Here is a 144,179-nt window from a genome sequence, read left to right as displayed (position 1 = left end):
TGAGTCTAATCATGATAAATTGCTTCATATTAAATAATAGGGTACCATCACAATTAGAGTATTGAGTATTTGACCTAGCTTCTTCAGTGTAGATAGTAAATTGCAAAATGCCATTGTTTATTAAGTAAATAGATAACATAAAATAAAATTGAGAATAAAGAATCACATCAATGTTAACTTTCATAATTGCTGCATTAGAGAATTTTGCTGTTTTAATGTGAAACTTGATCAACCCAACAACTGGTCAAATAATTAAGAAAAGCAATATTTGCACTTTGCGATGTATATAATATTAATAAATACACCTAATAGCTGAAATGGAGGAACATATCACTAGTAAATTTTGAAAAAAGGACTGTAGAAAATTGTACTGCTATTTTTAATCCTTCTGTAAATTTGTAATTATATCAAATATAAAAGCTTTAATAAAGGAAACATTAACAAAGGCATCTTATAAAATTACTTAAATTTCAATAACAATCTCTCAATTGATGATTTCATGCTTCTGATATTATTACTATACTTAATCTCTATCTATTTTTCTGATACACTAGCATTGGCTAATAAACTTACTTAATATATATATATATTTTTTGGTCGGTCGTGGGGGTTGAACTCTGGGCCTGGGCGCTGTCCCTCAGCTCTTCAGCTCAAGGCGAGCGCTCTACCACTTGAGCCACAGAGCCACTTCCGGTTTTCTGGTGGTTTATTGGAGATAGGAGTCTCACAGTCTCTCCTGCCCGGGCTGGCTTTGAACCTCGATCCTCAGATCTCAACCTCCTGAGTAGCTAGGATTACAGGCGTGAGCCACCAGCGCCCAGCTTAATAAACTTACTTAAATAAATTGCCTCAATTGAGAATATTCCTGAGCACATAATGATGATTTGAGCATATATTGAATGTATAACCAAATTAATAATATGATATATGTAAGCATTCTTGCTTTGTATTTTGTGTCTTGCAATAATTATTGTAAGGTAAATCATCTCAGAAGCCACATTTCAAAATTAGAATATTGGAGTCATTATTATACAGTTAACAGGCTGCAGGCCATCAGTTGTTACAAAGGCCTGAAGAATACACATATCCCTGCTAGGAAACATGCTAAAGAGGAAAGAAATAACAAGCCAATGCAGCTCTAATGGAGAGCTGAACTGGGACTCCATGATGACTGGAGACAGGCCAGGAGACAGGACACAGGACCTAATCACAGAGACACGTGGCATGGAGTCCAGAAGCTAGGGTGGTCCAGGCCTAACACAGGTTGGCGCAGGGGTCAGATCCTCAGGAAATTCCCATTCCCAGGCACTAGACTGACATATTCAGTAACCTATCAGCCAAGTGCCTGCCCCTACCTCCTTCGAAGCAGGTGATGGGAGGAGAGTTTCCTTCCCCCATCATGAAGACAACATGTGAGACCCTACCATGCACCATATGGCACCAGCCAGACCTGGCCTCCTTACTTCATAATGAACAAGCATTTTCAACACTTTAACAAGTTAGTTTCTTTCTCAATAAATTTCTCAAAGACTTTATTTTAAGAAAATATTAACTGAAATCTACTATCTTCAATGAGACGGGCATAACTTGATTTAACCGTAGTTCAAATTGAAATCATATAGAAACTAAAATTTCTGTGGGTGAAGTAGGCCCTGAGAGGAGACTGGACCTGGTACAGCTCCTTTCCAGGCTTTGCCTTTGTTTTAGGGATTTTAGAAAAAAAACCTTTAAACAAGATTAAGTAGGCCTTGGCTTCAACCAGCCCAGTTCCTGGAACAGAAAGAATGCCTCTAGGTCCCCATCCCCTTACCAATCTAACTGATTGTTCTGATAAAACAGATAGGTTGTAATCTGGCTCAAACTGGTAACATCACCAGCTTACCGTAAACTCCGCCTTTTTCACGTGCTTATGGTAAACTCCACTAAACTCCTCCTTTGTGCATGCTTAAGGTAAACTCGGCCTTTTGCTCATGCTTCCCCTAAACTCTGCCTTACCTGCTGAATTTGTGAGTTATTTAAACCAAAAGTGATAGGCTGGTTTAAACAGCCGTTCTGTGACTCATTGGCCACCTGCGGTGGTCTGGTATGACTGTGAAATCTTTTGTGTTTGTGACAATGTCATTGGTCACCTGCATGACCAGCCTGGACCTCGTGAATTTTGCCTTTAAAAACCAAAGCACCTCAGAAAGAATGACATTTCCCCATTTGTTAGGAAATGGAAAGGCTTGGAAAAAATTATATTAAGTGAAGTAAGCCAGGCCCAAAGAAACATAGGTCCCATGGTTTCCCTTATTTGCAATATCTAGTATAGGTATGAGTCAAGCGGAAAAAGTCAGATAATGTGATGTTAGGAAAACGAAACCTCAAATATGTATTTTAATGTTTTTGTTTCTTTCATGCATGTGTTTCTAACGCATTTATAATATTATTTCTTTGTTGCTTTGTATGTCCCTCCCCCACAGTGTAACCCCCGCTTTCACTATATTTGATGTCAGTATAACATGTGGAGGAGATGGGGACAAACAAGTCGTTTAAGGATTCAGGTGGACCTGTTGCAACAATGAGAAGTACAAAATGTCATGTCAAAACCAGCTTTACAATGTGGGGGGGGGGGGGGGGGGAGGGGGGATATGATTGGGTGGGAGGGAAGGGGGAGGCTGGGAAGGGAGGTGAAGGGTAAACAAAGGAGGAGGCTGCAATGCTTGGTAAGAAATGTATGCATTATCCTGCCCATGTAATTGTAACCCCTCTGTACAGTATGTTCTCAAATAAAATTAAATTAAATTAAAAAAAAAAAAAAACAAAAAAAAAACCAAAGCACCTGGGCCACTCGGGGTCCCAGTATCAGCTCCCATCAGTGTAGGAATCTTCTCAATAAAGTTGCTTCTTTGTTAACAACTTTGTTGCGGTGGGTTCTGTCACTCTGGAAGACTAGGTGGGCTTGCCTGCCTGGATAGGGGTCTCCCTATCACAGTGGGAACATCTTAAATTGTATAAAATGTGTTTTAAAGTATGCCACTTCTGTTTTTTTTTTGTTTGTTTCTTTTGTGTGTTTTTCCCCCATAGTATAACCCCTGTTTTTACTGTATTTGATTCCAGTGCTCTGCATCTTGTATATACATTTTTCTCATTTGGGGAGGGGAAGGGAAATAACAAAATGCTGAAACAAGAATGCAGGTTGACCCTTTGTAACAATGAGATGTACAAGACACTATGTTGAAAACGAACTTTACAACTTGGGGTGGGGAAGGAGAAGTTGGAGAGGTGGGAGGGAAGGGATGGTAGGGGAAAAACAAAGGAGGAAGTAACGATGCTCAATAGGAAATGTACTTATTACCTCACTCGTGTAATTGTAATCCCTCTGTACAGTATCTTTTCAATAAAAAATTGAAAATTAAAAAAGTTCAAATTTTCTAATTGCAAATTTATTGCTTCTGCATTTATGAATTATATTGAGAATATACTGTGTAGCATGAACCTTCATGAGACAAAGTTCTCTCATTGTGAACCCATATGATGCATTTTATGTATATAGTTTTTATGTTGTTTTATGACCTTTCCGTAAAAGGTCTTAAAGTTCTGATCACTTGTATTTAATAAGTCTTTTAGTAATTTGTACAATTTCCTTGAAAATATTTCACAGATTATTTTTATTTGTGCAATTTCCTTGAAAGTATTGCAGAGTTTAAAAAAAAATGTTTTTATTGATAATGTCTAGGAATAGCTATAGTGATGTTCTATCATGTATGTTTCTTTATCTTTGAAATTAAGCATATTACCAAAATATGTTTTTATTTTCTTTTCCTTTATTAAATTTCCTTGAGCCATGACAGTACCTGTCAGTCTACAGATGTAAGATGCCATACTTTACACTTGTCAGTTGTTTGCTGTAGTTGATTTTCTGTTAATATTTTAATTTTAATTTTTCTATGAAGCTATTCCTCATATTTCTCCTATGACTTAAAGATATTAAAAATATTTCTTAAATATTTAGTGTTTTCACATAAAATAAAGTTCATTTGTAAGTTTATGCTGTTTAAATTCCATATACCTTTTTTCTCATATCACATGCCCTTCTCTCTATTTTTAAAAATGTCTCTATTAATAAACAATTTGATTTTATCCAAGTCATTAGCTATGGCTGACATTATTATAGTAACATTGTTATGGTTATGATATGCTTAAGCTAGAGAATTGGTAAAGTCCTTTTTGGAATATGTCTGTGCTAGGGGATGGTTCCAGAGGAGAGTAGTATTTGAATCTGAATGGAGTAATATAGGAAAACTTTTCCATCAATGTGAGCAGGCAGGATCCATTACGTTGAAGGTAGACAGAACCAAAACAGAAAACTCTTCTCTCCTTCTTCAAGCATACATACACTGTGCTCTTTGGGCTTTCTATCTTTTGGATTCATGACTTACACATCCATCTCCTGACTAACCAGATATACAGACATGGACGGTATCATTCTTCCAATATCATGGGGTCCTCACCTGGCATAGATGTTTAATAAGACCTCTTAGTATCTGCAGTTTTGTGACTCATGTCTTTTCTTTAATACATATGCATACTTTGAGTTATCCAAAAGGAATTATTGTGTATCCTCTGATTTTTGTAGCTCATTAGCTATATTATTGGTATCAGCAACAACAAAACAAGTTATTAATTGACTAAGAATGTCTGTATAATACCCATAGTCATGTATTGATCATGTATTATGGAGTTAAAGTACGTATGTATTACATATATATATATATCAATTATATATATATATGATAGTAGTTTGAGCCAGGCACTGGTGGCTCACACCTGTAATCCTAGCTATTCAGGAGGCTGAAATCTGAGGATCACAGTTCAAAGCCAGCCCAGGCAGGAAAGGCAGTGAGATGCTTATCTCCAATTAACCACCAGAAAACCGAAACTAGCACTGTGGCTCAAGTGGTAGAGTGCTTGCCTTGAACTGAAGAACTGAGGGACAGCATCCAGGCCCACAGTTCAAGCCCCGTGACCAAAAAAATTATATATATAATATACATATTTTGCATTTATTTAAACACACAGATACATTATATATTATATATAACGTACTATATATAGAGGGAGAGAGAAAGAGAGAGAGAGAGAAACCCAACTAGCCCACCATCATATGATTTGTGGAAAAACTTTTGCACCATAAATCAGAAAGCATATATGTAGGTAAATATTTTTTTGTTAAATTGAATAATGCCAGATTATTTTCCATAATATATGTTCTAGTTCAGATGTATAATGGCAATAGATGATTAAGTTTTCTCTCCAAGGATGTGATACTATCAACAAAGTTTGAAAAGTTGATAGTTCTGGGGTACTGCCTTGTTGCTCTACTTTGCACTTATCAATTTAGGAGGGAAGTATCAACATATAAAACATTTAGTCATTTTTTTTATCTATTCCTGTTTATTACTTTATGTAATTCCATCATTTATAGATATTCTTATTGATTTTCTGTCCTTGAGCATTCCTGTTATGTGTGACTCCATACATAGAATGGTATCGTAATTATTTTCTCACTGTATGATAGTGGTATTTTTTTTTATTAAATCAAGTTCCTCCCTATATTTCTATTTCTAAATTTCCTAAACTCTATTTCTCTTTCTAAATTCCCTAAGCTCACTAAACTCTGTGTACGTGTGTGTGTGTGTGTGTGATTAACCAGGCTCCAACTCAGAGTTTCATGCTTTTGTTTAGCTTTCTTGTTCAAGCCTAGTGCTGTACCACTTGAGCTAGTGCTAATTTGGCTTTGTGGTGGTTAATCGGAGATGGAGTCTCTTTAAGTTTTCTTTGGACTATGATTTTCCAGGTATCTGCTTTCTGAGTAGGCCTGATTACAGGAGGGAACCACTGTTACTCAGCACCAGTTTTCTAGTTTTTTATAATGTAGTGTAATTGTTTGGCTTTAGTTCAATTTATGTTCTAGATTACCTTATTATTATTGTCTAGTATATATTATCATATTATTGTCTATAAACTACATTGTTTCTTTATAGAACAACTGCAATCAATATTTTAATATATTCAATCATTGTATAGCATGTACATTTAAATAAGTACTATTGGTCAGAAGCCCTATTGGTCAAAACCCTTGTTTTTTGTTATATATATTTTAGAAAACTGCACTGATACACACATATATAAGGAGGAAACAGATGCCTCATGCAATATATTTAGGCAAATTCTTAAATTCATTTTTATTGTAATGGTGATATATACAGTGCTACAGTTACATAAATCAGATATTGAGTGCATTTCTTTTTGAAGAGTTTCACCCTTTCTCTCATTTTCTCCCAGTTTTCTTAACTGAAATTTTAAACATTGGTATGAGAGTGTTATCCAGAATCTTAGTGGAACTCATTTTCCATAGGAAAATTTGAAGCTGCTTTTGATTACTTTTACATGTTATTATTATTTAAATGTTTATTAATTTTAAATATAAACCATTTTGTGTGTACAATAGTTCCTCAATTTGAATTTGAATTCTCCTGATTATTAGGGAAACAATAATCTTTAGGTAGTTTGGTGGTCATTTAAAAACCTCTTATCATGTCATTTAAAAGCTTCTATTGAAACTCCTACAGGTTCTATTCTTTTCTGTTTACATTATATATAGAGAAAAATGATTTATAAACTTCTTGCAATTTATTCTCACACACATGCTTGTGTAAACATTTTTTGGGTTTCACAAAGAATTGTTAGCTATTCTTTTCTTTATTTTGGCTCATTAACTACTAGAAACATTATTAATTACAACAACAATAAAACAAGTAAGCAGCTAAAGACTTACAATACCCGCAGAATGAATTACTTTCCTAAAGATAATCATGTATGAGCTGTTCATATTATGATGTTCAAGCAAAAAACTCTCCATTGTACCATTACTTAACCCAATAGTACACTAATCCTTCGAAGCACTACAAATTATACACTACAGAGAGTTTATATACAGAGCAAAATTAATTTTGGAGTAAGTTTTTGTTTAGAAACTTGAACACCCTGAAGTACACTAAAACAAATCATAATATAACCATGTTTTCCTAGTAACTAGTATGCTTGTTGTTCCTGCAAATAATTACTTAAAAACAAATAAAACGGAACAATATACATAGAATGGATAGCAATTCTATCTCAATGAAGTTACATTTTGCATTTGGCTTGCAGCCTTTTGTTAAAGTTCCTGCTATAATATATATTTATTGCATAAAACCATTTCAGAAGTGATGAGTTTTCATTAGATATTGAGATTTCAAATGAGAAGTCACTTTTACCAATAAGCAAAGCATAAAATGCCATCACACACTGTTTTTAATTCTTTGTGCATATTCTCCAGTTTTGTCCGAGATTAGAACAGTTGATGTTATTGAAAATGAGAATGTTGAATTATGAGAAATACTTAAAGCTTAAAAATCTTAGTGATGTGCCTTTAATCATTTGTAATGATCCATGATATTCTGCCTCCTATTATGTACTTTTTTCACTTGATCTATCTGTCTGTCTGTCTATCTATCTATCTATCTATTACAGCTATTACTTAGAATTCCTTGGTGTAGAGACTACTTAACAATTTTTATTCAGTATTACTTGCATCTGCTGCTCACTGTTTAAGTAAAAGCTACTTAGATGATTTAGCTAAGTTACAAAGTTGCAACAATGAGATGTACAAGAGCTATGTTGAAAAACAAACTTGGGGGGAGGTAGCTGAGGAAGTGGGAGGGAAGGGATGATGGGGAAAAACAAAGAAGGAGGCAACAATGCTGGATACGAAATGTACTCATTACCTTGCTCATGTTATTATAACTCCTTTGTACTGTATTTTCACAGTAACAAAACTTAATTAAAATAAAATAAAAGAAAGTAAGGGTGTTACCAAAAAGTATACCAAATTAGAAAACTAAATAGTATCAGTGGAAAAATTTCATATGACAACTTGCAAAATCAGACAGGAATACAATATTTAGTTTAATTATACATATTAATAAACTAAGGAGACAGTTTTTAAATTAGAGCATGGAAAAGATAACTCAGTTGAACATGGAAGATATCATTCAAAGGCCTACCTTTATAAAGTTGATCGAATGAATTGTTTTTAATATGTCAACTTACAACACATCAATTTGAATTTTGATTAAAAGTATTTTAATAAGGTTTCTATTTCCAGACTCTGGACATGCGGTCCATTATTTCCAAAATAAAACAGCAAAGCTGTGACATGGAAGAAAATTATACCTTCATATGCAATAAAGACTTTTATAACAATTTGATAATATGATCAGTAAGCTGCTAATTAAATTTCCTACAGAATATAAAATGATCTGAAATAAAAGAAATTACATTATGCTATAAAACCAGAGCTAGAACTTGCTTTTTAGAAACAGATTGGCATAAGTAACTGAGTATCATAAAAATAAAAGCCGTGCCTAAGGCATGGCAAATGTAATGTATCATTATGAAATGTGTTGTAGGTAATTAAATCTGGAAAAAGGGCTCAGGTACACCGTATCATGGAAGACAGAATTAATGATGGCAATTCTGTGAAGATAGAATCTGCACAATTTAATTTCTCTTCAATGTGAATGCAGTTTCAGTACATGCTTTTTTTTGTTTGTTGGAAATAACCAAAAAGAAATATATTCAGATATATCTGACTGGACATTTCAGACTCCAATAGTCCAAGTTAGAAAATATTTCTCAAATTAAGTGAATGTTTCTTTAAATACATTGTTTTAACTTCCTTTTCTATTTTTGTAATTTCGTTTTCTTAACTATATGAAAAGCTTTGAAATTAAAATAAAATATAACTGTTAATCTTGCTATTTGTTACTTGGATGTGGAGATATTTTACTGATCTAGAGGTAGTGTGTCTGTATTTACTTCTACAAAACAGCATATATCTTAACACTATAAAAAAAAAAATCATACATGCTGGGCACTGGTGGCTCACGCCTGTAATCCTACCTACTCAGGAGGCTGAGATCTGAGGATCACAGTTCAAAGCCAGCCGGGGCAGGAAATCCCGTGAGTCTCTTATCTCCAAGTAACTAACTGGAAGTGATGCTGTGGCTCAAGTGGTAGAATGCTTGCCTTGAGCTGAAGAGCTCAGGGACAGGGCCCAGGCCCAGCGTTCAAGCCCCACCACCACCACCACCACCACCAACAACAACAACAACAACAAAAAGAACATTCTCTTTCAAACACATTTGAACATTTAATAAGATTTATAGAAACTGTTCAAATCATGAGAAGGCTGACTTAAAACAAGAATTTTATTATTTAAGAACTCACATCTTTGTTGACAGAATCATTTTATATGCATAATAAGCAGGGAACAATATGAAATGCAGTTAAAATAGAAGAATATCTAGAATCCACAGGATAAAATAATTTCACCAGTTGCATCATTCACATCCATGATAAAATTTTATTAGCTGAGATAAAGAAGACAATTGTTGTTTATTTGTTTGTTTTTTCTTTCTTTTTTTTCCTGCCACAGCTCCACTAGGAAATTCTTATATTTATCTATTCAGTCAAGAACAAAGGTTTTCCTCAAAAAAAAAACTGTGAACAGATGAAGACTGAACTGATTTAGTAAAGTATAATTGTGAGAAAAGACAATCCTACCATGGCCAAAATAGTAAATGGAACAAACATAAAACATCAAGTCATCAAATCTATATTTCCCTTTTTTAATAGGGTGATGCTTTGTCTGCAGATGTAGACTTACCAACTCACATGACAGTAGAGTCTACAGTAAGTTCAATTTAAAAAATGAATAACTGAGATTCATAAAAGTCTTTAAGGCAGCATCTCAAGAAGTTATTATCAGGTTCAATCATGTATTTCAAGATTAAATACTTGTGTAAAGTATTTACAGATGACAAAACTAGAGATGTAATGACCATTCAATCACAAAATGTTCCTGCTAGCAAAGTCCTTCATGGAAATAGCCCCATAATTCCTATTGAAGTCAAAAGACAATTTATTTTATGAACTTTCCGATTTAATCCAATCACCACAATTCTATTTGGGATTTACTGAACTTGGTCTGAAATTTTTATAAAGCCTGGGGAATCTGTTCAAGTGAAATGAGCAGATTAAGGATGAGGAACAAACTTACATTTTTGACTAGACACAAACTCAATCCTTAATCTCTTCATTTTGGTTCCTCAGACTTTATGAAATTTTCAGTACATGGTGGGAAAATCTAGATTCATTCCTCCCATATGTTATTCCTTTGCCTTTTCCAAGCCTTAATTTCATTCTCTCATTAGGACAATTTTAAGTATTGAAATTTCTACCTAATATCATAATTGAAAAAGGAACAAATATTCAGTTAACGGTTCTGTAATTTGAAAATTACAAAAGAACATTGAAACAGATTAATGGGAAAATTCTTAAAGAAGTACCTTTAAATTATGGGTGAAATCCATTAAAAATGGGTATCATAAAGATAAGATACATGTGTGTATCAGTTAAGTAGGACAACCGTAACACATCAATTTTCTGTTCTCTTTATATTTTTTAGTGGAAAATGAAAGATTCATCAAATTCTATATCCAAAATGACTATTCTTCCAAAATGAGGAAGATATGAAACAAATATTTTTAGCAAAATTGCCTGGCAAAAATCATCAAAAGTGATTAGTAGAGGCTTAAATAATGGATAGGTAGAAAGATAGATAGATAGATAGATAGAAAGATAGAGCACTGCAACCAGATTTTGGATTGTAACATTTTCCTTCCCTTTCCTTTTATGTTCTCTTTAGAGTTTACAAATTATATAAAAATACAGTATAAGTTAAATATTATACAGATGCTAATTCTTAGAGTGGTATTGAAATCCATACTCTAGTTCTGATTTTTTTTTTTTGCTTTTTTGATTTCATGATACTTGCTGCTATGTATCATAAAAAATAAAAATTTCTTATTTATATTTGTTTTGCATTTGTTCTACATTTTACTTCTTATTATCATTTTTGCTTTGCCACATGTATGTTTGCACTGTATTTTTCCTTTCAAAAGGAAATAAGTTAAAACTATTTCCTTGCAAAACAAAAATATTCTTAAAATTAAATTGGTTTGTTAACTTGTTTTTGCTTCACTATCAAATATTGCTGTTTGTATTTCTCCATCTCATTATATGAGTTCAGTATGAGAAAGGTTCATTAAAGAAAAGAATCATAGCTGGTAGATTTCTGCAAACCTTCTTGTGGCTGACATTCAATTTAAACTTCAAGGAAGGAGAGTTTCAAATTGAAATTTTGGGTGAAAAAGAAATTTTAGGTAGAACATTTTCTGATAACATTTTTTGTAATATTATGAAAAAAATACTTTCTCTAAGAATAGAAAATTGCTGCAATTATGAAATGACAATTTCAGAGGCAAAATAAAGTTTGCTATTTTTATACTGTTTTGCATAATAATAATAATTGTAATATCAAATATTTCCCATCAAAAATGTGATGTCACCTGTCATGTTTACATCCATTTTCTCTTAATATCTGATTCAAAATGGCACTGTCAGGTGTGTTATTTTTAATAAAGAATAATGAAAGTTGTAGGTTAACATGAAGTCAAAACCCCTAAAATACATTCAATGTTAATTAAAGCTTAAAAAGGAAGAGTAAAAAGTAATTATGTCTTCATCATAATTCACATCAAAATAAATCACTCTGCTTTAAAAGTTCTTTTATTCTTCCTACATATAATTTTTTAATGTTTTCCTTGGTTCATAATTACTTGAATGGATATAGTTATTTAAGTATTTTAGGTCTTAAGTTATTTCTAGAAATATTTTATGAGTAAGATTTCAAATACCATACTCTTCTGATTCACATCATATATATATATAAGTTTGTAATGATCTTTTAAATCATTTTCTAACTTATTTAGTATCTATCTATCTATATATCTATCTACCTATACATTTGAAACATATACCATTGTTCAAAGTGTGATCAGTCTTAAGGTTTTGTGGTAACTAAACACGAATAAATTGGGAAAAATCATTTGAAAGAGGAAATAAAACACTGGTGAGTTGGAAAAAAGGGATTCATAATACACACTAAAATAGAAGTATTTCTCATCAAAGTTCTTATTATTACAGGAATCACTTTTAAGCATAAAGAAATATTGTTTTCTTCCTTTTGTGTTTTCAGTGACTACTGTAAGAATGGTTTCAACCTAGCTACTCAATCAACTAATATCCCTTCAAATGAACAATAACTTTGGTAGTTAGAAATTCCATATTAAAGACATCTATAAATTTTTGTAATATGATATAATAGGATGCTTGTTATACAATACAATTACATATCTGCTCTACTATAATTATGGGAAAATGCAGGATTTTCTCATGTACAGATTATTTTGCCAATTTTGCTCAGAGAATGAACTCAGAAATAAAAAAAGACATATATTAAAAGGTAGAATTCCAACAGTTCATGGTATTCACTGTGTCCCAGCTCTGGGTCACTGAAGCAGAAGACTATTGCCAGCTTGGGAAACAGCAACATTTCTGCTCCTCAAATCATATCAATAACTACATCAGTAGAAGAATGGGATGGTTCAAAATGTTAGCTAATTCAGGCCTGGGAATATGGCTTAATGGTAGAGTGATTGTCTAGCATGTATGAGGATCTGGGTTCGATTCCTGGAACCACATAATTAATTAATTAATTAAAAGAAAAAATTAACCATTAAAAATTTTCAAATACAGTGTTAGCTAATTCTAATCTGGTTAACTAGATTTTTATGCTTTCTTGAAGTTTTCAATGTTTAAATTTATTATTGATAAAAACTAGCTATATAGATTGTTTCAAGTGGTGATTTTATTTTATTCTTTTTTATCCAATTTTCATTATTTCCAAATATTCTATATTAAAGGAAGATACTTTTTCTCCTTTTTGTAGCTTAATTCTAAATTGTTCTATCTATTGTTCCACATTTATACTAATTTTAATGAAATGAACTAAAAATATTAGAAGAAAGGTTATAAAAAGCAATTGAAAAACCTTCATTTATTAGAGTAATATACTAATTACAGTTTGTGTTTACTTCAAATATTATTCTGAATTAATATACATGAACCATGCTAAGGTTCTAATGACTAACATAGTAATAAGGATAATACTTTTGGAATCTCTATATGTAGATTTGAAGAAATAATTTGAAGTATGTGTGTTTTATTTTTATCTCCCATAATAAAAATAAAATTTTGAATCAAGGTGAAGCTATAGATGAAAAACAGTTATATTATTATTAACAAATCAATAAAACAACTCCAATGGTATAAATCTATCACACATATACTTAAGTAAGAATGACTTACCTCCATGTGTTTATTACTGTTTACTTAGACTTGGTTATGCTATTGAGATTTTTCAAGTAATCAAGCAAATCAGCATTTACAACAGCCTATTAAAAATACAGATCTTTGCATATATCATGCATATAAAATATATATCATAATTTATGAACAATGACTTTTAAAATAGTTTTTTTAGAAATCCTTTTTTATTATATGCATCAGTTAAGCAAGCGTATTCCATTGTAACCTGTCACTTTATGGACAAAAGTACCTTTATCAGTCACCTACTTAGTCCTCCTTGCTCATTCTTTTTCTCTAAAAAGTCTCTTTGTTACATTTTAATACATGTGCCTAGATTTTGTTGTTGTTGTCGTGGGGCTTGAACTATGGGCTCCATTCCTCAGCTCTTCAGCTCAAGGAGGGCTCTCTACCACTTGAGCTACAGTGCCACTTCCGGTTTTCTGGTGTTTTATTGGAGCTGAGTCTCATGGAGTTTCCTGACCAGGCTGGTTTTGCGGAGATCCTCAGATCTCAGCCTCCTGAGTAGGTAGGATTACAGGCATGAACCATCAGCGCCTGGCTTATGTGCATAGATTTTTATGTTTGACCTCCTTCCTCTTCTCCACTTAAATTATCTGCTCCCACTATTACATCCCACACCAAACATTTTTCAATTTCTAATATTCTTTATTTACATTGACTGTTAATTGCTCAAAAGGTTTTCACTGTGATACCTCACACCTCAAATACCATAATTTAATCAGGTTGATCAAACACACACAGGCACACACGCACACATGTACACACACACACACACACACAATCCTTTTGTAGCTATATATTTCCTTCAATTTTATTGGTTATATTCTCATGTAAACATATATAGGACTCTAGACAGATAAATGACGGTTGATACAAGATATAAATATAGATACGGATATGTGAGGAAACCCAGTATTATATACATACATAAAAGTGAGCTCTTGCTATGTAACCCTTTTGAACATTTAATGGATTCTTTAAGAAAATCAATACCAGAATTTTGAAGCATGTTTGAGTGTGAGTATAGGGCTGATAGGAGTGGAGATGAATGAATGGAAAGAGGAATGGAGGTGAATACAATCACAACATTCAAGGTGTGTACATAAAAATGGCACTAGGAACTTGTGGTGATGGTAGGGAATTTGGTAGGATGGGGGAAATGATGGACGGAGTTAACTGATCAAGATATACATACAAAATTAAAACCCTTGCATAACTACTTGAAAATAATTTAAAGGAACAAATTAAAATGTTAAATGAAAAAGAACAATGCTCTCAAATATACACAAGACTAATGCTGTAGAAATTTAATTTGATTATGACTATTAAAAACACTTTCAAAAACAACAACAACAATAAAAAAAACCTGCCAAATAAAAGTCAATATTAGGTCCTGACAAAGTGTCATTTTTTGGGATACATTTCACGTACATTTTAATCTCTCTTAAGCAAAACTCTTTGTTATAAACCTTTAATATTTAATACTTTTTATGAGAAGAAAATCCACTGATCTTTTGGCTTCAGACTTTCTTCTAGAAAACTCTTTCCCTTTCTACTCAGGGTTTTCAAAAATGCCAATCCCATACCTTGCAAAATCTTTTTTTTTCTGATAAGGCTGTGAGTTGCATTTGTTTATTTAAAATTAAATAATATATGAAAAGGTTCTTCATGTTTACCTATATTTTTGGATATAAGAATAATTGCAAATTCATTGTCTTCTTCTTTAGTATGAAACTGCTATTGACTTACAGTTGCTTCCAAAGTTGATGCTGTTTTCTATTTCTAAGAACTTTATCAAAACTTTCTGTTCTCATAGTGAGTATAACACTATATAAAAGAGTGTTCACCTCCTCTGTTGTACTGAAACATCTTTAACTATTTTACGCTGTTCTTATGTTCCTCTTCAGGTTAGCTTTTGTTGTTGACATTATCAACCAGAGTCTTCTTCCCCCTCTTGTTGTTCCACCTCCTCCTTGTTCTTCTCTCATCTTCTGGTGAACTAGAATATGCCTTTGAGACGGAAGAGAAAAACAAAGTAGTAACACTGTAAAACCTGTATGAATTCAGCAAAATTATTGAAACAAAAATACATTCATTTACAATTTATACACACATATACACAATTCTGTGAAAAGTTGTTTATAGAAGCATTATTTATAATTATAAAAGGTGACAATTCTGTAGGATGTCTTTTATATGAAGAAGAGACAGATAAGTGCAAAGCTGGATGAGTAGATAAAATTATGGTTCATGTAAATAATAGAATGCTCTTTGGCATTGAAGAAGTAAGCAATATAAGAATGAAATCACACAGAGAAATGTTAAGTTCCTAATATTAGCACAAAGAAGTCTCACTGGAAAGGCTACATTCCATGTAATTTGTTCTTCATGATTTTCAGGGATAAGGCACTATGATAGAGAACAAAGTTCAATTCTAGCCAGGAGTAAGTGGGAAAGAGAAGGATCAGTACATAGAGGAAACTAAGATTTTAAAGCAGTTAGGGCAACATAATAAATATATAAAAATATAATATAATATATACAAATATAGTATATATTTATATTTCTTAATATAAATATAGCATATATTTATTTTTATATATGTATTTATATATACATATAAATTTATATATAATATATTTATATATACTATATTTATTATATTTATATAAACATACTATATAATACATTAAATAGTATATGTTATATATAATATAAAAATATAAATATATATAAATATAATAAATAGTACCAATGTCACTGGACATTGTTCCAAACTATGGGGTATCCAACACTGAGAGAAAACAAAATGCAAAATACAGACTTTGAGTGATAAAGTATATCAACATTGATGCATTAGCATAACAAAATGGGCCACCTTACTGTGGAATATTAACAACTGGGGCATCTGTACATGTGTGTGTTCAGGAAGGAATTAGGAAACCGTCTTTTTTCAGTTTCCCTGTGAACCTATTAGGGCAGTGCAGACTAACAGAGACCAAGGCCAAATTTTAGGTAAGATAAAGATTATTGTTGGTGACTTGAACCAGACAAGCACTGGAAAGAAGTTAAGATGGCGAGCGAGGGGAAACCCTAGGATTTATACAAGCTGGTAACACAAAGTGGGCATGAATCAGATATACAAAAGGACAGGTGGGGAACTTCTCTTGTTGTGCAGAAATCATGACATCCCGTTACTACCCTTCTTTTGGGCTTCCCACTATCAATTCAGATAGCCCCACCTTGTGTGTCCCCATCCAGCAACAAACCCACCTGGTCACTTTCTGGCAGCTGGGGTGTGGGTGTCCATACTCTGGCAACAGGATGCTGGAAAATCTCATTGCCAGAATGGGTAAATTTCTCCACTTCAATTCTAAAACTTTTCTAAAACTTATGATCTATCGAAAGAAAAACTGGACAAAAGAGTTACTGAACATTTAGCCTTATTTTTGAAAAACGAACTTTATCTGTAAACAGAGTCATCACAGGTATGACGTCAGGCTGCAATGAGATGTGTGATTTAAATGATAACTCTGCTGTCCTTATAACAAAGAGGTGTCTTTATTCAGACACACAGAGAGAAAGCATGTCAAGATCGAATCCCAGCTTTGTGAGATACAGTTTCATCCAAGGAACGGCAGAGATCACCAGCAAATCACCAAGACTAACTAAGACACATGCCACCGACTTTCCTCCTCCTACCTCTCAGAAAATACCAATTCTTAAACCTGAGTGTGGGCTTTGAAATTCCGGCAATGTGGAACACTAGATTTCTCCTGTCAAACTGAATCTTCTGGGAGCTTTACTGTTCTGCTCAATTCGATAAAATAGTAGACAACTTTATTTCTGATTGTTCACTCCAGAACAACCTCTTAAAAGTACTTACTTTGAAAAATATGTCATTTTAAAATGTAGTTCTGTGCATATGATCATATAAAATGATGCTTATCAAAATAAATGCCAAGAAATGGAAATACTAAGAGGTTTCTACTCTTTTTTTTTTTTTTTTGGTCAGTCGTGGGCCTTGAACTCTGGGCTTGGGCGCTGTCCCTGAGCTCTTCAGCTGCAGGTGAGCTCTCTACCACTTGAGCCAAAGCGCCACTTCTGGTTTACTAGTGTTTTATTGGAGATAGAGTCTGAGGGACTTTCCTGTCCAGGCTGGCTTTGAACCATGATCCTCAGATCTCAGCCTCCTGACTAGGATTATAAGGGTGAGCCACTGGCACCAGGCCTATTTTACTTTTTGTGTGTGTATGTTTTTTTTCCTCCTCCTCCTCCTCCTCCCCTTCCCTCCTCCTCTTCTGTTTTTTCTCTCTGATCACTGCTTTTTGTTTTGTTTTGTTTTGTTTTCTGTTCCTTTTGTCTGATCTGGAGAGAGGAAGGGGAAGCGATAAAATTGTGGGAGAAAGGGTGAACTAATTCAGCAGTGGTACTCACTAAGCACTATGTTGAAAATGAACAAATGAACTATTATACAACTTGGGGTGTGGGGGACTGGTCAGGGAGGGAAAAAAGCTGAGAGAAAATCAGGGAAAAGGTGACACTGTTAAAAAAAAAAAAGTGCTTAATACCTGATTGTAATACCTAACTGTACCCCCTTTGTACATCATCTTTACAATGAAAAAGTAAATAAATAAAATGTTTATCTGCTGTTGACATAAAATGGAAATCTTCTCCCTTCATCTTACTAGCTACAGATCCAATAATTCTTTCTTAATGGCCTAGAATCTGTTCTTCTGAAGTGTAGAGATCAGAATGGAGCTCTACCATCCCTGCTCCGTCTCTGTGGAGAGTAAAAGCCTATGCACAGATCCTCTAATTAGCAAATACACAACCTAATCATCTCCATTAATACCCCTCTAATAATCTCTAATACTTTTCTGTCAGTTCTGTCAGTTTAGTGCCTAAACTATCTATCCCCATTTGCTTTAATTGCTGAATTCAGTCTTTCTCCTTATGAAATAAAGCTTCTTTCCCATTTTATCTAATCTGGCTCAATTTTTCTTTCACAGAGTCATCAATTTCATAGACCTTTGATAAAGCAATTTGAGCAAACTAATATGCCAAAAATTGTATTTTGAAGGATTGATAAATTAATATTCACAGACCTCACATGCTAGATTTAGGAAGAGTGGGCATAATAAAAGGAAGAAATTCCACCTAAAATTTATGCCTAACAAAAGAGAACACACACATATTGAAGGATGATTTGGGCAAATATAAAGTAGTATAAAAAGAGCACAAACTAGTGTATATGTTTAAACATAAATAACAGAAGACATTTCAGGTAGATTGGAACAATTACTACCAATCTCAAAAAAATCCTGTGCTAGAATATGTGTATGTGTATACATATTCATGTTTATATGTGCCTACATGTGTATTTAGTCATTATTAAGTGAATATTATAAGTTTTGTGTAAAATTGTTATTAAGAAATCTCATAAAAGCATTGCTGAAAGTTAGTTGTTTTATTTCTATTATCTCTACAGACAGATCTCAAGGGCTCTCACCTTGTTACAACTTTTTAGATCATGCCTCTCATGAATAGAAATAAATCACTATTGGTGATTTTTTCCTTAAAATTGTTTATGACATCAAGTCACTATTCCTCACCATGTTATTACTATGCACAATGATTCAGCATTCCCATGGACACATTCTGCTTTTCAGGAGACACCTAGAAAAGGCCTTATTTGGATTCTCACCCGCCATCCTCTTCCTCATCCCTTTAAGACTCATATTGAGCACTAACTCTACTACAAAATCCTCCCTAAGATCAGGGCTAGTGAGTCACCATATCACCATGCGATATAGTACAGTTTATGCCCTCCTTTAGTCCAATATTCCCTAGTATAGTCACAGTATTTTTTTTCTATTTGCACCCTTAAGATTGTAGTCTATTGCAGTTTAAATGAATATTTTAAAATGTCTATGGAAATCAAGCCACTACTAATCTTGGAATTTCTAGATTATAATATATATAATTTTATCCATAATTCTATTGCATTTATTTATGATTTATGCAGGATTAATTGTTGTCATCAATATTATATCTATATCAATACAAACAAAACTAGAGTTTAGTGCTTTTCTCTTGGAGATTTTTAACTTAAGGTTTTTTTTTTTTTAAAGGGATTGTTGTTGTAAGAAGCAGCTTTTTTTTTTTTTTTTACTTTTACCAAGTCCAAACCTTTATTTAATACAAGTACTGCTTTTCCATGTTTCCCTGGACTGCTGAACTTTCAAAGTGGTTACACTCACTTCATCTGTTTAAACATAAAAAAATCCCTTTGGGAAAGTAAAATAAGAAAATGATGATGATAAAATAATCCTATAATATGCTATTTAAATATTAGCTATCTTACATGGGGTGGTATAACAGTAGTCTGATATACTGAAATCAATTGTCAAATGCTTTCTTAAACACTGTTTATCTTCTAAGATCCAATTCCATGCCAAAGGACCATGCTATAATTCTTTAATTAGAATACTGCTTTAATTCAATTACTATGGGATAGAATCTCTTCTGGAGTGGCAGTTCTCAGGAAATCAATGTCATGAGATATATTCTCGGACTCTGACCATCCTTTCCACGGGGGTAAGTGGAATTACTTTTCCATGCTCTTCTTTCCTTTCTCGTTTCAGTTCCTCAATCCATTCTCCACACAGCAGCCAGTGTGAAATTTTACCACACAAATCAGATTATGTTATTTTTCTTTCTTAAAAACCCTACAGTGGCATTCTATTACCTTGAAATAAAATTCAGACATTTTCCACAGTTAGAAGCAATACAGCAGAGTGTCAGGCTGAATTCCCACACACCCTCCTACCTCTCAAAAACAAACCTCAAAAAAAAACTACCTCAAAAAAAAAAAAAACCCAACAACTATCTTTAATCCTCAAGCACAACAAAATTTTACAAAGTCCTTTTGGATCTTGGCATGTTTTGAGAATTTCTCTCACAAGTTCGTTAGTTTTTTTCTGACTTCATTTTATTCAAATGTCTAATTACAGTGACTTTTCTAAAGGACATTGACAATCACCAATGTCTCATAATGAAGCTCACTCTCTTTAGATCTCATGATCTTTCTAACTCACATTTTTTATTTTTAATATATTTTTATTGTAAATATACTGTACACAGGGGTTACAGTTACATGAGTAAGGTAATGACAGTGATCTCTCTGTAAATGCTAATTTTTTATTCTTTCCAAATTCATCTTATCGATATTATACTTTGTGGTTTTCCAAAGAATTTCAACAAATAAAAATCACCTGTGATCAAAGCAAGCATAAATAATTTTCTTGTTGACATCTTAATCAATTTAAGATGAAGGGGTACATTTAATGTTCCTTTCATGAAGAAAGAACCTTCCTTGTAACTAAAGATGAAGGCAGACCAAGATTCTAGAAGGCTGCATCATGGAAAGGCTTTCAATTTCATATCCGAGGAAAAAAATAAAGCAGAAAAGTGCATCAATATACCAGATTGGAACACGAAGCATGTCAGATTCCAAGAAGCATAGTAAAGAAAATCTTTTAGCAAATGCCTAAGTATTCCATAGGTAAGATTTAGAGAAAGTTAAAAGGCAGGATAAATCAATAGAAGGAGGAGAGAGAAAGGAGGAGGTATTGGGGGCTGAAAAGATAAAAATATATTACATGTATGCACACTGTATACATATATGCATGTAAATTTATATATAAATATGCTTACATCAGTAAATCCTTTTGAAAATAAAAATACAAATAAAAAATAATAGAATGATATTGAGAAAGGGATTGGAGCTCTGAAGCCACAATGGCTGTACAAGATTGTATTTGTACTCACTATATATTAGCACAGGCTACTACTTTTTTTGTCCTATCCCACATCATTCATTTACACAATAAAGAAAAAAGTTGTCTATGAGAGTTCACATTTATAAAGTTCCACAAGAGTAGCTAGCAGATAGCATATGTTACTTAGTTGTATTGCTAGTAATAAAATAGCATAAAGAGAAAAGCAGCAATATATATAATATTGGGATTTGTTTACAGTTCTGTTTAATATTTGAGTAAATAAGTTTGGATTTCTAGATGATTGGGAGATTCTAGATAAAGATTCTCACTACTTAGTGTGAATAGACGGGTTGTAGAATATAAGAATCACTAAATCTTACATGCTCCTCTACAGATACTATAATCCAAAAGGTAAGAAGCTTGATTTAGGAAAATAAATAGTTCTGACCTAGGGGCTAGATGTATAATATTTTGAGAAATTTTGCTATGAGATCGTGTGAAACAAATTATTCAGTTCTAGTCAATGCTTTTATTTATGTCATCTCCCCATTTCACAACATGTGGGATTTATTTTTTTCAAGTGAGAAGAAGAAAATTGGAACACTTCAATTACTTCAGAAAGCCTTTTGCCCTCTCTCCCTCACTATGTTCAAGTAAATTTCAGTTCGGAGAATTTTTGCAAGATGTGTTTAGTAGAGGGGAAATATGACCACGAATACAAAGAGATATATTTGGGGGGACCACAGCCCTTTTCTACTCAACCTGAGAAATGTAAATGGGCCCTCCTCATAATTACAGGTGAAAGTGGCTTTATGATTCTACAACTGAAGTAGAGCAAGAGGAAGTACAATCCTGTGTCAGAGCCCAGAATCAGGAGGAAGAGTACCTCCAGCAAATCGGAGTGGGTAAAAAAAGAGGCAGGTATACTCAGAAATAATTGTCAACTCAGAGGACAGAAATATGTACTATGTTTCTAATCCTTCCAGCCACAAATATTTTTGAAACCTCATGGGAACTTACACTCTTGGTCCAACTGCTGCAGCACAAAGTTGTTAGAAGAGCTTTTGTTATCCAAAGGTATTGTAAAGTACTTGCAATATCATATTTGACATACATGTTGTCACTGAAAACTTATGTCTCTAGAATATATTCCTCTCTTCCAGATACTGAAGCTAAAATTAAGTGCTTTCTTTGGATCAAGTATCATAATTTTGTTATTGCAAGATCCAAGCTGAAGTTGACTAACATGTCCCATGATAACTGATCTCTGACTGAGTATATAGTCAATACAAAATGTATTATATAAAAATCCAAGTCTCTATTTGTATATAATCCACAGCTTTTCCCACACAAGTTCTTTCCTATTCTTTCACTGGCTTGTCTTCTTATAATTAAAATAATAAAAGTATGTATAAGCTATACATTAATTGTTCCAATTGACTATTTCACCACAAATACATACCCAAGAGGCATGTTTCATTTGTTTGTTTGCGTATCAGTCCTAGATCTTGAACTTTGGGCCTTGGTGCTGTCAAGTGGAGTTTTAAAAGAATTATTTTATTTTATTTATTTTATTTTTTTTGGTCGTGAGGCTTGAACTCTGGGCCTGGGCACTGTCCCTAAGTTCTTCAGTTCAAGGTAAGTGCACAGCGGCACTTCTACTTTTCTGGTGGTTAATTGGAGATAAGAGTCACAAGGACTTTCCTGCCAGGACTGGCTTTGAACCATGATCCTCAAATCTCAGCCTCCCGAGTAGGTAGGAATACAGATGTGAGCTATCAGCTCCCAGCTCCAAGTGGCTTATTAAGATGCTTTAATCTCTTAAATTGAGACTCAGAATTGCAAATTCTGATAAAATGCAAATCTCTAGGAGTTTGTTAGTTTGAAGTAAGTGTGTGCCTTTTTCATGTGTGTGTGTGTGTGTGTGTGTGTGTGTGTGTGTGTGCATGTTTTTGTGTGTCTATGTGTAAATAGATTTATATTTATGTGCAATAGATTTATAATATTCAATAATTCTGAAAGCTTTTAGTTTTATTCTTTTAGGGCTTTATGCTAGAAAACAATGATTAAATCTATGTTGTAATTATCATGCTCACATAAGAAATACAAAATCCTACTTAGATGGATAAATGTAAAAGCACAACTTAATTCTTATTCTACAGAATAAAATATTTATATTTATATTTTAATTGGAAAATCAATATGAATGAAATTGATCTACTTTTTATGATGACTCTGATTCCTAAGTATATATTTTCTTTGCTTTTCCATATCCAGAACAACCCATTTTTAAAGACAGTTTGTGGAAAATTTAAGAATTTATTCATATACACTGCCAAAACGTGTATGTCTTGCTATATAAAATTATAAAAGCATTATCACTATATTAACTTCATTTAAAATCCTGAAAACAAAGCAGGAGAAAAAGAAAACAATATCCTGGAACTATGACAATTCTGTAGCTGTAATAAAGTTCTCTTTTCCCAACAAACAACCTGGGGTTTATTATACAAGGTCATGTCTGGAAGGAAAGATTAAATATTGCAGCAACATTAAAGTTTACAATAAACACTCTCTTGCACCTTTATTTAAAGGCTACATGATTGACACATTTTATTAGCTAGATCCATGCCTGTAGCTTTGTCATAGCAATTGCTAAATTAATTACAAACTTCAGTCAACTTGTTGTGTTTTTATAGCTGTCTCCCTGAATATCCTTCTCAAGTAATACTAGAATTCCCGCAAGAAAAAACCCTTCTGTTCAGACTTTAATTCTTCTCCTGTTAAGTACTAGAGTTCTTTTGATTTTAGCACAGATCTAAAGGCTAAGCTTCCCTTCCAAATTTGATTTTTCACAATGACTGGAAGAAGTCAGATTGTAACAAATATAGAATGGAAACATATTTCATTATAACAGAAGATACTATAATCCATTGTATTCCCAAAGTGTTGGGTTTGATGTAGTCATTGGCAAAATATTTAAACTCTATACAAGAAAATAATGGCTCAGAACAAACTCAAGAGAACTTGATATATAGAAATATTTTTTTCTTTTAAGAAGAGCTATGGTGGGCTGGGAAGGTGGCTCAGTGGTAGAGCGCTCGCCTTGCATGCTCAAAGCCCTGGGTTCGATTCCTCAGCACCACATAAGCAAAAAGAAAAAAGCCGGAAGGGGCGCTGTGGCTCAAGTGGTAGAGCACTAGCCTTGAGCTGAAAAGCTGAGGGACAGTGCCCAGGCCCAGAGTTCAGGCCCCATGACCGGACCCAAAAAAAAAAAAAAAAAGGATGAGCTATTGTTTCTGAATAAATCAAAGAATTGGGAAAATACCAGAGGAAGACTTAAAGTACAGATGGGTACAATGTGGTCCTTTGAGATTTATATTCACATTATTTACTACAGTATCCAATTTTATTTTTAACAGTCAAGATTTTACATTCTTTATCTAACCTTGTTTGTTAATTTATGGTTATGAGTTACTACCTAAAATCACAATATGAACTATACTGTTCTGTTTGTGTTTTATTTCATTTTGGATGAGTTCTGATATTGATAGGTAAGCTAAGTTCATTATAATTCAGCTGATACACTTCAAGATTTTTAAGGAAAAATATCAGTAAAGCTTCTTCGACTGATGTTTATATTGACCAGATACTACATTGGGAATGAACTTTACAACTTGGGGGAGAGAGAAGTGGGGAGAGGGAAAGTGGGAAATAAGGGAGAGGGTAACAATGTCCAAAAAGAAATGTGCTCGTTATGTAGCTGTAAGCCTTTGTACATCACCTTTACAATAAAACAAACAATTTAAAAAAGTAAAGAAAAATTTAGTGTATGTTCCAGTGGGCTGTGGCCCCTATAATAAAATATCATTGGTTGTTGGTTAAAAATAAGAATAATTCTTCACAAATCTGAAGACTGTATTCAGCAATCAATGAGTTCCAGTGAATACTGTGAAACACACACTGACCTAATAATCAAAATAACAAGTAACAAAATAACAAAATTATCAAAATAAAATAAAAAATATATTACAAAAAAAACTACAAAGAAAGAATACTTTATTTTCTGTTTATACTTAGGGGGCAAAGAGCTTTTCCAGTGCTTCAAGTTTTCTTGTTCTTTTTATACTTGCACTTCATTTCATGGAAGCTTGCTTATTTCAATCTTTATCCAGAAAATGTCTTTGATAATGTATATTCTTCTAAACTAATTAGTTTGGAATTATCTCTCCTGAAGAGTGGTGATATGAATGTGTGTTCCCTTGTTTCTAGCCTCACTCTTTTTCATACAATGAAAAGATAGCTAAGACCCATAGGGCATCTGTGCATGGAACTTCTAATCTATATGGAATACAGAAGAATTCAAATCTGTGGGCAAGCTCGCCCTGACTATTGGTGAAGGTCACAAAAAACTTTGGATCTAATGAAGGCTGCTGTGTACTGACTGTCCCCTGAACTCACAATTAATCAAATTTGACAAGTGACTACAAAATTCAGATTACTTGGCAGATAACAACTCATGTTTCACAGATTTGCCTTCCTCTCCTTGAACTATGTGTTTGTATTTTACCTCACAAACCTGGAGTTTGACCATACTCAATAAATATAGTAACCAAACTTGCTTTAAAGAGCTAATATTTATGTGTCCCTTTAATTATCTAATAAATTAGCAATGTGACAAGCGCATCAAATTGCAGCGAAGTATGTAAGATTTCAAGGACAAGAAAGTTATTTGCCAATGAACACAATGCATCTTTCTGAATGTTTGTAGATATGTGGTTTGAAGGAAGGAGGCATCACTTATATTTTTCTGCCATAGTAATCAGAATTTTGCACTCTCCCAGAATGTAATTGACTCATGTATTTTTAATGTAGTAAGATATTTAATAATTTTGAATGTCAAAATTCATTCTTTCAATATACAATTAATATTAAATAAATCACTTCATATCTATTTTTATGCCCTAATTTTCCACATACAATTAAAAAAACTAATTAAACTTGATTAAAATTGACCACTATCAAATGATTAGTAGAATGATGACACTTATTTGAAAAAATATTAATTAAAATGTGAGTTTATTAAGGAAATACTGAGAAGAAAGTAATTAAAGTCATGAGTTAAAACTTTTTTTTGTTTGTTTATTTTGTTTTTTGGTACAGGCACTGGCACTTGGACTAAGGGCCTAGGAACTATGCTTGAGCATTTTTGCTCAAGGCTGGCACTTTACCAATTGAGCCACAATTACACTTCCATCATTTTATTTCAAAAAAATATTTCATTGTGAAGATTCTGTACAGAGGTATTATAGTTATATGAGTAAGGTTATGAATACATTTCTTGTGGAACATTGTTAAATCCACCTTTGTTTTCTCCTATTATCCCTTCCCTCCTCCACCTTCTTCACTCACCTCTCCCCCATGAAGTTATAAATATCATTTCCAACATAGGGTCTTGTGAGTATCATTGTTGCAATGGGTCATCCTTTGTCCTTGTTTCAGTGTTTTTTATTCCCCTTCCCCTCCCCAAATTAGATAAATGTATATACAAAACGCAGAGTACCTAAATCAAACACAGTGACAACAAGGGGTATACCATAGGGAGAAGATACAATAAAACTCCATAGTTTATTAAAAACAACAACAACAAAGAAAGACCTCTTGTGTCCATATCTTGGGGTTTATTTCGCTTAGCATCATCTTACATGGTCATATGTACATAGCTATTGAGCTTTTCTTCTCATCTGATAAGATCCTAGATGTATATGTAGAGCCCTAAAAAGACAATCACCATTTTGTGCATAAAAACTCCAATTTGAGACGAGGCCTATTTCCAGCATATGAGCTTAGGTCCCCGAAATGACTGCAGATGTCCCACTTGCACCCTATCCAATAAGTTCCTCTAGCAACAGCCAATGAGTGAGAAGGTGGAAAGTCCCCAGAGCCCTGAGACCCCAAGTGTTGCATTGCCAGCATATTTTTTGTGGTTTAGCTTGCTGCTCCATCTAATGAGACTGTTACAAGACTGCTATAAAACGCTGACTAAATGTCTGCTAGAATTGGTCAAGAATAACCAATTATACTAACCAATAAGAATGTGATAAAATTTACTAACTCTTAGCTACTCAATTGTTAGCCAACCATGTAACCACTAAGTTGGAAACACCCTTTCCCCTGTTTTTCTTGTGATTAAAAACCCTGCCACCTTATAAGGCAGGGCTCTCAACTTGTCGGTGATGGTTGGGAGTCCAGGCTCCAGTTTTCAATAAACGACTCTCGTGTGCTTGCATTGGAATAGGCTCCTTGGTGGTCTTTGGGGGTCCCTATCTGGGCACAGCATATACTAATTATTGCAAATGAGGGAAACCATGGAACCTATCTTTCTTTGGGTCTGGCTTACTTCAATTAATAGTTTTTTTTTCCAAGTCTTTTATTTCCTAACAAATGGGGTGAGGTCATCCTTTCTGATGGAAACATAGAATTCCATTGTATATCTACCACATTTTCTTCATCCATTCATCTACTAAGGGGCATCTGGGTTGGCTCTATATCTTAGCTATGGTGAATAACTGGCACAAGAACAGAACCAAGGACCAATGAAAAAGAACTGAAGACCCAGGAATGAACTCACAGTCCTATAGCCACCTATTCTTCAATAAATGAGTCCCTCCCCCCCCCAAAAAAAATAGAATGGAAGAAAGACAGCCTCTTCAGTAAATGGTGCTGGAAAAATTGGTTAAAAACCTATTGAAAACTAAAATTAGAACTTTATATAGCACCCTGCCCAGAATCAACTCCAAATAGATCACAGACCTTGAAATAAAAGCAGACACCCTGAAAACATTGCAGGAAGGAATAGGAAAAACTCTAGGTCTCCTTGGCACAGGACAAAATTTTCTTAATAAAGAACCAGAAACACAACAAACCAAAGAAAGATTGGACAAATGAGATTGCTAGAAAGTGCAGAGCTTCTGTATGGCAAAGGACATAGCTAGCAAGATTAATAGAAAGCCCACGGATTGGGAGCATATTTTCACTACCATACAACAAACACGGGTCTCATATCTAAAACATACTTACAACTCAAAAAATTAAAACTTCTATCATTTTTGTTATTAATTGGAGATAAGAGTCTCAGGGAATTTTCTGTCTGGGCTGGCTTTCAACCTGCATCTTCTGTCCTCAAACACCTGAATATTTCTGAAGACAGGTTGTGAGCCACCAGTGCTCAGCATGAGTTAACTTTTTATTTAACTTATTTTTGTCAGTTATGGGGCTTGAACTCAGGGCCAGAGTGCTGTCCCTGAGCGGTTTTTTGCTCAATGCTATCGCTCTACCACTTGACCCATAGTTCTAGTTATTGTTTTTGAGTGGGTAATTGGAGATAAGAGTCTTACAGGAACTTTTCTGCCTGGGAAGGCTTCAAACCATGATCCTAAGATATCAGCCTCCTAAGTAGGTAGGATTACAGACATGAGCCACCAGTGCCTCTCAGAGTTAACACTTTTTTTTAAACAATTGACAAACAAACGCTTTCTTCAAAATACTGATGTTTTTCTTATATTTGCTAATTGTAAAGCAAGAGTAATAAATGCACAGAGGTTGAAGTTTCTAGTTGTATATAAATCTATGTAAATATATTAAAGCAAAATAAGCTGATTTTTTAAATGAATTTAGTTCAAAGAACAGCAATATGTAACATTTTGATTATGCTTGATTTTTATTTTCAACTCTGGAGCCAAAGGTACCCTTAGGTAAATGCATGTACATATTAGATACTAGAGATTCAATTCTGGCAATTATTTTTCCTTCTATGTCTTATGAATAATCAATAGACAGCCATAAGTTTGAGTTTGATAATTATTATTTTCTAAATTTTTATTTTGTCACCTACCAGAGGAGTTCAATACTAATGTTACAAACAGGAATGCTTTATTTTACTCAGTCATTTTATGGAAGTGCTGGGTGATTTAAAAAAAATCAAGAGATAAAAGATACATCCCCATGAAGTTGTTACTTTAAATAGAATATTGCATGAACAGTAATCTCAGAAACTATTCTGGCCATAAGGACATATAGAGCAAAATAAAACACTGTATGTACTATAGTTTCGTAACTATAAGTGACATAAAAACACACAAAGGCCATATACATGAAGTTATATTTTAAAATACTCTACAGAGACCTTTCTACTTCAAGCTATTATGTGGATTAATACATCAATATATTATATTAGTGTGAAAAGTCATTCTCACAGTAGTCCAAAGAGAAGACATAAATATAGTTAAAGTGCTTCATTAAAATTTGAGGGGAGGACTCTGTCCAAGATGAGACAGAGCCTTTTTACTCTAGTTTAGTTGCAAAATTAAACATTTATCATGCTTTACAATACTGAAGGATAAGTAAAATTGTGGACTTGTGAGCAAAGTTGTAACTGCTAGACTACAGTGATTCTTAACATTTATATCTATAATGAAGAACAAGGATAGAGAAGTAAGACTCTTCATCTTTGCCCATGTTGACAGGGATTTGCTCCAAATTATAAGAGATTGTAGTATGTGATTCGCTTTGGGGCCTACAGAATGCTTGTCACATCATAATAATCTTCCATGATCACTGAAAGTAACTTTATGTCTATTAGAACATGTGCTACCATGTAAAGATACAATATCTATGCACCATGAGTTTGCTGAAGAGGCAGAATGTGATCTTGTCAAACCCAGCAGTATTTGACCATTCAGTAATGAATTCCAGAATAGCACACCAATTGAGAAATGCATTGTCAGAGTTTGGCTATTTGTAAGTAGAATCTGACACCCTAATACTTCATCTTAAATTGTATATTTCAACATAAACCCATTATCTCTCAAGTTTTATTAAGGTTTCTTTTGAACCCTCTGACATATACGTGTTTTATCAGTAAGAGTCTACTTATTATTATTCTTGATTATTAGACCGAAGGAGTATGTCATTAATCTGATGGACAATGATATATATATATATATATATATATAGAGAGAGAGAGAGAGAGAGAGAGAGAGACATAAAAAAACGATGATTACCTCAGAAGACTAAGTTATAACATAAGATTAGAGCATTAATACATTGGTAAGACTTACAGGATAGTACTGTTTTTTCCAGCTGAAAGCAAATTTTTTCCACGCATCTTCCTAGACAGGAGAAAAAAAGAGTATTTTCCATCCCAATAGCTGCATATCAAGTTCCCGGCAGTGTTAATTTCATCACAAACAAGAAGACCTTTCTGTATGGTAGCTACTAAGAGACAGACCACATGAATTATTTTTAATTGATAAAAATATTTAAAAAATCACAATCTCATCTCTATTATGCAGAGTCAAAATAAAAAACTGAACGAAGATGTAAGAGATAACATCTCAGTGTCTTTTAAGTACTGGGAGGTAGATATATATTTATCAATGAATTGGTTGCTGGTTTATTACCAAGAGGCTATCATTTGAGCTTCTCTTTGATCTTCAACACTGTAAAACCCCATTAACCCCCATGCTTGGCGATTCTTCCAGCACCTCATACCTAAATTACTTACCATAGAATATGCCTAGAAATCTACTGTGAAAAATAAACTAAATTTCTAATGAGGAGATGATTTGTATAAATGTATTATTTGACTTTGGAACTCCTGATCATTTTTTGGGGGGGAGGGAACTTTTGAGTCTCCTGAAACTTATATTAGCCCAAGTACAATAACCATAACTCTAAAATTCTTATAATTTCTTCTTCATCAATGCAGATGTAGTTTTTCTGCAAAGGGCCATAGATCTTTCAGGGAAGGTTAGGAGAAACATAGCAATAAACTTTTGTCTTGTGTTTTTGGAGGGAGACAGTGTACTGGAGCCCTTCCTCCAGGGTAAAACATGCTTCTCCTTCACTTGATTCATTTGGAGTCTATAAACTTTCAGGTTTATGATCTCTTACTTTTTTAAAAATTTAGATTATATGGTTATATGTACATATTAGCTATTCTGCTCATCTGCTAAGATTATCTTAGATGAATAGCTCAATAGCTGTGTACATATGACCATATAAAATTACACTAAGTGAAATGAACTCCAAGACATGGACACAAATCCATGTTGTTTTCAATGTACTACGTGATTTTTTGTTTCTATGATATACATTCATGGTCCTATGGTATATCCCCTGGTGTCATTGTATTTGATTTTGGTACTCTGGATATTATATATTTGTTTATTTAATTTAGAGAAGGGAAGGGGAACAACAGAATGGTGAGACAAAGGACAAGAGAGGATCCAAAGTAACAGCAATATAAACAAGACAATATGTTGGAAATGATCTGTACAACTTGGGGTGGGGAGGGTGGAATAGGGGAAGGGAAAGTAGGAGAAAATTGAGGGAAGGGATAACAGTTTTGACAAGAAATGTACTTATTACATTACTTATGTAACTGTAAACCATCCGTACATCATCTTGAAATATCAAAATAAGTTTAAAAAAAAAGAAAGAAAAATAAGTTAAGAAATGAATAAGTAAGAGGGAAGGGAGGAAGATGGAAGAAGAGCACCCGGGAGCTAACAGAGCTCTTGTGAAGAAAAGAGTTTTAGTGTTTCAGTGAAAAAGCCAAGGCTAGATAATCACACTAAGTGTACCAACATAGTTCAGAGTATTTGGCCAGAGAGGAAAAATTCAGGCAGTCTGTTTAAGGAGACAGATTTGAGCACAGGCCAGTGACCGTGGCAGCAGCAGTGGCAGTGGCTGCCTCTGCCACCAAAGCTGCAGATAGAATCTGCAACAAAGGCATCAGAGATGGAATGACAGCGGCTTCTACTCACTGACAGAGCCTACTGGCACAAAGCCGAAATCATCATCCTGTTGACCACAGAAGGATGCAGACTGAGGAAAGTCCAAAAACCAAGGGAAAGGGGGGAGTACCTCACAAGACATTCCCACTCCTTCTCACAGAACAGCATTTGCAAAGCAGCCATGCCTCCACCACCAGAGAAGAGCGCCATCTTTTTGGTGTCGTTGTTTTTGTTGTTGTTCATGGGGCTTGAACTCTGGGCCTGGGTGCTGTTCCTCAGCTCTTCAGCTCAAGGCAAGGGCTTTACCACTTGAGCTGCAGCACCACTTCCACTTTTCTCGTGGTTTATTACAGATAAGAGTCTCATGGACTTTCCTGCTGGGGCTGGCTTTGAACCATGATCCTCAGATCTCAGCCTCCTGAGTAGCTAGGATTACAGGTGTGAGCCTCCAATGCCTGGCAAGAACACCATCTTTGACTCTGGCAAAGGCCTGACCAGAGCAGGTAGCAGATAACTCAGGCCTTAGAAGCAGACACCGTGGGGCCATTTTTCAACAAGGCAAAGAAACCTGACCAGTGCGACTCAGGTCCACCCTGGGGAAACTTGCCCATCCCAGGTGGAGAGAGCTCAGCTGCATCAGCTCTCCCAGCTGCAGAAGGTTAAAAGATAAACAATTTGAATCTGAATACAGCATAAATCTGAGAGTGGCCCCAAGCTGGGCCACTAGAGTGTCTCATGAGCTAACCCCTCAGGGAAAAACTACTGATTGCTGACAGGACACAAAGCCACTCACATTTCCACATTTAAGCTCCCACGTAGTGGCTCCAAGCTAGAGGAAGCAGCCATCTCCCTCTTGTGTGACACACAATAGATTGCCCTCCCACTGAACTAATCTGGTGGAGGATCATAAAATTCCCACACCAGTAAGACGGAGCTTTGTTCTGCCTGCTCAGACAAACTGATTTAAGAACCAACAAAGCCACAGGAAAACCAAACATCACAAGCAAATCAGAGGCTCCATCAAGAGACTGGATAGGGGAGACAAAAGATCACCCAAATAAATCAAAGAATTATTTTTTTACTACCTAATTTTTAAAAAATTTTTCTACTTTTTCATTACTTTTTTCCCCTTTTTCCTTGTGGTCTGTATTCTTTTTTCCCTCTATTTAATTGCTATTCTGCTCATCCCCAGATATGTAGCCATCTTTAATTAATAGGCCTCAGTCTTCATTGCATGAATACTTAATTCAGACATCAATTACTTAATTCTCAATTTTGCAACCTTAGTTCCTTTAATTGTAGTATTATTTCTTTATACTTTCGTAATTTTTTTTCTATTTTTATTTTTTTCCTTTTTATTTCTTCTCTTTTTTTCTCAGTTTTTTTCCCTCCTTTTTCCTCTCTCTGAATTAAGGTCTTAAGTTATCTTCCCTTTCTTCCTTTCCCTGCCTGCATTCCTCTAATCTTATTTTCTCCTCATAATTTTCCCTATACCTCTTAATTTCTGGTCCAGACCTATAGCCACCTAATCTTCAATAAAGAAGTTAAAAAATAGAATGGAAGAAGGACAGTCTCTTCAGTAAATGGTCTTGGCAAAATTAAATATCGTCAGAAACCTAGCTAAATCTTTATATATCACTCTGCATCAGAATAAACCCCAAATGGATAAAAGACCTTGAAAAAAAACAGACACCCTGAAAACACTGCAGGAAGGAATAGGAGAAATTCTAGGGCTCCTTGGCACAGGACGAAATTTTCTTAATAAAGATCCAGAAACACAACAAATCAAAGAAAGGTAGGACAAATGTGATTGCATGAAACTGCAGAGCTTCTGCATGGCAAAGGACATAGCTAGTAAGATCAATAGAAAGCCCAGAGATTGAGAGAAGATCTTCACTAGCCATACAACAGACAAGGGCCTCATATCTAAAATATACTTAGAAATTAAAAAAATTAAACCCCCCAACAAAAAAACCTCAAAGAAACAACTGCCCAATAAATAAGTGGGCTAAAGACTTAAAGAGAAACTTCTCTGAAGAAGAAAGAAGGATGGCCAATAGACACACGAAGAAATGCTCAACTCCTCTATCCATAAAAGAAATGCAAATCAAAACAACATTGAGATTTCACCTAATCCCAGTTAAAATGGCTATAATCAAGAAAGCTAATAACAACAGATGCTGAAGGGGATGTGGCCAAAAGGAAATGCTACTTCACTGTTAGTGAGAGTGTTAAGTTGTTCAACCACTCTGGAAAATAGCATGAAATTTCCTCAAAAGACTACACATAGAACTCCCCTATGACCCAACAATCCCACTTCTGGGCATTTATCCAAATGATAACAAACAAGGCCATAGTAAAGCTATCAGCACAACTATGTTTATCACAGCATTAGTCACCATAGCTAAGATATGGATACAACGCAGATGTCCCCTAAGTAGATAAATGTGTCAAGAAAATGTGACATATTGGAGTTCTATGCTTTTATCAGAAAGAAAGAATGGCACCACCCCATTTGTAAGGAAACGGAAAGAGTTGGAAAAAAATCATACTAAGTGAAATAAGCCAGATCCAAAGACACATAGATTTCATGGGTTCCCTTATTTGCAATAATTAATATATGTCTAAGATAATCTTAGCAGATGAGCAGAGGAGCTCAATAGCTATGTTCATATGACCATATGAGATGATGCTAAGGGAAATGAACTCCAAGAAATGGACACAAAAGGTTTTTCTTAGTTCTTGTTTTTAATGTACTATATGATTTTGTTGTTTCCTTTGTATATTCTTCCCTCTATGGTATATTTCCTGTTGTCACTGTATTTGATTTTGGTACCATGGTATTGTGTATATGTTTATTTGAATTAGGGAAGAAGGGGAACAACAGAATGGTAAGACAAAGAACCAATGCAACAGTAACATACACAAAACAATATGCTGGAAATGATCTGTACAATGGCTGGAGAGGTTAAGGAGCAGGAAAAGTAGGAGAAAAATGAGGGAAGGGGTAAAAAGTTTGACAAAATATGTGCTTATTACCTTACTTATATAACTCTAACCCCTTTATACATCACTTTGACAATTAAAAAAAATAACAATAAAATTCAAATTAGAATTTTTTTAAATTTTATTTTATTTTATTTGAGAACATACTGTACAGAGGGGTTAAAATTACATGGGCAGGATAATGCATACATTTCTTACCAAGCATTGCAGCCTCCTCCTTTGTTTACCCTTCACCTCCCTTCCCAGCCTCCCCCCTCCCCTCCACCCAATCATACCCCCCCCCCCCCCCGCACACACCGACATTGTAAAGCTGGTTTTGACATGACATTTTGTACTTCTCATTGTTGCAACAGGTCCACCTGAATCCTTAAACGACTTGTTTGTCCCCATCTCCTCCACATGTTATACTGACATCAAATACAGTGAAAGCAGGGGTTACACTGTGGAGGAGGGACATACAAAGCAACAAAGAAATACTCTTATAAATGCGTTAGAAACACATGCATGAAAGAAACAAAAACATTAAAATACATATTTGAGGGTTCATTTTCCTAACATCACATTATCTGACTTTTTCCGCTTGACTCATACCTATACTAGATATTGCAAATAAGGGAAACCATGGGACCTATGTTTCTTTGGGCCTGGCTTACTTCACTTAATATAATTTTTTCCAAGCCTTTCCATTTCCTAACAAATGGGGAAATGTCATTCTTTCTGATGGAGGCATAGAATTCCATTGTGTATATATACCACATTTTCTTGATCCATTCATCTACTGAGGGGCATCTGGGTTGGTTCCATATCTTAGCTATGGTAAATAATGCTGCAATAAACATAGTTGTGCTGGTAGCTTTAGTGTGGTCTTGTTTGTAAACATTAGGGTAGATGCCCAAAAGTGGGATTGCTGGGTCATAGGGGAGTTCTATGTGAAGTCTTTTGAGGAACCTCCATACTGCTTTCCAAAGTGGTTGAACAAGTTTACATTCCCACCAACAATGAAGTAAGGTTCCTTTCTGTCCACATCCCCTCCTGCATCTGTTGTTGTTAGAGTTCTTGATTTTTGCTGTTCTAACTGGAGTGAGGTGATATCTCAATGTTGTTTTGATTTGCATTTCTTTTATGGCTAGGGATGTTGAACATTTCTTCATGTGTCTATTGGCCATCCTTCTTTCTTCTTCAGAGAAGCTTCTCTTTAGGTCTTTCGCCCACTTACTTATTGGGCAGTTGTTTCTTTGAGGATTTGTTGTTGGGGGGTTTAATTTTTTGAGTTCCAAGTATATTTTAGATATGAGACCCTTGTCCTTTGTATGGCTAGTAAAGATCTTCTCCCAATCCGTGGGCTTTCTATTGATCTTGCTAGCTATGTCATTTGCCCTGCAGAAGCTCTGCAACCTTATGCAATCCCATTTGTCCAACCTTTCTTTGATTTGTTGTGTTTCCGGGTCTCTATTCAGAAAATTTCGGCCTGAGCCAAGGAGACCTAGGGTTTCTCCTGTTCCATCCTGTAATGTTTTCAGAGTGTCTGCTTTGAGTTCAAGGTCTTTCATCCATTTGGAGTTGATTCGGGTGCAGGGTGATATATAAGGATCTAGCTTTAGTTTTCTACATGTAGTTAACCAGTTTTGACAACACCATTTACTGAAGAGGCTGTCTGTCTTCCATTCTATTGTTTTAGCTCCCTTATCGAAGATTAGATGGCTATAGGTCTGTAGGTTCATTTCTGGGTTTTCAATTCTATTCCATTGGTCCTGAGGTCTGTTCTTATGCCAATACCAAGCTGTTTTGATTACTATGGCTTTATAGTAGAGTTTGAAATTTGGTATTGATATTCCTCCAGCAGTGTTCTTTCCGTTGAGGAGCGTTTTTGCTATTTGGGGTCTTTTATTGTTCCATATGAATTTTTGGATTGCCTCTTCTATTTCCTTGAAGAATGAGGGTGGAATTTTGATAGGTATGGCATTGAATTTGTAGATAGCCTTGGGAAGTATTGCCATTTTCACGATGTTAATCTTTCCAATCCAGGAGCATGGGAGGTTTTGCCATTTTTTAAGTTCTGTGTTGATTTCCTTTTTCAAGATTTTAAAGTTTTCATCATAGAGGTCCTTCACTTCTTTAGTTAAGTTAATTCCTAGGTATTTTTTGTGAGGCTATTACAAATGGGGTTGCTTTCTTAATTTCAGCCACACTTTTCTCATTGTTGGCATACAGAAAAGCCATTGATTTTGGGGGGTTAATTTTATAATCTGCTACTTTGCCAAAGTTTTGAATCAGCTTGAGTAATTTGGGAGTGGAGTCTATGGGATTCTTTAAATACAAGATCATGTCATCTGCAAAGAGGGAGAGTTTTATTTCTTCTTTCCCTATTTGGATCCCCTTTATGTCTGCATCTTGTCTTATTGCTGTAGCTAGGCATTCTAATACCAGATTGAAGAGAAGTGGAGAGAGTGGACATCCTTGTCTTGTTCCTGAGTTAAGAGGAAATGGCTTTAGTTTTTCACCATTGAGTATAATGCTGGCTGTAGGTTTGTCATGTTCCATGGATTCCTAATTTTTCCAAAACCTTCATCATAAAGGGGTGCTGCATCTTGTCGAATGCTTTTTCTGCGTCTATTGAGATAACCATGTGGTTCTTATTCTTGCTCCTGTTGATGTGATGAATAATATTAATTGATTTGCATATATTGAACCAGCTTTGCATCCCTGAAATGAATCCTGTTTGATCGTGGTGTATGATTTTTTGGATGAATTGTTGAAGTCGGTTGGCCAAAATTTTGTTGAGAAGTTTTGCATCAATGTTCATCAAAGAAATGGGTCTATAGTTCCCTTTCTTTGATGAGTCCCTGCCTGGTTTTGGGATGAGGGTTATGATGGCTTCATAGAATGTGTTCGGTAGTGAGCTTTCTCTTTCAATTTCATTGAAGAGTTGGAGGAGAATTGTTGTGAGCTCTGCTTTGAAAGCCTTGTAGAATTCTGCTGTAAAACCATCTGGTCCTGGACTTTTTTACCTGGGAAGTCTCTTATTGCTGTTTCTATTTCAATACTTGATATGGGCCTGTTAAGATAGTTTAACTCATCTTGGTTTAGTTTTGGCATGTCAATATTTGCTAGGAAGAGGACCATTTCTGTCAAGTTCTCAAATTTATTAGCATAAAGTTTTGAGAAGTATTCCCTTATAATGTTCTGAATCTTGGTTGTTTCCATGGTGATGTTTCCATTCTCATCTCTGAGTTTATTTATTTGGGTGTGTTTTCTTCTTTTTCTGATAAGATTTGCTAAGGGTCTGTCAATTTTGTTAAGTTTTTCGAAGAACCAACTCTTTGTTTTGTTGATTCTTTCTATAGTTTTTTTGGATTCTAATTCATTTAATTCTGATTTAATTTTGATTATTTCTTTCCATCTACTGGATTGGGGTTTATCTTGCTGCTCTTTTTCAAAGAGGTTTAGATGTGTCATTAAATTGTTAGTTTCAGATCTCTCCAATTTGTTGATGTAGGAGCTCAGAGCTATAAACTTGCCTCTGAGTACTGCCTTTGCTGTGTCCCAGAGGAGCTGGTATTTTGTGTGTTCATTTTTGTTGAATAGCATGAACATTTGAATTTCCTTTCTAATCTCTTCCATGACCCACTCTTGATTCAGCAGTGTGTTGTTCAGCCTCCATGTGATACCGGACTTTCTTTGGTGGCTTTTGGTGTTGAGTTCTAATTTTATTCCCTTGTGGTCAGAGAGAATGCAAGGTATAACTTCAATGTTTCTGAATTTAGACAAGTTTGCTTTGTGGCCTAAAATGTGGTATATTTTAGAAAACGTTCCATGTGCTGCTGAGAAAAACGTGTATTCTGATGCTGATGGGTGAAATGTTCGGTAGATGTCTGTTAAGTCTAGTTGATCTATGCAGTTGTTTAGATCTGCGGTTTCTCTGTTGAGTTTTTGCCGAGTTGATCTATCTAGTGGGGAGAGTGGTGTGTTAAAATCCCCAACAATTAATGTGTTTGGATCTATATGGGATTTGAGGGAAAGTAGTGTTTCTTTGATAAATTTGGGTGCTCCATTGTTTGGTGAATAGATATTTAGAATTGTAATATCCTCCTGAAGGAGAGATCCTTTAATTAGTATGGAGCGACCTTCTTTATCTCTTCTCACGAGTTTTAATTTGAAGTCTATTTTATCTGATATTAGGATTACAACTCCCGCCTGTTTATGGGGTCCATTTGCTTGGTAGATTTTGTTCCAGCCTTTAACATTGAAAATGTGTTTGTTTTTACGGGCAAGATGTGACTCCTGCAGGCAGCAGATAGAAGGGTCTTGTTTTTTAATCCAACTAGACAGTCTATGTCGCTTAATTGGAGAGTTCAGTCCGTTAACATTAAGAGATAGGACTGAGAGGTATTTGGGAGTTCCTGCCATGTTATCCACCTTCTTGGGGGCTGTGAACACTGGGTTCTTCCTATGGTTCTTGGATTCTCAGTTTGGGTGCAATTTCTTGGCCTTTATTGTTGGTTTTCTATGTGTAGGACATCTTTAAGAATCTTTTGTAGGGCTGGTTGGGTGGAACAAGATGTATTGTTTCAATTTCTCTTTGCTATGGAAGGTTTTTATTTGGCCTTCACTTATGAAGGAGAGTTTAGCTGGGTACAGTATTCTTGGTTGATAGTTGTTTGTTTTTAGGGCATGGCATACATCATTCCAGGCTCTTCTTGCTTTGATTGTATCTGCTGAGAAATCTGAGGTGATTCTAATTGGTTTCCCTTTATAGGTGATTACCCTTTTCTCCTTGACAGCTTTAAGGATCTTTTCCTTGTTCTGAGTTGATCCTGTGTGGATTATAATGTGACGGTGGGATGTCCTATTCTGGTCTGGTCTATTTGGGGTTCTAAAGGCTTCTTGTATCTGAACAGGCTTATCTTTTTGCATGTTTGGGAAGTTCTCTGCTAGGATCTTGTTAAACAAATTTCCTAGACCATTAACTTCTGTTTCTAGGTGCTCCTCTACACCCATTATCCTTAGATTAGGCCTTCTGATGGTGTCTTCCAGGTGTTGGATAGAGCTATCATATTTCTTGGACTTGTCTTGGATGGTTGTATGTTCTTTCTCTATAATATCTAGGCTGTCTTCAATCCCTGAGATTCGATCTTCTGCATGGTCTAACCTGCTGTCAAGACTCTCTACTTTGTTTTTTATCTCTTTTCCTTCTAATTGGTCAGCTTTGATGGCTTCAAGTTCTTTGTTGAAGCTCTGTTTTAGGTCTTGTATGAATTTCTTTACTTCCTTAATTTGGTGTTCAGTGTTTATTCTCAAATCACTTAGTTGATTGGTTATGGTTTCTTTGGACTCCCATTCCTTCTGTTGGGTTCCATTCAGCATTCCCTTTGTGGTCTCCCTGACTTCCTTCAGCTCTTTGTTAATGGATTCCATGAATGCCTTTAGTGATCTTTGTGTGTTCTCTACCTGGTCTCTCAATTCCTGTATTACTCTTTGATTAGCTTCCTCCCGTTCGTGGGATTCCTGCAGATCTCTTTGAGTGTTCTCAGCCTGCTCACGCCATTCCTCCCTTTCTCTTTGAGTATTCTCAAGTTCTTCATGCAAATCCTGTATCAGTTTTTGAGTAGCTTCCTCACGCTTATGATATTCCTGTATAAACTTCTGGGATGCCTCCTCTCCCTATCACGCTCATCCAGAGTCCTTTGTACTTCTCATTCATCATGTTTGCCAGCAGTGTTTGTAGAGCTATTTGGGAACTCTCCTCTGGATTATTCATTATCTGTTCTAACCCCTGATTAACAAGATTGGGAATTGAGATACCCGAATTTATCATTTTTCTTGTGTTTTTCCGACTTACTCTGCCCATTTGAGATGAAGATAGCACCAGTTTTGTGCTAGAACACTATCTTAAGGCAACAATCAACCAAAGTTTGCATTTGTACAGTCAATAGTCTACAGATACAATCTAGTTCAACAGATACATCTATTCGACATCAAACAACTATATGTTAAAGGACTTCGAACCGCAGAGAAGAATTTGGAAAACCAGAAATTATTAGGGTTAGGGAGAGATGTGGGTAAAAAATAGGAATAGATTGGTGTGGGGAGGCACAGGGAGAGTTAACTATGTCCTAATCACAATGCAGGAAATAGTTTGGGTAGGATGCAAGTAGAGAGAGAGAGAAAAAGAAGAAAGGGAAAGGGGAATGAAAAGAGACCAGAAAAAAAATAGAAACGTAAAAATTAATGTTATTATATAGATTAAAAGACCATCTATTTAGAGAGGAATGTGAATATGTTGAGAGAAAGGGAGGGACATAGAGGATATGTGAAAAACTTTAAAAAAAATTCTTAAAATATTATATAGGTATAAAGAGGTAGTACTGCTATTAATGAATTTAAGTCTCAGAGGTTTTGAATTGAGTAATAAGTTTGTGGATTAAGTGTGTACACAATGGGGGATAGGGTCTACTAGTTAACTGTGGGTTTATCTGAGGATATGCAGGACAAGAGTTAAGTCACATAAAGAAGAACAAAAAAGAGGGAAAGGTGGAAAGGATAGGAAAGTGAGAAGAAAAGATCAGAAGTTCAGTGGAGCTAGACAAAAAACAAAAAGATAATTAAGAATGAAAGAAAAAGAGAAAGAAGACAAGAAAAGAAAGGAAAACACACATTCACGTGTTCCTAAAATAAAAATTATAAGAGGAGAAAAAAATAGTTACTGGAAAACAATTATTTTTTCAGAAGAGGCAAAAATTAAAGATTAATAAAAGTTTTAGAAAAGCAAAAAAAATTTTATATATATATAAGGTAACAAAAAAAAAAAGAAAGAAAAGAAGAAGAAGAAAAAAAAAGTTCTTTGATTATTTTTTTTTTGGGAGGGGTGGGAAAAATCCTGTATCTCCCCTTTTGTCTGTAACCAGAGTCTTGTTGGAGTCTCTGGTCAGCTTGAGGTCCTGTGGCTTGATTGGTTTCTTAAGTCAGTTTGTTGGAACAGGCAGAAAAATGCTCTGCTTTACCCAAGATTTTGAGATCCCCCTCCCAGGTTAGTTTACTGGGAGGGTGATCTGCTTTGAGAATCACAAAAGAGGGGGATGCAGTGATGAGGCTAGGTTCTGGGTAGAGTTGAGGCCTTTCAACAAACAGTAGCTTTTCCCTGGGACTATTTTGTGAAAAAAACTCACAGCACCCAGCCTGGAGCCATTCTCAAGGTTTCTGTTTTTCAATTGATTGTGGTGGCTGCTAGAGGGAGGGGCAGCCTCTGGCTCAGGTTACCCAGTGAGGAGAGCCACTCCAATGGCTGGCGCCTGAGCTGGGTGACTTTTCCCTGGATGGAACTGAGTCTGTGAGGTCACTTCACCGTTAAGTTCTTGTGACCTGCTAAATGACTCGTTTTATTCCAAGGCCTGAGCTGGAGCTAGCCGCTCCTCCGAGCTTTGTCGGTATCCAAGATGGAGATCACCTGTGCTGGGGGGGAGGGGTGGCCTTCCCTCCTCTGCTCCCTGAGAAGGAGTGAGGACGTCGGGCTTCTACTCATGCCGAGTCTTGGATCCTGGGTCATCTCTGGTCTGCAAAGTGCAGGATGAAGTTGTCTGCTCCTTGTCGGTTCTTGCTGGTGTTGAGTAGAATCCGCTCGTCCGCTGTGTCTGGCTCCTTCTTCCGGGACTGTGTCTCAGGTATGACCCCGCGGCGGTGGTCGCTGCAGCGATCCTGCCGCCGCAGCGGCAGCTGCTGGCAAGCGCTCAGATGTGTCTGCTTGGCTTCCCCTCTCTTGACTAACTCTCTGTCCTGTGATGGCACACTTGGTGTGATTCTCTGGCTTGGGACTGTTCACTGGAACTCTGAAACTGCTTTCTATGCAAGAGCTTGTTCAGATTCCAGCTTCTCCTCCGCCATCTTCCTGGAACTCCCACAAATTAGATTTTTTTTTATCTCACCCACAAAGTATTCTTAGGGTATAGAAAACAAAACTCGAGTCATATTCCTAAATACTTCACATTTAGGGACAACACAGTAACTATCTAATACCTTGGGTCTATGTGAGAAATATGTTCTAATTGTTATTCTCCTGATCTAACCATACTCACTTGTTCTTTTGTGACTGAGTACTAACACAAATACCATTCTACAAGATGTAATTACTGCCCCTAAAGGTAGATTTCTCACGTAGTTACCCTAGTTCTTAAGTTGATGCCTAATGTACAAACAAGAATGGTCAAATATATCTGCAAGCTAGGTCTTTCCTGGCAAGTTTATTTCTCATGATGTTGGTAAAAAAAATGAAAGAAAAGGAAGAGAGAAAGAAAGAAAGAAAACAAGAAAGAAAGAAAGAGAAGAAGGAAGGAAGAGATAAGGAAGGAAGGAAGAAAAGAGAAAGAAAAAAAGGAAAAGTTATGTCTTCATGACCCATGAAATATTGATGACTTAGTTCTAAATGACAAATGAATTTTAACATTTCCTCTCCAAGAATTTTAATCTCTTCCTACTTTAAACCATGTCACATCCAGCATTTTACACTTTCTCACTATAGTCTATAATCTTGTCTCTGTTTCAGCAAGCCAAAAAAATAAACCAAAGTGCTGGAGCCCTTTTTAATTCCCTGAGCTAAAATACAATGAATTGTAATTCTTGTGCTCAGATAAGGATCCCCAAAGACCCAGGAGCCCTTCCGATGCAAGCACACAAGAGGCATTTATTCCAAGCTCGAGCCTGGATTCACCACCATCACCGATGCAGCTGATCTAGATCGAAACCCCCGACCCTTGCTCTAGCAGGGTTTTTATAGGGTTTTTAGGGACTTCTATGCATCATTCCAACACTTCATAAATCATATCACACCGTGGGAAAATCATAACATAATTCTAAAAGAAAAAGTGAAACCGGTGGTGGGGGACCAGGTACTGGAGGATTGGCTGGTTCATGGGGTTGATTCTCTTTGAAATGATTGGCTAAAGAAGGTGGTCTGAGCCCTGATAGAGTGGTCTCTAACGTGCAGTAACATCTAGAACTATGGGTTTTCCTGTTACCTGCTGATTAGCTGTAGTTAGTGGAATTTACTAAAGGGGGTTGGTCCTGGAATCAAGGGGATAAAGGGGAGTTGCTGACACATTTCCCAGACAAAATTGAATCCAAACCTAAAATTGCTATATTTTGTTCAGGCTTCACAGTAATAACTCCACTTCGTGAGCACTTACAAATAAATTTGGCCTGATCTAATTTTGCTTCTTTTTCAAATATTCATTCTCACCTATTTTCCCTGGGTTCTTCTCACATAAATTATAAAAATCCTGTCATCCATTAGAGGCATACTATGTATTTCCCAAGTCATACTTCATACTTTACCTTAGAGAAACTTTACCTGCAGAAACTTGAGTCTAGTTACAGGTCTGGATGGTCAAAGGGATAGTTAAGGAAAATTAGTAATGCTGTGCATGACAAGTATTAATTTTTTTAAAGAATATTCTGACAATCTTTGCTTAGGGTAGAGACGTTGCTTCTACTGGAAGTGGAAGCCCAGACTTAATTCAACTAACTAAGGTTCTCTGTTACAATGCCAGGACAACTTTTAGAATCTTGTCCTCTTCAGGGACTAAACTCACTTTACTACTAGTGATCTTGAAACACTGGGGAGCTGATGTTTTTCTTTTCTTTAGCCAATTACAGAATAAGATTCTAAATTTTATTTTCATCAGTCTCAGCCCTGAAGCTACAGTAGAAAAAGGTCAGCATCAGGACACTCAAAGATTTCAGGTAACTTATGTGGAGTACATAATTCAATACTTTGATAGCATCATTTCATTTTCATAATTTGTTCAACAACTCTAAGGTTACTTTATTTGTAAATTTGAAGAAAATAATTCACAGTAGTATTCTATCTGCCACTATTCAGATTCTTGTTTCCTATAAGACATTGTGAATACCTGATTTGATGTTGCAGATCTCTACTGTCAAATCACAATATGACAATTAGATTTCTCTTTAGTATTAGAAATAAAATCAGTGACATAAGAAATGTTTTTCTTTTGTACATTTTCTTTCGTATTTCAAATGTCACAGAACTTATTTAGAAGACTCATCTTAAAAATCTTGTATGTGTTTTCTGTTTTTGTTTATTTGTTTCCTAAGCTTACTACTAACAGTACAATTGATGCTATAATATGCTTTAAGTGCACCTGTATTTTTCATGGCAATTACGAGCACATTTTTCAAGCATAAAAGATTTCCAGCATAGAAGAGAAGTATCTTTTAGCATCCTTATTTCCTAAAATTACATAATCACAATCAGCTTACACATAAGAGAATGAGATAAGTTGTGTTGTCTGTTTTGGATGAGTATGAAGGCATTGACAATGATTCTACACATTTTGTCCAAGACATTGAAAGATATTTCTTTTAATAGACACACTTTATTTGTTTTCAGTCATGAAGAAGAAAGCTGAGCCAAAAATGCAACAACAATTTGAATGATATTTGTGGAATAGGAACTCAAAACCAAGAAATAAGAGACAGAAAGGCCTCACAATTCAATTTTTTAAAGTTTAAATAAAATATATGGTAAGCATTGATTTTGTCTTAACACTTTTTACAAAAATAGAAGTGAAAAATTTAAATAGACATATCTATTTAAAATTCTTTAAAGAAATGATGCTGTGTCTCAAAGTGGTAGAGTGCTAAAGATCTGCTAAAGATACTGAGCTAAAGATCTCAGTACGAGGGACTGGCAAGGTGGCTCAGTGGTAGAGCGCTTGCCTTGTATGCATGAGGCATGCAAGGATTCAATTCCTCAGTACCACATAAGCAAAAAGAAAAAAGCCGGAAGTTGTGCTGTGGCTCAAGTGGTAGAGCACTAACCTTGAACTGAACTGAATAGCTGAGGGACAGCACCCAGGCCCAGAGTTCAGGCCCCACCCCACAACTGCCCCCCCCCCCCAAAAGATAGTGTGACATCACCCAGGCCCTGAATTCAAGCCCTATAACTGACCAAGAAAAACAAAATTTTTTAAATCTTTAAGATTAAAATGAGAGTATATAGAAAATACAGCCATTTTTTGTCTTAAAAATAGAAAATTTGCTAAAATTATGGATGAATGAGAATTTTCACATTCTCCAATGTATATGTAAATTTGAAAAATGCAAGATGCCTTTCTCAGTGAAACAAAATAGGGCTTGATATAGCTGCATTGATGCATGTCTCAGAAATATGAATGCTATTATAATTAGGTAATTACACATAATTGTAATTATACACATGTAGTTATAATTATACATAATTTTAATTATACTGTAAATTATGTAATTGCACATAATTTTAATTATATATTTGTCATGTAATATAAGAAGTTAGAGATAAAGTATCTACCAGGTCACTTAGTCAGTTCTTTCCTTATGATTCTGCTCTAGACAGATTTTCTTCTGTTAAGGATTCATTCCCGTTCTTGACTTGGATTAAATAATGAAACTAAATTTTTTTGTGTTCAAAAATCTTACTTTATGTTGAGTGATAGTATAAGTTTTTTATGTGTTATAGCCTCCTCTTATAGCTCTCAGAGAGTGCAGTGAACAATGTGTTTATTATTGTCTACCTACAGGAAATACATAAGCTGATTTACATAGAAATAAATAATGTTTCCATAGAGCAGCTGTTTTAAAGAGACCATCCTTAATGTAATGTGTACCTTTGGTGTTGAGAGTAAGAAAAGAAACTTATTGAAGAGGGAATGTTGCTATGAAAATGTGACTTCTAACACTTTTTATTTAAATTACAGTTGCCCTATGTGTGTTGGAGAATTTGCTTTCCATTGGCTGTGAGCTGATGACACAGCTATTAGAATGCCATGGTGCTGATAACGAGGTCAAGTTGTGCTACTCCCACCATCTCTAAAATGCCGTTTATTCTACATGCTGGGCAGTGACATCCAGATCATTTGGGCAGATGCTGTTCACTTGAAAATAAATTGAATACATAAGTTAAAGCTTTCTACAAGCAATATTAACTTACATGATCAGCACTTTCTTAAAAAACTACCTCAGGGCTGGCTGATCTTAGCAATATGTTTGCAGTATTTATATGCCTGAATTGTTCTCTTGTGCTATTGCAAAATTAGGAGACACATATTTCCCTTCAGATGTAGGCTAAGTCATTAGGTGTCTCTGCTTCTGCTTTTTCTCTCTCTCTCTCTATGTAATAGTTGTATTTATATATGTAATATGTATATTATATTAATTATGTATATGGATCTATGTATGTATAATAGATTCACAGAAACTAAAAGCAATTCTTTTAACAAATAAAGCTATGTATGCAAATAGACTATAGATACAGATAGAGAATCTATCAATCTATATCATACATATGGACACTGTATATATGTATTTGTACTAATGTATATCTATATATGCATATATACACACATACCTTGAAGGAAGCTATTTCAACTTTGTATGCATATTTTTATTTAATATCTTGTAGATATCAAAATACCATCTATCTAGTGCTGATATGTGCATACACATATCTTAGTCTCTCATGTAGAAAGGACAGAAACTTGCCTTATTAATTATAGGAAGAGTGTTAATTCAAATGTTACATTTTTGAAATAAGAAAAATCAATTATTGTTTCTCTTATTTTTCCATTAATAGATCTTAATTGTTAATATGGGGAAAACAGTCTTAGATGAGCTTATATTTTAAAGGAAACTTTGGTCATAGGATTCTACTGAAAAATTATGAAGGCACTGATAAAACATAAAGAGAGCAATACAATGATAGAAAACGTAGTGATTATCATTATGAAAGTTAGCTACTTGTTCAAGTCTGATTTTACTCCCCCAACTACAAATTATCAATATATAGCATTTGCACCATAGGGTTTTTATAAAGCTAAAATAGCTAATAATTATGTGAAAGAGAAAGACCAGTACTTCACACACAGCAAGTTCTAAATGTTTTCAACTGAAAAGTGACTTTGTTTTAATTTCTAAATTAAGGTTTGATTAAGGATTAAATATAATCTTTCTGACAGAGACAACACTAGGAAATCTCTTCTTTTCTTTAATGCTGATACTGGGGCTAGAGCTCAAGTCCTGGTGTTTTCCTTGAGCATTAACAGATCAAAGCTAGCACTCGATCACATGAGCCACAGCACCACTTTCAGCTTTTTTTTTCTTTTTGTGGTGCTGAGGAATCGAACCCAGGGCTTCATGCATGCAAGGCAAGTGTTCTACCACTGAGCCACCTTCCCAGCCCATCCCTTCTAGTTTTTTGGGATGGTTAATTGAAGATAAGAGTCTCACAGACTTTCCTGCCTGGGCTGGTTTGAAACCATGATCCTCAATCTCAGGCTCGTAAGTAGATAGAATTACAGGCATGAGCCATTCATTCATGCCTGGCGAAGAAATTTGTTCTTTGTAATTTGCTCATTTCTAAGCCTTTTAAACCACATTGTGTTTTCTCAAAAAGTAGTCTTATGTGTATAATTACAAAAAAAGAACTGATTTAAGAGTTGTCTTTTCCTATAAGGCTTAACTATTCAACTAAGTTATCACTTGCTATATTTGAATATCTACCTATGTAATTGGCTACTCCTAGGATAAATCCAGAAGAAGAAAAATGTGGGTATGAATTGACTTTGATTTAGTGTATTTTTCTTTGCTGACTACAAACTGAGTCTGAGAAAACAATTATCTTTGCATGAGTTTCTTGAATTTCAGGCCAAAAATAATTCTTGTCTTCTCTTCTTCTCTCTCTCTCTCTGTCTCTTTCTGTGTTTCTGTGTCTCTATGTCTCTGTCTCTTTTTCTATCTGTCTGTCTCTCTCTTCTGAAGCGATTGTTTTAAATAACAATGAAGAATCAGAAATGTAAGATCTCATTTACTTTTTATTTGCAGCAATGTCAAGAATAACTATTACACATACTCATATGCCAGTCTAAAGATTCCAGACCTATTTCTGAATTCACTCACATGCCTCTTATGTCTATATAAACATTTTACATTTGTTTTTCTAAAACATGAATTATCATTCTTTCACTGTATGTTTCCAATCTTATTTAATAGCAGAACCGCTTATTTGCCCAAGGCTATTTCTTGGGAATCATTCTGTATTTTTCTTTCTTCATCACAATCATAAGTGTGCTGTCTCTACTTCCCTTCAGTACAGGGGAGAAGGTCCTATAGCTTTGTGATGCCTAATACAAATTATGAGCATGACATCTTGTTGGTCTTTAGTCTTAGAGTTGGTATACCATCCAGCCAGCCCTCCACATGGCTGTTAGTCTTCTTTTACTAAACATATATTGGATCATGTCACTGCCTTACTTTAATTGTATTTCTTCTCATTTTTATAGACAAAATAGAACTAATTCTTATCAAATGTCTAAGTTTTTCATGATTCTATGCCTAGCTACACGTTCAGTATAAAACCAATAACACAAACTATGCTGTAGGCATTTTAAACTGTGTGAAATATGCCAAATGTTATATTTCCCATGAGACCTTCCCTTTACTCAGGTTTTTCTTTCATCCTGTATTGATCTCTTTTCCTTTTGGGGAACTTCTGTTCTTCCTTGAAATGTATCTTCAAAAGTGGCCTACTCTCTGAACAATTTTTAAGTTGCTCAAAAATGTTTGTAGCTCCATTATATGTTCTTGCATAACTGATGCAACCTAAGTATAAACTGAAAATTAACATATTATGTGTGTGCGATTTTAATCTGTTTTGAAAACTGGAAAGCAGAAACATAGCCTGTGCTTAGCCTTGTGTTAGATATTTGACATGAAGCAGGGATTTAGTGCTAATTAAAAAATACAATGCTGATTCAATATATTAGTAATTCAATATATTAGTAATATTAGTTCTAACTCAGAACTCCATAAAGACTATAGTCAATGACAAGCTGAAATATTAATTATGAAGCCCACCTAAAGATGATGTGCTTTTTGTAAGAAGTTATTCATTTTTATATTAAACTTAGTATTTGATTATAATCTTGATGCCATGAAGTTTTCTGTTAATTTCATCTAATTTCTGTTTAAAAGATAAACTAGTGCTTCTAATTTCACTGTCCTATAAAATAGTATTCTATTTTCTTTTCTTTCTCGCTCCTTCCTTCCTTCCTTCTTCCTTCCTTCCTCTTTCCTTCTTTCCATCTTTCCTTCCTTCCTTCCTTCCTTCCTTCCTTCCTTCCTTCCTTTCCTTCCTTCTTTCTTTCTTTCTTCCTTCCTTTCCTTCCTTCTTTCTTTCTTTCTGTCTTTCTTTCTTTCTTTTCTTTCTTTCTTTCTTTTCTTTCTTTCTTTCTTTCTTCTTTTCCTGATTTCTTTCCTTCCTTCCTTTTTTTGTCAGTAATGTGGCTTAAACTTAGCGTCTAGGTTCTGTAATGGAGTTTTTTGGTCAAAGTTAGTGTTCTATCACTTTCAGTCATAGCTCCACTTCTGGGTTTCTGATGGGTACTTGGAGATAGGCCCTTCAGGGACTTTCCTGCAAGGGCAGGCTGCAAACTATGATCTTTTAGATATCAGCCTCCTGAGTAGCTAAGATTATAGGCTCAAACCACCAGCCCTTCACATATATTTTCTACAGAACTTTTAAAAAGGAAAGTTGGCCCATAGAAGAATATATTAGGCCAGGCCTGAGATTTGAGGAATACCCTGGAATGGAAAAAATACTCAGTTGGTATTGTTCATGTTTTAAATTCTTGTGGCCAATAAGCTAAACCATAATCATTTTGTATTTATTTCAAGTTAATAAAACTATGGTTTCATAATATATAATCTATAAAATTTGTGGATGGTAATCCCATTCAATTGTAGTCTGACAATATCACATGTTAGTGAGCCTTGTTCTGCTAATATGATGATAATCAAAATATATTAATCACAAAACTCTAGTATGTCTTCTTTCAATCTGTTTCCCTCCCAAGAATGCTTTATTCTCTTTATAAAACAAAATGAAAAGCTGAACACGGTTGGCTCATGTCTGTAATCCTAGATACTCAGGAGGTTGAGATCTGAGGATCATGGCTCAAAGCCACCCCGGGAAGGAAAGTCCATGAGACTCTTATCTCCAATAAACTACTAGAAAATGGGAAGTGGTGCTGTGACTCAAGTGTTAGAGTGCTCGCCTTAAGCTGAAGAGCTAAAGGACAGTGCCCAGGCCCAGATTTCAAGCCTCACGACTGACAAAAAAATAAATAAATAAAAATGTAAGCTTCTGACAACTGGAATAATTAGGAGTCTTCAACTTCTTTGAATTTCGGAAACAAACTTGTTGATATAAATAATGAAACTTTTAGTGAAAAGTCTAGGCATAAGAAAATCCACACTGGTTAAAACCCTTGTACGTTAATTATTTTATTTCATAGCTTGGGTATTTAGTATCTAAATTTAAACATGATTTTACTCTCTGTAGCAAAGGAAAGAATTTGATGATAAACTTTAGATGGATAGAAGTAATTAACATAAAGCTATGTGTGACGATAACAAAGGATTTTGTTGATACATTCAGCAGCTTATTTTTTAACTCTCTATGCCAATCTGGCTGTTCATATTGTCACACTTACTCTGAATAGAGTTTAATGAGATTTAACAAATTGCAATCAAGCGGCACTAGCTAAAAATATCATTGTTTCTATTCTCAGATTATGAATAGAAGTGAAACAATAGATCATTTTAACATGCAATATTACATAAAGATGGCAATAAATTGTTCTTTAGGGAAAATGTCAATTCTTATTAACCTCTCTATTTTTGAAAAATACACTAAATTGATGGCTTGCATTTATTTGAAACAGTTTGTTGGTAGCTTTCGGACATAGCTTAAAATACTCCCCAAATCACAGCTTAGATTTTAATCAATCCCATAACTTTCTCTGAATTTCCTGGACTGATTATGCGAAGGCATGAGAAGGAAACGAATCCATGGTTGTTGCAGAACAGGCAGGGATAGCCTGCAACCAGATCAATGAGATGTCACCGACACCGGAATCACATCCTGTCAAAAGGTCATCACAAACCAGTAATGAAAGACAACCTCTGTCAGCTGCAGTCACAGAGTTGTTATTCACCCTTAATAGAGCAATTCTGAGATCATGATGTGCACAGAATTCTACTTCAAATGACTCAGGTGAGTTCACCTATCTCAGACAAGGCTGTAATTGAATTATGAAAGACTTTAAACACTCAATGAATTTTGGGTTCCAAGTATATCTGTTCCCATTTTCTTTTAAACTAGATGATTATAAACACCATCTCAAAAAATTATGAGCAAGAACAACAGTACATTTTAGAAACCAACATCAGAAAATTCAGCTATTCTCTATTCACCCTTTTCCATGCTTCTCTTACTTTTCTAATCTTCCAGTCTTCAAATTTCATGTTATCTGTCCAATATTTGAATTATTTTTAGTTATGAATGTGATATTTGCATAAATTATCAGAGAATGGTCTCGGCTTCCATAAACATATTTAAAAAAAACTGATACTTGAGAGCATCCTAATTCCTGGAACACTAAATAAAACTGAAATAATGAACATAAACATATAGGGCATAGTAAATTAAATTATCATAGCAATAATTTCATTCATAAATGTGATAGCAGCAATTGCATACATAAATTAAATTTTTCACAAAATTAATTCAAAAAGTAGATATTAGGATTTAAAAGATATACATAGTTAGACCTATTGAAAACATGTTCAAATCAGTTTTGGAGAGAATATGTTAAAACATGAATTTTCATTTATATTAGAAAAAAAGATACCAATAGAATATAATACTTGAGAAAATTAATAGATGAATGATTATTAAAAATATTAATATAAATTTAAATAAAAAATTGATATTTCTGTGATATTTAAGACACATTTCTTTTTTTTGTACAGAGGGGTTACACTTGCATGAGCAAGGTAATGAGTACATTTCCTACTGAGCATTGTTGCCTCCTTGTTTTCCCCCTACCACCCCTCCCTCCACATATTTCTATCTATGTTCGTTTTATTGTCAGTCATGGGACCTGAACTCTGGACCTGAGTTCTGTCCCTGAACTTTTCAGCTCAAGACAAGCACTCTACCACTTGAGCCACAGAGCTACTTCCCTTTTTCTGGTGTTTAACTGAAGATAAGAGTCTCAAGGACTTCCCTGCCTGGGCTGGCTTTGAACTACAATCCTCAGATCTCCGCCTGAGTAGCTAGGATTACAAGTGTGAGCCTCTGGTGCCTGGCTCACTTTTCTTTTTGAGAGAGAACTAAAATAATTTTCACATACATGGTAATTACATACATATATATATATATATATATATATGTGCATGTATGTTTATATATTTCTAAGCCTAAGGGTTTTGAAAAATGGCTTACAAATTTCCTGCAATTGGTGGCTCATAATTGGAAAAAAATCAAAGTTTGAATTGAAAAGGAGGGGAGAGGAGGATTTTGGCATTTTCTGTTACATGATGGTCAGATGTTATGTTTCTCTTTGTTCTAGCATTGTCATTTCCAGATGCTACTATGTAAAAATAACACTTTCTGAAATGATTCACAAATGACCTACTGTTCAAATATGAGAAAGATGGAAACATGTCTTTCTTAGTTAATAAACTACACACTTTTTGATTCAGTGAAATGACTTTCTACATTTATCTTTGCCTATAAGCTATCAACCCATTGCGTGAGCAGTCTCACCTGAAGTAGCAATTATTTCAGACCATATATCTTCGTTGTTATATAGCTCTTGTCTAATCTCATCCATTCAATGAGGTTGCGATTTTAAGAAAAATAGGAAATATGTAAAAAATATTTCATATATATATATATATACTGTATAAACAAATATTTTTCCTAGAAATCTGTTTAAAAAATATTTCTGTAGCTATAGACAGAAATACTGTTTTTATATTGAAATTGTAAACGAGTCATAATGCATAACCTAGGCACATATTTTATGAACTGACATTCTAAATCAAGAGATGAAGAATATAACTGACATATCTAAGAAAGTCACAAGTGAATGAAAAATAAATGTCCTCATCATTTTTCCCATAGATGCATGTGAAAACACCCAGCAAGTTGTCTGACACATATTAATTTCCCCATAATGGATAAAGAAACTTATAACTCATTCAAAATAATTCTGATATTTAATGACTGTTTGTGAATTGAGGAGCAGTCAAAATATTTAACAACAGATGCCAAGCAAACACAGTTTGAAAATGCAGTACATTTTTGCCCAAACATTGAAAAAGACCTTGGAAAACTTTCAAGGTAAGAAGGACATCCTCAGGATCCTCAGGGAAGGGAGAGATTGATGAGATGAGGGTAATATTGAACCAAGAGCAGCATATATTATCCAACATGCATGGAAATAAATTTCAATCATTTAACAACTGTCAGGGCATATTAGCTCACTAAGACTTAACATGCGTTGTGGTATGGGACAAGGCTTTATTCACATATCCTTAGCTAATAAATTTGTGAAAAAACAAAAATGCTAATTTTATCTAAATGCAATAATATATTGAAACTAGAATCAAGTTTTCAACTTGCAAATGAAAACCTGAGTTCTGGTCATTAAAAAAAAAAAAATCTTAGTCATGATCTAACCTTATTGCCTAAATAGTTGCAATAATATAATCTGTTATAATTCCTATCATCTTCTAATATGACAAGGTAAAAGTTCTTATCATGGAACTGAATAGGCATTGTAAAATTTTTAGGGAATATATAAATATAATGTTATATTTTGCATTGTTTTTGTTGCTGGGTTTTTAGTTGTTCATTTATTTTATTGTTGCTGTTGGAGACAGTCTTATTATTTTTACTTTGACATAGCCTTGCTGAAATATCTAATCTGGGTTGATATAAGTAATCCTCCTCTTTCAACCTCCACAGTGCAGAGATTGCAGGCATGTGTAAGAAGGCTTAGTGCCTATCCATTTGCACTCTCAATAACTTCTTTGACATATAACACTTTCAAATTCTAATTTAATACATAAAGATAAAAATTAAGAAATCATCTTGAGGTTACACTAGCTAGGCAGAAGCAGAATTCATGTGATTTCTAGTTAGCTTACTCTTGGACTTAAACCCTAGACAAATTATTATTTCTTTCACTGTGTGAATACCCAGGATAAATATATTGAAAATGTTTCATAATTAATATGGTGACAAAATTAAAGTTTTTTAAATCATTTTTTTCAATACTATGGTTTGTACTCATGCCCATTCATTTGGATTTAGTGCTTTACTTCAATTTTATTCAACAAACTTTACTTGCAGTTTGGAAGAATAAAAGATTTTCTCTGTAGTCAGGTCATGAGAAGCTATTAATAGAAAATTTTACTTTTGTTTCTGTTGATTATATTGTAATATATTTTAAAATATTTACATTAAGTTTGGAAAGCTACAGTGAAACTGATGAGAAATAACAGGTAAAAACTTATTTCCACACTGGTACAATGGCATCATTTTATTTATTTTTATGCTTAGTTTATTTTAATTCGTGTTTAATTTCCCAATAAACTTTTGGAGCATTAGTTTTATAATTATCTTATTTCTATACAGTATAGATTATGATTTCTGAAACTAGATTCTCCAGTGCTTACTCTGAGATGAAAATTTTTATGAAAGTGATTTGTTAGAAAGAATACACATATAGGAAATAGCAGTGTAGGCTAAACAGAAATGTATGAAAATGTAAGGAAAACATATAGACTAGTGACATTAAGAGACTAGTGACATTAAGTCTTCTTGAGCTGATGTATCATCAAAGATCCTTCTTCAGTGCAGTCAGTGTCAATTGTCCTACAGGGATCAAACTTACTCTGTGACTGCCCCAGAGACAACATAAATTTCTAGGTACTTCTAGTTACTCTGTACTTGCAGGAGGAAATCATCCTTAAGGGACATAGGCAATTCTTCCATAAAGGCTTACAGTGCCAGTCATTTGTGATCAAAGCATATCAGTGAACAATGATTCCAAACTTGACAAAGGATGTGAAGGCTCAAAAGGACCAACACAAGCACCAGTGGCAGCCTTCAGTACACAAAGGTATCTATCTGCATTTTCTACACTGATGCTTCAGAACACTAACTCATTATTGCAAAGGCAGCAAATGCTAGATAAGGAGAATCACTGTGAAGGACCATGAATTCTTCTGCTGAATTTCTTGGTCAGGTTCTAATTGCCTTAACACTGAGCATGAACTTCTGTAGTGTAAGATGTAAGATCCCTTCCTGTGGAGAATTCATTGCCTTATCCTTGAGCCAATGGTGAGCACTCACTTGCTTGTAATAAGCTGTTCAGGGTTGAATTACATATTCAATCAGGAAGAGATAACCAGTATATTTGGACCTTGCTTCTCCCTAAACAATTTACATATCTGGTTCCTGGCTATTTCTTGGTCATACGTTGGCATGTTCCATCTATGTCTCTTTTCCTAATCTTCTTTATAACTTTTTATTTTAGTTGGTTAGAACCAGCAACTCCAAAAGGAATTTTCTGCAACTTAAGGAATTAGGTTTGGTTTTTCCAGGTGCTAAGTTTATGCACTTTGAATACATACAGGGACTTTTAATTGGCAATCAGTGAGAGCTAAACCTGTTCTTATTCCAGTTTATTATCTTATCTGTATAATTCTGTATAAATAATGATCCATAATATTAGGGTTAATGTAGAATGTCAACTGTCTTTTGTAAAATATATGTATTTGTTTTCTTCCTAATATACATCTTGATTTATGAATGACCATATATCATTTGGGAAAGACTGAAGGAGTACAGTTAAATTCACTTTCTGCGTCACGGTGTATTTCTTAAGATTTTACAAAATTTATCTCTGATGTGTTTCAGACACAATAGCAAGTACAAGCGAGAGATTATGCTTTCTTCCATCAGACTGTTATTCTTCTTATCATCTACTTATTGTAAAAGTCGTTATGTTGAAAAATGAACTTTACAACTTTGGTGGGGGCTGGAAGGATCAGGTATGGGGTGGTGGGGAGGGGGGGGACTAATGGGAAGGGATGGGAAGGAGAAATAAATGAGGAGGCAACAATGCTTGATAAGAAATGTACTCATTATCTTGCCCATGTAATTGTAACCCCTCTGTATGGTATTTTTACAATAAAAATAAATAAATAAATATTCAAAAAATAGCCTATTAGTTAAATTTTGGAGGTTTTAATCCATGCTTTCCCAAGGAACATTAGGATTATAACATAGTTTTCTGTGAGTATATACAATAATTGCTATGTAATTCCAGAAATGTTAGGCCAATTATGTCTGTCCTGGGTTTAGTAGTTAATGTCCAATACTATATGCTACTGTTTCGGAAATGAGGGCACCCCACTTCCTAAAGCATCCTACAACATCTCCCCAACTTTGCAGAAACCTAGAAAAGGTGATTTAGAGTTGCTTCAGATTTAGCTTTTTCTCTGGTTCTACTTGTGATCCTGGTTTTTAAGGACTGGTAAGAAATATATTTTCCTATAAAGATCCTCTAAAATGCTTACCAGGCTGAGTGGAGACACAGTTGATTTGACTGCTGTATTTTCTTTCAGAGCATAATTATAATTTTGCCAAAGTATCCAACTCTGTATTGTCAGACACTATGTTATCTACTTATATCCAATGACAGAAACATGGTACAGGTTCAACACAATCATACGCAATTGTTTATGGGCTATATTAAGCATTATGGTGTATCAGTGTAACATGGATAATTTCAAACTATACTAACTCTGAACAATAAACCTTTTGTTGTATTCAGCCAGAGAAGATTCAAATCCAATATCTCAGCCTAAAAATTTTCAACCTAATACCACTTTTGAAACTACTCTTTCATTTTGGTTCTTCAGATGCAAAAAAAGTAAAATAAAATAAGAATTTCAATGGAAGTAAACAGTACATGTCCGGAAGTACTCTAAGTGTGAGGAAGTGAGTGAGTAGATGAAAACACTGAAGCAAATTATCAAGCAAAGTTCTACTTAGAGTAGCCTGAAGTCAAGTCTGTCTTGGAATATAAAACATAGTGTAGATCCCACGTAATTTGGCCTATCTGCAGCGAGAAATCTTGCTGTATTTGAACTCAATTTTCTGCCATTAACCGCTGATGGAATACAAGTTGGCAGACATGAATTCTGTGTTATTTAAGGTACTGAAAATACCAGGTTACAAAGAGTTTTGGAAAAATCTAGAGAAGGATTCTAATAAAAAAAGGTAATCAATGTCCTGAATATTGAAAATAAAAGCAGACCAAAATCTACATACAATAAAATGGTTAAAGCATCACAAGTAATAATGGTTGAAACTGGTATCATCTTTTATAATGTTTAACATTTTCCTTAGACATTTCTGAATATTTTTAAAGCTCTGAAGATTCAATCTGTCACAGCAATATGTGAGTGAATATAATGTCTGTAGTTAGTACTTTGAGATAGAAAAAAATACATTACTATAACATACAATTTTCATTGGTTTTTAGCATTGTGCCCATATGCCTGTCAACATGATAGCAGTTACCCAGTTAAATAACACTGATAAACTCAAATCATAACCTTTCTCCGAAACCAATGTAAGGTTGTCTTACAAAAAATTATTTCAAGAATGTTTACATATAAGCTGGACAAGGAGATTCATGCCTGTAATCCTAATTATTTGGAAAACTGTCATTGAGATGCACACAATCCCAGACCAACTCCAGAAAAAAGTTCACACGAACTGTCCTCATCAGAAAAATATGAAAACAGTTCTAGTTACAGAGTGAGGTATAAATTCATAGACAGATCACAGCCTAAGATGGCCCTAGGAAAAAGCAAGATGCACATGTCAGAAATAACCAAAGCAAGCTGGTTTGGAGATGGGGTTAAGGTGGAGATCTTCTACCAAGAAAATAAGAGTTCCTGTGTTCAACCTCCAGGAAGGACAGAAGATAATTAGATTCCTAATTTTCCATCCATCATCAAAATAAGGTTATAATAATGTTTCAGAGAGATTAAAATCAAGAATAGTTACTTTCAGATGCTATAATTATTGCATTTTATTATAAAAGAAATTGAAATTTCATCTATAAGATTGTCTTGAATCATAGTATCCATGTAGACTATAAAATCCTATATATGCTTGTTACATTATATGCATACATAAATAGGTATATGTCCTGAATTTGAGAGTAAGAATTATCATAATCAGAAGGAATCTGAAAAATAGACTTTATTTCTCAAATGGACACTAAAAAGAAATACTAAAGTAATTTCAGGTGACCAGTTCCCACGTATGTCTACCCACTAAGGCATACTATTCACAATGCCAAGAAGATTTATGATATGAAGACTGTCAATACTTAATAGTGTAGTGCAAATCATGTGTTTCTCCCTATCAACTGGAAAAAATATATCCTACTTCAGTGAAAATACTAACAGAAATTGAAAAGATATAATTTTGATATGAGCATATATAGCACATGTTATATATATAAAAAAAGAACAAAAGCAAAAGTACAAAGAAGAAAACCACATACTTGTAGAATTGTATTGAATTTGTGTCTTGAATAGATAATGACACTTGAGGAGGCAATTTACTAGATAGTGACCGCATTCCCTGAAATCTGTCAAACTCAATTCCCCTCACTCACTCAGGAGACATGAGTGACTACTAGGTTCTACCTATATAAACAAAGTGAAATGGACAGTTGAGCTTTTAGCCAATAACTTTAATCAAGATAGATAGATTCTTTATTACTTCCTGGTCTTGAAGGGAAACAATTTGTTTTTTATTTACTATGTGATTCATCTTTGTTATTATTCTTTAATTTTTGACTCTTAAAATGTTGTCTCTGTTGCTAATTTATTTACTGAAATATACTTTTCTTCTGTCCTGTAATATATGAGAAACAACTACATGAGTTTGCATAACTTCTTTTCAAATCTAATTTTATAACTTCTTTTTTTTACTCCATTACATCTGTCAAATATAGTCTTACCTTTGTTACCTTGAGTCCTCTCATTTTTGAGAATAAGTCTATTCAGATAGTTTCATTCATTCATTCATCCATTAAGTTACATTTATTTGATGATACTGAAGTTTGAACCCAGGGCTTCATAATTGCTAGGCTTTTAGTAAATTACAGAAGACTTTTCTCTACCTCTATATAAACTTCCTAAAAGAAAAATTTCATATAATCTTTTATCTGAATAATTTCCTGCTGTTTATGTTGACTTAGTGCTACCCTTGATTATTTAGGGGAAGTATCTCACATTTAAAATAGCTAAGGTTCTTTAAGTTCATGCTTTCTTTTATATTCACCTTTAAAAACATGTTTTCATTGGTACTTGTTTATATAGGTGGCAAAATAGTTGTTTTTTAAAATCTCAGTAACCCATTATCCCATTTAGTCAAATATTGAAACTTTTTGACATTTGTTGATATTTTGTCTTTCCCAAGTCAAGTCCTTAGCACTTAAAGTTATATTTAAGATTTCCCAGGGGTTCCTAGGAATACCACACAACGTTTGCCTTTTATATCTAAAAACACTAGCGGTTTTAAATAATCAAGGTACATGATACTAATTGAAGGGAAAGTATCAACTATAATGTAGAGCACATCATGAGATAAATGACAGTAAATGAAACTTTACAGAGTTTTGAGTGTCTAGTATATTTCTAATGTTGTGTTTACTATTTTGTATCCTATCCTATCTATCTGTGTGCTCATGGGAGATACTTAATACTTTATTTTATGAAAATAGTTTGTGTTAGGTCATTTTATCCAACTAATAGGCTAAAATTCTGGCCACATACAATAGAGCAAATATTCTGAGTCCATTTAATATAGTCTAGGATAAGCTGGTAGTTAGATTTATTGAATTCATTTTCATTTTATGGTACTTTCAACTTACAATGGGTTTATGTGGATTAGCTTCTTTAAAAATCAAGAAACACATAAGTGGGGACATGATTCAAGTGGTAGAACTCATCTCATACCTCGCAATTGTTTTATCCCATTTATTCCCAAATACCACAGAATACTTTAAAAAGAAACATTTATAACATCTTTGTATGTTCTCACAATATGTCAAGCTGCATTCTTGGTATTTACATCATTGGATTATTACAAATCTAAAACAAATACTCTAAATGTTATTCTCATTCATTTAGATAACTTAGATGAATAATGTACTGTTCTTTGGAACTAGGGTTAAGTTATTATGTTCACACTTTTGTTGTCTATAAGTTTTTTTAACAGAAATTTCAGGATTTTGGTATGCCAGAGAGAAATTTTCCTGATCAGCTACAATATTGCCACAGTGATTTCAGTTTTTGTTTTTGTTTTTTTGGTCGGTCATGGGGCTTGAACTCTGGGCTTGGGTGCTGTCCCTCAGCTCTTCAGCTCAAGGCTAGTGCTCTACCACTCAAGCCAGAGGGCCACTTCCAGCTTTTTCTGTTTATGTGATGCCAAGAAATCAAACCCAGGGCCTCACGCATGTGAGGCAAGCACTCTACCACTGAGCCACCTTCCCAGCACCAGTGTTCTCAGTTTTAAAATTTATCATTCATAAGTCAACCACAGTGATTTTCAAGTCTTTTTAATCTGAAGGTCTGCTATTTTCCTAAAAGCTAGCTTGAAAATAAGCTCGAGTTGGGTGCTTTGACTTTAACAAACACTAATAGTAAAGAGAATCATAGTATTTGGTCCTATTAGTCACATACTATTAGCCTTTTTCTTTTCATTTGGCAATACTGAGTTTTGAGCTCAAGTTGAGCTTGACTCACAGCTCTTACCACCCCACAAACATCACACACAGGGTAACATGAAAGCAAATGTCACCAAGAGCCTCAGCAATTTTTATATTCTGTGGAGTACTTATTGCAGAGAGCTAGCAGGGACTGGGATTCTTCTAACTGAGCTGATTTGGGATGGGGGACACTAAATCCCTCTAGGTAAGTGTTAAAGTTATGCATGTTGTAAAACAGATACTAATCAATAATACTTTATTATTATTATTATTATTATTATTATTTGGTTGTGGGGCTTGAACTCTGGACCTGAGCGCTGTTTATTATTATTTTTAATCAATGATACATGCTGTATGAGCATATGCTTTTCGCCTATTAACATTTTTGGATTCTGAGAGACCAGATAATCTAAAGACTCAACACAACTGTTAGGATTTTTGTCTCTTTCATTTTAGAGATTCCTTTTAAAATGGGACATTATCTTTAATACTCTCAATCAACTGATGCTTACCATCATTTCTCAGAGGTGTTCCACTGGTATCACAGGGACAAAACAATGAACTGTCTTCAGGGTCTATTTCTTAGACCCAGATTTGCTCTCTTCAGGAGAATCAAGAGGTATCTGAGGTTCTCAGTGATGAGTGATTCTCAATCAGGGAAGAAGAAAATGAATTTTTGTTTTGAGATGACATTACAGGAGTTATGATAGGTAGTCATCCACACTAAGACACTGAAAACATTAGATCAAGTTAAATCCCAAAGAAAGAAATATAGATTTGGATGGTGACAATGGTGATCTATTTGTTTGTTTAATGATGGCTAAGATTACCTCCATTCTTGTTTTCTGATCAGAGACTTAACACAAAGAACAATATTGATACGAGTTTTGCAGGGCACTCTTCTCTTGACTCCAATTAGTCTCACAAGCTGTCATGGAGTTTCGACATGGCCACACACTGACATTTTCACTTTATACATAAGGCTGCTGACAAGGCCAGACACACTGAGAAAAACACAACTCTGTTTTGTTTTTTGTCCCCCCCGCTAATGAATGATTAGCTGAACTGTTTGTTCTGTGAAATGAGTATAAACATTTCCTATTCTGACCACCAGCAGCCTCGCACTGCTCACAGGATCAGTGCCAAATGTGAATTTCCCTACAACACCTGCTTTTTTTTCTCCCTGTGAAGTCATAAATCCAATCATCCCATCAGTTCATAGGAGTCGGGGCACTCATCCTCTTGCAGTAATGGGAACAAATTCCATTTCCTTAGTTGATTAATTTTATAGAAAAAATCATGGAAAACTGAAAATTGTCAACATAAAATATGGTTCTTTGGAAACATTATCAAAATTGACAAATTCCAATTACACTGATCAGAGGGACAGAATGATTCACATTTTTAAAATCAAGAATGAGGAAAGTGAAATTTACTACCAATTCAATAGAAATATAAAGGAATAGGTGTTTTGACACGTGTATGCACACGTGGTGTTCTAAAACACATAGTTTCTTTGAAAAACAATCATATAACAATGTACACATAAAATATAAAACCTCCACTACTTTGAAAAGTTATTGAAATATAATATAAAAATTCTTAATGGATTAAAACACAGTATAAATTCAATTAAGAAGAAATACGTAATCTGACTAGACACATACAGACCAAATGAAACTATAATCAACAATCTACTTACAGAGAAAGTACAATTCTAGGTAGCTTCACTTGTGAAATTTGACTACACATAAAGGAAAAATTAAACCTATGCTTCATGAGATCATCCAGAAATCAGAATAGAAAACATTCACACTGTTCTATGCTGCTAATATTCCAATGTAAACAGTCTGCCTTGTATGGATTTGACCTACAATTTATAACCTTCATTGTGTTGAGAAAGCCATAATCTTCAAATAGAAACTGTGTTTTAAATTTTAAACACTTATCTTTTGCTATACTATCTATATACTGAATAGCATGTACATATAATCTTGGGGAAAGACAAACAAGGTTCTCAGTTATTTATGAGAGCAAAATATAGAACAACCAAAAATCTATTGTATATTATATCACTGTACTATGATATTTCATAGGGTATATATATATATATTTATATATATATATATATATATATTAAACAGATATTCAATTTATGACATTTTCAATTTAAGAAGGTTTCATTGAGATATAATTTTATCAGAAACCATTGATCCTTTGTAATCATCAATCAGACAAACCATCACTGATTAAACAGCAGAATCAGTAGAAAAGATGCTTGGAAACAATAAAAAACTGAATCCAATAAAATATGAAAATGATTACATACCATTAACAGGTACTATTTGTCTTATGAATGTAAGATGGTTTTAATGGCTTAAAAATGCTTTGTCAATATACATGAAGAAAAATATTTCAACAAGTCAGGGCATGGTAAGGATATATACATATAAAAGATATATACCTAAAAAGATATGTACAATAACATTTATTATAGATAAACTATGCTATTAGTTATCATTATTCTGAAATAGACTATGGAAACCAAGATAAAATCACTTAAGTTCATTTGTTAATTGTAATATTCTATAAATGACACTTCAATTTAACTACAACTTGCTACATATTGAAATTTTTAAAATGTGTTATAATTGCTTGTACCCAGGAACTCTTTAGATACAAAACAACTTGTTCTTATTAATGTGTGATGTTAGCTCTTGGCTTCTCAGCATTACCAAGACAAATTAAGTTGGCACACCGCAGAGCCTTTTCTCATTAGGATGGTTTGAGGGAGAATTGTTGCTCATGCTATTTGGCTTAGTTAAGTAGAACTGTGATTCATCTTTCAGACTCAAGCTAATGCAGATACAAAAATAAAATTGTACAATAAATAGTTATTATAATCAAAGTAACGCCTTGATATAGAAAGCAAAAATTTCTGTATAGAATTTTGTTTACAACCTAAAGGTCCCTGTCAGATCCATTCAAAATATTATATGCCCTAAATTATTTCACTTATTTGATGGCATATATAATGCCCCATTTGAAGCATTTATACTTAATTGCACAGACTGAATTTAGAAGGCATCTAATTGTCACATAGCCATTTAAACTCCAAAAATCCTTTAAAAGAAGGAGTCATTTAAGTATGTGGAAAAAGTGCAAAATCAGAGTGGCAGTGATAAAATTCAATGGTCATATCTCCTATGAAGTTGGATCCTGCTTTAATAATGTATGTCTGTAATTCAACCATTCTTTAGATGGAGATGGAGAGGATTATGCTTTGAAGCTAGGTCACCCCAAAAGGTAATGCAATAATATCTTACTAAATAAGCAGGATGTGGTGGAACAATCTTGTAACCCCAGTTATGTGGGAAACATAGATAGGAAGATTGTGGTATAAGTTGCTCCACAAGTAACAAATGCAACATTTTATCTGAATAATAACTGCAGTAAAGAGGTGTGTGGATATGGCTATATATATTATGCCTTCCATTCCATTGTTGACTGTGAAATGTCTTATGAAATATATGGTGTGCCAGTGAATGATGAAATGCTGATCATTGGATTCACTATAGAAAAAAGGTAATTTCTATTTTCCACTATCTTGGAAACTCAACCACAATTGTTTTTACTAGACAAATACACCAGAACGTTCTTAGCTTTATTACCTTCAAAATAAGACAAATATCCTACAACATGACGTTTATGAGTTGTAGGATCATAGATCAAATCATGTTCTAGAATTATAAACCATTTATCCAAGTGGTGGGATAATCACCAATTTTCCCCTTAAGGTTCGGAATAAGACAAGACTTCTCTCATCACTTCGATTCAGAATATTATTAGAATTGTCTAGCGAAATAAGCAATAGAATTAAATTGTCAAAATAGAAATATAGACAAAAAGACACAGAGTTTATACACAATACAAGAAACAATCAGTAAAACAGAGAAAGGATTTATGCTACAGAATGTGAGAAATCACTTCCAAACTACATATGTGACAAGGAGGCCCAAGGATTCAAAACTGGTTAGACAATTCCAATAAGGCAACACTGTTTAAAAAAAACATAAAAATGCTCAGTATTGCAAGTTGTTTGAAAAATACCAAGCAAAACCACAATCACATAGTATTACACTCAAGTAGAATATCCACTTATTATTTTATTTTATTTTTTGTTTTGCTGAGATCCTTGCTTTGTTCATGTACTCAGAAATATATGTCCATTGGTGGCCTCCTAAGACTCTCTAAGACAAGTATCATGCATTATCAGAAAATTCATATATATATATATATATATATATATATAGTGGGGTAAACCGCTGGATTTTCTTTTTTTTCTGTCAGTGTCACATTGTTTGAATCTTCATGTTCCTTGAACACTTGCATTCTTACCTTCATATTTGATGAATAAATCACTTCCTCCAGTATTTACTATATTTCTCTGCTGAGAAAGACCTTTACCAATAATGCCCTTCTAGAGATTGTAAGGGTTTCTCAGAAGTTTTGTCTGGCTATTTTAGCTTGACTGTTTATCTTGACTTGGGGAGGAAACAACGAGGTTTCTCTGCCTTCTGTTAATGTTGCAGATTCAGGCTGAAGATGGAGAACTTTCTTAGGATAGTACATGGAAGAGTCAGTTATTCACTGAATCTACCCCAAACAAGTGTAGTCAAGATGACTGATGAGGTGCACACCTGTGGGCGTTCATGGGGACAAAGCACTGTGCACATGCATTGATTGATTGGCAGGTCTGCTTACAAGGAGTCATTCTTCATGGTCTGTGAGCAGGCTTCCTGGTGGCATGCAATGATCAGTTAGCAGGATCTGTGCCTGAATGGTGAGAAACATATGTTGGTTACTATGTGGTCCACTTCTCCTAGTGATCCACATGAGCAGCCATGTCAATTCTCTCAGGACTCAGGAGACAGATATATAAGTTGGACTCCAGCAACATGGACTGGAAAATCTAGATACTGACTTTGCTTGCAGTTTTCCCTTTAGAAGAAATTCCAGGCTAAGGTGGTTTCTTTCAGGGATGACTTGTGCGGCTTAGGGTTTGGGTGGTAGATATAAAACTAAAACGCTTTTCTTACTCTTTAATGTATTCACTCTCAGATCTTTTGTTCAACAAGGATGTGAGAAAACCTTATACATTTGATCCTGCAAAAGTATTCTCATCCATGAATAGTCACCAAAATTGGTATTTCTAGTTCAGGAAGAGAGCCAGAACCTCCAATTTCACCACCTTGTTGATTGGGGAAAAACAACAACAACAACAAAAAAAACCCTGAGCTAAATGACCTTGAATAATTCTTAACAATTGCTCAAGGTCAATTAGCTACCCAATGTAGCCATTCACCTCAAGCTAAATCAACCAATTGAAAGCAGGAAATGAAGTTATTGACAAATGAAGCATGGGATTCACAAATGACATTTGCAAAAAGTGTACCCTCTTTCTCACTACGCTTAACTGTTAGCTACACAAATTACACAAACATACATTCCATATCTTTGATGTAGATATTAGTTTGCTTTTCCTTTTCACACTGTTGTGATAAAATGTGAGGAATAATGAGAGCAAGCTTAGATGACAACTTCAGGGTTCTGAGCCCATAAAACATCCATCTCTCTACATATCTAACTTTGTATTTTCTCAAGTGAGGGTGGTATTCTACAGACTCCAAGAGTATATATTTCTAAAAATCATTGCTTAAGGAAAATCAAGTGTGTGAGCATGTGAGTTGGAGCCATATGCACATGTGCATGTGTTTTTATAACCAAGCAGATGAATATTGGAATATTTTACTGGGATGATTTTATTTCTTCGCAGACATTCTCCATTATACACAGGAGTGTATACACACAAGGGCTAGGAAGGTGGCTCAGTGGTAGTGTTGCCTTGCATGCATGAGGCCCTGTGTTCGATTCCTCAGTACCACATAAGCAGAAAAAGCTGGAAGTGGTGCTCAAGTGGTAGAGCGCTAGCATTGAGCTGAAGATCTGAGGGACAGCACCCAGACCCAGAGTTCAGGCCCCACGACTGACAAGAAAAAATGTGTAAACACAAGTATGAGTGCACAAACACGTCAAGCACTAGAAAGTTGTCTTCCTGTAAATTTGAATATTGACCACAAAGATAATCTAAACATGAGGTTATTTATTTATAAAATCCCTTGAAAACAAATTTAAAATGTTCAGCTGTTCTAATAAAAACCAAGCTTTGTGAATTTCATGTTGCTTGGTAGTCAAGATTTTCTTGAGTTGTGTGAACTGCCAAGATTCTTCCCAGTAATTGTTTTCTCCTATGTTTGAATTAGTTTCTTATTAATACAGTTTGTAGAGGGATAATAAGCTTTCTTATGTATTTTGATGGCCTTATGTTTTCCTATGTCTGAGTCGGAATATTATGTTCTGGTAGTTTTCTACTAATGGCTTCTACAAGTAGAAAACCCCATGCCTTAAGGTAAGAGCAATATTGATTTTCTGTGGTTTTAACAAATACGAGATTATTATTCTCACAAAACATTTTGGAAGTTGGCATTTAGCATTAAAAGGACATATTACTAAATACAGAACAACTGTTTATTAACAATTTCATTAATTTTCTGGTGATTAGGAGGCAACATTTTAAGCACTTTCCTTCCTGTAGAGAAAATTATTTATATGCATTTACTATTAAAATTGTTTGGAGTTACAAATGGTGGAGCAAGCCTGATCTCTTGAGTCTGACATAACTTAGGTATAAGTCTGAGGCCACCTGAGCTAAAAAGAATTGGAGGCCAGTCTGGTCTACACAGTTAAAAGACCCTTTCTCAAAACAAACAAACAAAAAACATTAAAAAAAACTCACCCAATTTCTTGTGGATGTGAGATCGAATAAAGTATGCAAGTTGTTTAATGTTGCACTTTAAAATAATATAGGCTTTATGTTGTTTTTGAAGCAGATTTTGATTTAATATTTATTGCTAATTGACACTAGACAATACTTAGTTTTTGCTAACTCTTTAATAGAAAGGATCAATAGAGAGAATTTAAAAATAGATTTTGTTTCAAATAACTTTATCTGACCAAAATCTTTTAAAGGAATTTACATCTTTACATTCACAATTTTAGAGGAAAAGTTAGCTATTTAAACAAATGATGTTGGTAAAACTTGATACCACCTGCAAAAGAATGAATACACCAGGAATACACCAGGAACTAGAAAGCAAGAGTTGACTGATGGGAATACATCTTGAAGTCTTGAAGAAAAGGAAACAATTACCAGAATGGAGAGACAACTAACAGAATAAGAGAAAATATTTACCAGCTATTTATTCATTCAAACAAGATTCATAACAAAGGCTAGGTTAAAAAAAAAGCAGCAAAAGATAATCGAAAAAATTAAATAGGAAAGTAGTTTGAGCAGTGGTTCTTCAAAGAATGAATACATGAAGTTCTGTATCATAAAGAATAGAAATCAAAATATCAGTGATTTTCTAACTCATGGCAGTCAGAATGATTGCACTCATGAAAAAATAAGAAGAAATTCTGGCAAGGATGAGGGTGACAGGAGGAACATTTATGCACTGTAAGCAGGAGTGTAAATCAATGCAGCTATGATAGAAATTAGTATAAATTTCTGGTCCAGTGCTGTGGCTCACACCTGTAATCCTAGCAACTGAGGAGCCTGAAATCTGAGGATCTCAGTTCAAAGCCAGTCTGGAGAGGAAGGAAAGTCCATGAGATTCTTATCTTGAATTAACCACCAGAAAACAGGAAGTCGTACTGTGGCTCAAAGTGGTAAAGCACTATCCTTGAGCTGAAGAGCTCAGAGACAGGGCCCAGGCCCTGAGATCAAGCCCTAAGACCGACAAATACATATATATATATATATATAATATATATATATATATATATATATAACATTTTTTACTAAAACAAACAAACAAAAAACCTAGCTTCTGCTTCTGCTATGCCACTCCTGGGCATATATCTAAAGTTATGAAAGTCAGTATGCAAAAGAGATGAGTGTAAATGTATTGGAAGGCCTCTTCACAATAGCTATGCTATGAAATCAGGCTATATGTCCATCCACTGATAAATATGTAAACAGTGAAAAAAAATTACTCATCCTTGAAGAAGACTAGGAAACTGTTTCATTTGCAAAAAAATGAATGGAAGTGGAAATAGAGAACATCATGTTGAGTGAAATAAGTCAGACTCAGAAAAAAAAGTAGTATATGTCTTCTCTCATATGCCAAATACGTACCAATATTTTTAAAAAATGGAAAAATGTCAAGAATGTAAAAAAGGACTATTGGGAGGGGACGGGAATCATCGTAATAGGTTAGGACAAATGGAAATAATTTTATGTTTTAAATATATTTGAAATACATACAAGTACACATGAAGTAAAATAAGGAAACTCATTAAAATTTTGTGTATCTGAATGAAGGGCACATCAGAAAAAGTAAGAATGGTAATGAATATAATAAGACAAATATATGCATAGAAATATCCTGATGAAATGCCTTTAAAAATAAATACAGTGCTAATCTACCTCCAAAATCATATTTATTTTGAAGTATGTTTATTTATTTTTTTTGTCGGTTGTGGGGCTTGAACTCTGGGCCTGAACGCTGTCCCTCAGCTCTTCAGCTCAAGGCTAGTGCTCTACCACTTGAGCTACAGCGCCACTTCCGGTTTTCTGGTGGTTTATTGGAGATAAGATTTTCACAGATTTTCCTGCCCGGGCTGGCTTTGAACCGCGATCCTCAGAACTCATCCTCCTGAGTAGCTAGGATTACAGGCGTGAGCCACCAGCGCCTGGCTGAAGTATGTTTATTTTAAATGTATTATCTGGAATCATAGATGTTTCTTTTGTCTCTAATTTTCTTCTTATTTAATTTACTTTATTCTTAAAGTGTATGAGTTCCAAATGTTAATATTTCTGAGTGATATTTCAACACAAAAGGTTCTTAGTAAATCCAACCTCCCTTTAGCCCATCCTTCCAAACGGTACCTATCATCACAAGTCTATATTTACTGTCTCTTTAGGGCCTAAGACCCCTAAGAAAAATTGACATACCTGTTTTCTAATATCTAAGATTTTAATTGTTAATAAGATTAAGGTAGTTCTGAAGCCCGCTAATGTTTCTATAGGGTCAACCTTGTTCCAATTCATCCTTCACTCCTAATCACTAGTTATCCACAATTGGCAACCTATGAGATTTCTCAATTTTGATAAGCCCTGCATTCAAATTTGGACTCTCTTTTATTTTTCATTATTCTTTTGAAAAGCCATTTCATTCCATCATACTTCTCAGAGACATTTCCTATTATTGACATAAACCTTAGAGGAAAATTGCCTTTCAGTTTTATCCTTATAATTCCTACTGCCTTTTTAAAAATTTTAATTTTATCATCAAATGTACAGAGGGCTTACAGTTACATAAGTAAGATAGTGCTTACATTTCTTGTCCAACTTGTTTCCCCTTTCCTCATTTTTCTCTCTCTTTCCCCCTCCCCAGGGCATTTTAAGATTTTCAATACCTTAAGTAGATTTGGTAGAAGGTATTCATTCTACTCCTTTCAGTTTGAGTAAGTTGTAGCTCTCATGTATTTCCTCACCCGCCCAACTTTGGCAAAAGAGGGTGACATTTGAATGTAACAATTATATAAATTATGTAATTTAACATTATCTAACTTAAAACTAAATTTAAATTATTCTTTTATTTTAATTTTTATTTTTTGTGAACATACTGTACAGAGGGGTTACAATTACATGGGCAAGATAATGAGTACATTTCTTACCAAGCATTGCAGCCTCCTCCTTTGTTTACCCTTCACATCCCTTCCCAGCCTCCCCGCCCCCCCCCCCCCGCCCCCCCACTCAATCTCCCCCACACCAAAGTTGTAAAGTTCGTTTTTGACATGACAACTTGTACTTCTCATAGTTGCATCAGGTCCACCTGTATCCTTAAACGACTTGTTTTTCCCCATCTCCTCCACAAATTATACCGACATCAAATATAGTGAAAGCAGGGGTTATACTGTGGGGGAGGGACATACAAAGCTACCAAGAAATAATCTTATAAATGAGTTAGAAACAAATGCATGAAAGAAAAAAAACATTTAAATATATATCTAAGGGTTCATTTTCCTAACATCATATTATCTGACCTATCCTGCTTGACTCAGACATATACTAGATATTGCAAATAAGGGAAACCATGGGACCTACGCTTCTTTGGGCTTGGCTTACCTCACTTGATGTAATTTTTTCCAAGCCTTTCCATTTCCTAACAAATGGGGAAATGTCATTCTTTCTGATGCAGGCATAGAATTCCATTGTGTATATATACCACATTTTCTTGATCCATTCTTCTACTGAGGGGCACCTGGGTTGGTTCCATATCTTAGCTATGGTAAATAATGCTGCAATAAACATAGTTGTGCTGGTAGCTTTAGTGTGGTCTTGTTTGTAAAGATTTGGGTAAATGCCCAAAAGTGGGATTGCTGGGTCATAGGGGAGCTCAATGTGAAGTCTTTTGAGGAACCTCCATACTGCTTTCCAAAGTGGTTGAACAAGTTTACACTCCCACCAACAATGAAGTAAGGTTCCATTCTGTCCACATCCCCTCCAGCATCTGTAGTTGTTAGAGTTCTTGATTACAGCCATCCTAACTGGGTTGAGGTAGTATCTCAATGTTGTTTTGATTTGCATTTCTTTTATGGCTAGGGAGGTTGAGCATTTCTTCATGTGTCTATTGGCCAGCCTTCTTTCTTCTTCAGAGAAGTTTCTCTTCAAGTCCTTAGCCCACTTATTTATTGGGCAGTTGTTTCTTTGAGGATTTGTTGTTGGGGGTTTAATTTTTTGAGTTCCAAGTATATTTTAGATATGAGACCCTTGTCCATTGTATGGCTAGTGAAGATCTTCTCCCAATCTGTGGGCTTTCTATTGATCTTGCTAGCTATGTCCTTTGCCATGCAGAAGCTCTGCAACTTCATGCAATCCCATTTGTCCAACCTTTCTTTGATTTGTTGTGTTTCCGGATCTCTATTCAGAAAATTTCGGCCTGTGCCAAGGAGGCCTAGGGTTTCTCCAATTCCATCCTGTAGTGTTTTCAGAGTGTCTGCTTTGACTCTGAGGTCTTTGATCCATTTGGAGTTGATTCTGGTGCAGGGTGATATATAAGGATCTAGTTTTAGTTTTCTACAAGTAGTTATCCAATTTTGCCAGCACCATTTATTGAACAGGTTGTCTTTCTTCCATTCTATTATTTTAGCTCCCTTATCGAAGATTAGTTGGCTATAGGTCTGTAGGTTCATTTCTGGGTTTTCAATTCTATACCATTGGTCCTGAGGTCTGTTCGTGTGCCAATACCAAGCTGTTTTGATTACTATGGCTTTATAGTAGAGTTTGAAATTTGGTATTGATATTCCTCCAGCAGTGTTCTTTCCATTGAGGAGTGTTTTAGCTATTCGGGGTCTTTTATTGTTTCATATGAATTTTCGGATTGCCTCTTCTATTTCCTTGAAGAATGAGCTTGGAATTTTGATAGGTATTGCATTGAATTTGTAGATAGCCTTGGGAAGTATTGCCATTTTCACGATGTTAATCTTTCCAATCCAGGAGCATGGCAGGTTTTGCCATTTTCTAAGTTCTGTTTTGATTTCCTTTTTCAAGTTTTTAAAGTTTTCATCATAGAGGTCCTTCACTTCTTTGGTTAAGTTCATTCCTAGGTATTTTATTTTTTGAGGGGCTATTACAAATGGAGTTGCTTTCCTAATTTCAGCCACACTTTTCTCATTGTTGGTATACAGAAAAGCCATTGATTTTTGAGGGTTAATTTTATTCCCTGCTACTTTGCCAACGTTTTGAATCAGCTTGAGTAATTTGGGTGTGGAGTCTATGGGATTCTTTAAATACAAGATCATGTCATCTGCAAAGCGGGAGAGTTTTATTTCTTCTTTCCCTATTTGGATCTCCTTTATGTTTGCATCTTGTCTTATTGCTGTAGCTAGGCATTCTAATACTAGATTGAAGAGAAGTGGAGAGAGTGGACATCCTTGTCTTGTTCCTGAGTTAAGAGGAAATGGCTTTTGTTTTTCACCATTAAGTATAATTCTGGCTGTAGGATTGTCATATACAGCCTTTACTGCATTGAGGAATGTCCCATGGATTCCTAATTTTTCCAAAACCTTCATCATAAAGGGGTGTTGGATCTTGTCGAATGCTTTTTCTGCATCTATTGAGATAACCATGTGGTTCTTATCCTTGCTCCTGTTGATGTGATGAATAATATTAATTGATTTGCGTATATTGAACCAGCTTTGCATCCCTGAAATGAATCCTGTTTGATCGTGGTGTATGATTTTTTGGATGAATTGTTGAAGTCGATTGGTCAAAATTTTGCTGACAAGTTTTGCATCAATATTCATCAAAGAAATGAGTCTATAGTTCTCTTTCTTTGATGAGTCCCTGCCTGGTTTTGGGATGAGGGTTATGATGGCTTCATAGAATGTGTTCGGTAGTGAGCTTTCTCTTTCAATTTCATTGAAGAGTTGGAGGAGTATTGGTGTGAGCTCTGCTTTGAAGGCCTTGTAGAATTCTGCTGTAAAACCATCTGGTCCTGGAATTTTCTTAGCTGGGCGGTCTCTTATTGCTGTTTCTATTTCAATGCTTGATATGGGCCTGTTAAGCTGGTTTAACTCATCTTGGTTCAGTTTTGGCATGTCAATATTTACTAGGAAAAGGTCCATTTCTGTCAAGTTCTCAAACTTATTAGCATAAAGTTTTGAGTATTCTCTTATAATGATCTGAATCTTGGTTGTTTCCGTGGTGATGTTTCCATTCTCATCTCTGAGTTTATTTATTTGGGTGTGTTCTCTTCTTTTTCTGATAAGATTTGCTAAGGGTCTGTCAATTTTGTTAATTTTTTCGAAGAACCAACTCATTGTTTTGTTGATTCTTTCTATAGATTTTTGGATTCTAATTCATTTAATTCTGATATAATTTTAATTATTTCTTTCCATCTACTGGATTGGCGTTTATCTTGCTGCTCTTTTTCAAGGAGGTTCAGATGTTTCATTAAATTGTTGGTTTCAGATCTCTCCAATTTGTTTATGTAGGAGCTCAGAGCTATAAACTTGCCTCTAAGTACTGCCTTTGCTGTGTCCCAGAGAAGCTGGTAATTTGTGTGCTCATTTTTGTTGAATAGCATGAACATTTGAATTTCCTTTCTAATCTCTTCCATGACCCACTCTTGATTCAGCAGTGTGTTGTTCAGCCTTCATGTGTTACCGGACTTTCTTTGATAGCTTTTGTGTTGAGTTCTAATTTTATTCCCTTGTCGTCAGAGAGAATGCAAGGTATAACTTCAATGTTTCTGAATTTAGACAAGTTTGCTTTGTGGCCTAAAATGTGTTCTATTTTAGAAAATGTTCCATGTGCTGCTGAGAAAAACATGTATTCTGATGCTGCTGGGTGAAATGTTCGTTAGATGTCTGTTAAATCTAGTTGATCTATGCAGCTATTTAGATCTGCGGTTTCTCTGTTAAGTTTTTGCCAAGTTGATCTATCTAGTGGGGAGAGTGTTGTGTTAAAATCCCCAACAATTAATGTCTTTGGATCTATGTGGGATTTGAGGGAAAGTAGTGTTTCTTGGATAAATTTGGGTGCTCCATTGTTTGGCGAATAGATATTTAGAATTGTAATATCCTCCTGAAGGAGAGATCCCGTAATTAGTATGTAGCAACCTTCTCTATGTCTTCTCACAAACTTTAATTTGAAGTATATTTTATCTGATATTAGGATTGCAAATCCCCCCTGTGTATGGGGGCCGTTTGCTCGGTAGATTTTGCTCCAGCCTTTAATATTGAAAATGTGTTTGTTTTTACTGGCAAGATGTGTCTCCTGAAGGCAGCAGATAGAAGGATCTTGTTTTTTAATCCAACTAGACAGTCTATGTTGCTTAATTGGAGAGTTCAGTCCATTAACGTTCAGCGATAGGACTGAGAGGTTTTTGGGACTTCCTGCCATGTTATCCACCTCTTGGGGGCTATGAACACTGGATTCTTCCTATGGTTCTTGGATTCTCAGTTTGGGTGCAGTTTCTTGGCCTTTATTGCGGTCTTGTTGGTCTTCTATGTGTAGGACATCTTTAAGAATCTTTTGTAGGGCTAGTTTGGTGGAGATGTATTGTTTCAATTTTTCTTCGCTATGGAAGGTTTTTATTTGGCCTTCAGTTATGGAGGAGAGTTTAGCTGGGTACAGTATTCTTGGTTGATAGTTGTTTGTTTATAGGGCATGGCATACATCATTCCAGGCTCTTCTTGCTTTGATTGTCTCTGCTGAGAAATCTGAGGTGATTCTAATTGGTTTCCCTTTATAGGTGATTAATCTTTTCTCCATCACAGCTTAAAGGATCTTTTCCTTGGTCTGAATTGATCTTGTGTGGATTATAATGTGATGGTGGGATATCCTATTCTTGTCTACTTGGAGTTCTAAAAGCTTCTTGTATCTGAATAGGCCTGTCTTTTTGCATGTTTGGGAAGTTCTCTGCTAGGATCCTGTTAAACAAATTTCCTAGACCATTAACTTCTGTTTCTAGGTGCTCCTCTACACCCATTATCCTTAGATTAGGCCTTCTGATGGTGTCTTCCAAGTGTTGGATAGATCTACCATATTTCTTGGACTTGCCTTTGATGGTTGTATGTTCTTCCTCTGTAATATCTAGGCGATCTTCAATCCCCGAGATTCGATCTTCTGCATGGTCTAACCTGCTGTCAAGACTTTCTACTTTGATTTTTATTTCTTTTCCTTTTAATTGGTCAGCTTTGATGGCTTCCAATTCTTTGTTGAAGCTTTGTTTTAGATCTTGTATGGACTTCTTTACTTCCTTAATTTGGTGTTCAGTGTTTATTCTCAAATCACTTAGTTGATTGGTTCCTTGGATTCCCATTCCTTCTGTTGGGTTCCATTCAGCATTCCCTTTGTGGTCTTCATAACGTCCTTCAGCTCTTTGTTAATGGATCCCATGAATCCCTTTAGTGATCTTTGTGTATTCTCATCCTGCTCTCTCAATTCCTGTATTACTCTTTGCTTAGCTTCCTCCCATTCATGCCATTCTTGTAGTTCTCTTTGAGTGTTCTCAGCCTGTTCACGCCATTCCTGCATTTCTCTTTGAGTATTTTCAAGCTGCTCACGCAAATCCTGTATCAGGTTTTGAGTAGCTTCCTCACGCTCATGATATTCCTGTATAAACCTTTGGATTGCCTCCTCTCTCTCCCTCTCACGCTCATACAGAGTTTTTTGTAGGTTTTCAATCTTTTCCTGCATTGACCTTTTGTTTGCCTGCTCTCTCTCCCTCTCACGCTCATACAGAGTTCTTTGTATGTTTTCAATCCTTTCATTTATCATGTTTGCCAGTAGTGTTTTTAGAGCTATTTGGGAATTCTCCTCTGGATTATTCATTATCTGTTCTGTCCCCTGATTATCATGAGTGGGAGTGGAGATACCCGGACTTGCCATTTTTCTTGTGGTTTTCTGGCTTACTCTGCAGATTTGGGATAAAAGTAACACCAATTTTGTGCTAGAACACTATCTTAAGGCAAGCATCAACCAAATTTTGAATTTGCACAGTCAATAGTCTGCAGATACAATCTAGTTCAACAGATACCTCTATTCAACATCAAACAACTATATATTAATGGGCTATGAACCGCAACGAAGAATTTGGTAAACCAGAAATTATTAGGGTTAGGAATAGATGTGGTTAAAAAATAGGAATAGAGTGATGTGGGAAGGTACAGGGAGAGTTAACTAAGTCCTAGTCTCAAAGCAGGAAATAGGTTGGATGGGATGAAAGTAGAGAGAAAGAAAACAAGAAGAAAGAGAAAGGAAAAAAAAAAGACCAGAACAAATAGAAAAATAAAAATTAATAATATGGAGAATCGAGAACAAACTATTCAAAGAATTTGAATATAATGAGAGGAGGGGAGGGATATAAAGGAGATGTGAAAAACTTAAAAATAAAGATACTTAAAATATTATATAGGTATAAAGAGGTAGTACTGCTATTATGGAATTTAAGTCTCAGAAGTTTTGAATTGTGTAATAAATTTGTGGATTAAGTGTGTACACAATGGGGGATAGGGTCTAATAGTCAACTACAGGTTTATCTGAGGATGTGCAGAACAACAATTAAGTCCCATAAAGAAGAACAAAAGAGAGGAAAAGGTGAGAAGGATAAGAAAGAAAAAAAAGATCAGAAGTTCAGTCGAGCTAAGCAAAAAACAAAAAGAAAATTTTTTTTAAAAAAAAGAAGAAAAAAGGACGAAAAACGCACACACGCATGTATCCCTAAAATAAAGATTATAAGAGGAAAAAAAAAGTTACTAGAAAACAATTTTTTTCAAAAAAGGTAAAAATTAAAAATTAAAAAAAATAGTTTTAGAAAAGAAAAAAAAATTTTGTAAAAGGTATTAAAAAAAAGAAGAAGAGGGAAAAAAAAGTTCTTTGATTTTTTTGGGAGGGTTGGGAAAAATCCTGTACCTCCCTTGTGTCTGTAATCAGCCTCTGGTTGGAGTATCCGGTCTGCTTGTGGTCCTTGGTTGGTTTCTTAAGTCAGTTTGTTTGGACAGGCAGAAAAATGCTCTGCTTTACCCAGGATTTTGGGATCCTCCTCCCAAGTTAGTTCGATGGGACGGGGGTGTGCTTTGAGTATCCCAAAAGAGGGAGATGGCTTTTTCCTCAAGTTTGGAGATGCTGTGATGAGGCTAGGTTCTGGGGAGAGTTGAGGCCTTTCAGCAAACAGTAGCTTTTCCCCGGGGCTAGTTTGTGAGAAACTCACAGAGCCAAGCCTGGAGCCACTCTCAGGGTTTTTGTTTACTGATGCCGAGGTTGCTAAAGGGAGGGGCAGCCTCTGGCTCTGATTACCCGGTGAAGAAAGCCACTCCTAGTGCTGTCACCGTTACTGGGTGACTTTTCTCTGGGTGGAGCTGAGTCTGGCAGGTCATGCCGTTAAGTTCTTGTGACCTGCTAAATGACCCTAGTTTTATTCCAAGGCCTGAGTTGGAGCTAGCAGCTCTGCCGAGCTTTGTCAGTATCCAAGATGGAGATCTCCAGTACTGGAGGGGAGGGGTAGCCTTCCCTCCTCTGCTCCCTGAGAAGGAGTGAGGACGTCAGGCTTCTACTCAAGCCGAGTCTTGGTTCCTGGGTCGTCTCTGGTCTGCGAACTGCAGAATGAAGATGTCTGCTCCTTGTCGGTTCTCGCTGGTGTTGAGTAGAATCCGCTGCCAGCTGCATCTGGCTCCTTCATCCCAGACTCTCTCTGTTTCAGGTATGGTGGTACCGCTGCTGCCGCCGCTGCTGCTGCTGCTGCTGCTGCGGCAGCTGCTGGCAAGAGCTCCGATCTGTCTCCTTGCCTGGATTTTCCCTCTCTGGCCTAACTCTCTGTCCTGTGATGGCACACCACACTTCGTGTGATTCTCTGGCTTAGGACTGTTCACTGGAACTCTAAAACTGCTTTGTATGTGAGAGCTTGTTTTGCCTCCAGCTTCTCCTCCGCCATCTTCCCTGAACTCCTCCTAAATTATTCTTGTAACAATCAAATATATCCTAAAAGGCCAACATGTGGGCATTTACAGCTAGAAAATACCGTGTACTTACTGTAACCCATTCCTCCTGACAGAAAAATACACATTTCTACCTTTAGAACTATACTCCGAACACTGAGGCAGATTATGTAATGGTTCCTTCCATTTCCATTTAAAATGGTATGAACCTGACTTACCTCATAATGGTGACTTAAAAATGATATTAAATACAAGATATGGTAGAATGGAATACGGAGCATTTAACATTATGCATATCCAATAGATATCTGATTCCTTACCCTTTATTTTACAAATACAGGAACAGAGTTAGTAGTTATATTCAAGCTGACTTGCTCTGCACTATTAAATATTTAAATGGAAGCTCTGGAGTGGAAAAATAGAAAAGAGAAATGGGACCCCCTCATCTCCCAGCATCTATGACTTCATAATAGAAAATGCCAACAAGAAAACTAGCACCTTATCTGGGCTGAGAAACAAGAAAATGATTCCACAAGCATGTTCTTATGCCTGAGCCCTGTCATCTCAGTACTAGCAAGAACAAGAAAACTCTTTTTACTGAAGAGAGAATTTAATATGGGACCAGTTTCCATCATTCACATAGACAGTATACATTTCTTGGTAGCCACTACTACATATTTCCAAAAATTACTCTTTGCTGAAACACATGCACCATATATGATATAAGCAATAGGCATAATTTAAACCAGACTTTGACTTATTACATTCTTACTGGTATATAGTTTCTTCCGATTCTTTTCTTATAATGAAGAAAAACACATATTTGATGGCCATGTTTATTTATATTTGTTAGGCGCTGGAGGAAGTAGGTAGCCGAGAAAAATATCAGGCCGTGGGGGGTGGGGTTGGGGTGGGAGGTGAACTGGCAGATCGTGTTCCTATCAAAACCACTAGCTGAGTCAACCATTCTTCCAGTGCACTGGCCTAAAACCACTCAAACTTGCAAAACAAGCTTCATGTCACAAGTCTCTACTCACTAAAAATTCCGCTTTTACACCTCCTATAAAAGCTCTGCTACAACCAAACTCAGTGCGACCTATCTGATCTTGACCAGGGAGTTAGCCGGGAAGCTACTCCCATAAACTTTGCTGTCAATTTTTTAAAATTTAATTTAATTTTTGTATATTATTTTTTGAAATTTAATTTTTGTATATATTTTTATTGTAAATATAATGTACAGAGGTTACAGTTACATGAGTAAGGTAATGAGTCCATTTCCTATGGAGCATTGTTACCTTCTCCTTTGTTTTTCCCCTACCATCCCTTCTCTCCCTACCTCCACACCTCCTCCATCCCCTCCCCCCTCTTCCCAAGTTGTAAAATTCTTTTCCAACATAGTGTCTTGTACATCTCATAGGTCAACCTGTTGTCACTGCATTGGATTCTGGTGTCATGCATCTTGTATATACACTTTTCTAATTTGGAGAGGGGAAGGGAAATAACAAAATGCTGTCAATCTTTTTTTTTTCATCTCTGAGTGGGCCTTTTCTCGATTATAACCTTACAGTATTGATCATGATGCTTTTATTTATCTTCTTACACATTTTATGTGCCTTATTAAAATATTGGTCATATAAGCATTACTTCACCATGTATTTTAGAGAACACTTCCTTTTTCATTTTTGCTGAACACAAACAGCAGTAGAAAAAGGTACTCTTTGAATGGTCAGGACATTCCACTGAAGGTCACATTAATGATATGAATTTAAGATAACCTGCATGCTTAATGAGAACAATTAACCAGTCAATTTGCTATACTCTTACAACTGACCTTCCATGGATGAAGTTATCACCCAACTAACACTTTTATTAGCTTTTGATGTTTCATACTGCCCATTTCAGAGTGACAATAAGTCACACACCATGGCCTAATGATGCTATTAAAATTCTGCCCACTGCCCATAAAACAGTTTAAGTATCTTTGCCCTTTTAAAGCCACATCTCTATAGACGTATCAGTTAGAGGTGGAGAGATATAAGATGTCCACGGGCTCTTCTCAGCAGGTAAGTGTGGTTCTTGAACACTGACTAATACTAGCTCATTCATTGCCACCACCTGGATGTGTCCAAATATGGAATCATATTGCTTCTGCCTACCCTAGTGACCCTTCATAATGGTAATCATCAATGTCAGTTACCTGCATTGTGGCTTCATAGAGCAGTTTCTAGAGGAAATTTCTGCATCAGATATATGCTAAAAACGTCATTATAATTTGAATTACAATCTCCTTGTAGAATACTCCAAAGTCTTCTTAGAGGTAGTTATAGTGCATATTCCTGTAAGTCATTATGAAGAACTAAGACATTAGTTCGACATGACATTAATGTATTTCTAAAGGTTGCTGTAGCACAGCCTGATATATACATTAAAAATTCTCTTTAATATACCACAGAAAACTCATAGCTCATGTAAGGCTTATGTTTTATTATAAAGCAGTCTCTTTACAGTGTATCGACTATTTAATTTTTAATATTATTTAAGTAGTTGTACAATGAGATTTCAATATCATTTTTATTGGGACAAAGCATCTTAATCAATGTCTCCCTTTCATAATTCTTTCCCATCAATCCCAACCCCTACCCATCCCCTCAATTTTCCTAGCTCCATTTTCACAAATGTACAATTAATTTTATGGCTGCATTTGCTCACGCTTTCTCCATTCAGACAAACTTGACAGCTCTTACCTGAACACCCATTAAACACTGCTTTCCACTTCCCATTTGTAGCATAAATTTTCACACATATTTAGCATAATGTCTTTCTTTTCTCAAACTAATAGGACAAAAATAATTCTCTGAAAAGGGTCTACACTGTCTTTAAAAATATTACATATATTCATAAAAGAAGTGAGTTCATTTCATTAAAGTCTTACCTCTTATATCTCCCTACTTATATTTCTCTTTCTCAAATGCAGTTATTGTTGCATACAAAATTGTGTGCAAGCAATTATAACTTTGGTTATATCAACCTTGCACTAGATAAACGTATTCTTACCTTCATAAATTAATCCTTTTTTCTCTAAGATCTTGTGTTATATTGCATCATGGATTGCTTAATGTAACTAACATTATATAGAAAGCAGTAAAGAAATAAGTGGAAAAAGGTATGTTTGATAGTTATGAAACATTCTAATACAGTTATGAAATAAAACTTGGGTAAAACTCCTATAATTATCTCCTGTCATATAAAATCACCTCTCTCAAACTCTCAGATCTCTGTCTATCTCTTTCTCTTATACAGAAACACAAATATGCACACATGCACATTCATTTTGCAAATTCTTTGGAAACCTTTTACCTGTAATCTTTAAATCCAATTTCTGAAAGCTTAAATGTTATAGCGTTTTTCTTTCCTATGAAAATGTTTTCTCCATAATGACATTTATCGTGTTTTCATGTGGCATTGTATCCCTCACGTCTTACCCTCTGTACATATGTCTCTTGGAGTAATTATTGTGCTAGAGATAGTGGAATAACCAAATATTTTTAGATTAAATCTAGACAAGCTTATATTTCACAGGGTGGGAGGAAACCAATCAGGACTCCATGAGTGTAGCACTTGGGTAAAAAATGTATTGCAAGAATGTGTGATGAGAAGAGAGCCTGGTATCTTTGCTTCCTCTGGGCGATATGCTGGATTGTTTGCATATCTCCAAGTGTTAATCTTGCTTGTTCAGGAATAAGCAAAACCTGTATGTGGTCTGTTTGGAAACAAGATTGTGTGGTAGAGAACCATAAATCTCAACAGAAACAGAAAATGATTGTTGGGCCTTGGAGCATCTGATTTTAAAGAAGGTGCAAGCACCTGTTCCTTACTGAATTACTTTAATCATTTTTCCAGGTTCTTGGTTGATTTTGAGTGCAATAGTGCTTTTTAAAATTCTTTTCACTTATACTATAATTTCTTTATGTTTTAATTCTGACTCACAGATAGTTGAAATATCCTGAGTACTATTTCTTAGTCACTGTAAGTATATTTACCCAATATTTGACTTGTCTTCATTTTTTTCATTTTATTTGTATGATTTTCCAAAACTTAACTGAAATAGTCAAAAATATCTCTTTTTCTTATATTATTGATAGATCTTCTTTTTGTTTTGTCAGTTATGGGGCTTGAACTCTTGTCCTGGGCGCTGTCCCTGAGCTCTTCAGCTCAAGGTGTGTGCTCTACCACTTGAAGCACAGTGCCACTTCCCCCTCCCTCATTTTCTCTCACTTTCCTCCCTCCAACTCCTCTTCCCCCCAAGTTGTATAGCTCATATCCAACAGAATGTCTATTGAATATCACTGTTGCATTGGTTCACCCTTTGTTCCAGGGTTCCTGCCATTCCCTTTCCCCTCCTCAGTCTTATATTTTAAAAAGATATTCATTAGCAAGTTTATGACCTTTATATACTAAGTTGTTGCAAAACAATCTTTTAGCCAATGACAGAGTACATTTTCCACATTGGTTCTGCGAGATTAAAATGCTTAGTGATGTCAAAATTATCTTAGTTTGTAGAGGTATAATCTATATTTGTTCAGAACGCAAATCTCAGAGATATGCTATTCAGAAGGCAGTTTATTAAGTGACATGTGATTTTATTATAGTACTCAGTGATTAGCCTAGAAAATGATTTCTGTGGGAAAATGTAAGCATTATTGGATCAGTGCTGAAAATTGTGTTATAGACTTAAGTACACGTGTATGCAAATTGCCCAATATCAAAAATAATGGTTCTAATATTAGCATAACTTATACATGATAACCAAATGAAAAGAGATCAGACTTCCTAAATTTTAATCATTCTAACAGTGTGAGCACTTGAATTGAAAAAATATATTTCCAAAACATGTTTAAAATTAGAGGATAAAACATTAAGACCAAAATATTGAAGCATTGTACATCTATTTTATTCTGAATTTCTGATATCTATGTTATAAATAATTGCTTCTGCTGGTCAGGGAAAGTGTTAAGGGATTCCTATTGAGCACATTGGTGTTATACAACAAAAATTGGCTTAATGTCTACTCATTTCTCAAGGTGTAATGCAAATGATATTGCTTTTCTGAAGATTTGCCAAAAGGCACTATTGCAAAACAAAATTTACTTTCAGTAAAATCTGAGGTACTACTTATTCACAGTTTTAAACAAAAATAGATGAAATACAATTTATCACACATGTTACAGAATTGTTACAGGGGAAATTATATATCATCTGAGGCACTTTGACCATGAAAAGTCAAAGCTCAGCAAACAAACAAACAAGCAACCATAAATAACACCAGGAAAGGGTACTTGAAAAGGGTGGGGGTGGAATCAAGGGAAAAGTTGGGCAAAGGCAGAGACTAGCAGGAGTATGCAGACAAAGGGTAAGCAATGAGAATCACTAGACATTCTATTGGAAATGAACTATGCAACTGGGGGTGAGGTAGGTTGAAAAGGTAAAAGTACTGGGAGAAAATGAGGAAGGGAGTGAGACTCTTCAAAAAGAAAGATATTTATTACCTGACATGTAAATGCAAATCCTCTGCACACCACACTTACAATAAAGACTTTTAAAAAATTCAATATATGTACTACAGAATTAAGAAGAGTGAGAGATGTGGGAGAATGGAGGTATGGGTAAGAATGTTGAAAGGGATGACTTTGATCAGGATATAGCATATTCATAAATTGCTGTGTTAACTGACACTTCCTTTGTACAACTTCTTAAATACAACAATGAAAACAGCAAAAACAAAAAGAAATATACTATATTTAGTCATGTTTCTTTATGAAAAAAGAAAAGCGGTCATGAATTCATAGTAATATTCACTGTCAAAATGAAAAAAGGAGAAATATTATACTAACTTTTTATAGATCTAGTGGTTTTTTAGCAGAGCACAGAAAAATTCATTAGAAATACTTAGATATTACTTGAATGACATTCTTTTCTAGAATTTTCTGCTTGAAACAAGATTTATTTCTAATCATATTATACTAATCATAGCCATTTAAAATGAGTATTAAAGTAATTAACACAAAGGCTTTTCCTTTTTTTCCTTTTTCCCCAAAGCCATCAACTATTATTTAGGATATCGGTTATTATTTAACACATTTATTTAAATCAGCCTCCTTATTTCTTTTTCCAAATTTGCCCTTGTTCTTCCAAAGCAGTTTCTTTGGCAGATCTTCTCAGAAAATTTGATTAACTTATAAGTGGGCATCATGCCATTTAAACAGAAGGAATAATGTATAAACAGAATATACCAATCACTCTAACCTTTGTACTTGTATAACCCATAATTTTATTCTTTAATATCATATTAATGTTCATATTAAGACATACAAATCTAGTACAAAAATATCTTAATTGGAGAATTGGAAATTTTAGAAGCTGTTGTGTATTTTCAGATCAGTAGTTAGTGTTCTATGCATGAAAGCAGTTTAATAAATTAAAGAAGTTCCAAATCTTTACTCTCCCAATCCATGTGGAGACAGCCTGAAGGCAATCTAAATCCCCATGGTGTTATTTTAGTACTTCCTTAATCAAATATTAATATCTCCTAGCATTTAGGCAGTATGATGTATATTTTTATGCATCTTATTTCATTTGCTAGCTATAAAATTTATTCTACCAAGTGTCATTTCTATTTCTAATGGTTGAGGAACATGAGCCACAAAGTTTCCTTGTTTTTCATTCTTTGTAACTATTTTTGTGCTGTTGTTACTATACAATGATGTGGACCTCAATGTAGACCTGAATATCTGCTACTAATGGAAAGTTCAAATTTATTTTGGAATTTTAATGAAGAATTAGTGTTGGTAAGCTTGTTTTCGTTACTGCAAATATTAAACTCCACGCAACTGTGATTTTCTTTCAAGGGAAATTGAGCAAGATATCCTAGAAGTAACTTCAAATATGTTCCTCAGAATCCTATTCATCTGAGAGACCAATTACCTGCTGTATGTAGGTATTATATTCTAGAAGGCAAAGTTGACACATGATTTCTGATCCAGGTTGGAAAACTAGACCCATTTTGTTTGATGTTAACAATATATAAGACAGTATATTGGAAATGATATGTACAATGTTGGGGGGAGGTGTTGTTGAGGAGGAAGGAAAGAGGGAGAAAAATGAAGTTAGACGAAGTAATACAATCAGTAACTTACTTGTGTAACTGTAACCTCTGTATATAACCTTGACAAGAAAATAAAAAATGAAATAAAACATTTATTTGTCTATTAATAAACAAATTATATATTGTCAGAGTAAGTCAACTTTGTCTTTTACCTTCATGGTTGATAAAAGTAAATATAAATCTGGACTTTTGAAGTTTAAAATCTTTGTCTAACAAATACAGTTCTCTGTGTAACAATTCTTGAAAAAAATCCAATCTATTATCTATTTACCTATAGAAGTTGGTGCTTTGTTTTGTGTATGTATACAAAATATAGATATATAAATAATTCAATCAAAATCATATATACAGATATGAATAATTCAATAAAAAATTCTCAAGTTGTTTTAAAATCTTAAGTGTATTGCAATAGACAAAACTAGTCACAAATATGGTCGGTGAAATATAAAGAGACAGATTCTAGGCTGCATGCTAGTGACTTACATCGGTAATCCTACCTACTTGGGAAGCTGAAATATTCAAATCAAGTCTGGGCGGGAAAAATGATACTCCATGACCTCCAATTAACCACCAAAAAGCTGGAAGTGTAGCTATGGTTCAAGTGGTAGGGTGCTAGCCTTGAACATTAAAGCTGAGAGGCAGGGTTTAGGCTCTGAGTTCAGGACTTAACACCAGCACAGGTTTAAACAAAAACAAAACAAAACAACATATTATAAATAGAATATTCTAGATATATTCAATAGAATATTCTAGACATATTCTAGAATATTCTAGAAATTAAATACATTATTTAACAAGATGAGACATTTAAAATACAACAAAACAAAATAAATGGAAGAATGTTTACAATGCCACATCAGCCTGTGCTTCTTCATGGTAAAAGACAAAAACAACAACAACAAACCTGACCCAAAAACTAAGGAATCTTATTCGCATGAAAAAACAAAACCTCTTATACTACCTTATGCAAGAGGACATAAATTGTATGTATGCCTTGATCATGATTTGTGTGGAGTTACAAAGGAAAAATCTATCCCCAAGTGGCAGCAAATAAACTGACTTTTCTTCCCCTGAATTCCACTCACCTTCCTTCTTTTCCCTCCCTGCCTTTCTTCTTCCCAAAATAGCTTATTGTTCCTCAGTTCTATCTAATCCTGTGCTTTCAAGAAACTATGAAATCTGAAGAAAAGTGATTTCTACATTACAACGAACAGGATTTAGTTTGTCATAGATGAAAATCATAGTCTCTGATTATACTTCACACTTTCCTAAAAATGTCAGTAAAAAGGTTTTTACTCAAAACTGATTTGGGTTTGCATTAATTTTGTGAAAATGATATTTTGTGCATGGGTATATTAGGTGGCCACAAGTTAGACTCTCAAGAAAAATAGTTTTCTAAAAGTCTTCACTATTGTTTAAGGAAACATATTAGTTGCAAATATAAAGCTGAAAACTGTTTCTACAGTTGAGTTATAGTTATTGGAGAGTGTTGCTGAGATCCATTGAAATACAATTGTGAGATTTCCCTCTTTTTTACCTGACTTCACCTTGTGTCATAATTGATTTCAAACGGTTCATTTACACTGAAAGTATTAAAATGATTTTTACTCTATCATGAATATTAGTAAATAGTGCAATTTCAAGTAGAAGCTTTGGTGATTAAGAAAATAATGCTCTGATTATTCTACTATTTGAGTCAAAATATTTTACGTAATTTGGCTGATCATCATTTTGGCGACACAGCAAATGTTATGTCAGCTAACGAACTTGGCTGAAAGATTTGGTGTATAGAAAATGAACTTATTATAGACTTATTCATTGATGGATTATTTTATGAAGACATTTAAAATATGTTAATATAATTATATCCTTTTCAAAGACAAATAATACAGTGCATATTATCAACAATGTGTTGAGATATCTGCTCCTAACCTGCCCTTACAAGTTTGAAACTCACATCTCAGAACACCTAAATACAGAAAGATATTCTGTACTTATATTTAGTTAAGACATAAGATCTTAAAGATATATACACAAATTTTAGTTTTATTTTCTTAAAGTCTAATTTGCTACTTATTTAGCATCATAGAAGAATAATTCCCTGCTCTTTTCTTTAAGGCACTTTGGAGTACATCCAAAAAGTCAACTTCAAAATGAAGGAAAAAAAATGACCTTTCTTGATTCAGGGCCCATTTAATTTAATTATGGTAAACTCTACATTATTTTGTTATACAAATGAATAATGCATGCTTTCCTTTCCTTTTTTATTTTTAATAAGTTTTTTTTATTGTGAAAATACCATACAGGGGTTACAATTACATGAGCAAGGTAATAAGTACATTTCTTATCAAGTATTGTTGCCTCCTCCTTTGTTTTTCCCCTACATCCCTGCCCTCCCATTCCACGACTACACTTCCCTTCTATCCCCCCTCTTACCCCTTCCAAAGTTGCAAAGTTCGTTTTTCAACATAACATTTTGTACGTCTCATTGTTGTAATGGGTCCACTTGTATCCTTATTTAAACAATTTGTTTTTTTTTCTCTTCCCCTCCCCAAATTATACCAACATCAAATACAGTGAAAACAGGGGTTATACCATGGGGGAGGGACATACAAAGCAACAAAATCACCTTATAAATATGTTAGAAACAATAGCAAGAAAGAAAAACCATTTGAGTCCTTATCTTGGGGTTCATTTCGCCTAACATCATCTTATCTGACCTTTTCTGCTTGTCTCAGACCTATACTAGTTATTGCAAATAAGGGAAACTATGGGACCTATGTTTCTTTGGGCCTGGCTTAGTTTACTTAATATAATATTTTCCAAGTCTTTCCATTTCCTAACAAATGGGGCATTGTCATTCTTTCTGATGGAGGCATCGAATTCCAAGCCACATGCTTTTGTTTTCATGCTTGAATTGAGAAACTCTAACCTTATAGAAATCTGAAATAGATACCATATGGTGGTTGTGTTAGGAGCAAAAATGTCTTGACCAACTCTCTCTACCTGTAGTTCAATGTAGTATCTAGCTATTTATCTGTATTTATGTGTATATATATTTACATATATATCTTCTGTACAAACAGAAAATATAGACAATCTATATATGTCTGTGTTAATAGAATATTAAGTGTTAGCAGAGTATAAAATATCTTTATTTTTGTGTATATGTGTTTAATTACAGTATCTCTTACTTTATATAAAATTATATGGTATGTATAATATAATTTTATACAGTTGGTGTTTACTTCATCCTTTGTCATTATGTAAATATTCGATCTTTCCTCACTCTTGAGTTCTCTATTGAAAGGCAGCAGTAAGGATTTAATTTCACAGAAAAACTCATTTGATAATTTGTATAGATCTTTAAACTATCAACTGAAAATGAATTCAAAGCTGTAGAAGCCATATCAAGTTACATATTCATCAACCACTGAAACAGTACCCAATGATAGGAAATGTAACTCATTAAAACACAATGAAACAGAACATTCTTTATATACGTATTTGTATTTATATATAAAAATTTGAAGCAGACTATTTATTATATCTGTAAATTATACTATACATCTTGTTTTTTCACTGAAAAATGATAAATTTGCCTATTATGTCCTTAACATTCATGCCAATAGACTTTTAATGAATAGCAAGTACATACCACAACTATAAAATATACTTATATATATAAGAGCAGTCATGAGTACATAATAAAGGCAGTTAAAACTTACCAATATAATGGAAGAATAAAGAACATATTCCCAAGGGACATTAGCTTTTATGTTTATCAAATTGTGTAATTAAATATAATATATGGCTTCATTAGGTGTCCCAACATGCTACACCACATGTATTTTCTAATTGTGTTTTAGGAAAATGAATAATATTGCAAAAATAAATGAAAAGGACTTACAATAAGACTGGGAAGATACATGTATTACATTAAAATTTCCCTTATGTCTGTTTAGTGCACTTACATATTCTTTGAGTGTCTGAGAATGAACACACTGATCTCCATGTTTAGATTGCTTTATTAAATGGTAACTCAACTCTTTTGTAAAATTAGTTAAAGATGATAGTAAAAGAAACAGAAAAAAATTAGAAAAAAGGAAATAAACAGTAAAGTTACTAAAATAAATAAATGGAGTCAATCACAGAATGGGCATTAGGAATAGATAATCATCTGGCATACACCTATTTATTTTTCCTACAAAAGTATCTAATTGATCTACTAATGTTAAACATTGATATGATTAGTTGATCAAACTGCTGAACTTTGAATGCTGCTCATAGTCAGCTTTTGAAAGCAAAGATAATTGATATCCTTCCTGCCAGTCACTAGTAAGTGTTCACTCAATTAAGCAAAATACCTTAAACATATTTTACACTGTTTTATACATATATGTGCATTTTATATATATCATACATCATATACATGAGTCCAAAGAAACAAATGCAGTTTTCTTCCATTCTAGTCTTTGAGCACATTACTTTATTCCCTGCTTCTTCATCCAAAGCTGTTGTCATTCTTCCCCGTTTTTTATTTGTCTCTTATATGACCAATAAAAAGCTTTATTTATTTAAAATAAAATTTTCCCTATCTTGTTCTTTTATGTTAGAACCAAAAATTTAAAAAGATAACGATTGAGTTCTGACTAAGTTTTAGTGGGAATTATGAGGACTTACAGTTCTCAGTATTTATCCCATGTATATTCAGTCAGCTATAATAAACATAAGACAAGAGTCTTATAACAACAAGAGTCTACTTCTAACCTGCTGGTATAAGCCCACTACAGGTTAATGAGCACACAGTGTACTATGAATTGTGGGTAAAATAAAAAAAAATCAGCAACTTACTCGTTATGCAACATGAAAATAAAGCCTGCAAAGTGTTGACAGGTAGATTTGAGGAAGTTATGAGCACAATGTTTTGTGTCTTTGTACTATGGGAGAAACAGTTTCTTTGTGATGCATGTAAGTTGAGCCTCCCACCAATTCTTTTCCTTTTTTCCTAAAAAAAAAAAAAAGAAAAAAAAAAAAGAACAAACAAGAAAAAAGTATATAAGGAGATGGGGAAAAACAAGTCGTTTAAGGATTCAGGTGGACCTGTTGCAACAATGAGAAGTACAAATTGTCATGTCAAAAATGAGCTTTACAATGTCGGTGGGGGGGAGGGGGGGAAGGATTGAGTGGGGAGGGGAAGGGGGAGGCTGGGAAGGGAGGTGAAGGGTCAACAAAGGAGGAGGCTGCAATGCTTGGTAAGAAATGTATGCATTATCCTGCCCATGTAATTGTAACCCCTCTGTACAGTATGTTCTCAAATAAAATAAAATAAAATTTATAAAAAAAAAAGAAAACAAACAAAAAGAAAAAACTAAGAAAAAGCCTAAAAAAAAAAAAAAAAAGAAAAAAGTATATAAATGACTGAGAACAAACATGTAAGCTATATAAAAATTAGTCAGAAGAAAGTGAAAAAGAACAGAATTACTTTTCTGAGAATAAAATTAATGCTCAAAATTTTTTTTTTCAGTTTGAAGCTAAACAAACAGCACCAATGTTCTCCAGAATTATATTCTTTAAACCCTCAGGCTTAAAACCATAATTTTTTTTGGGGGGGTGGGTCCAGTCGTGGCGGCTGAACGCTGGGCCTGGGTACTGTCTTTCAGCTCTTCAGCTCAAGGCTAGTGCTCTACCACTTGAGCCACAGCGCCACTTTCGGCTTTTGTCTTTTTGCTTATGTGGTGCTGAGGAATCGAACCAAGGGCCTCAGGCATGCAAGGCAAGTGCTCTACCACTGAGCCACCTTACCAGCCCCTAAAACCATAATTTTTATAATACAAATAGTATATGTCAAAAATATCTGAAATACAATGATGTAGGCAAATTTGGAGTATTTCAACTTAGCCAAAAAAATTCCCAAACTTGATCCAGCTTTGGTTATCTGAGAGGAAGATTTTAGAAGTTATCTTGAAAAAGTTCTTAGAGATAAAGAGACATGCATATATCTTAAATAACTAAGACAATATTTATCAGATAAATAAATATATATACAAGAAATGTCATAATTAACTAAATTAAATCTGTAAAAGTAATAGAATCAATAGGGTAATTATTAAATAAGCTTCTAAATAAATTACTAATTTATGTAATCTGACTAGTAAGAAAACAGAGAAAATCAAAGTCTCTGGTACATGTATAACAAGAAAATGTCTATTGTATTGGTAATGTTAATCACAAAAATAAGAGAATGGGATGAGTAATATCATGGTAAAAACTTACAAAGTATGAGCAATTATATGTTTCCTATTTCCAAAAGCAAAACAAGACTCTGACAAATGGATATCTACATGTAGAAGATTGACCCTAGACCCCTGCCTCCCAGCCTATACAAAAATCAATTCCAAATGAATGAAGATATTTAAGCACATGAAACAGGACAAACTATTGAAAATATAGTTTAGATTATTATGAAGACTTGAATCTGATTTTAAGGTTTCTGAATAACAAAGGAAACATTAGCAATAAAAATAACCTGACACAATTTTGAATACCTGTGTCATATATCATCAGATAAAGTACAGAATACAACCAAAATTTACATTACAAAACAGTAGATAATCACGTTCATAGGTGGGCAAGTGAACACATTTATAAAAAGTACAAATTGCTAAAAAGACATGAAAACATATCCATATTCTTATTCCTATAGGAAACACAAACCTAAAAATCATTAAAATTCCTTTACACATGTCAAGTGTTTTTCATCAAGAAAAAGAAAAGAACAACAAATGATGATGAGGATTTGAAGAAAGAGAAACCTAATTTTCCTGATAGAGAAATTGTAACTTAGTCCAGCCCCTATGGAAGCCATCGTGGAGGTTCCTTAAAAAATTTAATATATAACTACCAAGCATAAGATTCTGCTTTCTTCCTCCTCAGGAAGTATGTAATCTGAAAGGGGGTAAATTAAAACATAGCTAAGATATCAGCACACCCATACTTACAGAAGCACTAGTCACAATAGTTAAAATATGCACTGAGACTATTTGCACAGCACTTGATAAATGATAAAAATATGCAATACATATGCAAAGATCTATAAAATAATGCTCTATTATCTGCAGGAAAATTGATAGAAATAAAGGTCATCATTGTAAACAAAAAAAGCTATACTAAAAAATATAATGCATGGTCTTCATTTTGCATAGAATCCAGTCTTTAAAATGAATGACAGGAATGTTTAACAGATTGTGTTTGTGAGTGGGAACAATTCAGCGTTTGTAGGAAAAAGAACAGCATGAAGGGAAGGTGATTTTGGCTAAAATATTTTAAACATATGTATCAAAACACAATGAGTCCTATAAGTTATTCTGAGCATAGGATGGAAGGAAATAGTAGAGGGTTGGAATTTGATTTAGGTACATGTCATGTATGTGTGGTAATATTACAATGAAACCTCTTTCTACAATTAATATATGTTAAGTAAATTGTAAAACCAAATAAATTTAACAAATCCAATCATATATCTGATGAAAGAACTCACTAATATGCCAAATCCTGATATGTGATATATACAAGTATTAAATTCTAAAGGAAATTGCAAACTTCAAAATAACATGGCAAAAATAATACTTTAAACATAGGAAAAACAAACAGTTGATTTCCCATCCAAATCAGTTGTGAACAATAGAGAATAAAATAATATTTTGAATTGCTGAAAGAAGGAAAGCTGTAAACACAAAATAGTACATTTATTGGAAACACTGCTGAGCAAAAGATAATTGCATATAAAGAAAAATTAAGAAAATAAAATTTTATTATCAATATTCTACAAATTAATAACCTTATACTGTTTAACACAGTAAAATATTTTTAAATAAGGAAGTGTATGTCATATCAAAAAGAAAATGGCAAAAAATATAAAAATAAAAGGTTATTATGCATTCGCTGTCCTAGGACAATCATGTTTAGATTCTTGGTAAAATTGAACTCTAATGGTATGATTTGAAATACTTTTGAAAAGTGCATAGGTTAAAGTGCATTAAAATTTTGATCAAAATTTTGTTATTATCACACTAAGCATCTTCTTACTGTTATATAGATTTTGTATATATTATGATAGGAATAAATACAATGTCATGAAAATAATTTTTAAAGCACATGAAGGAATCATAAGGAACATTCCTGTATTCACCAAAATGTTTTCTAAAAGTAATATATCTACTTCTTCAGAGTGAGCATGAGTGTACTCCTTCTAGCTGATACTCATTTTTTTTCTTCTTTTGCATTGTTACTAAGATTTGAAGCCCTTATAAAAGAAGAGGATTCTAAAGCACTTCTGTGTTTCTGACTTAACTCCATGTAGGTTCTTTCAGCTGTATTATTCTTACTTGGTAATCTTATTTTCAGTTTTGCAACAAACTAAGGTAAAATAGAAAAGGTGTTTTTCTCTCTATCTTCTACTAAATCAAAGAAAGATTTCATACTGGTTCTATAGGAAAAATTTATAAGAAAGCCTCTTGATGCTTGAAGCTGGCCATTAACAACCCAATTATCTTTTCAAAAACACAGAGATAAGCATATTCCTTTTAATCCCTTTTCATACAGCAATTTTGAGGAATAAATATGTCTGTTTATCACCTATTTTTAATGTTACTATTCCAAAAGTATGTTCTCCTATGTGAGTTGCACAGAAATGACCTTTGCTGATCATCTGCAGCTCCCAAAATGGCCCAGTTCCAAAGGCTTTAATTCCTCTCATTGGTAGATAATCAAAAGTCTTCAGAAGTATTTAAGACACAGAATTCATGATATATTGAAAGCTTTCCAAACACTGACATACATTACATACCAGACATCTTCTTCCATGAGTAAAGGTCTAATACTACTTCTTTAAAAAAATAAAAGATTAACAAGCTATGACTTTGAGGGACAAATTTGGCTTGCAGAATGGGTACGAGCTGATTATTTGTTAAATGTTCCAAACCAATATCAAATTTTTTTGTATTTGGGGTTCTGTGCTTTTGGAGTTAACATAGATGGAATTTGGTGCAGTAAGCTATCCACTGACTGTTAAATTTTATCTTGTTTATATATTTAAATGTTTCACTAGCTCTTTGCTTTCTAGCTGTGTAGATGGAAAAATGGAGCAACTATGATTTAAAATCTGCAAGAGCTAAAATAGATTCTTTGAGTCTGTGCATTTCATTTTAAAGGTACATTTCTCTAATGTCTTCAAGTCTTTGCTTTGGAATTCAGTAAATAAAGATGTTGATCGTTATCCATCTGACTATGTTTAGCTTTGTTTATCTTAACATGCTAATGTATTTCATTAAAGCTGCACCTGTTACCATCATTGAATTTAAGGGTTTCATGTTTCTAGCACAGTACTATTTTTAAAATTGTATCTGGTACACCAGTTTCACCATGCATTTTCAATCCTATAGTGATTTAAACTAGATTTCACTGAATAGTCATGAAGCAACTTTTTTTATTGTATTTTTATCATCATTTTCTCATTTGTAAAAGTTTGCAATAATGTATTGGGGCATTATTAAATTTTTATGAGCCAAAGTACGATGTAGAAACTAAGTATTCCAACACCACTTGTATGACAAGGTTTTTAATATCTTCCAGGTATTTAATATCTTCTCCTTACCATATCACAAGACACTTTGTGGCATACCTTCTATCATGAATATGATAAACACATGGTTCTTATTTCTTTACTTAGGATCAGGCTTTATGGCTCACATTTGTAATACCAGCTATACAGGTAGCAGATAGTATTGTGGTCTGAGGATGGCCTGGATAAAATTGTGAGACCCTGAGAATTATCAACAACCAACAAAGATAACGTTAGGCATAACTGAAGTGTTAGAGGAACTTAAGCATGAGGCCCTCAGTCCAAACTCCAGTTCCACCAAAATAAATAGATTTTAAAAAATTAGTTAAAGAAGGGTAGTACAATCCATTACAACATAATTTGTAACTTACACCTTCAGAATGTACAACAACTTACATGACTAACGTGAAATTGCAGGTTTTCATCTGATGGCATTTTTCTACTTTCTCATCTCAAGCAATTTTTGTAACAATCAAATTAATTCCTGTGTGTGTGTGTGTGTGTGTGTGTGTGTGTGTGTGTGTGTGTGTGTTTGTGTGTGTGCTTGAACTCTGCTAGTCTCAGGGTTTGATCTTATGAGTTTTTACTTTTGGTAGGCTTCTTTGGTCTTTCTGTTTTTGTTTTATCTTTTGGTTCTTCTTCTTGTCTGGTGCTCCATCACTTGAGCCATACCACCAATCTTGAATTTTGGTGGTAAATAGAAGATGATGATTCATAGATTTTTCTGCCCAATTGGCTTTGAACTGATTTCTTACGGATCTTAATCTCTTGAGTAGATAGCATTATAGGTATGAGCAATCAGAATCTGGTTGTATCTTTCTTTGGATAACCAGCTTTCTAGTTTTCCATTGACCTTTTCCTTCCCTAAATTGCATCTGTAAAAAGACAAAAAAAATGCTATTTTTTTGAAAATTAAAATTCCAGCAGTGTGGTATTTTATGATCTATTTAAGGTATTTAATGGTCTACTAATAACTGAATAACTATGGCCTCTCAATATTTTGTATGCTGATGTCCTAACTCCAGCTTAGTAAGGGATCTTGTGAGTAAGTTAAGTCATGAAAATGGAGCCTTAGTGAATAAAAGCAGTGTCTTCCAAACTAAAAGGGGGATCGGGTGGCTTTCTTGTATTCCTTTTGCTATGTGAGCCAAGTGACCACTTCACTTGCCCACTTCTCTTGGTAAGAGAAGAAGACTAGATATAATATAGGTAGTGTATATCTTCATATATTTCTATTGGATAAGGCAAAAGCCGGCTTGGCTCATTCATATCACTGTACTCTAATCCCATGTTGAGCCAACACTTAAGTTAACTCTGACTTAGATCAACAATGCAGTCCAGTTCTGTCTCTTATCATATTTACTGTCTCCTTTTTTCAATTGTATAGTAAACTTTACTAAACATTTAAAAGTTACTCCTCCTATTATTCTTGATACTCAAATTTTAATTAGACACTCATACAAAAATTGGTTCTGAAAGACATATAGATAGCTTTGAGTTTGAACTGCACTTAAGTCATATATAATATCTTATTGTACATTGCTTCCTGAGATTTATTTCAATGAAGTAATAAAGTCTTACCACTATTAACTGGGTTGAAATGAGTCCCACAACTCGGGAATACTAATTATGGAAACAAAATATAAACAACTCATTCAAGCAATACCACTTGATGTAGAGTTTTCAAATGAATTCAGGGAATTAGAATATGAGAAGGAACAACACTATATAATTGATGAGACTGTTTTGAGTTAATACTAAAAATTTTCACAATTAAGTAAACATATTGGACATGCATATAACAAGGATGGAACTACCGTGTTATCATGACCTTGATCATTAATTCTTTCCTTTACTATTGATCTGATGATAATTTAATATATGATAGCCATTAGATGCGATGGCAAAAAAGTAAATATAACCTGTACAGGGAAAATGAGGAACTCTGTTCTATTTTCTTCTTGGCTTGATTCATAGTAGTTAGACTATGGATATAATAAAATGTGTTTCTATTACTGGGCCGTTGACATTCTCACAAACATACATTTGCAGAAGGAGCAGGAAGATAATTTTATTGGGATGTAAACTTAGGATATCTTCTTTAGCTTTGCTTCTATTAAGTTATAGTTTTGGGGTATGTTAAAATTGAATTAAGCAACAAAATCTTCATAAGTAAGTATATATAGGTTCATTGGCATATGACTTCAATGAAGTAATTTTAATGTAAGCGTAACTTACTTAGGTATGGGTCTAGTTAAACATCAAATAAAAATGATATAGAAATTTTAAGAAGAACACATCCCTGCCCCCAGAAATGAGCATCCCTGCCCCCAGAAATGAGGTGCTTATCTCGTTTATTCAATGTTACTAATTGCATGGGGCAAAACATTGGCTGAGCATTACAGAATCCTGTTAAGGGACATGAAAGAAAATCTTTTGGTAGCTTCTTCCATAATGAATTCTGAATAATGGAGTGGAAGTAAGGATGGTGTACATCACACATTTGCAATATCATCATTAAAAGGTGTAAAGGTCCTGAGCCTATAAGGATATTGCAAGTGAGAAATAAAAGCTTTCATAATGGAGAGTCTCAAAGATGTTTGGATTGTAATTAAAATGGTAAAATACCATTGAAAATAATACAATTTTAAATAAAAATGAATCCCCTTTAGGTGAAGAAAGTGTTTCACATTTATTTTGTGATTGTGTATCTGCCCAAACTTATGTCAAACAGCATGCATTGACCTAACTCAAATGAAATCCAATGCTTACCAAACATATGGGGAACTCAGAGGAAAATACAATGTTGCATTAAGTACTTAGACAGAGAGAATTTCTTCTTGTGAACCCCACCCTCACCCCCAAGCTATTCATAGACTAGTAAAACAGAACCATCTCAGTGACTTGCCTATAGATTAAACAATTCATTGACATTTGATCCAAGTAAAATGCCAGAATTCTCCTTAATTCCTTCCTTCTTTTCACTATACAAGTTTTCATGTTTAGAAAAACTGGCTGCTTCTTTCCACTCCTTGAAATTACTAAACGATAATTATTTAAGAGAAAAGGAAAAAAAATCTTGGATCTGGCCAAAGAAATTTAAAACAACAATAATGTAGTTATAATAAGAGCATTATTTCTATTTTATATTACCTATTTAAATTCACAAAAAATAAAAGTTTAGAAAGAGGATTGGATTTAGAAAATTTGCATAATCTGTTTTGTGTAAGTTTTTTGTTTGGTTTGTTTTGTCACTTCTGGACTTGAAGTCAGGGACTCCATGCTGTCGCTGATCCTTTTTGTGGTCAAGGCTAGCACTCTGCCACACTGAAGGCAAGCAGGGCAAAAATGTCCATGAGGCTCTAACCTCCAATAAATGCTTCAAAGAAACTGGAAGCGGTCCTGTGGCTCAAGTGTTGGAACACGACTCTTGACCCCAAAGAGGCTCAGGGATATAGTCCAGGCCCACAGTCTTAAATAGCTAGGATTACAGGAGTCAGTCACCGGCGTCCAGCCAAAATCTGAATGTTTAAGACACTATACATCTTTGTTTATTTTAACAGAGAGTAGAGGGAGGTTTCTAGAGGAGCAGGAGAAGAAAATGGGAAAATATTGATGAAATGGTGCAAATATTTAGTGCCACAGGATGAAAAAAAAATCCAGAGATTTGAAAGGTTATCTGGTGACTAACAATAATATTCTGCTGTAGACATTAATATGAAAAATATATTCTAAATAATATACCATTTATTCTTAAAATAAAAATCATAAGCTATTATATTTACTCATATATAGTCATATAAAAGTATGCATAAATACATATAGTTGAATAATATAAAATCCTTTTGGTAAGCTCATTTTTTTCTCAAACATATGTTTTTCTAACAAAGTCTTTTTTTAAACAATCAGTTTAGTTGTCAAAACAAATTGCTTTGGCAATTTTACTTTGGCATATTTTTAACAGAAATATGTGCATCAGTAATTTTAGTAAAGTGGACATTTGTTTTTATCACAAGGAAAAACCTATGGCCATGTTCCCTTTTGTGAACTCTGGCTACAAAACAGCCTGGGAGTATTGCAAATTAAATAATTATTAAAACGGTAGATAGAATTCAAAGTAAAATTTATCACTCCTGAGAATTTTAAACAACAGAACTAAATAGATACCAAGAATGGAATACATGAATGGAAAACAAGAATTAAAAAAAATTTCTTTACCATTTTTTGTCATCCGCAGAATGTACAAAAAAACAAAAGGAACTGTTAAATATAATTTGACTGGAATAAGTAAATGTTATGGAAAAATAATTTTAAATGTTAATAGAATAAAAAATAAACTCTACTCTTTATTACATCTTGTATTCAATCAAACTTTGAAATTATATCATTATCATAACTCACCAATTATGTGGCTATATTTTGTCTGATTATCAAACATAGCACTACAAAAAAGTCAAGACCAGTAACAGTGGCTGATTTCAGTTTATCAGTAAATGATGATTGGGAGAATGCCAGGCTTGTAAAGAAATTAGTGACACCTACATCTCAATCAACAACTCAATATTGACAGCATACTGGTGATGCTAATTTTGTGGGAGGGATAGATTAAAGGTTCTCTATTTGAAGCTGGTCCAGGTGAAAATGTGAGATACTACCTAGAAAATGATGAAAAAATGAAAAGGCTTGATTGTGGCTTAAAGGGTAGAGTGCCACTTAATAAGCAAGAAAGCACAAAAGAAATAAGAGAAGAAATAGAGCAATAGAAGAATGGTTGGATGAAGGTAGAGTGAGAAAAACTGGCAAAGGAAGAAGGAATCAAAGAAGCTAGTAAGAAATGAAGAGGGAGAGAAAAGAGAAAAAAGATGGAAGAGAATGAGGAGTGAAGGAAGGAAGGAAGGAAAGAAGGAAGGAAAGAAGGAAGGAAGGAAGGAAGGAAAGTCAAATGTTTGTGGCAGCTTTATCCATAACTACTTCAAAAATGAAATCACGAGGGGCTGGGAAGGTGGCTCAGTGGTAGAGCGCTTGCCTTGCATGCATGAGGCCGTGCGTTCAATTCCTCAGCACCACATAAGAAAAAAGCCAGAAGTGGCGCTGTGGCTCAAGTGGTAGAGCGCTAGCCTTGAGCTGAAGAGCTGAGGGACAGCGCCCAGGCCCAGAGTTCAGGACCCACGACCGGACCCAAAAAAAAAAAAAAATGAAATCACGAAATTATCCTTTTAAAGAAGAATGTCTGGGCTGGGATATAGCTCAGTGGCAAAGAACTTGCCTGGTAAGTGCAAAATCCTGGGTTTGATCCCCAATACCAAAATAGAGAAGAAAAAAATAAGGTTAAAAAATAAAAACAGGAATGGCTGAAGAAACTGTGATTGACTTCAAATGAGAACACCAGTGTAAACAAATACAGAGATGGACATGAACCCTATAGTAACTATGCTAAAGGATACAGATGAATAACACCATGCAACGTTTTTAATTCTGTGAAATGACATTTAGGCAAAAGTAAATTTATTGGAAAAAAAGAAAAAAATAGAAATACCTATAGAGGTAGTGGAGAATGGTGAGCATTTTAGTAGGAGAAAAAGGAAAATATATTTCAAGAAAGTAGAGAAACAGTGATACTATGCTCTTATGAAACATGGTAAATTTTGTACATAGAACTATACAGCACAAATGATGAGAATTATAAACTTAAAATAGCTGGTTATGTTTTTCAGTCTTAGAAATATAGTTATGAAGGTGTATTATTCTACTTCATCTTGTTAAATTACAAGAATAATTATAGAAATTTAACATTGCCTTGATTTTGTCTTTTCTGTTCCTTGCTAAATTTAAACCAAATTACAATGACTAAAAAATTATAGTTTTCTTCACCCAAATGATTTTATATACTATACACAGCTCAAACACCGACATCTTCATACATATGAGGGCTTGACTGAAAAACTGAAAATTTTTTGAAGAGTTAGTAATTGCTATTTGGAATATTTTTGAAGCTTGTGTCTCAGCTGACTTTAAGATAGCTTTAATGAGTGCACAAAAGCAAATTCTATTTTGAATCAATTTCTATGTTTAATTTATGTATTTATCTCTAAGAAGAATAAGAAAAAATATATTCTTGTGTGTCCAAGATGAATTAGAATTTTACAATGGTTCTGTATTATAATCACATTGCTTCATGTTGTGACCTTCTTTGAACTTAACAAATAGGAAAACATACCATTTCAGTACAGTGTTTATGCCAAAAAAAAACCATAGAAACATCAACTAAAACTACCCATTTACTCCTTTCTCTCACTTAAGTACTCTTGGATCTTACATTTAGCACTGTTCAAGAAACAGTGCCACAAGAATACAGTCTATGTATATGCCATTTCAGTTCATTAAGATTTCAAAAGATAAACATCTTAAGCATCTCACAAAACTTTAGCCTCAGTCACTGTCATCAAAATATGTTCTAAAGAGTGTTAAGATATCCTTAAACTTAAAGTATACAAAATTATAAAATAATTTCTGAAATCATCCACATTGGAATATTGAAAAAGTTAACTTCATATTTTTCAATTTTATTTCTTACAATAGAGAAATTTATTGACTCAAAAAGATATTTCAGTTATCCATTTGAATGGCATTTTCCTCTTAATGGCTCTTTAAAATCTTTCAGTAAGAGGAAATTGTTATATTTTTGAAGTCCTCATGCATTTGTTAAAATGTCCTTAATTACCTCAACATTTTATATTATTGTTAGTTATCATAATAGCTATGCAAAATATATACAAATATATAATCACCCTAATGACATCTGCAGTATGGACTATAGCAGGTCTATCAAGTCAAGTCATAAATCTAGGCTCATGGACTGCTCTGGCTATAAGTTTGGACACATGCTTTTGCTTTAACATGGTTCTGGTGGCTGATAGGTTTAGAAAGAACAGTGCTGGAGGAATATCAATACCAAATTTCACACTCTACTATAAAGCCATAGTAATCAAAACAACTTGGTACTGGCTCATGAACAGGCCTCAGGACCAATGGTATAGAATTGAAAACCCAGAAATGAACCTACAGTCCTATAGCCAACTAATCTTCGATAAGTGAGCTAAAAAAATAGAATGGAAGAAAGACAGCCTCTTCAGTAAATGGTGCTGGCAAAATTGGTTAACTACTTGTAGAAAACTAAAACTAGATCCTTATATATCACCCTGCACCAGAATCAACTCCAATGGAAAGAGGACCTCAGATTCAAAGCAGACACTCTGAAAACATTACAGGATGGATTAGGAGAAACCCTAGGTCTCCTTGACACAGGCCAAAATTTTCTTAATAGAGACACAACAAATCGAAGAAAGGTTGGACAAATGGGATTGCAGGAAGTTGCAGAGCTTCTGCATGGCAAAGGACATGGCTAGCAAGATCAATAGAAAGCCCACGGATTGGGAGAAGATCTTCACTAGCCATACAACAGACAAGGGTCTCATATCTAAAATATACCTGGAACTCAAAAAATTAAATCTCCCAACAACAAATCTTCAAAGAAACAACTGCCCAATAAATAAGTGGGCTAAAGACTAAAAGAGAAACTTCTCTGAAGAAGAAAGAAGGATGGCCAATAGACACATGAAGAAATGCTCAACCTCCCTAGCCATAAAAGAAATGCAAATCAAAACAACATTGAGATACTACCTCACCCCAGTTAGAATGGCTAAAATCAAGAACTCTAAAACAACGGATGCTGGAGGGGATGTGGAAGAAGGGAATCTTACTGCATTGGTGGTGGGAGTGTAAACTTGTTCAACCACTTTGGAAAGTAGTATGGAGGTTCCTCAAAAGACTCCACATAGAGCTCCCCTATGACCCAGCAATCCCACTTTTGGGCATTTACCCAAATGTTTATAAACAAGACCATACTAAAGCTACCAGCAGAACTATGTTTATTGCAGCACTATTTACTATGGAACCAACCCAGATGCCCCTCAGTAGATGAATGGATCAAGAAAATGTGGTATATATACACAATGGAATTCTATGCCTCCATCAGAAAGAATGACATTGCCCCATTTGTTAGGAAATGGAAAGGCTTGGAGAAAGTTATATTAAGTGAAGTAAGCCAGACCCAAAGAAACATAGGTCCCATGGTTTCCCATATTTGTAATATCTAATATATATTTGGGTCAAGCAGAAAAGGTCAGATAAGGAAAATGAACCCTAAGATATGTATTCAAATGTTTTGTTTTCTTTCTTGTGATTGTTTCTAACACATTTCTAAGATTATTTCTTTGTTGCTTTGTATGTCCCTCCCCCACAGTAAACCCTGCTTTCACTATATTTGATGTCCGTATAATTTGTGGAGGGGAAGGGGAAAAACAAATCGTTTAAATAGGGATACAGGTGGACCCATTGCGACAATGAGATGTACAAGTCGTTAAGTCGAAAAATGAACTTTACAACTTTGTTGGGGTGGGGGTAGCGGGGAGGATTGTGTGAGGGGCAGGGGGGGGAGGGGAGGGCGGGGTGGAGGATGGGTAGGGATGGGAAGGGGAAACAAAGGAGGAGGCTACAATGCTTGATAAGAAATGTACTCATTATCTTGCCCATGTAATTGTAACCCTTCTGTACAGTATTTTCACAATAAAAAAATGAAAAAAAAAGGACACTAACCACAGGAAATCTTATTGACACTAAGACAACATACCTAATTTGCAGGAATGTATTAAGGAATATTCTTTGAGCTACATCCAGAAACAAATTATATGACAGTTTTTCAAACTGTTTTTGAGTTAGTCACCAATTTTGTGGTTAAGAGATACTTGGGGAAAAATACTGGTTCAAATCATGAATGTTAAAAACCATAGAGATTAATATTTACAAACTCAGTCTTACCTATTATAAGAGAGTAAAGTTTAAATATTTGGATATTTGAGGGCTAATAAATCTGACTTTAAAGAAGACTAGTAATCACATCATTTGCATAGAAAGATTTTTCATGGTGCATTTCTCTTCCTTTGATTACTGCCATACAAGTGAAATAATTTTGTCATCAACAAAATATTCTCATAAAGGTGTTACTTAAGAGGGAAATAAAGATGTCCACAATCATACTTCCTTTTCCCCAGACTTTCCAACTGAAAACAAGGAAAATATTTTTTATATAACAACCTGGCTTGATATATGTACAAACAATACAATCTTTGATGGAATACAACTTATTATAACAGTAAGAGTAGTAGTTTTCATGACCTACAAATTACAAATGAGATAATTAAACAATAAGATATAAAATATTTACAAACATTCACAAGATTAAATCAAGCTACCTAACCAGAAAGAAAATTATGCTGATTTTGATGTTGTTTGCAGATCACATTTATAAATGCCAGCATTAATATTTTGTTTTTGTTTTTATTTTATTTCTACTTGGAAATAAAAATTCCATGAGTTTCTTAATCGGGAAAATACTTAAACACCTGCATTAAAACAGTAATAATATCATTTTTAAAATAAAGGATTAACTTGCATAACTTTTAAAATTAAATCATCAAATGACTTTTCGGGAATAAAACAATCATGACTAAAATGGCATTATGTTAACATTATCTGTTAAGTACCACATAGATTAGTGCTGTTGGAGAGCAGAGAAAAAATTACAGTCTACATAAATTTACTACTTAATAGAGAAACATGTATAATAGTTCAATTATTATTTGGTATGTAATTTACATCAAAGTATGCACAATTTTCATGTTAATTGATTTATTACTTTTTATCACACACTTCCTTATTTGAGAAAGAAAAAAGTATGGATATCTTATGATAGTAAAATAAGCTATCTGGCAAAGCACACCATTGAGTAGAACACACTATTGGGCAAATTTACTCAAGACCAATTTAGGGATAGTTAACTTTGATCTTAACAATGATCAAATTTAATAATGGAATTTATAAAATATTAATTGTTATCAATCAAGAGACAGAAAAATGATACATTGCAATGGTGCATAGTCCTATTTCCTCCCCCTCAAAAAATAATTACCTAGTCTCATGTAGAGATTCTAAAGATACTAGAGATACTAAAGTTTAAACTGGAAGAGAATTCTAAATTATATGACATGAAAAGTGTTTGTGTATGTTTAATTTGCAAGGAGATATGAGACATTATTACAATTTTGTTTTCCAAAATTCATAGTAATTAATAAATTAAACAAATAATGCCCAGGGGTCCTTGTGCTTGCTAGGCTGGTATTCTATTACTCCAGCCAAGCATTATGTTTGTTAATTGTATGTGGAGTCTCATGGCTTTTCTGTGTGACTTACTATGAACCTTGATCATACAAATCTCAGATTCTAGAACAGGTAAGATTGCAGGTGCAGGCCTTACCATGTTTTGCTTTGCTAAGTAGTCATGCTTGGGCATTTATAAGAACATTTAATGGAAATTAATATGGAATTATAAGTATTTGGTGAGACCAACTTTTTATCAGTATGTATTGACTCTTCTATGAGCATCAGCTAGCTCTGATTTAAGCACCACCCCAATTGTCTTCTCATATTTTTCACAAATACTTATTACTGAGTGTTCAATTACTTATTTTATTAGTTTGTTAACTAGATTACTGAAAGAACAGCCCCAAATTATTTATGTTTTTATTTTCTGAAATTTTATTGTCTAGGTGATGGGCAGAAGGGTTACAGTTACATAAGTAAGGTAGTGATTACCCCTTTTTACCCCTTCCCGCAGTTTTCATATTCTCTCCCTCCACCTGCCACTTCCAAGTTGTACAGATCATTCCAACATATTGTCTTGGGAGTATTGTGGTTGCATAATTTCCCCCTTTGTCCTTTGTTGTTGGGTCTTCGTCCATCTTTGGACAGACGGGGTCCAAGGAGAGGTAAGTGCGAAGTGAGGTGCGGCTGCTTGCCCATTCCCCAGCCTCCCTTAGCCCAGTAGCCCAGGAGACAATCAGATGCAGTCGGGAGTCAAACCAAGCAGGAACTCGTTTATTAACAGGGAGCATCCCCTTTTTAAAGCAAAAGACTGCGTGGGAGGAGAGGAAATGGAACCAACCAATCACTGAAAGGCCACACCTTATCATCCACCTAAGCTTCCATGAGATGTTTACACACTGAACCTAAACAAATCCAGCTCTGCCCATTCAACTTCCTCTCAGGGCCATCTTTGCTATCCCCCACATATTCACCTTTTTTGTTTTAATGGCAGATCCACTTCCCAGTTAGTTATCTCTTTCCCCTCCTCCATAAAGGTTATTTTTTTAACAGGATTACATTTGGCCATGCACAGGGTTGGAGGCAAGTCTGGAAGGGCCCATCCCAGTTACCTCTCATCCCCACCTAGCACAATAATAAACATCAGCTCCACCACAGTTAGAAATGTCCCAAGCAGTAAAATTTAAAACAAACTGTACAGACATAGCAAAGCTATCCTGGGCACCTGATGTCTTTCAAGTAAGCCAGTTCCTTGTACGTGCCTTCAAGTGAGCACAGGGGTCAAGATGACCTTTAAGCTTTACTGTCAGCTCCCAAACACCCCGTCTTTGTTTGAAGAAGCGAACCCGCCTGTCTTAGGTTGGGTGGATCGCCTTGTCTGTCTTACCTGTCATCGGGAACTTCTTCAGAGCAAAGCTGAAGGCCTTGTCTTAGGTTGGTCAGACTGGCACCCCTCTTACCCATCTCTGGCTGCCGTTCCTCTCGGGGAAATTTATTTACTTGGAGCTTGATCTTATGTAACTGGCTGCTCATAAGAGTTTTGTAGTGCACGTATAATGTAAGGAAGGCCTAGAAAAAACATCAGCAGAAGCATTTCCAGGTCAAGCAATGTCATTAGCCCTTTAACTTTAGGGATGGGATAGCAGTCTTTGCCACTTTAGAGTCCAGAGGTGGGGCTTGTTCTAGAGCAGGTTTCAGACATATTTACAGGATGCATAACAAAAGGTGGTTGTACAAGCAATTAGTAAAGGAACAATTAGAGCAGGTAACATTAAAATAGATAGCTCCTACAAAAATATGTTTTAAACAGTCCATACGTAATGACATAGGGTGGTGATCAAAATGAAGGTCAGGCCACCAGGTCAAAGGGACAGCTTCTCTTGTGGTGCTATTGATGATTTCTGCATTGCCAGTGCTGATCACTGCCCAGGTCACCCGTTGAGGTTGATGCGAATTCCGTAGCCATTGCAGGGACTGGGATGGTCAGGACAGCCATCAGCTGGAGTATCACCATCTGCAATTGTTAAAGAACACAAGAGCTTCTCAAGGGCTGGTTGCCCTTGGGGATGGTTAGTTTATCCTTGGGCATCCTCCTGTATAGAGGAATGGGTAAAAACTTAAGGTTTCTAGCAGGACTCCAAATGGGGGCTATCTCCCCTATGGGAAAAATGCAACCAAATCCCCTGCCCATGGTAACTAGGGGGTCAGGTCCTCTCCATTGTTGTGTCAGGGGGTCCTTCCACCTGACTTTCACTCGGGGCTTAGGGTTTAGTTGTCCCCAGTCAGTTGCCCCTTTTGAAAAATTGAAAATGTTAATTGTATATAGGGGGCTAACTCCTCCTTTTTGTTTTAATTGCTCCTTAAGACATTGGTGATTTCTTTTTATGATTGCTTGGCCTTGGGGATTATAGGGAATTCCTGTACTATGATTAATATGCCATTTGTCAAAAAACTCTGACATTGCTTTACTGACAAAACAGGGTCCATTATAGGTTTTAACTTGTGCTAGTAGACCCAAGGTGGTAAAGCATTGAAGAAAATGTGCTTGCAAATGTTTAGTCCTTTCTCCTGTATGTGCTGTGGCCCAGGGAGAGTTTGGGCCATCCGCCACTGCCTGGCGGAGCTCTTTAAGATCCTTAGCTTCCCATGGATACCATTCCAAGGGCCTGTTAGCCCCTGATGCCACATTGACCGGATACGCTTGGGGAAGCGAATCCTGTGGCCGAGAGTCTGGGCTCTTGGGTGGCCCTTCCTTTCCAGGGCTCTTGGGTGGCCCTTCCTTTCCAGAGGAGGTCTCCGAGTAGGTTACTTCCCCAGCCCTTGGCCCCTCCATGGGGTAGGGGTCTGGGTTTTGCAAGTCCCTCTCGCAGGTCTCGTAGGCCGCCGTACCTCCCTTCCAATCAGGGGAATAGGGAGGGGGCCTAGGACCGTCCGGGGCACCTGAGTAGCTGCCTCCGCCCCTGCATGCACAGATAGTGCGTTCCCGGTCGAATTTGACCTGTTTCTTTTCCTTTTCACTTTCCAAGTCTTCCTGTACTCTTTCTAGGCCTAATGTTGCCGCCTCCTCCTTCTTTTGTGATATAGCATTACCCATACTTAGGGTTTCACTTACCCCGAGAGACCGCTTAGCCTCGGCCGGTATCTTTTCCTTTCGTGCCCCACGTTGGGCGCCAGATGTTGAGTCTTCGTCCGTCTTTGGACGGACAGGGTCCGAGGAGAGGTAAGTGCGAAGTGAAGTACGGCTGCTCGCCCATTCCCCAGCCTCCCTTAGCCAGTAGCCCAGGAGACAATCAGATGCAGCCAGGAGTCAAACCAAGCAGGAACTCGTTTATTAACGTGGAGCATCCCCTTTTTAAACAAAAGACTGCATGGGAGGAGAGGAAATGGAACCAACCAATCACTGAAAGGCCACACCTTATCATGCACCTAAGCTTCCATGAGATGTTTACACACTGAACCTAAACAAATCCAGCTCTGCCCACTCAACTTCCTCTCAGGGCCATCTTTGCTATCCCCCACACTTTGTCTCACTATTTTCTCTTTCCCCTTCCCTTCCCTAGTTCAGATCAACATATATACAATACCCAGGGTAACAAAATTGAATGCAGTGGCAACAGGAAATAAACCATAGGTGGGAAAAACACAAAAGATTTTTCATCATAGAGGTCCTTCATTTCCTTGGTTAAGTTAATCCCTAGGTATTTTGGGGGGGGTAGGGGGAGGCAAAGGAGTTATTTTCCTGATTTCAGCCTCACTGTTCTCATTTTTGGCATACAGAAAAGCCATTGATATTTGAGGGTTAATTTTATAACCTGCTACCTTGTCAAAGTTTCAAATCAACTCATGTAACATGGGAGTGGAGTCTATGGGATTATTTAAATACAGGATAATGTCATCTGCAAAAAGGGAGAGTTTTATTTCATCTTTCCCTATTTGGATCCCTTTTTGTTTGCATCTTGCCTTATTGCTCTAGCTAAGCATTCTAATACTAAATTGAAGGGAAGTGGAAAGAGTAGACATCCTGTCTCATTTCTGAATTTAGAGGAAATAGCTTTAACTTTTCCACAAAATTATTTTTTAAGAAGTTCAAACTTAGTAGCTAAACATTGGTGACACATTCCTAGCTATCCATGATGCTGAGATCTGGTTTGAAGCCAGCTTGATAATGAAAATTTATGAGATTCTTATCTCAATTAACAGCCTAAAAAGCTTGAAATGTTGTTATGGCTCAAATGCCTTTAACTTAAAAGCTGAGGCAGTACCAGGCCTGTGAGTTCAAGCCCCAGCTCTCTCTCTCTCGCTCTCTCTCTCTCTCTCTCTCTCTCTCTCTCTCTCTCTCTCTCTCACACACACACACACACACTCAAAACATTTATTGCCAGTAGCATTTATTGAAGAGTCTGTCTTTCTTTTAAACTGTGTTGTTTGCTCAAATATTAGGTAGCCTTTGGTCTGTGGGTTGATTTCTGAGTCTTCTATTGTGTTTCATTGGTCCTCAGACCAAGAACACCACACTGAAACTATTAGCACAATGACCTATGTTCACTGCTGCATTCTTTACAAAAACTAAGATGGAATAACCCAGATGCTCATCAGTGATGAATGGATAAAGAAAATGTGTACACAATGGAATTCTACTCTTCCAATGGAATTTGACAAAATTATTTCAAACTGTAAATCTGATAATAGGCTAATATACAAACTGTTTACAAACAAAAAAATGGACATGCTTTCTGTGACTTATTTTTTACTTTTTTAAAACAATCTTTCTTAATAATATATCACAATGCTTGCTCTATTTATGCACAACATAACAGTGGGTATAGATTAAATTTACATCTTGTCCCCCTTACTCCTGGAACGGAATCTTAGTGCAGCATGTCATTACATACACACACACACACACACACACACACACACACACACACACACACATATATATCTTCCCTTATGACATTATTATATTATTAGTAGTATATGTATATATAAATAATAGACAAGATATCATGACAAAAACAACTTTTTGTTATATTTCAATGATCTGACAAAAATTCAAAATATACGTAAATACACAGTAGAATATTATTTAGCCTTAAAGAAAAGAAAACTATTTCTTCCATTTGTAACTACATGGATGACTCTAAAAGGATCTTATGCTAACAGAAATAACCCAGACACAAGAAGGCAAACACTGCCTGATAACACTTATAAGCAAGCTCATCTATATTGAATTTATAGAAGTAGACAGTAGACTACATAGTGTTCAAAGTATAAAGTTTCAATTGTGCAACCTGAGGGCATTCCAGAAACCTAATGTACAGAATGATAACTACCGCCTACTTTATATTTGAAGTATGGGAGAATAGCTCTGAAGTTCTCTCATCACACACATACACACAAAGGCAGCTATATGGAGTGATAGAAATGTTAATTTGTCTGATTGCAGTAATCATTTCTCAACATGCACTTATGTCAAAATGTCTCATTCTGCTCAGGAAACACCAGCATGTCTTCATTTCTAAAAGAAGGTCTTTATTGACTGCTTGGTGAATTTTAGCATTGTGGACATTTCTGCCTGTCCTTAAGTTTCTCTCATGTCAGACTAGAGTTTGACTGGGGAAATTTTTGTTGCAATTCTCTTTCCCTTTTACCTATATTACGCCGTGCATCTTCCCCAACTCTCTCATTGATCCTGTACTGGAACTTTGAATTCTGCGCTTTTTAAGCCCAGAAAGCAGTTGAAATAATATGCACCTGAATGAGGAGCATATGGGAGTAAAATTTCCTAACTAATATATACATTTCAAAAATATACTACTTACCATACATACATTAACATGAAGTTTGCAATAATTCATATTGTTTCTCTAATTATTCCATTTTAAAGATGATGAAATGATTGAGTAACCTGTTCAATGGCATGCAATAATTATATGTAATTACAAGACACTAGTCTACATAACTACTGCCTTATTCAGAACAGCACTGTCCAGAAAAAAATCTCTTAAGGCAATAAATAAATAAACAAATAAATAAACTAAAAGTTGCAATTAAATAAGTTGTTTAGTTTACGTATGTTTCTTAAATGCTTTTTTTTCCTTGAGTCAAAGCTAGCATAAGAACTTAGATCTTTCTAAAAATGAATACAACCAAAAGGAATGTATTTTAACTGATTTACATCGATGTGTGATTATTCTGGATCGTGTCTCTTGTGAAAATGTCTTTGTTAAAAGACTTCTTGTGTAATTATACGATGAAAAACGGATTGCAGATATTATCCTTAGAGATGGGACTCCTTGCTGTTGCAAATGTAAATTTTTTTTTTAGTTAATTGAAAGCACAGCTTGATGTTTCATGCAGTTTAAATACAGACATTCAATGCATAGAAACATAATAAATAAATAAATAATAAATAAACTATACTACATAATGTTTGAATTAAAATAAATTGGTGGATTGAAAAGAACTCCAGAGTACAGATAATGTAGTTTTCCAACATTTCCAAATATATATTATATAAAGGATATTTCTGGTTACATAATTATGCTTAAATAAATGTTCATTCTTTCCAAACAAACATAAAAATTAACACTAGAACAAAATATCTAAAATCATTAAGAACACAATGATTTTCCTGAGTCCATAAGTGTAAATATCATGTTTACTTAGACAATATATCACTTTGGGTAAACAGAAGTTGTTTTCTTTTCTGAAAACGTCTTTTGTTTTCCCTAGTTTGCCTGTGGTATGCTTGAGGCTTTGTGAAACCATAAAGCCGACTAAAGAGTTAATGATCAATTGCTGGCAGGATCAGTAATAAAATTGTGATTATTCCTTATTCAATATTACTCCACTACTTTAAATTCATCCTAGACACAATTTTTGAACCAGGTATTTTCCTAGGAGGCAGAAACAGAGCCATGAATCAGGCATTTATTGTATAAATGTAGCAAATCAGGAAATACTGATTTTCACTGCAATTTGAAAGTCCATTCACATCAGAAAAGGACATCATGATGCTTACTATAACAAGTGTTTAACAATCCTCTGAATTACACCGCTTGTTGACATTTTCATTGTGATAGGTATAGCCAATGTACAATTATAGAAGTTCTGCCAGCAAGGAACTCTAATTTTATCAGTATGATGTAAGATAAAAAATTCAGTATGATGTAAGATGCAATATATTCATTGACTGGTTGCAACATTTTCTTATTTTGTACAGCTTGCATTTCGCTTGTACGTGTGTAATGATCATGAGCATGGTTTCATAGCTCTCCTGCTATCGGCCAGCTGCCACTGGCTGTGACAGCTACTGCCTGCCCTTCCTCAGGTGATCCATCCAATGCAACTGGTGATGGTGATTCACTTCATCCAGGTGCCAACCTATGTCATACTCCCAGTAGACTTTTTCCCCCTTATGAAAAACCTCAGAATGATGGCATCTCTAATAACTAAATCATAAAAATCTCCCAAACCCATTTTTATGTATGGGTCTGTATGCATTTTCATTAGGGTGTAGAGAAAACACCAATCAGCCTGCTGCATTAGACCTCCGATGACCATTGTCTACTTACCTTTCCATGTCCAATGACATGTGGTTATCTAAAGTCAGCCAGGAGGAAAGTATTTACAGCTTAGACATAGGAATGTTTGTCACCTCGTGGGTTTCCTTCTCCCACCCATCCTGCTTCTACGAGGGGCATTTGTTGAACCTTTTACTGTTAAAATTGTGTACTGTTATATTTCAAATAAAAGATTTCAAAAGAGAGTATTGGTTGCATATATAGTAAATGACTATGAGTAATAAAACATTCCTGTCTCTATATGGAACTTGGCAATCACATGTTTTAGCAACTAGGAGTCGCAAAACCAAAGATGTTATGATGAGAATCTAGTAGCTCAACAAGGTAGAACAATAAAGTAGATGGAAACAGGGAAGTGTCACTTGTATGATCAAAGTTGAAGATCATAAATTTGACTATAAATATCCATAGCAATAAAAGTAAATCCTAGGTGAGAAGAAAGAACTTAATAATTTTGCACCTTCAAAGCAGCTTGAAGATTAGGAGCACTTGATTAGACCTGCAATGTTGGATAATTAGGAAATGAAATAACCTGATATTTCAGAAAAATAAATTAAAATCGCTGTTCAAGATGAATATAATTTTTTGTGAAACAGAAGGAAAATAACACATTAAATAATCTGTGATAATAATTTAAATCATAAAACACTGGAGGCCACTCAGCATCATTGGGCTGACAAGACAGGATACTTTGAACATCTACTCACAACTTCATAGTAATTCATTCCCATTTTATTTAGATAACACCTGTAGAAAATTAAAACTTTCCTTTTTTTTTTTTTTTTCTGGTCGTGGGGCGTGAACTCTGGGCCTGGGCGCTGTCCCTCAGCTCTTCAGCTCAAGGCTAGTGCTCTACCACTTGAGCCACAGCGCCACTTCTGGCTTTTTTCTTTTTGCTTATGTGGTGCTGAGGAATCGAACCCAGGGCCTCAGGCATGCAAGGCAAGCGCTCTACCACTGAGCCACCTTCCCAGCCCATCTTTCCTTTTGAAGCTGCTGTTCCTTTGTTACAAAAACAAATTTAATAATATTTTATATCAAGTTTTATATATATAATGTTAATTATCAATAACTATATTATTAATTGAAATAAAATGTAAATTTCAAGATGAAATCATCTAGAAATCAAAACCAATAAGTTTCTAAGTTAGAAATGACATATGTTGAATATGTCTATGCCTATATGTTGAATAGAAAATTGTTATTCATTATGTAGGTATAAATATCTAGATTTAAGAATTACTTTCAAAGTTCGAAAGTAGATTATTACCTAGAGGACATAGTCATATTCAAAGAGAAGTTTTCTTTCATTTAGATTTCATTTTAATCATTAGAATAGAATACGCTGAGTTTCAAAATCCTGAGTCCTAACATAGCCACTCAATATGAAAGATGCAATTAATACAATCCCAGATACTAAATACACACCATTTAGGAAAATGTCAATGAATGAACTTCCATAGAAACCAAATTGATCTTCTCAACCAATGCTGCTTCAGAGAGTCAAAAGTGGTCAGTGATCAGGGATGTGAGAATTATCCCAAGTGCAACTGTTTTCCCCCAGAGCAGTCAGCCAAATGTCCAAATGAGAATGGTCTCAAAAAAAAAATCAGTAGTTTGGATACTATTCAGCTAATCATTGGCCTTTAGAGTTCCAAACTAATAAGTAAAATATAAAAACAAGTCATCCCAGGCAACAGTTCAAATTTGAAAATTAGGAGAACATGCCAAGGCAGAAGTCCAATGCTATAAATGGATGTAGAGATGGGAGGGGTAGATCAGGAAGTGATACAGCTGGGCATGATACAAGTTTTTGTTCATCCATCTGGTTAATCGAATCATAGATCTCATTAAGAGCAACAGATATGCCAAGGGATGGCTTGTGTTTTCTATCTGATATGAGTCACCTTACCCCTTCTCCACTTTTAGATATAAAAGTGGGAAGTGTTGACTTATGCATAGTGTCTGGTAGGATTGCAGTTGAAAACAAGAGTGTGATTGAAACAATAAATGGCAATTGAGAAAGGATACTGCTGAAGAGATTGTAAAAGTCAAGGATATAAAGCTATGAAACACTGAAGATAACCATTACAGGAGTCTATTACACTTAGTTTCACCAGATATTTTGTTATGCAGGGGGGAAAAAAAGGCCATTCAGTTGAGTAAAACAAATAATATTCAACTTCAGACAGAGTTGACAATGATGAGAGAAATAAAGGAAGAATTAAGTGATATAAAACATAACAGAGTGTACCTGAGCACTCATGTCAGATGGCTGAATAAAATAGTAAGTTCCCAGAAGTAAAAAAAAAAATTAAAAAAAAATCTTTACACTGAACTTAAAGCAGGGCTTTGCACACAGGCAAAGCACTTTTCTAGCATATACAAGGCCCTGGACTTGATCCCTAGCACCACCAATAGAAGAAAGAAGGAGGAGGACAAGGAGGAAGGAAAGAAATAGGACAGGGTGAGGTAGAGAAGGAGGAGGTAAAAGTAAATGAGTTAGACAAAAACAAACAAACTCAAAAATTGGTTACAAATAGAGAATATAGTTGATGCTGAAAAAATGAAGTAGGAACATTAAAAACACATCTTTTAATGAGGACCAGTTTTCATTCTGATAACAAAAAAATTGGCATGTGTACTTAAGAAACATGCACACTCTGTAAAGTTATTTATTCATATGCCTCAGTAAAACTGGGTTTCCTTGTGGCTGTTTTAGCAAGTCATAGAATTCTAATAAATATCCAAAAGCAATGATGAAGCTACTTAATTCTTTACAACAGTCTTTTGAAAAACATTGAAGGTGCTACAATCCAAAGCTGAGAAAATGTTATTGAAGTGATTGTTTAAGTTATCTCTCCAAAGCCTCAAGCATAGATACAACAGATATCTCTAAAATTTATTTGTTTGATGTTTCTAAAGTTCCACCAGATTCTGTGATCTGTGCAGGGCATCTCCATTTTGCTCTAAGGGTGATGTCATTCCCCCTCTTACTTTTTCAATGTATACTGTGACAAAGTATGTGAACATAACCTATGTAATCCTCCCATGTAGTTTAAATAGTCCTTAGGTTGAATAAGTAATACAATACAAATGCTGAGCAAATCATTTTTATACTCTATTGCTTATGAAAAATGAAAAGAAAAATATCTGTGTGTGGTCAATTCAGGTGTATTTTTTATCTTTGCAGAGTTTCAATCTACAGTTAGTTGAATTCATAGATGCAGAAGCCAGAGAGGTAGTAGGAACATAGTGTCCACTCATATATTTCCCATCTCACAGTTTAAAAGTATGAGAAGACTGATATTCAGACCATTTCTATATAAATATCTTAATTTGAAGTGAACACTGTACTTTCTGAAGAATATGTCTACATGCAATGGTTTTTTACAATCTCTCATCTCTCCTACTGTATGTTTTTTTTTAATTTAATTTAATTTTATTTGTGAACATACTGTACAGAGGAGTTACAGTTACATGGGCAGGATAATGCGTACATTTCTTACCAAGCATTGCAGCCTCCTCCTTTCTACTGTATGTTTTATCTCAACTGGGTAGTGTACTTATCTATGTAATTCTTCCTCATTTGTGACCATCCGTATTCAAATTTTACTTGAAGTCATCTTCTTAAAGCACTTGAGGTTTTATATGTGTGTAAATATGCATATACACATTCATACAAGTGATTTTCAACCAAGTACTTAAAATAAAACAAAAATTACAAAAAAAATCTCTCAATGGATACTAATTTCATGCAGTTTCAAAGACAATTGTTATAGCTCCAAGAAATAATATTCACACTTGCCAGCTGTGAAGAGGTTATTTTGGATAAACAACATCAGCTGCTGAGTAAAGGTTTATTCAATTTTCTTCAAGGAAGGTCATAGACACAGGATGAATTACTAATGAAGACTTTTTGTGTGTGTTTTGTTATTATTACAAATACAGAAACTATATAACTACTGATTATACTGAAGTTGATATTCATTTCAAAAGTGATGAAATACATTCTGGATTCAAAGTTGTGTTTCTATAAACAAGAGACATGACCTTAAACTTATGACATCACTTCAAAGATTTACAACTGGTTGTTTTAAATAGGAGTATAATAAAGAATTCACAATAGACTGTAGAAAAAATCTAAATGTTATGAATTATATTTTGTTTGGGCTATGTTGACATCTATTTATAAGCAATTGTTTTCTTTTTTATTATACTTTCATAAATTTTCAGTTATAATATATTTATTCATCTTCTTAGCATATTTTGTATTGAATAATTCCATTTACTTATTTTAAATTAATTAAGATGTTGTATATGTGTGTGTTTGCATACCAATCCTGAGGCTTGAGCAAAAATGCCTGATCCTTCATGCCATTGTCATTGCAATGAAATATGTGCAAACAGAACAGAATGTAACTGTTTTAATTCACAAAGAGGAAAATAAATATAATTAGGTAGATTTTTGGCATTTGAATTGTTAGTGACTATCCGGTGTCATTTAAAGACTATCAGTACATCTGTTAGTGCGTTTTTGTGTTATCTCCAAGAGAACAGCTATTCCCAAGCAATATTTGAATTGCACACCTGGTAAATTTTTAATTGTTGTAGAGTGTTAATGTCCAAATTCAGAATACTTCTGACTCAAGTAACATTTAGAAACGTGTTCCTGCCCCTTACGTTGGGGTCAGGATTTGTCTTTGATAAATCTAAATGGAAATATGTTTGAATTGTGTCAGATTTCTCTTCCTGTTGTTTATTGCTACATCCTTGCCTTTCCACAGAACCCATCTATCCCTGGAGGGAGTCACCTGATTTTGAAAATGACAGGACATGGTTTGTTATGAAGATACAGGAGACTGTTCCGTGCTTCCTATCTGCCATCTTGCCTTTCTTCTCCTTAGACTCAAAAGAGAGTTATTGTATTTGAAAAGGCTTCAGTCTTTTTTTTAAAAAAATAGCTTCTATTATTTATATTATTGACATAATGACCTTTTCAAATTAAAATATTACATTTTATTAAAAATGTCTTAAGTTGCTGGAATATTTGAGAAAACATCTGTCTTTTTTCATTGATTCTAACATTATTTCATTACTGTCCTTTCTGTGACATCACACATATGCATCTGATTTTAGTAAATCTGGGACAGCTGCTTCACACACTTTAGTTCATGACTCTTATCTCAGATGAGAAATATTTCTTGGAAGACAGAAACAAATCTTTATGTAGATATTCAGGAAATGCCATCTATAACATCATAAAGAATGTTGAAAATGACAGGACATGATTTGTCATTGGAAGTTGCTCCAAGAGAGCAAAGCTAATAATATATAGCATAGGCATTTAATCCTTCAGCTGTCTCAAATCAGCTAGGAAATAGTCTGGACAGAAAAATCTGTAAAACAGTTGGCATGTGTATAGCTAAATATTAAAATGGGTCACCAACGACTTTGTGGACTCAAAGGATTCCCATTGAGAATGCTTTCACAGATGCTTAACACTGAAATCAAAACAACTTAAAGTTGGAGTAACTTGAGTATTGATAATGAATTATTTTAAACTCAATTCTTTGTTCTTTAAATGACATTCCTAATTGTACAGGTATGATAAAGCATCTAGTTCTGTGTGTCTTAATAACCTGCCACAAATATTCATATTTCTAACACTGGACGTAATTTTCAGTAACATCAATAACTTTTAAAACAGTTCAGATTAATGGTAACTTGTTTATGCCACATCTTTTATCCCTGTGGTCATTAGAAGTATATGATTCAATGTCCACGTGCTTTTCTGTTACTGATTTCTTTTTCTTTTTTTTTAAATTGTTTTTATTTATTTATTTTTTTTGTCGGTCATGGGGCTTGAACTCTGGGCCTGGGCGCTGTCCCTCAGTTCTTCAGCTCAAGGCTAGTGCTCTACCATTTGAGCCACAGCACCACTTCCGGCTTTTTTCTTTTTGCTTATGTGGTGCTAAGGAATCGAACCCAGGCCCTCATTCATGCAAGGGAAGCACTCTACCACTGAGCCACCTTCCCAGCCCTCTGTTACTGATTTCTATTTTTAGTTGGTTGGGATGTGAGAGGAAACACAGTATGGTATGTACAATTTTAGATGTGTTTTATTATGTTCTGTGGCTGAGAATGTGGTTTGTGTTAGGGTTCTGTGTAAATTTGAGAGGAATGTGCATTTGGCTGATTTGGGTGAATAACAAGTACATGCAGTTGGGTGACCATGTTGTTGAGTTCAACTACATTGTTATTGATTTTCCTCACTTTTGTTTGATGGATGTATTTCTATCCATTTTTGCTTCCTGTATTTTTATATAGTAATATCAGGTGCATACATAAAACAGATGAGAGATTCTCAAACAATGAATTCTCTATGTTTTCTTTATCTGGATACCTTTCTTTGTTTTGAAGACTTCTTGATCTGAAATCAATATGCTAAAATCCATAGTTAGATATATTCTTGGTGACTCCTTTATTTCTTATTAATAAATTTCTTTGTACTTTCTTTGGTTTCTTGTGTATATATAGATACATTTTTAATTACTCTGACACTTTTATTTTGTGTTTAAATGGGTGTTTAAATGAATGCTTGTGAGGCTGAATTAATATCTACTTTTTAAATTCTTTTCCATGTATTGTCCTTACTTTTTTATTACTGTTATTGTCTTTACTCTTATAGAACCACCATTGTACATGTGGCCGTCAGTGAGATAAATATGACTATATGGAGAATGGCTGATAGATATACATACATACATCATTGAACATATATATATTATTCATAATGCCATATATATACCATATCATACAGTAAACTTATTACAAATTAAGCTTATTAATGTATTTATAAAGTTTTGAAATTAATTTTATTCCTTATACCTTTCACAAACTTTTCATTACATAATCATAGTTTCTGACCTGTAATATTTTTCTTTCATGACAAAGAACTCTTTTTACTATTTCTTGAAACACACATCTGGAAATAGGTGTACACAATTGTTTGTCTGAGATAGTTCTTATTTTTCCTTCAGTTTTAAAAATAGTTTCACAGAGCACAAAATGTTTGGATGGTGTTTTTATTTTCCTAACACTTTATATTGAATTTTGCTCCACTCGATTTTCCCCTGCACAGTTCTGACAAGAATCTTGAAAGAATGAATTTTTTTTCTGATATACTCATTGTACTTTTTTCATTTGCCTTATTTAAAAGTACATCTTTAACTTTTACTTTTTAGCTTAAAAATTACCTATGTTGGATTTTGGTGCTTATCTTCCTTGATTTTTACTGAGATTCCTGGATATGTTGTGGTAGAAAAACGGTAATAATTTAAAGTAAATATTGTTTTTAAATATTTTCTATTTGTTTCTTTCACTTTTTCAAATATTCTTCTTTATTGTTGTCTTTAAGTAGCTATAGAGAAGAATTGCCAGTTAAAAAGCAGTTTATGAATATAGTATATTTTGATAAATGCCACCCCTTTTCACATGATCAATTTTGTGTTTAATTGTCACATGAAGTTTGGAATCCACGAGTTCTTCAGCCTCCATTTGTCTTTGCTTTACAGTTTTTGGAGGTATTTAGAAAACTTCATCACAGTTAAATTATGAAATATGAAATTATAGCATCCTTTATAGAATAATTGACCATGTTTAAATGATCAATAGAATTTGCCAATGCAGTGATCACCAATACAAAAATGTCTCCTTTGGAATATTATTGTGTTATTATTATATTTAAAATAAAGGGCTATTCAAATGTTGTACTTTTGAACTGGAGTTTCTTTGATATTTTGTACTGTACAAGTTGGCTATAAATGATAAATCAGTGTACCTATATCAAAATTTACATTTCCACTTTTTTTTAATTGTGAAAATACCATGCAGAGGGGCTACAATTACATGGGGAAGATAAAGTACATTTCTTATCAAGCATTGTTGCCTCCTCCTCCCCATACCATCCCTTCCCCTTCCCCCCCACCCCCACACCCCGCTACCACCACCTCCTCCCACCCCACCTCCACTCCCTGCCACCCCGCCAAAGTTGTAAAGTTCATTTTCAACATAACCTCTTGTACATCTCATTGCTGTAATGGGTCCACCTGTAAATCCCATTTTGGAAATGCAAACCTATAATCCACAAGTCCAGTCAACCTCCTTGTAAGTTTCAATTTTTTTTTTCTGACATAGTTTTCTTTTTCTTTTTCTTCTTCTTTTTTTTTGTCGGTAATGGGGTTTGAACTCTGGGCCTGGATGCTGTCCCTCAGCTCTTCAGCTCAAGGCGAGCACTCTACCACTTGAGCCATAGCATCACTTCCGGTTTTCTAGTGGTTTATTGGAGAAAAGAGTCTTATGGACTTTCCTTCCCGAGTGGGCTTTGAACCGGGATCCTCAGATCTCAGTCTCCTGAGTAGCTAGGATTACAGGTGTGAGCCACTGGCACCCCGCTGTCTGAGGTTTTCTTCCTTTCTATATTATATTTAGATGAACTAGACATAATTTGACATTTCACAATTAATAAAGAATATTTTATGTATTAAAATTGGTAGGAAAAAATCCTATTTACTGCTTAGAAAGAAGAAATTCAAGTCAACTGTAGGTTAAATTTTTTTTTAAATCTTTGCATAAAATACACTCATCCAAATCCATGTGATGTCTCATAATATTGAGAGGAAGAAAAAGAAAAACTCCATCTCAAATACCTTGCAGAGATCAAGCAGAAACAACAGAAGGATTCTGGTAGAATGGAGTCTAGTTGTGTGCAGAAATATGTATCTTTGAAGTCATTGTTCATTTTTTTAAATAAATTTCTGAACTTCTAGCATTTCTGTTTTTAGAGTATCTTTGGATTCAATTATTGAGATTTTATGAAGTTTTGGAACAGTCATAGTACGTTTTTCGTTTTACTTGTGTTTCTGTATTGAAATTTACTGATTTGTTTGGTTGCATACCTCTTTCACTACAAACTCAAAGCAGGAAAATCAGATGGCAGTAACAAAATCACCAATTAAAAATCAAATTATATATTTAAACTTACAAACAATTGAAAACATCTATTGCACCTTCAATGTACAGAAGAGAGAAGCCAGAATTGTTATGCTGTAAGCTATGAGCTTAGAAATTGTTACATAAATAAATATCAAATATTAACATGTAAAGAAGGAGGTGAGGTAGAGAACTAAAGATGAAATAAGACAGGGAGAGAATGTAGAAGTGAGAAGTATATGAGATGGAGGTATGAGAAATAACTGTGAAATAACAGTATAATTAATGTAGAGGAAGAAAATTAAATAATAAATAGCTTGATCTCAGTACTTCTTTGCTGAGTAGATTCCTTGGGAAAACAGTTCTTCATTTCCAATCTCTCCCAGTTCCCAGCAAGCAGCAGCGTCTTCAATGGGGAAAGGTAAGTCACATAGCTTAGCTAGAATGTTAGTGGGCAGGGTAGGTACACTGCCTCAGCTGCTGTAGCTATAGCAGCTGCTAGGGAAGAGTATTAAACAACTACAAGTGCAAGGAACCAGCTTAGGATAATATAATAATAACATTATAATAAATAATTATATATAAATATATTAATATATAGCATTGTATACATTTATAATATAAAATATTTGAGATAATATAGGATAATAATAATATTTTTAAAAGTGATTTTTTAGCATCGGTGCTCTAGTTAAAGGATAAGATTATATTCCTATATTCTTATTCTGCTTTCCTATAGTATTTTCACTCTGTTTCCTTAATTTTCCCTCTAATTAGGACATACTGTGATTCAATGTTTTTTTTTTTTTTAAATGTGTATGTAGTTTCAATATACTTGACGTTTATACTATAATTCTAGCTATTCAGGAGTCAGATAATTGAGGATCTTGGATTAAACCAGCCCAGGTATAAAAGTTTGTGAGACTCTTACCTTCAATTAACCAAACAAACAACAACAACAAGAACAGACATGAAGGTGTTGCTCAAAAGGTAGAATGCCAACATTAAAGGAAAATGCTAAAGGACAGCATCCAGGCCTTGAGTTTGAGTTCCAGTTGTGATCAAAATAAACAAGAGGAAGGAATATTTATTTCCTTTTATTTTGTTATATAATTACTTGGGCATGGGGTGGGGAATCACTTTCTAGGAGATCCACAATGGAACAATGCATAGGTCTGTAATATCCCTTTGTATGACTTAATATTTTAATAAGTATATATTTACAATACTAGGATAGAAAAGAAATTATCCTACTTCATCATCTAGTGAGCTAGGTTTTTTTTTGACACCAAAAATACTTTTGAACACAGAGATATACCCTATACACTGGATATAGAAAGATCAATCTGGGAGTTTAGGAACATTGTGTATGTAAGAATCAGATTGCCTGAATGTGAAGCATACAGTCTCTAAAAGTTTGTGTAAATATACATAATGAATATCTAATAACTAATGGCTCATGACAGAGTAGAATTTTTTATCAAGTATTTTCCATCACCTTTAAAACTGATGAGACAAATTCAACTAATATTATGCATTTCTGGGATAGTTAACTTTTATTTTGTAAATTTTTATTTTGTTTTGTTTTCTCACTGTATCAGTATTTCTGATAATTGAGTAAATTTTTGATAGTTAATAATTATTGAATATTGTTGAGATGGAATTTAGAAGCATGAAAATAAACTGAAATAATTTGGATATAGGAGATAGATGAGTGCCTATAACTTTGTAAAGAACCGGTTCCTCAATGCCCTGTTTTATCCTTTTTCTCATGATTACCCTTTTACTACTGAATCTAAAGTCAAGTTAGAAGTCAAACTGCTCCAAAAGTCTCACAGCTTCTACTGTTACAATGTTCTCTAATGTTTGGTTCAAAGCCAATAGTACAGTGTTTCAAGGCTTTGATTTCTTTTCCACAGTTGACTACTTTGACACTGGCCTATATAAATTCTTTATGACTACCAAAAATGTCATTATAATGTCATCTTTTGAAACTAGAATATTTATTCTGTTAAGACTCCAAAGAGTAAAACAGAATATCTACATACATAATTTTAGTATGAATATTAAAATTTGCATTAAACTTTCCATACACTTTGTTACATGTCCAAACTAGATTTTTAATTCAAAAGTACCTTTTTTTCAGTAAGGCAGAAATCAAAACTATTTTTGTAACTTAATCTTTTGATGCTTTTTCAATGAAAAATATAGAACAAAAATCACACGTCTAAATTTACTTACATCTGGATGAAGCAGTGAGGATTTTTGGTTTAAGAAATTCTTAATGAGCTGGGCACAGATGTCTCATGCCTGTAATCCTAGTTACTCAGGAGGCTGAGATCTGAGGATCACGGTTCAAAGCCAGCCCAAGCAGGAAAGTCTGTGAGACTCTAATCTGCAATAAACAACCAGAAAACCAGAAGTGGCTTAAGTGGTAGAGCACTGGCCTTGAGCCGAAGAACTGAGGAATAGAACCCAGGCCAAGAGTTCAAGCCCCATGACCAACAAAAAAAAAAAAAAAAGAAAAGAAATTCCTAATGATGTAATGATGTTCTTGAAATGGGAGAAAAGTTATTATACTAGTTTTAATAATGTTGTCAATGTATTCTATTTTATTAATATTCCCTACCACCATATTGTGTTTAAATGTTTTAATTGAATTTTATTGTCAAGATGATTTAGAGGGTTACAATGACATAAGGTAATGAGTACATTTCTTGTCCAACATGTTACCTACTCCCTCATATTTCTCTCACTTTCACTCCTCTCTTATCCCCCACCAAGTATTACAGTTCTTTTCCAGCATGTTGTCTTGTGGATAACACTGTTGCCTTGTCCTTTGTCTCATCATTTTGTTGTTCCCCTTCCCTAATTTAGATAAATGTGTATACAATACTGAGGACATCAAATTCAAATACAGTGACAATGGGGGATGAACCATAAGGAAAAAAATGCACCCCCCCCAAAAAAAAAAACAAATCACATACTACATTAAAAACAACAACAACAAAGAGAAAGCTCTTACTTCCATGTCTTGGAGTTCATTTCACTTAGCATCATCTTATGTGGTCATATGTACATAGTTATTGAGCTATTCTGCTCATCTGCTAGGACCATCCTAGACATACACTAATTATTACAAATGAGGGAAAACATGGAATCTACGTTTCTTTGGGTCTGGCTTAATTTGCTTAATATTTTTCCAAGTCTTTCTATTTTCTTACAAATGGGGTGATAGCATTCTTTCTGATGGAAGCATAGAATTCCATTGTGTATATGTACAACATTTTCCTGATCCATTCATCTACTGAGGGACATCTGTGTTGGTTCCATATTTTAAGTATAGTAAATAATGCTACAATAAACATGGTTGTGTACTGGTAAACCAGTAAAGGAGATATGAGGACTAATGAACATCAAGTTATTAAATTCCACTCTTGAAAAGGTTTATCTAATCCATAAGATACAAAGAACAATGTTTCAAAGAACATCTGATAGAAGTTTGTTTATGAAACCAATTGTAAATTTATCAATGTACAGGAATCAGTGAACATTATGTTTTAGTTGCATAAAACTAAAAGATTTGAATTCTAAATCATAATGATGAATGGTTCTATTAAAGTTTCTACAATATCATCCTCATTTTAGCTCAGGAAGTTGAAACATATGTTTTATCTTCTGTCAGAAACAAACCTATCATCTTCTACGTTGTCTCCAAATTTGAAGTTCAGAAGGCTGAAGAGAAGGCTCATAACAAATCACTAGTATAAATATAGCTACTATTAATCCAAGTACTTTGGGAAGATTGACAGAGCACCACAGGTGATATGACAAAATATATATGCATTCCACGCAGTTCAGACAATAATTTGTAGATTTAGGTAATCTTTATTATATGTTTATGCTTCACATAAAAGCATGTTGGCATATTCAAAGGTAATTATATTTGTCATACTCCTCACAAGGCACTGAAGTGTACATGTAAACAGCTACTCCAAAAACTGAAAGCTTTGATTATCTAGATTGTAATGAATTTTATTCTTAAACAAGTAAAAAGCTAGGACTGAATTTTAAAGAAAAAATGTTTCAAGGAGTAGCTACTGAGTTCTCAAATATGCTTGAACATAGTTTCTCAGATCACAGATTTAAGACTATTTGCTTAATACTATATTATGCTCTCTTAGTGAATCAGAATTTTCAAATGTCAACATGGATTTACTTATATTTGTGTTCTCAAATTTCAGCCATCTTTTATCTTTATGCTGAATTTTAGAGTTTGTATTTTTGTTCAAACTAAATGATAAAAATATATAACTCATGAGATCAAAAGATTAAAAAAAGGGTTATAATTGTTTCTAGGCAATGGGTATTTGAAAATAGGATAAATGTTCTTTCATTTTGTTTCACTCTTTATTTTCTGGTAAAATAGAATGAAAATATGCTGAGTATATGTATAAACATTTCCTTGTATGTACACACTTGTGTATAATATATACATATCACACACAAGCATGCATGTTTTTAATTTGTTTAATTGAATCAATATCTTGCTATTTAATTTAAACTGGCATTAAACTCTTTATCTTCCTGATTCAGCCTTCCAAGTGGAAGAACCACAGGCATTTACACATTAATCACCTTGTCAGGCAATGCTAAACAGAAATACAAACACTTTCACACACACATACACATGCACACATATTTACATATAAATAATTCATCCTAAGCTTAAGATGTTAATATATATTACGTGTTTTATATAAACATGTTTATTTTCTATATAATTCATAGGTACATATTTATATATGTTTGTAAACATATGTTTGCATCCTCAAAATACCTTTTAGCATAGTTACTTGCTTTCTGTAATTGGCTCTACCTTGTGTAATAAATAAATTTGTAATACATAATCACAATCATCAGAAACAATATTTATCAGTGTTTAGAGACCAAACAAGAGCTACTAAAATTATGATAGTAATAAAATTATGGTCATATTGACTCACTAAGTTTATTTAGTAAGGCTGAGGATATAGCAGCCTTTTTCTAAGATTGTGCTGGGTTTAGGAGTAGTAATTCTCACATATGCAATAGTAAGAATACTGCACATCTTTCAGATATATTCACAACATAATTATTCTGAACTTCTTGTTAATTTACTTGCTATAAAGACCATAGCATTAAAGAGATTTATGACAATTTCAAATATATTATATAAATTTCACTTGCATATTAATAGAATCCTTACATTTGCCAAGTTAATTTCTTTATAGCCTACAAATATAGAAATAACAAATTAAATAATCATTATCAGCTACTTATGAATTAAGTATGGTACAGATATAGTCAAGTCCAAGAACCACATTACGTATGACGAAGAAATAACATTTAAACATCCCAATCATAAACTTATGAATCTTTACAGGGAAAAACCACACATTCCTCAAAATGTATACCTCACCAAAGCACCTGAAGCAGATTCAAGAATGAATTGTTTGAAAATACTGCTTCTTCAACAGCTCTTGCCTAAGGAGCAGTGGACAAAATATGAAAAGAATAAATTCTATCTTGAACTATACCTGAAGGAGGCTATTTGGGAAAGAAAAGAGAGAAAAATGGGCAAAGAAGTAGCTTGAATCTATGAATAGAGTTGTGCTCAGAGAATCTATGAAGTAGATTAAATCTGAAACATACAATTTAAAAATGTGTAAATAAATGTTATAATCATTAGCAAGAGATAATACTGCCTCTTGTAGGAATTCAAATAGACAATAATTTAGCTCTTCAGCCCCTGCAACTTATTGTAACTCCTCTGATAAGCAGAAACAAAGCTGGCTTAAAATATGTGGACTATAGAAATAGAAGCCACCAAAATATTTTTTATTTATTTTATTTATTATATTATTAGACATCCAAACTGAATTTGAAGATGTTGGTAGTGAATTTCTTCTGGAGGAGGTAAAAAATTGGTAGTATATTCTAGAACAATTTGGCAAGCAGTTAAAGGACTAACAAGGTGGAGAATTAATTTCTTCATCATTTAGATTATGATTTTCCTTATATCATGGCCTAAATAACATGAGCAGCTATCATAAAAAAAGAAAGGAAGAATGTGGTTGTAGTTTATATATGTGTTTGGCACATATTCACATGGATAATTGTAGACAAAAGGACTAATTGTCCTGTTAACAGCCAGCTGCTACCTAATTGCTAGTCCATTTTTTTTATGTACTTACTCAACCTTCACACTGATTCCAAATGTTTAAAACAAAACCTGCTTTACATACAGTGTTATTGCAAAGAATTTTAGCTAATTTTTTGGAGAATATTCAAATTCAAATACAGTAATAATGCATTTTCCAGACTTGTTCTGTATTGCACTTCATTTGAAGTTAGCTCCACTATTCTCTCCCCTCATGCACAATTTAGCTTTAATAATTTTTTCCAGAAGAAATACCTACTTCTATTTATATAAGTATATGCATTTTAAGAATAAAAGCAATTAAAGTCACTTTACATTTTAAATGTATATTCTGCCAGAAAACTCTGAAACTAGTGCCCTGAAGTACAAACAACAAAGACAGGCCTATGGACCAAACTACAGGAAAGGCAAGAGAGGAAACCCATTCCCATCTTCCTCAGTTAAATTGGACTCACTAAACACAAAACTGTAACCAATCTAGCTTGTCATACTACTTAGCACATATTTATATGTTGAAAGGGGAGGGGATCTGGGAGACTAAATGTCCTGACTTGAGAATTGTAAAAGTTACTTGTATTACTGAGGGCTTTTCTTAAAATTCCATACGAAAACGAAACTTAATGTCATTGTGAAATATAATATGAGCTGTGATAGTAGTAGAGAAAATATTGACCAATTTACCTATTGATATATGTGACAAATCTCTTAGTGTCACAAATTAGGACAATGTCATTGACATTAATGTCACCAGAATGTGACAGTGACAAAACTTTCTTTTCATTGTTTCAAAATAGAGCACTATAAAGGCTAGAAATAAACTAATAAACAAACAAAAACTTCCTCAATGAAAATGCCGACTTCAAAGCTGTTTTATCTCTCCTGGATAGAAAATTAATGCTGCCAGATTCAATCACATTTTATCTGGTCATATTTTTTCAGAATTTTCATCTGGGTGATCCAATCTACTGTTGAATCTCAGATTCATGATCTTATTTTTTATCTTATTTACTACTGTTTTTTTTTGGGGGGGGGATGTTGGTATTTGAAATCAGTGCTTGAAGCTCACTCGACAGGTTCTCCATCACTGAGCCACACTCCAGTCCTTCTGGGTCTTTAGTTATTTTTCAGGTGAGTGTTTTATACTTCTATCTGAAGCCAGCTCAGACCTTGACCTTTTACTTTCCAATGTTATAGCCTCTGTCATACCAGGAATTATAAGCTTTCACCATCATTTATGGCATATTTGTTGGAATGGGGCATTATGAACATTTTGTGCAGCTTGGTCTCGAACCATGCATTTCCAATCTCTGCCTCCCAAGTAGCTGAGATTAAATTTATGAGCTGCTTTAGTGGGTTTTTAGGGTTAAGATTTTAATTTAAACATGACCTTTAATTTGAACATGATGTTTACCTCCATGCATTCAAACATTCTGCATAACTTTCCAAATAGTAAAGTTATTTGTATGATGCAATTACATGCCATTCAGTTGCACTGAAATAAAAAGAATAAATAACCGATTTTGTTTCTAGTGGTGTTCTATTAGAACTTCAACGAGTTGAACGTACCTTTGTTTTGCTGTTTTGATTTTTTTACATCTATGGTCTTTTCTTCTCAGTAGCTAAGCACTTAGAAAACTTAGAGGCTTTTTCAATGTATATTCAAAACCATCTTGTAAGCTTGAATGTGTATAATTGGAGCATTTCAAGGCTCCTTCTTAGGGAAGATATACGGGAGACTGTGCAGAGCTTTTCTTTGCAGGATAGAAAAAGAAATCATGACACCTTAAGAAGAATTCTAGAAAGGTAAATAGAAGTCATAAATGAAATGGTTATGGAAGGTAACACCTATAATTCTAGTTACTCAGGAGGTTGAGAGCCAGAGAATCATGGCCCACGGTAGCCCTGCCAGAAAAGTCTTCAAGTCTCCATCTCCAAAGCACTACAAAAAAGCCAGGTTTTAGGTATTGTTTTAGTATTATAGCCCTAGAAAAATCAAGTGTTAAGCTTTGAGTTCAAACCCCAGTAAAACAAAAAACAATAGCTAGAGACTCCTTCAGTGATTGGTCATAGAGTAACTTAGCAAGCTAAACCTTATCCATTAACCAAAAACTCATACTTAAAAGACATTTATAGATGTGTTGTCAAATAGGGAAGGAATGGAAAGTAGAAACAAAGTGAAATGTTTTGGTTGTAAGAGATAGTGAAGAGAACAAACAGATCTCAGAAGCTAGGAGGTTATTTGTAAATGACTTTGTCCAATTCTGGTTTTTTTTTCTGGATTGCAAAGTGTCGCTTTACAAAAACACAAATATAAAAAAGTATGTTTGAACTATTTAAAGGTGTTGAAGACATAAAGAGATGAATAATAGTCGCATTGACAATGAAGACACTTAAGAGATGGCATCATAATGTTGAAGAAAAATGATAATCATCCTAAATAAGCCAATGAGAGTTTATATAATGAGGCATAACATAAAATAAGAGCAGAAACTAAAGCAATTCAAAAGTGTGACAATTTTAAAGTAAAGCTGACATGAGGCACAGGTGTATCTCTAACAATTGTTAATTATCATATTTTCTTCAAGCTTGTGCATTGATATAGCTTTATTTGCCTATTGCATTGATCTGTTTGAATTGATAGTATATTCTTGTAGGTTTATGTATCATTCTTACAATTACAAAATGTTCTTCTAGAAATAACTGTGCCTCTTCTCCAGCTTAGTCTGCTTAAACACCCTTCTCTATGAATCACAGCCTTCACATACTTGAGTATGTCTAGTTTCCTATAGCAACATCTTTTTCCCTCTGAGGTTTCAGGCTATAGTTCTGAGATGATTGCTTTTATTTGGATTGCCTTCTAGCACTCTGTTTGATAGTTAACATATGCACTCATCATAAAAGAAAAATCATAAGTCACTTACCTATGTTTTTATTCAGAAACAATTTCCTCCAATCAGCCTGTACATTGAGTCTAGTTCCTAATTAAAAACCTGTGTCATTTTCTTCAGGCAGATGCAAGCACTGTTTTTCTAGCAGGACTCAGAAAAAAGAAACTGCATGCTTCACATTAGACTTGATGTGCAGCCAGTGACTGGCAGTCTCAGAAGGGAGTTGTAGTCAAGAACTCAGGTCCTCCTTGCCAGTCTAGCTCATCACTTAATTTTACTTCTAGTAGTCTATTCCGATTGTACTTACTGATTAGTGTACATCTCTGTAACCCAGGGATTATGGCCTATATTCCTTGTGTTTCAATAGCATTTTTCTGACACTGCTGTCCATTGTGTTTTACAATTGCTGGTAGGGGTCACATACTTGCTTTGGGGATATGGTACATGAATCTTGCTTCTCTCCGTGATTTTCTTGACTTTTCCTAAACTTCAAGTGTTTCATCCTATCCAATCATCACATCACAGACTCAAAGAGTGAATGGAGAAGGAAAATACTCTACATTCAAATATTTAAAAATTATAAATTAAGCTACTATCACAGCTGTGTTTCCCCAAAATGCCACACAATGTGCTTTGCAGTAATTTGACTGGAAATGGAGGATAAAATGTGGCTGATTTGCAGGTTCATCTCTATCATCAAGTGATCCTGTGGATCTTTGGAACAGAGCTTGAAGGAGAATGACTCAGATCTCAACCCCAAACAGGAACTGAACCTGCCAGAAATTTACTCCACATGGTCTGTGAGTCAAGCAACTCAAGGAAGGAGTCGATGAAGTAAATCCTTCTCTTCAATAACCTGTCTCCAATTCAGAATGACCTAGGAAACTTCTTTGCTTCCAAAATTATTTTACATAAGCATAAAGAGCAGATTTGATTGGTCTAGAAAAGGAGAATCTTACAAGTCCAATGGCGACCTAATGTAGACCTAGGTCACAAGTCCCACACTGCTCAGTATCGAATGGGGTGGCCTGATGTGTAGACATGATTCCTGTGCCCCTCATCTCTAGCCACAGTTTCCTTGGCTTAGTTCTTAACTTTCAAACACTAAAAGCTTCTTTTATATATGGGCATTGGTGTGATATTCAGGGTCTATTGCATAGACCTAAAAGCAGCAAAGGGCTCTAGTGCGGTTCTAGAGTTTTCATTTACTATCACTCCACAATCAACAAAATATGGACATACCAGCCCAAGGGAGCATGTAAAGATGCTGATGGTTCACTCAATCCTAACTACTCAAGAGGCTGAGATCTGTGGATCAAGGTTCCAAGCCAGCTATGATAGATAAACTGAAAGATTCTAATATCTAATTTAGAAGTTGTGGTTGGAGGTAGGGCTCAAGTGGTAGAATGCTAGCCATGAGCCAAGCATCAAGCCTTGAAGTTAAGCCTTAGTAATGATAAAATTTAACTGAATTCATTATGAATAAGAGATAATAGATAAAATGAACGTTTTATAATGTTCAGTGTTGAGCAGAATTTCATAAGCTAATGTTTAATGGCATCATTGTAAGAGATAATTTATCTGTATGTCAAAAATATGTCATCTCTCCATCTAGTGTTTTTTGTCTACCTATTTGTCCTTTGTCTATTTGTCTTTCTGTCTATGTATCTATACATTTACAATGTGCTATGTGGCATACATCAAGACATTTTTGCCTATTTTTACCCTGAATGCAACCTTTATTTTTAGTACTAATTCTAAATGCAGGGTGATGATTAATTTTATGTGCTGGTTGAACTGAGAAAGGAAGTATCCGGGTACTGAGTCACACATTACCCTGAGGTTTGTTTGCGGTTTTTTTCCTGTGAGAATAACTGTGGAAGTGCTTGGCACTTACTAAGAATAAAAATTAAAAAAATATTTTTTCTAAAATGATTGCTATTCGTAATGTGAGGAGGTCTTAGCCAATCAATTGAAGATCTGAAGACAGTGAAAGGTTGACCCTTCTTCAAGGAGAAGAGCATTTTCCTTCCCAACTGCTCTCTGACTAAAACATTGGCTGCTTTCTGCTTTGGATTCACATTGAAATCTTGGCACATGTTGGATCACAAGTCTTCCAGTTTATAAATGGCATTCATACCATTGGTTCTCCTGGTTTCAAGGTTTTGGGGTTTGGACTAAAACTGGCCTGCCTTGCTCTCAGTTTTTCAACTCATGAAGATAATTGTGTGAACCAATTGTGTGAACCAATTACTTCATTTCTTAAAATTGCATATACATATATATATAACATGATAAATAATACATATGCACACATTTTATTGAATTTGTTATGCCCTAGGTCCTTGATGAATATATACAATACAACTTGTATCCTCTTGAATAACTGATCATATTACAATTTTGATGTTTAATGTTGAGTAAGTACATTTTGTGCTGAGTACACATATACACATATACATATATATGCATATATAATTATAAATACACAGATATATGTATGTGTATGGTATGTGAGTATTCATTCTTTGATGCTGGCAAATGCAATGATTACTCCATTTTCCCCCCCATATGTGTAGGCCTTATTCTAATAGCAAAATAGACTATGGAAAAACTAAAATTTGAATCTTTAAGTAATTTTTTGAATATTTTTTATTATAGTTAAGGAGGTATACAGTGAAGTTGCCACTCACCAAAGCAGTTTATGAATACAGTGTGTCTTGATCAATGTCACCCTTAAACAATCTCACCCATTCCTCCATATCCATCCTTTCTCTTACATACTTTAATTTTAGGTTATATATTTGATTTTTTTCAACTTTTTAAAAATCAATTTTTAATGCTATTCTTTCAAAAGATTCTAATAAAATGCAGCAGGAGGTATCAAAGGATTCCTTGCAAAGATATTTGGGTAAGGAATCAATTATGAGGAAAATGGATTTAAATTCCAAGAACCTAGATGGGCACATGCCAGTGCCTCACACCTCTAATTCTAGCTACTCAAGAGACTGAGATTTGAAGATTGTGGTTCAAAGCCAGTGCAGGCAGGAAAGTCCTTGTGACACTTACCTCCAATTAACTGACATAAAACTGGAAGTGGCTCTGTAGTTTAAGTGATAGAGCACTAGCCTTGAGCTGAAGAGTTCAAGGACAGTGCCCACACACAGAGTTCAAGCCCCATGACAGACAAAACAAAAAACAGAAAAGCAAAACAAAACACCAAAAAACAAATACCAAGAGTTGACCCAAATCCTTATAATTAAAGGAAATATAAGACACACAGGGATAATATCATATCATGCGTAAATAACATGTGAGAACATTTATATTAAAATAATGTTTTGTGATCATTATTATTTTGAATTATAAGTAATCTATATGCCATTTCACCTTCTTTCATAAGACTCTTGTTCTAGCATTGACACAACTGTCTACAATCAATTAGAACATAAAAGGACTTCACTAACAGAATTAAATCAACATACCACAAAATAGAAACATCAGCTCTAAAACACTCATTGACTCTGTTCTTGAGGATTTTTGTTCTTTCTTCATTAAAAATCTCAACTTTTATTTTATTTTATTTTTTAATTTAATTTAATTTTATTTGTGAACATACTGTACAGAGGAGTTACAGTTACATGGGCAGGATAATGCGTACATTTCTTACCAAGCATTGCAGCCTCCTCTTTTGTTTACCCTTCACATCCCTTCCCAGCCTCCCCCCTTCCCCCCTAATCCCAATCCTTCTCCTTCCCCCCCCCCCCCCCACCCCGCACCAACATTGTAAAGCTCGTTTTGGACATGACAACTTGTACTTCTCATTGTTGCAACAGGTCCACCTGTATCCTTAAACAACTGGTTTTTCCCCATCTCCTCCACAAGTTATACTGACATCAAATATAGTGAAAGCAGGGGTTATACTGTGGGGGAGGGACATACAAAGCAACAAAGAGATAATCTTATAAATGTGTTAGAAACACATGCATGAAAGAAAAAATCATTAAAATACACATCTAAGGGTTCATTTTCCTGACATCACTTTATCTGACCTTTTCCGCTTGACGCATACATATACTAGATATTACAAATAAGGGAAACCGTGGGACCTACGTTTCTTTGGGCCTGGCTTACTTCACTTAATATAATTTTTTCCAAGTTTTTCCATTTCCTAACATATGGGGCAATGTCATTCTTTCTGATGGAGGCATAGAATTCCATTGTGTATATATACCACATTTTCTTGATCCATTCATCTACTGAGGGGCATCTGGGTTGGTTCCATATCTTAGCTATGGTAAATAATGCTGCAATAAACATAGTTGTGCTGGTAGCTTTAGTGTGGTCTTGTTTGTAAACATTAGGGTAAATGCCCAAAAGTGGGATTGCTGGGTCATAGGGGAGTTCTATGTGAAGTCTTTTGAGGAACCTCCATACTGCTTTCCAAAATGGTTGAACAAGTTTACATTCCCACCAACAATGAAGTAAGGTTCCCTTCTGTCCACATCCCCTCCAGCATCTGTTGTTATTAGAGTTCTTGATTATAGCCATTCTAACTGAGGTGAGGTGGTATCTTAGTGTTGTTTTGATTTGCATTTCTTTTATGGCTAGGGAGGTTGAACATTTCTTCATGTAAATCTCAACTTTTATTGACATAAAGAAAAGAGAAGCAGTTACCAAACCTGAAAACAAAAATTGTCTTCATAATAAAGAGGTTATGTGCCGTAGATTCAGATTACTTTTTCTAAAAATTACTGAGAATCTTGGTGGAGCATTTTACTGATACATGAATTCACATATAAGCATTTTATGAAGGTTTATAGATTACTTTATATAGTTCCTGTCAAACAATTGTAATTGATGCCAGTGTTACTTATCTCACCAATTCTCCACACACAAATTCCTCACAATTTTGATGCTATTAGTCTGTGGTTTCCTTTTTGTTCATATCAGCACACTGTAATTAGTAATATGTTTATGGCTTTCCTAATCTAGAAAGTTCTTGACAACCCATTTGTTTTGACTGCCAAAACACAGTTTGATGGACCAAAAGACATTTTATTATCCTCCAAAATAGCTCTTAAGTAAAATACTTTAAGGTTTTCTCTTTTCTCTAAATTTGATCATAAAACACAATAACTATAATGAACTTTAAAAATAGAACTATGGTAGACAGACAATGGCTGGATAATGGAGAGTGCTTTGTTTATGTTCTGGATGAGCAAAACCTTCAGCTAAAATTAGGTCTAAAGTTGCTAGAGATCTGTTCTTACACATAACGATAAGCATAATGTATCAGCAAGTATACAAAATAGATCAATAGTTTGAAATGAAGCTGGACATGTGAAGAGAAGAGGTCAAGTTCTGGTTGCTATAAAATCTGTTAGTTCTTTGTTACTCCATTCCCTGATCCACACTGATTGGTTTGCATCAACCAACAACATTCTGTCACTAATTATAACATACTTATATATAACATAACATAATTAGTCCACAAGACCATTTTGATTTAAAAATCTAATTTTTTTCCCTTTTTACTTGTTTTGAACATACCTCAAGAATCACACTGAATAAACTATTATGAATAGATGAACAATGTAGGTCTTTCCATACAGTAGAAAAACATTCATAAATAAATAGTAATGCACTGCCAAACCATGAAAAAATGAATTTGATAAGTGAATCTAATAAGGGAATAGTAAATGCATATTCTGCTTCTTTGAACTTCTAATATATTAGTTAATAAAGAGATAAAACAAGTAAAAACTGGAGAGCAGACAAGGTAATTCTCAAATCCTTATGTTTCCAAAATACAGATATATTCAGTACTAAAACCCAAAGCAAAGTGTCCAAAGAACAAATTCACACTTTGTCAAATATTAACAAATAACCATGCTTGATCAGAACTGAATATATGACTGTTTCTACTCATTGGTATTACTGGTTGAGAGAACTGTTTAGAAGATTACATTGACAGTGGTTAATTGCAGCTCATATAAGATATAAGTAGTATGTGTTTAAGTTTCACTAAATGTTTAAGATGTTTTACAAGATGGTCAAATATATTTGAAACTGAAAAGTTTAGGAAGAAGTTGATTTACAACTTTATAAATTAGAAGCTAAATTAATTGCTTCTATTAGAATAGTAACTTGAAAAACAAGAGAGGGAAAAACCATGAAAATTGATGGGAAGGAAAACCTACTAAAATAAGTAATGGAAAAAGAGAGTTTACTAGGGAGACTCAATGGCAGAGAAATGGTAGGTAACTCAATAGTTTTGTAACTGAAGGTTTGTGAACATCCTAGCAAAAGTAGAAAAATGGGCAAAAACAGAAACTCAGGCATACTGTACAAAAGTAATAAAATTAAGCAAAAGATGTATAGCAGAAAAGTGAGAATACATGTACACTGATATTATTTTAAAGTATGTTATGGGGAACCAGTCACATCCAAACTCTTGTAATCTTTCCATTTTTACACCAAACAAATAGAAATAGTTGTAAAAGGGCCATGGACCTAAAAGTTTAAATATTCACTATCTGGATCATTTCAGGGAAATGTTATCCAAACTAAGTATAAACTAATATTGTTATATATGTATCAACTGATTACTAACATTGATAATAGTTTCAGTGAAATTCTAGTAATCACTAAAAATTGCAATATATACATATTATAAAAATGATTGATATTTTTTGTAACTGGTCAAAGACATAGTTCAAAACTGTTATTCTGGAAACTTTTAAATCTTAAATAAATTTCCAAAGCATATTTCTAAATACAAAGCTATATTTAATGCTAAGATGGCAGAAGACCATTAATTAAATCACCATTTATTTATGAAATAATAAAGAATCAAACATTTTCAGGCCTTAATTGATTTTGAAATCCTGAAAAGTTCAGAGCTATCTTTTACAGCTATGGCCTTCAGATAACCTTCAAAGTCAGGAAAAAATACAAATGTATTTTGAAATATTTCATGTTGCTGGGTGCTGATGGCTCACACCTGTCATCCTAGCTATTCAGGAGGCTGAGATCTGAGGATCTTGAGGTTCAAAGCCAGACTGAACAGGAAAGTCTGTGAGACTAACCACCAGAAAACAAGATGCAGTGCAGTAGTTCACAGTGGTAAGAAGGCTAGCTTTGAGTGAAAAAGCTCAGAGACAGTGTCTAGGCCCTTGAGTTCAAGCCCCATGACCACTACCACCACCAACAAAAATTATATTTTAAGTCTTGTCTATCAGGGAGATGTTAAGTGCTTCACTGAAAACCGCTAGAAATCATAGTTACACTTAATCTTTATGAAATCAATTATCATTATGCAAATTATATTTAAATTCAAGACTATAGCAAGTATCTACACTAATAAGTCTTCACACATAAAAGGGAAAATTTAGATATTTGTCAGAATCATATAATCACTTATATGTTTATAACCCACTTCAAATATTTAATCCATGGGTTTGGTATCTGCTTTTTAATAACTCAATTAAATTTGTTCATATTTTACAAGTGAATATGCAGCCAAATAAAACAATTATCTTCCAACAGTAGTAGATTGTCAATGGTCATTTATGTAAGTAATTATTCAAATACATAAGATGATAATTTTTCAGTTCAATTATTTTCTATGTATTTTAATTTGTTCTATTTATTAAAGAAATTATATCTTATTTGTTTAAACTAGCACCTTTAAATAATGTACCTCAATCTAAGAAGCAAAAGAATAATTAAACAGAAAGTAAGGATTAAATGAAAACCAAAGATTAATTTTGAAGCACAAATTTATCACAGTTAAACCTACTAAAACAATACACATTTAATTGGAATTTTCAAAATAGAAACAGAGTGGGAAAAAAAACTTCCAAGGCCTTTGTCAAATTAGCAGCTAATTTTGTTAAGTATTTTGCATAAATTTTACCTAGGAAATAATTGAAGTTAAGAGGTTAAGTTCAGTCAATTTAGAAGAGTTAACTTGAAGTTCCGGGAAGATGGCGGAAGAGAAGCTGGAATCTGAACAAGCTCTTGCATAGAAAACAGTTTCAGAGTTCCAGTGAACAGTCCCAAGCCAGAGAATCACACCAAATGTGACATCACCGGACAGAGAGTTAGTCAAGAGAGGGGAAGCCAAGCAGACATATCTGAGCGCCTGCCAGCAGCTGCTGCTGCGGCGGCAGGGTCGCGGCAGCGACCACCGCCGCCGCGGGGGCACACCTGAGACACAGTCCGGGATGAAGGAGCCAGACGCAGCAGACTAGCGGATTCTACTCAACACCAGCAAGAACCGACAAGGAGCGGACAACTTCATCCTGCACTTTGCAGACCAGAGACGACCCAGGATACAAGACTCGGCGTGAGTAGAAGCCCGACTTCCTCACTCCTTCTCTGGGAGCAGAGGAGGGAAGGCCACCCCTCCCCCCGAGCACCGGTGATCTCCATCTTGGATACCAACAAAGCTCGGAGGAGCGGCTAGCTCCAGCTCAGGCCTTGGAATAAAACGAGTCATTTAGCAGGTCACAAGAACTTAACGGCGAAGTGACCTCACAGACTCAGTTCCATCCAGGGAAAAGTCACCCAGCTCAGGCGCCAGCCATTGGAGTGGCTCTCCTCACCGGGTAACCAGAGCCAGAGGCTGCCCCTCCCTCTAGCAGCCACCACAATCAATTGAAAAACAGAAACCCTGAGAATGGCTCCAGGCTGGGTGCTGTGAGTTTTTTTCACAAAATAGCCCCAGGGAAAAGCTACTGTTTGTAGAAAGGCCTCAACTCTACCCAGAACCTAGCCTCATCACTGCATCCCCCCTCTTTTGTGATTCTCAAAGCAGATCACCCTCCCAGTAAACTAACCTGGGAGGGGGATCTCAAAATCTTGGGTAAAGCAGAGCATTTTTCTGCCTATTCCAACAAACTGAATTAAGAAACCAATCAAGCCACAGGATCTCAAGCTGACCAGAGACTCCAACCAGACTCTGGTTACAGACAAAAGGGAGATACAGGACTCTTCCCACCCCTCCCCCCCCCCCAAAAAAAAAAAAAATCAAAGAACTTTTTTTTTTTTTTCTTCTTCGTCTTTTCTTTTTTCTTTTTTTGTTTTGTTTTTTTTTTTCGTCTTATGTTACCTTATATATATAAAAAAAATTTTTTGCTTTTCTAAAACTTTTACTAATCTTTAATTTTTGCCTCTTCTGAAAAAATAATTGTTTTCCATTAACTTTTTTTTTTTTCTTTCTCCTCTTATAATTTTTATTTTAGGAATACGTGAATGTGTGTTTTCCTTTCTTCTCTTGTCTTCTTTCTCTTTTTCTTTCATTCTTAATTATCTTTTTGTTTTTTGTCTAGCTCTACTGAATTTCTGATCTTCTCACTCTCCTATCCATTCCATCTTTTCCTCTTTGTTTTTCTTTATATGACTTAACTCTTCTCCTGCACATCCTCAGATAAACCCGTAGTTAACCAGTAGACCCTATCCCCCATTGTGTACACACTTAATCCACAAACTTATTACTCAATTCAAAACCTCTGAGACTTAAATTCATTAATAGTAGTACTAGCTCTTTATACCTATATAATATTTTAAGCATTTTTTTAAAGTTTTTCACATCTCCTCTATGTCCCTCCCTTTCTCTCAACATATTCATATTCCTCTATAAATAGATGGGCCTTTAATCTCTAAAATAACATTAATTTTTACTTTTCTTTTTTTTTTCTGGTCTCTTTTCATTCTCCTTTCCCTTTCTTCTTTTTCTCTCTCTCTCTACTTGCATCCTACCCAACCTATTTCCTGCATTGTGATTAGGACATAGTTAACTCTCCCTGTGCCTCCCCACACCAATCTATTCCTATTTTTTACCCACATCTCTCCCTAACCCTAATAATTTCTGGTTTTCCAAATTCTTCTCTGCGGTTCGAAGCCCTTTAACATATAGTTGTTTGATGTCGAATAGATGTATCTGTTGAACTAGATTGTATCTGTAGACTATTGACTGTACAAATGCAAACTTTGGTTGATGGTTGCCTTAAGATAGTGTCCTAGCACAAAACTGGCGCTATCTTCATCTCAAATGGGCAGAGTAAGTCGGAAAAACACAAGAAAAATGGCAAATTCGGGTATCTCAATTCCCAATCTTGATAATCAGGGGTTAGAACAGATAATGAATAATCCAGAGGAGAGTTCCCAAACAGCTCTACAAACACTGGTGGCAAACATGATAAATGAAAAGTTTGACAACGTACAAAGGACTCTGTATGAGCGTGATAGGGAGAGAGAGGAGGCATCCCAAAAGTTTATACAGGAATATCATAAGCGTGAGGAAGCTACTCAAAAACTGATACAGGATTTGCGTGAACAACTTGAGAATACTCAAAGAGAAAGGGAGGAATGGCGTGAGCAGGCTGAGAACACTCAAAGAGATCTGCAGGAATCCCACGAACGGGAGGAAGCTAATCAAAGAGTAATACAGGAATTGAGAGACCAGGTAGAGAACACACAAAGATCACTAAAGGCATTCATGGAATCCGTTAACAAAGAGCTGAAGGAAGTCAGGGAGACCACAAAGGGAACGCTGAATAGAACCCAACAGAAGGAATGGGAGCCCAAAGAAACCATAACCAATCAACTAAGTGATTTGAGGACAAACACTGAACACCAAATTAAGGAAGTAAAGAAATTCATACAAGACCTAAAACAGAGCTTCAACAAAGAACTTGAAGCCATCAAAGCTGACCAACTAGAAGGAAAAGAGATAAAAAACAAAGTAGAGAGTCTTGACAGCAGGTTAGACCATGCAGAAGATCGAATCTCAGGGATTGAAGACAGCCTAGATATTATAGAGAAAGAACATACAACCATCCAAGACAAGTCCAAGAAATATGATAGATCTTTCCAACACCTGGAAGACACCATCAGAAGGCCTAATCTAAGGATAATGGGTGTAGAGGAGCACCTAGAAACAGAAGTTAATGGTCTAGGAAATTTGTTTAACAGGATCCTAGCAGAGAACTTCCCAAACATGCAAAAAGATAGGCCTGTCCAGATAAAAGAAGCCTTTAGAACACCAAATAGACCAGACCAGAATAGGACATCCCACCGCCACATTATAATCCACACAGGATCAACTCAGAACAAGGAAAAGATCCTTAAAGCTGTCAGAGAGAAAAGGGTAATCACTTATAAAGGGAAACCAATTAGAATCACCTCAGATTTCTCAGCAGAGACAATCAAAGCAAGAAGAGCCTGGAATGATGTATGCCATGCCCTAAAAACAAACAACTATCAACCAAGAATACTGTACCCAGCTAAACTCTCCTTCATAACTGAAGGCCAAATAAAAACCTTCCATAGCAAAGAAAAATTGAAACAATACATCTCCACCAAACCAGCCCTACAAAAGATTCTTAAAGATGTCCTACACATAGAAAACCAACAAGACCGCAATAAAGGCAAAGAAACTGCACCCAAACTGAGAATCCAAGAACCATAGGAAGAACCCAGATTTCGCAGCCCCCAAGTAGGTAGATAACATGGCAGGAACTCCCAAATACCTCTCAGTCCTATCTCTTAATGTTAACGGACTGAACTCTCCAATTAAGCGACATAGACTGTCTAGTTGGATTAAAAAACAAGACCCTTCTATCTGCTGCCTGCAGAGTCACATCTTGCCCGTAAAAACAAACACATTTTCAATGTTAAAGGCTGGAACAAAATCTACCAAGCAAACGGACCGCATAAACAGGCGGGAGTTGCAATCCTAATATCAGATAAAATAGACTTCAAATTAAAATTCGTGAAAAGAGATAAAGAAGGTCGCTACATACTAATTAAAGGATCTCTCCTTCAGGAGGATATTACAATTCTAAATATCTATTCGCCAAACAATGGAGCACCCAAATTTATCAAAGAAAAACTACTTTCCCTCAAATCCCATATAGATCCCAAGACATTAATTGTTGGGGATTTTAACACACCACTCTCCCCACTAGATAGATCAACTTGGCAAAAACTCAACAGAGAAACCGCAGATCTAAACAGCTGCATAGATCAACTAGACTTAACAGACATCTACCGAACATTACACTCAGCAGCATCAGAATACACGTTTTTCTCAGCAGCACATGGAACGTTTTCTAAAATAGACCACATTTTAGGCCACAAAGCAAACTTGTCTAAATTCAGAAACATTGAAGTTATACCTTGCATTCTCTCTGACCACAAGGGAATAAAATTAGAACTCAACACCAAAAGCCACCAAAGAAAGTCCGGTATCACA

This window comes from Dipodomys spectabilis, unplaced genomic scaffold, assembly GCF_019054845.1.
Source record: "Dipodomys spectabilis isolate Male_0828 unplaced genomic scaffold, ASM1905484v1 ptg000075l, whole genome shotgun sequence".
Lineage (NCBI taxonomy): Eukaryota > Metazoa > Chordata > Mammalia > Rodentia > Heteromyidae > Dipodomys > Dipodomys spectabilis.
The sequence above is the reverse complement of the archived record's forward strand: the minus strand, read 5'-3'. Positions refer to the sequence as shown.